The 144,179-nt window shown below is 36.1% G+C and overlaps 4 protein-coding genes and 2 long non-coding RNA genes across 25 annotated transcripts; 4 read left to right on the forward strand and 2 right to left on the reverse strand.

Moving 5' to 3' along the window:
• The first annotated feature begins 75,378 nt into the window (after nucleotides 1–75,378).
• Nucleotides 75,379–80,868, forward strand: LOC112732370 (uncharacterized). 14 transcript variants are annotated; one of them, XR_011869812.1, is made up of 9 exons: nucleotides 75,379–75,722; nucleotides 75,833–75,909; nucleotides 76,163–76,204; nucleotides 76,361–76,480; nucleotides 76,913–77,068; nucleotides 77,217–77,279; nucleotides 77,759–77,934; nucleotides 80,096–80,358; nucleotides 80,523–80,868. It is a non-coding gene; the product is annotated as an uncharacterized lncRNA (long non-coding RNA). The 14 variants fall into 14 exon arrangements; XR_011869815.1 differs by having other exon boundaries at nucleotides 76,364–76,480; XR_011869805.1 differs by having other exon boundaries at nucleotides 75,381–75,722; nucleotides 76,143–76,204; nucleotides 76,364–76,480.
• A 7,238-nt stretch (nucleotides 80,869–88,106) lies between these two features.
• Nucleotides 88,107–89,508, forward strand: LOC112732373 (uncharacterized). The gene is made up of 3 exons (XM_025781076.3): nucleotides 88,107–88,453; nucleotides 88,555–88,747; nucleotides 88,846–89,508. Exons 1-3 carry the CDS (start codon nucleotides 88,352–88,354, stop codon nucleotides 89,268–89,270), a joined length of 720 nt encoding a protein of 239 aa, XP_025636861.1. The 5' UTR covers nucleotides 88,107–88,351; the 3' UTR covers nucleotides 89,271–89,508.
• Nucleotides 89,509–89,675: 167 nt separating this feature from the next.
• On the reverse strand, nucleotides 89,676–93,300 carry LOC112732372 (ethanolamine-phosphate cytidylyltransferase). 3 transcript variants are annotated; one of them, XM_025781073.3, is made up of 10 exons: nucleotides 93,121–93,300; nucleotides 92,116–92,543; nucleotides 91,700–91,935; nucleotides 91,399–91,550; nucleotides 91,194–91,265; nucleotides 91,039–91,106; nucleotides 90,840–90,960; nucleotides 90,463–90,522; nucleotides 90,244–90,366; nucleotides 89,676–90,137 (listed from the first exon to the last, which is right to left on the reverse strand). In XM_025781073.3, exons 2-10 carry the CDS (start codon nucleotides 92,451–92,453, stop codon nucleotides 90,066–90,068), a joined length of 1,242 nt encoding a protein of 413 aa, XP_025636858.1. In that variant the 5' UTR covers nucleotides 92,454–92,543; nucleotides 93,121–93,300; the 3' UTR covers nucleotides 89,676–90,065. The 3 variants fall into 3 exon arrangements, with proteins under 3 accessions (XP_025636858.1, XP_025636860.1, XP_025636859.1); XM_025781075.3 differs by having other exon boundaries at nucleotides 93,153–93,289; XM_025781074.3 differs by having other exon boundaries at nucleotides 92,959–93,289.
• Nucleotides 93,301–101,967: 8,667 nt separating this feature from the next.
• On the forward strand, nucleotides 101,968–102,414 carry LOC140178171 (uncharacterized). Its single transcript, XR_011870420.1, has 3 exons — nucleotides 101,968–102,039; nucleotides 102,128–102,223; nucleotides 102,352–102,414. It is a non-coding gene; the product is annotated as an uncharacterized lncRNA (long non-coding RNA).
• Nucleotides 102,415–116,998: 14,584 nt separating this feature from the next.
• Nucleotides 116,999–120,147, forward strand: LOC112732375 (ABC transporter I family member 6, chloroplastic). Of its 4 annotated transcripts, none has more exons than XR_003168010.3 (8): nucleotides 116,999–117,197; nucleotides 117,295–117,582; nucleotides 117,805–118,026; nucleotides 118,117–118,239; nucleotides 118,340–118,516; nucleotides 118,719–118,816; nucleotides 119,396–119,541; nucleotides 119,797–120,147. XR_003168010.3 is itself a non-coding variant. In XM_025781078.3 (8 exons), the coding sequence occupies exons 2-6, from the start codon at nucleotides 117,307–117,309 to the stop codon at nucleotides 118,806–118,808; spliced, it is 888 nt and encodes a 295-aa protein (XP_025636863.1). In that variant the 5' UTR covers nucleotides 116,999–117,197; nucleotides 117,295–117,306; the 3' UTR covers nucleotides 118,809–118,816; nucleotides 119,501–119,541; nucleotides 119,797–120,147. The 4 variants fall into 4 exon arrangements, 1 of the variants encoding a protein (XP_025636863.1); XR_003168009.3 differs by having other exon boundaries at nucleotides 119,406–119,541; XM_025781078.3 differs by having other exon boundaries at nucleotides 119,501–119,541.
• A 929-nt stretch (nucleotides 120,148–121,076) lies between these two features.
• Nucleotides 121,077–128,392, reverse strand: LOC112732374 (homeobox-DDT domain protein RLT3). 2 transcript variants are annotated; one of them, XM_029291655.2, is made up of 16 exons: nucleotides 128,140–128,392; nucleotides 127,602–127,925; nucleotides 127,232–127,290; nucleotides 126,881–127,159; nucleotides 126,583–126,799; nucleotides 126,369–126,469; nucleotides 125,568–125,654; nucleotides 125,327–125,458; nucleotides 125,052–125,192; nucleotides 124,708–124,830; nucleotides 123,855–124,313; nucleotides 123,362–123,745; nucleotides 122,578–123,195; nucleotides 122,050–122,154; nucleotides 121,745–121,946; nucleotides 121,077–121,577 (listed from the first exon to the last, which is right to left on the reverse strand). In XM_029291655.2, the coding sequence occupies exons 2-16, from the start codon at nucleotides 127,891–127,893 to the stop codon at nucleotides 121,558–121,560; spliced, it is 3,219 nt and encodes a 1,072-aa protein (XP_029147488.1). In that variant the 5' UTR covers nucleotides 127,894–127,925; nucleotides 128,140–128,392; the 3' UTR covers nucleotides 121,077–121,557. The 2 variants fall into 2 exon arrangements, with proteins under 2 accessions (XP_029147488.1, XP_029147489.1); XM_029291656.2 differs by having other exon boundaries at nucleotides 128,037–128,345.
• Nucleotides 128,393–144,179: the final 15,787 nt, after the last annotated feature.

Genomic DNA, 144,179 nt, shown 5'->3' on the forward strand with positions numbered 1-144,179 from the left:
AAACAAGAGAGCCCACTCATGGACCTCAACAAGAGCATGAGGAAATTCCTCATCATGAAATCCCTGAGATGCCTCAAGGGATGCACTTTCCTCCACAAAACTATTGGGAGCAAATTAACACCTCCCTAGGAGAATTAAGTTCCAACATGGGACAACAAAGGGTGGAGCACCAAGAGTACTCCATCATTCTCCATGAGATTAGAGAAGATCAAAGAGCTATGAGGGAGGAGCAACAAAGGCAAGGAACAGACATAGAGGAGCTCAAGAGCACCATTGGTTCTTCAAGAGGAGGAAGACGCCACCCTCATTAAGGTGGACCCGTTCCTTAATCTCCTTGTCTATTTATTTTTTCTATTTTCATTCTCTATGCTTTATGTTTATTTATCTTTGTGTCTTTATTACATGATCAATAATGTTTAAGTGTCTATGCCTTAAAGCTATGAATGTCCTATGAATCCATCACCTTTCTTAAATGAAAAATATTTTAACCACAAAAGAACAAGAAGTACATGATTTCAAATTAATCCTTGAAATTAGTTTAATTATTTTGATGTGGTGACAATACTTTTTATTTTCTGAATGAATGCTTGAACAGTGCATATGTCTTTTGAATTTGTTAATTATGAATGTTAAAACTGTTGGCTCTTGAAAGAATAATGAAAAAGGAGAAATGTTATTGATAATCTGAAAAATCATAAAATTGATTTTTGAAGCAAGAAAAAGCAGTGAAAAAGCAAGGCTTGCGAAAAAAATTATATGAAAAAAAAAAGAGAAAAAAAGAAAGAAAAAGAAAAAGCAAGCAGAAAAAGCCAAGAGCTCTTTAAACCAAAAGGCAAGAGCAAAAAGCCAGTAACCCTTTAAACTAAAAGGCAAGGGTAAAAAGATCCAAGGCTTTGAGCATTAATGGATAGGAGGGCCTACAGGAATAAAATCTTGGCCTAAGTGGCTAAACCAAGCTGTCCCTAACCATGTGCTTGTGGCGTGAAGTTGTCAAGTGAAAAGCTTGAGACTGAGCAGTTAAAGTCATGATCCAAAGCAAAAAGAGTGTGCTTAAGAACCCTGGACACCTTTAATTAGGGACTCTAGCAAAGCTGAGTCATAATCTGAAAAGGTTCACCTAGTTATGTGTCTGTGGCATTTATGTATCTGGTGGTAATATTGGAAAACAAAGTGCTTAGGGCCACGGCCAAGACTCATAAAGTAGCTGTGTTCAAGAATCAACATACTAAACTAGGAGAATCAATAACACTATCTAAATTCTGAGTTCCTATAGATGCCAATCATTCTGAACTTCAAAGGATTAAGTGAGATGCCAAAACTGTTCAGAGGCAAAAAGCTACTAGTCCCGCTCATCTAATTAGAGCTAAGTTTCATTGATATTTTGGAATTTATAGTATATTCTCTTCCTTTATCCTATTTGATTTTCAGTTGCTTGAGGACAAGCAACAATTTAAGTTTGGTGTTGTGATGAGCGGATAATTTATACGCTTTTTAGCATTGTTTTTATTTAGTTTTTAGTATAATTTAGTTAGTTTTTACTATGTTTTTATTAGTTTTTATGCAAAATTTACATTTCTGGACTTTACTATGAGTTTGTGTATTTTTCTGTGATTTCAGATATTTTCTGGCTGAAATTGAGGGACTTGAGCAAAAATCTGATTCAGAGGTTGAAAAAGGACTGCAGATGTTGTTGGATTCTGACCTCCCTGCACTCGAAATGGATTTTCTGGAGCTACAGAAGCCCAATTGGCACGCTCTCAATTGCGATGGAAAGTAGCAATTCAGGGCTTTCCAGAAATATATAATAGTCCATACTTTGCCCGAGTTTTGACGATGCAAACTGGCGTTCAAACACCAACTTTCTGCCCTATTCTGAAGTTAAACGCCAGAAACAAATTACAAACCAGAGTTAAACGCCAGAAACAGGCTACAACCTAGTGTTTAACTCCAAGAAGAGTCTCTACATGTGAAGGCTTCAATGCTCAGCCTAAGCACACATCAAGTGGGCTCCGGAAGTGGATTTCTGCATCATTTACTTATTTCTGTAAACCCTAGTTACTAATTTAGTATAAAAACTACTTTTAGTGAATTATTTCACATCTTTTGATCTTTTTTGAGACTATCTTTGTATCACTTTTGATCTCTTGATCACGTTTAGGGGGCTATCCATTTGGCCATGCCAAGACCTTTCACTTATGTATTTTCAACGGTGGAGTTTCTACACCCCATAGATTAAGGTGTGGAGCTCTGCTGTTCCTCATGAATTAATGCAAAGTACTATTATTTTTCTATTCAATTCAAGCTTATTCTTATTCCAAGATATTCACTCGCACTTCAACCTGATGAATGTGATGATCCGTGACACTCATCATCATTCTCACCTATGAACGCGTGCTTGACAACCACTTCCGTTCTATCTGCAATAGCTTGAGTGTGTATCTCTTAGCCTCCTGGTTCACGATCAGAGTCTTCGTGGTATAGGCTAGAATTATTGGTGGCCATTCCTGAGATCTGGAAAGTCTAACCTTGTCCGTGGTATTCTGAGTAGGATCTGGGAAGGGATGACTGTGACGAGCTTCAAACTCGCGAGTGTTGGGCGAAGTGACAGACGCAAAAGGATCAATGGATCCTATTCCAACATGATCGAGAACCGACAGATGATTAGCCGTGCGGTGACAGCGCATTTGGACCATTTTCACTGAGAGGACGGACGGTAGCCATTGACAACGGTGATCCCCCAACATAAAGCTTGCCATGGAAAGGAGTATGAATGATTGAATGAAGGCAGTAGGAAAGCAGAGATTTTGAAGGAACAAAGCATCTTCATACGCTTATCTGAAATTCCATCAATGAATTACATAAGTATTTCTATCTTATTTTCTATTTTAATTATATTTTAATTATCAAAATCCCATAACCATTTGAATCTGCCTGACTGAGATTTACAAGGCGACCATAGCTTGCTTCAAGCCGATAATTTCCGTGGGATTGACCCTTACTCACGTAAGGTTTATTACTTGGAAGACCCAGTACACTTGCTGGTTAGTTGTGCGGAATTGTGACAAAGAGTTGAGATTACAATTGAGCGTACCAAGTTGTTGGCGCCATTGAGATCACAATTTCGTGCACCAAGTTTTTGGCGCCGTTGCCGGGGATTGTTCGAGTTTGGACAACTGACGGTTCATCTTGTTGCTCAGATTAGGTTATTTTATTTTATTTTTAAGCTTTTTATTTTCGAAAAATTTTCGAAAAAATCCAAATTTTTTATTTTAAAATCATAAAACCAAAAATAATTTGATGTTTCTTATTTGTTTCTAGTGTCAATTTTTAAGTTTGGTGTCAATTGCATCTTTTTAATTTCCTAAAAAAATTTTCTAAAATTCATGCATGTGTCCTTCATAATCTTCAAGTTGTTCTTGATGATTTTCTTTGTTTGATCTTTGCTTTTTCATGTTTTGTGTCTTTTCTTGTTTTTCATATGCATTTTCAATTTGTTAGTGTCTAAACATTGAAAATCTCTAAGTTTGGTGTCTTGCATGTGTTTCTTTTCTTAAAAATTTTCAAAACCATGTTCTTGATGTTCATCTTGACATTCAAAGTGTTCTCTTTCCTCATTAAAAATCCAAAGATCAAAAAAATATCTTTCCCTTATTCTTCTCATAAATTTCGAATATTTGAGTTGACAATTTTCAAAAATTTTTCAAAATTTAGTTGTTTCTTATGAGTCAAGTCAAATTTTCAATTTAAAAATCCTATCTTTTCAAAACTTTTTCAAAAATCAATTCTTTTTCATTCACCTTTCAAATTTTCGAAAATTTTTAAAAGTGATTTTCAAAATCTTTTTCTTAATTTTATTCCATATTTTCAAAACCTTTACTAACATTTAATATTTTGATTCAAAATTTTTTTTTCAAGTTGTTACTTGCCTATTAAGAAAGGATCAATCTTTAAATTCTAGAATCATATCTTTTAGTTTCTTGTTAGTCAAGTAATCAACTTTAATTTTCAAAATCAAATGTTTTTAATTTCCAATTCAAATTTTTTTCAAAATGATTTTCAATCATATCTTTTTCTATTTTAATCATATCTTTTTCAAAATCAATTTCAAAATCTTTTCTAACTTCTTATATTTTCAAAATTGATTTTCAAATCTGTTTCAATTAACTACTTGACTTTTTGTTTATTTTACTATTTCTTATCTTTTTCAAAATCACCTAACTACTTTTCTTTCTCTTATTTTCAAAAATTACTAAACCTCTTTTTCAAAAATTTCTTTTCATTAACTAATTGTCTTAAATTTCAATTTAATTTTATTTTCCATCTTAATTTTCGAATTCTAATTAATATTTAAAATAAAAACAAAAAATATTTTTTTTAATTATTTTCGAATTTCTTCTCTCCCTCCCTCTCTGTGTTTGAATTTTTCTCTTCTCCTTCTTCTATTCTTCTCTTCTTCTACTCACATAAAGGAATCTCTATACTGTGACATCGAGAATTCCTCTTCTTTTCTGTTCTCTTCTTTTTCATATGAGCAGGAACAGGGATAAAGACATTCTTATTGAAGCTGATCCTGAACCTGAAAGGACTCGTAAGAGGAAACTAAGAGAAGCTAAAGCACAACCCTCTGGAGAGGACCTGACAGAAATTTTCAAAAAAAGAAGGAGACATGGCCGAACCCAATAACAATGGTGGAGATGCAAGGAAGATGCTTGGTGACTTTATTGCACCCTCTTCCAACTTCTATGGAAGAAGCATCTCAATTCCTGTAATTGGAGCAAACAACTTTGAGCTTAAGCCTCAATTAGTTTCTCTAATGCAGTAGAATTGAAAGTTTCATGGACTTCCAATGGAAGATTCTCATCAGTTTTTAGCTGAATTCTTGCAAATCTGTGACACTGTCAAGACCAATGGAGTTGATCCCGAGGTCTACAGGCTTATGCTTTTCCCTTTTGTTGTAAGAGACAGAGCTAGAACATGGTTGGATTCACAACTTAAAGAAAGCCTGAACTCTTGGGAAATGCTGGTCAGTGCTTTCCTGGCCAAATTCTTTCCACCTCAAAAGATGAGCAAGCTTAGAGTGGAAATCCAAACCTTCAGACAGAAGGAAGGAGAGTCCCTCTATGAAGCTTGGGAAAGATATAAGCAACTGATCAAAAGGTGTTCTTCTAACATGCTTCCAGAATGGAGCATCATATGTATATTCTATGATGGTCTGTCTGAGTTGTCAAAAATGTCATTGGACCATTCTACAGGAGGATCTCTTCATCTGAAAACCCCTGCAGAAGCTCAGGAACTCATTGAAATGGTTGCAAATAACCAGTTCATGTACAACTCTGAGAGGAGTCCTGTGAAAAATGGGACGCCTAAAAAAAGGGAGTTCTTGAAATTGATACTCTGAATGCCATATTGGCTCAGAACAAAATATTGACTTAGCAAGTCAATATAATTTCTCAGAGTCTGAATGGATTGCAAGCTGCATCCAACAGTACTAAAGAAGCATCTTCTGAAGAAGAAGCTTATGATCTTGAAAACCCTGCAATGGCAGAGGTGAATTACATGGGAGAACCCTATGGAAATACCTATAATCCTTCATGGAGGAATCATCCTAATCTCTCGTGGAAGGATCAACAGAAGCCTAATCAAGGCTTCAATAATAACAATGGTGGAAGAAACAGGTTTTGCAATAGCAAACCTTTTCCATCATCTTCTCAGCAACAGACAGAGAATTCTGTACAGAGCCATTCTGGCCTGGCAACCATAGTCTCTGATCTATCCAAGACCACACTAAGTTTCATGAATGAAACAAGGTCCTCCATTAGAAATTTGGAGATAAAGGTGGGTCAGCTGAGTAAGAAGATTATTGAAACTCCTCCCAGTACCATCCCAAGCAATACAGAAGAAAAACCCAAGAGAGAGTGCAAGGCCATAACCATGACCAACATGGCCGAACCTGAAGAGAGTGAGGAGGACATGAGTGCCAGCAAGAAAAGCCTCATGGGACGTCCTCTGGACAGAAATGAGTTTCCCTTTGAGGAACCAAAGGAATCTGAGGCTCATACAGAGACCATAGAGATTCCATTGAACTTCCTTCTGCCATTCATGAGCTCTAATGAATTGTCTTCCTCTGAAGAGGATGAAGACATCACTGAAGAATAAGTTGCTAAATATTTAAGAGCAATCATGAAGCTGAATGCCAAGTTATTTGGTACTAAGACTTGGGAGGATGAACCTCCCTTATTCACCAATGAACTGAATGCATTAATGAGGCAGACATTACCTCGGAAGAAACCAGATCCCGAAAAATTCTTCATACCTTGTACCATAGGAACCATGACCTTTGAGAAGGCTCTGTGTGACCTGGGGTCAGGGATAAACCTCATGCCACTCTCTGTGATGGAGAAACTGGAAAACTTTGAGGTACAAGCTGCAAAAATCTCACTAGAGATGGCAGACAAATCAATGAAACAGGCTTATGGACTAGTAGAGGATGTGCTAGTAAACGTTGAAGGCCTTTACATCCCTGCTGATTTCATAATCCTAGACACTGGGAAGGATGAGGATGAATCCATCATCCTTGGCAGACCCTTCCTAGCCACAGCAAAAGCTATGATTGATGTTGACAGAGGAGAGTTGGTTCTTCAGTTAAATGAGGACTACCTTGTATATAAGACTCAAGGTTCTCCTTCTGTAACCATGGAGAGGAAGCATGAAAAGCTTCTCTCAATACAGAGTCAAACAAAACCCCCACATTCAAACTCTAAGTTTGGTGTTGGGAGGCCACAACCAAACTCTAAGTTTGGTGTTGGGAAGCCACAATCAAATTCTAAGTTTGGTGTTGAGAGGCCCCAACCCTGCTCTGATTATCTGTGAGGCTCCATAAGAGCTCACTGTCAAGCTATTGACATTAAAGAAGCGCTTATTAGGAGGCAACCCAATGTTATTTAATTATATCTATTTATTTTCCATTGTTATTTTATGTTTTCTGTAGGTTGATGATCATGTGAAGCCATAAAAACAACTGAAAAAATCAAAAATAAAATGAAAAACAGCATTAAAAACAGCACACCTTGGAGGATAAGCTTACTGGCGTTTAAACGCCAGTAAGAAGTATCAGACTGGCGTTTAACGCCAGAAAGAAGCGTCAAGCTGGCGTTAAACACCAGAAACAGGCTACAGTCTCGCATTTAACGCCAGAAACAGGCACCAGACTGGCGTCAAACACCAGAAACAAGCAGCAGTCTGGCGTTAAACGTCAGGATTGCACTCTAAGGGTGTTTACACGCCTAAATGGAGTAGGGATGCTAAGTCCTTGACCCCTCAGGATCTGTGGACCCCAAAGGATCCCCACCTACCTCTTCTTATCTCCACTTCACACCTTTCCATAACTCTCTTCCCCAAATACCCCTCTCCAATCACCTCCATTTCCCTTCCACAATTCTTCCCCATAACTCCCACCTCACAATTCAAATTCAAGTCCTTTCCCTCCCCCACCCAACCCCCTGGTCGAACCACTTCCCTCACTCCATCTCCTCTATTCTCTTCTTCTTCTACTTCCCTCTTTCTTCTTTTGCTCGAGGATGAGTAAACCTTCTAAGTTTGGTATGGTAAAAGCGTTGCTTTTTGTTTTTCCATAACCATTTATGGCACCTAAGGCCAGAGAAACCTCTAGAAAGAGGAAAAGGAAGGCAAAAGATTCCACCTCTGAGTCATGGGAGATGGAGAGATTCATCTCAAAGGTCCATCAAGACCACTTCTATGAAGTTGTGGCCAAGTTGACTGTACCCTATGCAATTCATCTGGGATTGTCATAAAGGGAGACATCATCATTGAAGAGAACAAGCCATCACTAAAAAGAGGATGGAGCAAACAAGCCCACTCATGGACCTCAACAAGAGTATGAGAAAATTCCTCATCATGAAATCCCTGAGATGCCTCAAGGGATGCACTTTCCTCCACAAAACTATTGGGAGCAAATTAACACCTCCCTAGGAGAATTAAGTTCCAACATGGGACAACTAAGGGTAGAGCACAAAGAGACAAAGAGGAGCTCAAGAGCACCATTGGTTCTTCAAGAGGAGGAAGACGCCACCCTCATTAAGGTGGACCTGTTTCTTAATATCATTGTCTATTTATTTTTTCTGTTTTCATTCTCTACGCTTTATGCTTATTTATGTTTGTGTCTTTATTACATGATCATTAGTGTTTAAGTGTCTATGCCTTAAAGCTATGAATGTCCTATGAATCCATCACCTTTCTTAAATGAAAAATGTTTTAACCACAAAAGAATAAGAAGTACATGATTTCGAATTAATCCTTGAAATTAATTTAATTATTTTGATGTGGTGATAATACTTTTTGTTTTCTGAATGAATGCTTGAATAGTGCATATGACTTTTGAATTTGTTGATTATGAATGTTAAAACTGTTGGCTCTTGAAAGAATAATAAAAAAGGAGAAATGTTATTGATAATCTGAAAAATCTTAAAATTGATTCTTGAAGCAAGAAAAAGCAGTGAAAAAGCAAGGCTTGCGAAAAAAAATTATATGAAAAAAAAAGAGAAAAAAAGAAAGAAAAAGAAAAAGCAAGCAGAAAAAGCCAAGAGCTCTTTAAACCAAAAGGCAAGAGCAAAAAGCCAGTAACTCTTTAAACTAAAATGCAAGGGTAAAAAAGATCCAAGGCTTTGAGCATTAATGCATAGGAGGGCCCACAGGAATAAAATCATGGCCTAAGTGGCTAAACCAAGCTGTCCCTAACCATGTGCTTGTGGCGTGAAGGTGTCAAGTGAAAAGCTTGAGACTGATCGGTTAAAGTCGTGATCCAAAGCAAAAAGAGTGTGCTTAAGAACCCTGGACACCTCTAATTAGGGACTCTAGCAAAGCTGAGTCACAATCTGAAAAGGTTCACCTAGTTATGTGTCTGTGGCATTTATGTATCCGGTGGTAACACTGGAAAACAAAGTGCTTAGGGCCACGGCCAAGACTCATAAAGTAGCTGTGTTCAAGAATCAACATACTAAACTAGGAGAATCAATAACACTATCTAAATTCTGAGTTCCTATAGATGCCAATCATTCTGAACTTCAAAGGATAAAGTGAGATGCCAAAACTGTTCAGAGGCAAAAAGCTACTAGTCCCGCTCATCTAATTGAAGCTAAGTTTCATTGATATTTTGGAATTTATAGTATATTCTCTTCTTTTATCCTATTTGATTTTCATTTCCTTGGGGACAAGCAACAATTTAAGTTTGGTGTTGTGATGAGCGGATAATTTATACACTTTTTGGCATTGTTTTTATTTAGTTTTTAGTATAATTTAGTTAGTTTTTACTATGTTTTTATTAGTTTTTATGCAAAATTCACATTTCTGGACTTTACTATGAGTTTGTGTATTTTTCTATGACTTCAGGTATTTTCTGGCTGAAATTGAGGGACTTGAGCAAAAATCTGATTCAGAGGCTGAAAAAGGACTGTAGATGTTGTTAGATTCTGATCTCCCTACACTCGAAATGGATTTTCTGGAGCTACAGAAGCCCAATTGATGCACTCTCAATTGCGTTGGAAAGTAGACATCCAGGGCTTTCCAGAAATATATAATAGTCCATACTTTACCGGAGTTTTGATGATGTAAACTGGCGTTCAAACACCAACTTTCTGCCCTATTCTAAAGTTAAACGCCAGAAACAAGTTACAAACCAGAGTTAAACGCCAGAAACAGGCTGCAACCTGGTGTTTAACTCCAAAAAGAGTCTCTACACGTGAAGGCTTCAATGCTTAGCCCAAGCACACACCAAGTGGGCCCCAGAAGTGGATTTCTGTATCATTTACTTATTTCTGTAAACCCTAGTTACTAGTTTAGCATAAAAACTACTTTTAGTGAATTCTTTCACATCTTTTGATCTTTTTTGAGACTATCTTTGTATCACTTTTGATCTCTTGATCACGTTTAGGGGGCTGGCCATTCGGCCATGCCTAGACCTTTCACTTATGTATTTTCAACGGTGGAGTTTCTACACCCCATAGATTAAGGTGTGGAGCTCTGCTGTTTCTCATGAATTAATGCAAAGTACTATTGTTTTTCTATTCAATTCAAGCTTATTCTTATTCCAAGATATTCACTTGCACTTTAACCTGATGAATGTGATGATCCGTGACACTCATCATCATTCTCACCTATGAACGCGTGCCTGACAGCCACTTCCGTTCTATCTGCAATAGCTTGAGTGTCTATCTCTTAGCCTCCTTGTTCACGATCAGAGTCTTCGTAGTATCGGCTAGAATTATTGGCAGCCATTCCTGAGATCCGGAAAGTCTAAACCTTGTCTATGGTATTCCGGGTAGGATCTGGGAAGGGATGACTGTGACGAGCTTCAAACTCGCGAGTAGCGTAGTGACAGACGCAAAAGGATCAATGGATCCTATTCCAACATGATCGAGAACCGACAGATGATTAGCCGTACGGTGACAGCGCATTTGGACCATTTTCACTGAGAGGACAGACAGTAGCCATTGACAACGGTGATCCCCCAACATAAAGCTTGCTATGCAAAGGAGTATGAATGATTGAATGAAGGCAGTAGGAAAGCAGAGATTTAGAAGGAACAAAGCATCTTCATACACTTATCTGAAATACCACCAATGGATTACATAAGTATTTCTATCTTATTTTTTTTAATTATATTTTAATTATCAAAATCCCATAACCATTTGAATCTGCCTGACTGAGATCTACAAGACGACCATAGCTTGCTTCAAGCTGACAATCTCCGTGGGATCGACCCTTACTCACGTAAGGTTTATTACTTGGACGACCCAGTGCACTTGCTGGTTAGTTGTGCGGAGTTGTGACAAAGAGTTGAGATTACAATTGAGCGTACCAAGTTGTTGGCGCCATTGAGATCACAATTTTGTGCACCAAGTTTTTGGCGCCCTTGCCGGGGATTGTTCGAGTTTGGACAACTGACGGTTCTTCTTGTTGCTCAGATTAGGTAATTTTATTTTATTTTTAAGCTTTTTATTTTCGAAAAATTCCAAAAAAAAAAATTTATAAAATCATAAAACCAAAAATAAATTGATGTTTCTTATTTGAGTTTAGTGTCAATTTTTAAGTTTAGTGTCAATTGTATCTTTTTAATTTCCTAAAAAAAATTTCGAAAATTCATGCATGTGTCCTTCATAATCTTCAAGTTGTTCTTGATGATTTTCTTTGTTTGATCTTTGCTTTTTCATGTTTTGTGTCTTTTCTTGTTTTTCATATGCATTTTCAATTTGTTAGTGTCTAAACATTGAAAATCTCTAAGTTTGGTGTCTTGCATGTGTTTCTTTTCTTAAAAATTTTCAAAAACATGTTCTTAATGTTCATCTTGACATTCAAAGTGTTCTTGCATGCATCATGTATTTTGATCTTGAATTTTTATGTTTTGACTCATTTTGATGTTTTTGTCTTTCCTCATTAAAAATCCAAAGATCAAAAAATTATATTTCCCTTATTCTTCTCATAAATTTCGAATATTTGAGTTGACAATTTTCAAATTTTTTTCAAAATTTAGTTGTTTCTTATGAGTCAAGTCAAATTTTCAATTTAAAAATCCTATCTTTTCAAAACTTTTTCAAAAATCAATTCTTTTTCATTCTCCTTTCATATTTTCGAAAATTTTTAAAAGTGATTTTCAAAATCTTTTCTTAATTTTATTCCATATTTTCAAAACCTTTACTAACATTTAATATTTTGATTCAAAAAATTTTTTTTCAAGTTGTTACTTGCCTATTAAGAAAGGATCAATCTTTAAATTCTAGAATCATATCTTTTAGTTTCTTGTTAGTCAAGTAATCAACTTTAATTTTCAAAATCAAATCTTTTTAATTTCCAATTCAAATTTTTTTAAAATGATTTTCAATCACATCCTTTTCTATTTTAATCATATCTTTTTTCAAAATCAATTTCAAAATCTTTTCTAACTTCTTATATTTTCAAAATTGATTTTCAAATCTGTTTCAATTAACTACTTGACTTTTTGTTTGTTTTACTATTTCTTATCTTTTTCAAAACCACCTAACTACTTTTCTCTCTCTTATTTTCGAAAATCACTAAACCTCTTTTTCAAAAATTTCTTTTCATTAACTAATTCTCTTAAATTTCAATTTAATTTTATTTTCCTTCTTAATTTTTGAATTCTAATTAATATTTAAAATAAAAATAAAAAAAATTTTTTTAATTATTTTCGAATTTCTTCTCCCCCTCCCTCTCTGTGTTCGAATTTTTCTCTTCTTCTTTTTCTATTCTTCTCTTCTTCTACTCACATAAAGAAATCTCTGTACTGTGACATCGAGAATTTCTCTTATTTTCTGTTCTCTTCTTTTTCATATGAGCAGGAACAGGGATAAAGACATTCTTATTGAAGCTGATCCTGAACCTGAAAGGACTCGTAAGAGGAAACTAAGAGAAGCTAAAGCACAACCCTCTGGAGAAGACCTGACAGAAATTTTTGAAAAAAGAAGGAGACATGGCCGAACCCAATAACAATGGTGGAGATGCAAGGAAGATGCTTGGTGACTTTATTGCACCCTCTTCCAACTTCTATGGAAGAAGCATCTCAATTCCTGCAATTGGAGCAAACAACTTTGAGCTTAAGCCTCAATTAGTTTCTCTAATGCAGCAGAATTAAAAGTTTCATCGACTTCCAATGGAAGATCGTCATCAGTTTTTAGCTGAATTTGTGCAAATCTGTGACACTGTTAAGACCAATAAAGTTAGTCCTGAGGTCTACAGGCTTATGCTTTTCCCTTTTGCTGTAAGAGACAGAGCTAGAACATGGTTGGATTCACAACCTAAAGAAAGTCTGAACTCTTGGGAAAAGCTGGTCAGTGCTTTCCTGGCTAAATTCTTTCCACCTCAAAAGATGAGCAAGCTTAGAGTGAAAATCTAAACCTTCAGACAGAAGGAAGGAGAGTCCCTCTATGAAGCTTGGGAAAGTAGACATCCAAGACTTTCCAGAAATATATAATAGTCCATACTTTGCCCGAGTTTTGACGATGCAAATTGGCATTCAAACACCAACTTTCTGCCCTATTCTGAAGTTAAATGCCAGAAAGAAGTTACAAACCAGAGTTAAACGCCAGAAACAGGCTGCAACCTGGCGTTTAACTCCAAGAAGAGTCTCTACACGTGAAGGCTTCAATGCTCAGCCCAAGCACACACCAAGTGGGCCCCAGAAGTGGATTTCTGTATCATTTACTTATTTCTGTAAATCCTAGTTACTAGTTTAGTATAAAAACTACTTTTAGTGAATTATTTCACATCTTTTGATCATTTTTTAGACTATCTTTGTATCACTTTTGATCTATTGATCACGTTTAGGGGGCTGGCCATTCGGCCATGCCTAGACCTTTCACTTATGTATTTTCAATGGTGGAGTTTCTACACCCCATAGATTAAGGTGTGGAGCTCTGCTGTTCCTCATGAATTAATGCAAAATACTATTGTTTTTCTATTCAATTCAAGCTTATTCGTATTCCAAGATATTCACTCACACTTCAACCTGATGAATGTGATGATCCGTGACACTCATCATTATTCTCACCTATGAACGCGTGCCTGACAAGCACTTCTGTTCTATCTGCAATAGCTTGAGTGTCTATCTCTTAGCCTCCTTGTTCATGATCAGAGTCTTCGTAGTATAGGCTAGATTTATTGGCGGCCATTCCTGAGATCCGGAAAGTCTAAACCTTGTCTGTGGTATTCCGAGTAGGATCTGGGAAGGGATGACTGTGACGAGCTTCAAACTCGCGAGTGTTGGGCGTAGTGACAGACGCAAAAGGATCAATGGATCCTATTCCAACATAATCGACAACCGACAGATGATTAGCCGTGCGGTGACAACGCATTTAGACCATTTTCACTGAGAGAACAGATGGTAACCGTTGACAATGGTGATCCCCCAACATAAATCTTGCCATGGAAAGGAGTATGAATGATTGAATGAAGGCCGTAGGAAAGCAGAGATTCATAAGGAACAAAGCATCTTCATACGCTTATCTGAAATGCCCCCAATGAATTACATAAGTATTTCTATCTTATTTTCTGTTTTAATTATATTTTAATTATCAAAATCCCATAACCATTTGAATCTGCCTGACTGAGATTTACAGGACAACCATAGCTTGCTTCAAGCCGGCAATCTCCGTGGGATCGACCCTTACTCACGTAAGGTTTATTACTTGGATGACCCAGTGCACTTGCTGGTTAGTTGTGCGGAGTTGTGACAAAGAGTTGAGATTACAATTGAGCGTACCAAGTTGTTGGCACCATTGAGATCACAATTTCGTGCACCATCTGTCCTTATGCAATTTTACTTTTCCGTTCAAATTGAGCTTGATTTACTTTCCTGCAATTTATATTTTTTGCAAATGTTCTTAGAGCTATGATCCACTGAACCCCAATCATTAGGGGGAGGAGCTCTGTTATGATTCACATGATTTAGTGAATTTCTTTTTCTTCTCAATTCAATTGAGTAGCTATAGAATATCCTCTGTTTTAATTGAGATTCATCCACTCCGGAAAGGGGTTTGAATATGATGAATGCTTGTGTGAGCCTCAGAAGAGGAATCATGAGCATTAGAATTGAGGCTCTATCCTTCACGACTCTCTTGATCAACACCATTCGGGAGAAATTGAGATCTTGAGAGTTAGTGTGGCTTATGGATGAGAGACATGCACTTAACCTCTTCTCATGACAATTAGATCAAGGAATTGGCAAGATTGATTGTGATTAGAGAGATTGGATAGCCAAGGAATTGGGATCTAATCAATTTCAATCCACCATAAATCTACTCATATGATTGAGAAAGGAGTTGAGACCCATTTGATTCATTATGGATTATAGTATCTCCAATCCCTAGTGAATTTCTCTTTCTGTTAACTGTCTTTAATTTCACATTGAGTACTTTTATTTGCTGCTTCTTTAATTTCCCTGCACCCAAAGCCCCATTTACATTTCCAGCAATTTATTTTTCATGAAATTTATGTTTCTTACCATCTAAGTTTCTGTCAATTTACTTTCAATACTTTAAATTTCCTACAATTTATATTCTGTTGATTCAATTTCACTCAATTCACCACTGTTAGCTTGACTAGACTAATCACCTCACTAAAGTTGCTTGATCCATCAATCCTCGTGGGATTGACCTCACTTTCGTGAGTTTTACTACCTGATGCGACCCGGTATACTTGCCGGTTAGTTTGTGCGGAATCGATTTTCTCTCATCAGTAACCGAAAGGCAAGTCCCTCTAGAGAAGCAAATGCAAGAGCTCACCCAATGCCAGATTGACAACATGAGAGCATTCAATGAATTTACTACTCCTTATGAAGGAAGACACATAAATAGGCATGATTATGACATGAATGCCCAAGCTAAGCTCAACTACATAGTTAGATATATGCCCAATTTACAGCCAGTAATTCAAAAATATGATGCAGTGTATGAACAGCTAAAGGAAATGGAGGAAGGAAGAACGTTACGCCATGAAGAGACAGTGGAGAAGAAGATGAAAAAAGCTGGATTTTGGAAGAAACAAAAGGGGAAACAAAAAGAGAAAGGAGATACAAGCAATCCATAGGAGGGAGAACAAAGGGAAGAGAAAAAGAAGAAGAAAAAGAAAGTAAAGCAACCCACAGAATAAAAGGTGGTAGAGGTCCTTTTTCATTTTAGCATTAAATAAGGAGTGCATATATGAAATAGAACATGTCTCCAAATTTAGTTCATGAGTTATTTTTAGTTGAAGTCACTTGCATTCTGTTTGCTTTCTTTATTGTCATTTTAGCTTGCTAGTCTATATGCTTATGTCATTTCATCTTACTTAAGTTGTATGCTTTGTTCCCCATAATTGAATAAAAGAAAATGTTATGAAACAGAGAAAGAGTAAAAGTCCATTTTGATAGAAGATAGAATAAGAATCCTAAAGTTATGTGGTGGTGCATGCTTGAATACTTAGCAAGTTCACAAATAAGGTGGATGGGTGGAATGTTCCCTTATGAATAAGCTTAGTTTGCTTTACATGATACCTTTGTGAATAAAGATCCTTGTAAGAAAAAAAGAAAAGAGAAAGAATAAAAGGGAAGCCAACTTTAGTGGTCAAGTTAGGCCACTAACGGCAGCACTAACGTTGGCAATAGAAAGAAAGAAACAAGGAATAAGCTAGGCACCAATAGCTTGAACCTTAAGATATATGCTTGTGGTGCTTTTGTATTAGGATATGCTTGGATGATTAGGTTTTAAGGAGTGCTTTAGCACTTGATAACTTGGGTTAACTAACCCAGAATTATCAGCCGAATGTCCATTGTCAAGAGCAACCTAACTATAAAGCATTTAGTAACCCAAAGAGGTGCTGGACATCAATGTCTTAAGGATTAAATTGCAAGCCAAATGCCTGTGGTGTGTATGTGTTGAGGAGAGGCTTGAGTTAGTAAGTATGAGGGGTGCTTCATCACCCAACACCTTGAGTCAATTGGGTCGGGAGTGTTGACTGAAAACTTACCATAAAGAGCTGCCTCAACACAGAACACTAAGCTTCAATAAAAAGAATAAGCCTCTAGCAAGAAAAAGAGAAAAGCAAAAAAAAAGTATAAACCAAGGATCAAAGAATAAAAAGGTTTCATAAAAGCAACAGAGTTAGTGCTTAAGGGGATGTTTTAACCTGGAAACTAATAAGTTCATGAGCTTCAAAGATATCATGCATGAAACCCCATGAACCATGATTAAATGTCTTCCAATAAGGGCTTACATATATCTCTGTTTTCATTCATTCTTCTTAGGTTTTACTGCTTGCTTGGGGACAACCAAGATTTAAGTTTGGTGTTGTGATGCCTAGGAATCTTAGGCTATTTTCACAAGCCATTTTCATTAGTTTTTACTTGGTTTCATGCACTTTCTTAGGCAATAAGCAAGCATTTGGATGAGTAATGTATGCATGTCTTGATTCAATCAAACATTGTTATTTACAAATATTTTCATGAGATTGAGCAAGAATTACTTGTTTTAATGAATGATGCATTAACTTGTGATTATGGCAAGGCTTTGATGTATTTGCTTGGTTAATGATAGGTAAGGAGAAGCAAAGCAAAGGCAAAGAAGAAGAAGAAGCTATAGCGCTAGTGGCCAAAGTTAGCCCACTAATGCTATGGTTAACGTTGCCATTAACATTGGCTCAAGGAGAAGGAAGCAATGTTAGTAACCAGAGTTGGCTCACTAACGTTGCTAATAACATTGCCAAGGAAGAGAAAAGCAACGTTAGTGGCCTAAGTTGGCTCACTAACGTTGCCCACTAACGTTACCAAGGATGAGAAGCAACGTTGGTGACCCAAAGTTAGCCTACCAACCTTGTTACACAAAGAATGGTGCCAACGTTAGTGAGCTAACGTTACTTCATGTTAGCACACTAACGTCTTCGACAAATTTTCAACTTGGAGCTGGAAAAATTGCTAGTGTGCATACGCATGGGGCATTGTGCGTACGCACAAAGGAAAATTTTGCCAGTGTGTGCACGCATGAGGCATCGTGCGTACACACAACAAGCAGAATATTAGTGGCACTGTTGGTGCACTAACGCCAGTGGCAAAGCCCTGGTAGCTTTCAAAGGCAACGTTAGTGCCACCGTTAGTGCACTAACGGTGGTGACTAACGCCAGTACCAACTTTCATTTCAATGGAACCCATGCAAGTTTGTGAACGTTAGTGAGCTAACGCCTGGGCTAACTTCAGAGAGAGCCACCCCTAATTGCTTCAACTAAGGCCAAAGCCCATATCCAAGTACTTGAAGATTGCTTCGAGGAATGTATATATAGGATAGCTTTTGAACTTAAAAAAGAAGGCTGCAAAGTAGGGACCCTAATTGGGAAACCCTGAATCATTTTTTTTGTACTTAGTTGCTTTCATGTACTTTTCCTTTCTTTTTTGAGATTTTTTGAGCAATGATGAACTAAAACCCACATCATTAGGGGGAGGAGCTCTATTGTAATTCCAATGAATGAATGAAATTCTTCTTCTTCTCAATCTGCTTGTTGTAGCTAAGAGATAACTTCTGTGTTTATTTGATCAACTCACTCCGGACGGGGGTTTAGATCCATTGAATTTCTATGTGAGGCTCAGAAGGGGAACCATATAAATTAGTTTGGTGTTCTATCTCTCACAACTCTCTTGATCAACACATTCGGGATGAATTGAGATCTTGAGAACTTGTGTGGCTCATGGATAAGAGAGATGCACTTAACCTCTTCTCATGACAATTAGATCAAGGAATTGGCAAATTGATTGTGTTAAGAGAAATTGGGTTGCCAAGGAATTGGGACTCAATTAATTACAATCCACTATAGATCTACTTCATATGATTGAGAATAAAGTTGAAAACCATTGATTCATGATGGATTATGATATCTCCAATCCCTAATGAATCTTTCTCTTTGATATTCTTCACTTTAATTACCTTGAGTTTCCTTTAATTGTCTTGAATTTACTGCTTTCTTTAATTCCCAACACCCAAAGCCCATTTAGATTTCATGCAATTTATATTTTATTTCCATTTACATTCTTGCCTTTACTTTCTTGCTATTTAAGCTTCTGCTCATTTAAGTTTCTTGCCATTTAAGTTTCTGTTATTTAGTTTCTTGTCATTTAAGTTTCTGCCAATTACATTTTGCAATTTACTCTCAGCACTTTACTTTCCAGCAATTTACTTTATGTTGATTCAATTTCACTAAAACCATCAACTATTCGCTTGACTAGACAAATAACCTAACTAAAATTGCTTAATCTATCAATCCCTGTGGGATCGACCTCACTCTTGTGAGTTATTACTTGACGATTCGATATACTTGTCGAAGGGGATTCGTGCTGTGCAAATTCCCGGTCATCAGTGCCAGCAGCTCCTTCTAAAATGTAAGTTGTACACAATATAACTCTCTTTTGATATCATTTATAATTCTTATTCTTATACTATTTTATATCTCACTGTGCAGTCAATCACCCCCTCAAGCTACTACTGGATTAATGATGATCGCTAAGACAGCATCCTATGTACTGAAAGAACTTCCGGCGCCATCATTCAACCTTGACTTCACTGATTCGAGTCAGGAAGAAACTCTGACTCAGGAGGGACGGGCGGGATCTAAAAAGGGAAAGAGTCAAGAGATCTTGGTTCAGGTTGAAGATTTAGAGAAACTGGCGGAGCAAGTTGCTAACACAGGGGTTGCGGCAGCCTTAAAATTTGCAGAGGATAAAACTCCCCCGTTCCAAAAGGTGCAGCCTAACGACCACTTTTTTGAAAAGTTTGAAACTCCCGCGAGAAGGAGGGAATTGTCGGGACCTAAAAGAAAAGTGCTACCTCTAGGCAACACATGTAGAGTGGTGCACAAATTGTGAATCACACTTTTCACAACTCGTACCACTAACCAGCAAGTGCACTGGGTCGTCCAAGTAATACCTTACGTGAGAAAGGGTAGAATCCCACAAAGATTGTTGGCTTGAAGCAATCTATGGTTATCTTGTAACTCTTAGTCAGGATATCAATTATAATTATCAAGTTGAATTACGAAGAATAAAAGAGCAAGAAATAAATACTTGTTATGCAGTAATGGAGAATATGTTGGAGTTTTGGAGATGCTTTGTCTTCTGAATCTCTGCTTTCCTACTGTCATCTTCTTCACGCACACAAGTTTCCTCCTATGGCAAGCTGTATGTTGGTGGATCACCATTGTCAATGGCTACTGATGAGCGGATATTTTATACGCTTTTGGGGGTTAATTTCATATAGTTTTTAGTATGTTTTAGTTAGTTTTTAGTTTATTTTCATTAGTTTCTAAGCAAAATTCATATTTCTGGACTTTACTATGAGTTTGTGTGTTTTTCTATAATTTCAGGTATTTTCTGGCTGAAATTGAGGGAGCTGAGCAAAAATCTGATTCAGACTGAAAAAGGACTGCTGATGTTGTTGGATCCTGACCTCTCTGCAAGTAGATATGTTTTCCAGACCATACAATTTTTTTTTATCAAAATGTACATTAATATCTAATTATGATTAGGGTTTCACTTTAAATAGGAGAACAGAGGTAGCAACACGCTGGAGATGTCCGGACATGTTAATCTTAAGAGTGATAATGATCTTCAACTTACTGTGGTCAGTACATGCAAGTGTTTTTAATATATAAAAAAATATGTGGTTTGGGTTCAGGAAATATTCTAAGTGAACTGTCATGGATATCTTTGTGTAAGATTCTGTAGAAGACTGTGTTGAAAGCCTCAAATACAAAACACCAACTAAAAGATTGCCGGCAGTTTAAAGTCTGGTTCGGTTGTTGCTAATCAAATTGATGAAGAATGCCAGCTTTCAACCAATAGGTTCACTCGAAAGGGAGGGAAAAAACAAAAGTCTTAGACATCTGATGCTGATAATTAAGTATTAACTAAAGTTTACAAAGTTATTTAATATTCGTAGTATATGTTTAACCATGGACTATATGTTTTGGAAGATGTTCTATATTTGGGGATCACAAGACTTACATATGTGCAATGATATTCAAAAAGCGATGTATCATCGTGAATATATTTTGAATGAGACTTATATTATATGAGTATGATTTATATAATGTTAAGTGTATGAGAATATATGCCTTAAACATAATCCATAATGAGTAATACCTTAAAAATTTGAACACATAGAAATTGATTGTACAACTATTTTTCACGTGATGGATACAAATTTGACATTATATGAAATACAACTGACAACCTAAATGGGAGTTTCTGATTGATAAGTACTATTTACATATTGATAACGACTATTGATATAGCCAAATTATCCAAAATATAATTTTAATTTAGAGTTGATTTCTCATTTGTGTGATACTTGGGAATACTACTCAAAATACTTAACGCAGGTTATAGAATGGTCTACAAAGGATAAAAACTATTAATTAAACTTCATTCTTTAACCATATATAATTATGGTACAAATTGAAATTTAACCTTAGAGAAGCCATATCTAAAAATGTGTTTCTCAAAATGCAAGGTAAAGAAATAGAAAAGCAGATTGGTTTTGAGTGGGGATGCAATTTATGAAAAAAATAGAAACTATTAATTAAATTTCATTCTTTATCCATGTTTAATTATTGTGCCGAAAGAAATTTTAATAATAAAAAATGATAGGTAAATAAAATAGAAGTTTATATTGGTTTTAAAAAAAGAAAGTGAATTCGAGATTAAAAAAAAAACCATGTAGTGATGATATTTCTAAATTGGCATAGATTTCTGATGCACGGAAAACTTGTCTCTCAACAAATTCCCCTTCGGCAAGTATACCGAATTGTCGTCAAGTAAAACTCCCAATAGAGTGAGGTCGAATCCCACAGAGATTAACGAATTAAGCAATCAATGGTTAATTGATTATCCTAGTTAGACGAATCATAATGGAGTGATAAGTAACAAGGAAATGTAAATGGCAGAAAAGTAAAGAAAGCAATAGAGTGCAGAGAAGTAAAATGACAAGAAAAGTAAATGTAAGAACTAAAAATAAAATGAACATTGGGATCAAGAGATATTGCAATTCTCCGGATCAAGTTCATTATCATCTCTTCCGCAATCAATGCACTTATTGATCTCCTTGGCAATCTTAATTGATTGAATTACAATTTCTTGCAATTCAATCTCTCAAATCTTGATCAATAGCCAATTCCTTGGTCAATTGCTCATGAGAAGAGATGAAGTGTGGTCACTGATTATACCACATGCATTTCCCAAACCAGGTATTGAGAGGATTATAGTCACATATCCATCCAAACCCAATTTGGTCCAGCATGAGAAAGCATTTCTAGCTTGATCTCTTCATTCCTCTTTCAAGGTTCAAAAGAGATCAAAGTCTGAATAGCTCCTTTTCCAAGATAACTATCCAATTGGATGAAGATCGAAAGCTTTCAAGTAAAATCAAGAGAAAAGAAAGAAGAAGAAGAATAAGAACTACACTTAATCCATTGAATCACAATAGAGCTCTCTAACCCAATGTAAAGAGTTAGTTGATCATTGCTCTACAAAAATAGAAAAGAAAGAAAGTGCAGAAGAGTAAAGATGAAGATAAAAACTGAAAATAAAACTTCAAATTCATAAATGAAAAGTACAAAGAAAGAAAAGGAAAAGTGTGTGAGGGGAGGGAGTCCGAAGACCCCTCTTCAATCCCCCATTCCAGGATTCCCCCTCGTCTAGCCTAAGATGATTTCAATGTAAAAACTAAGGCCTTTATATAGGCTCTCCTAAATTACAAAATGAAAGCAAATTACAATTAAATGAAAATTCCTATTCTAGATGCTTCTTATGGCCTTGATTGGTTGACAATTGTGGGCTTGCTTGCTTGATCTTTGAAGTGGGCTTGAGAGAGAAGTGAGTCAAGTTGAGGTCTAGGTGCTAAAGTTAGTGCCAAAGTTAGCCAAACTAACGCTACAAGTGTGGCGTTAGTGCTAAAGTTATTGTGGCTAACGTTGCACTTGCTACCCAGTTGGTGTTTTTGGGGCTTAAAAGATGCCTCTTGTTTGTACTCCAATTTCATGCCCACTATAAAGTATTATATATCGTTGGAAAGCTCCAAATGTCAGCTTTCTAACGCAACTAGAATCACCTCAATTGGACCTCTGTAACTCAAGTTATGCTCCTTTGAAGTGCACATGGTCGCTGGCATATATGCCAACGTTACTGGAAATGTTGATTGCCAATAACGCCAGCGATTTTCATGTTTCTGAAGCTCAAACTTAGTGTCCACCCCATACTATTATATATTGTTGGAAATCCCTGGATGTCTACTTTCCAATGCCTTTGGAAGCGCATCATTTGGAGCTCTACAACTCGAGTTATACTTCTTGGAAGGTAAAGAGGTCAGTTGGCCAAAATACAGGCTGATACCATGTTCATCATTACACTTTCAGGGCAGGTTTTCTCCCTCAAATTTAGTGTCAACCATGTAGTGCCATATATTCTTGGAAAGCTCTGGAATTCTACTTTCCAATGCCACTGGAATCACCTCATTTGGAGTTTTGTGGCTCAAGTTATTCTTGTTTGAAGAAGGCATGGTCAAGCTGCCAGGTGGAACTTTTGCCCACATTAACTACCACGTTAACTAAGTTAACGTGGGAGTTAACGTGGCTCTTTGTGGCTTGTGTTGGCAACGTTAGTGACAATGTTTGGTGTCACTAACGTTGTCGACAACTTCTTCTTCTTCACGTTAACTTCCACGTTAACTAGGTTAACGTGGGAGTTAACGTGGCTTCTTGGGGATATGTGGTTGCTTCCAACGTTAGTGACAATGTTGGGTGTCACTAACGTTGTCGACCACTCTTGCCTCTTCACGTTAGCTTCCACGTTAACCAAGTTAACGTGGGAGTTAACGTGGCATTGTGCACTTAGGCCAACGTTAGTGACAATATTGAATGTCATTAACGTTTGCTTCCTTTCCCCCTTTTAACGTTAGAGGCCACGTTAACTAAGTTAACGTGGACTCTAACGTGGCCACTTGTGAGCATTGGCCAACGTTAGTGATAATGTTAAGTGTCACTAACGTTGGCTCAAATTCCCTTTCTTCAAAGTTAATGCCACTAACTTTTCTCACTAACGTTGGGGCTTTCCTTCCTTCCACGTTAGTGCCCACATTAGTGTAACTAACGTAGCCACTAACGTGGCTTCTTCTCTTCTTCTTTTGGCCTGAAATCAATCAAACAAAGTACATCAAAGTCTTGCTCTTAATCATGGGATCATGCATCATCCAATTTATTATATAATTCATGCAAAATTCTTATGAAATCATGTAAAGTGCACAATGTTTGCTTGAATCAAGATGTAAGTGAAGATCTACCCAAAACTAGCTTATTTCCTAAGAAAATGCATGAAACTACCTTAAAAACAGTAAAGAAAAGGTCAGTAAAACTGGGCAAAATGCCCTGGCATCAATTTCTTATGAATAAAAAGAAATTTGTTGGTGACTTAACATTTCTCTGCACGCACGTAATGGGCAAATGTATCATTATAAAGAAATCTAAACAAGGTTCAAGAGTATAAGCTATTATATTGCTGACTAATTATGGTAACAGTCCTAATAAAAATTTTCAACATATTACTATGACAAGGTTAAAATAATTATATATGTATTGAAATAGATATACATCGTTGAGATGAAAGAAAAGTTTGAATGGCATAAGTGAAAAAGATGGTCACATCGAAAAAGTCGTTGATTTCACAAAAGTTGATTAAAAAAGTTAACATAAATATGGTTAGTAGTATAGGGAGATCTAAAGTTGTATTTTTTATCATGAGAAAGATTTAGTATCTTTTCAAGAATATATTATTGAAAGCGTAAAATTTGTCTAAATTTTTTGATTTCAGACAATTGCATTATCGAGGTAGAAAGCAAAATCTTTTAGGATTGATATGGTTTATTACTATGGATAAATAAGAATGGAAAAAGTATACATTAACATCTACTCCAAATTGGAAAGAGAAGTTAAATGAAAATAGCTTTGATAATGTATCATCTATTTCCAGTGATCCAAGCACGAATCCACGTAAATATTATTAAGAAATATATATTCAAACTCATTTACTTTTACCAAGAGTTTGTAGTCCATTCTCATCAAATTTTATTTTTTTTTGAAGAGGATTTACAGAGATAAGAGTAAAAACATTATGACATATACATATTAAGTAATCATATATATATATATATATATATATAGATTAGCCAAAATTTTCTTTTTACTTTTCTAAGCATTCAAATATAAGAAAATAAAAGCTGATTTTGCTGGTTTTGTTTTACATATTAGTAGTATTTTGTCTTTAGTCAACTCAAAGCACATTGCACAACATATACATATTAAGTAATTATAGACAATGCTACCAAAGGTCCATAAAAAGATGTCTTTCTAACAAAATATAATCCTCATTAAGTAAGATAAAGTTGATGGATCCTTATACGGATTAAGTAAAAAACTTCTCCTCCACAATTACAATGTTGAAAGAGCCCATATATGCTTTAAAGAAATGGTTCAATAGGTTTCACGAATAATAGAAACGAAAAAGCAAGTGATATAAAAGCATAAAGAAATTGGATAAGTTGAATACAATAATATATCTACTAATTGCTCGACTAAGTGACAAAAAATATAAAGGAATTTTTTTAGGTAGATTATGGCTACAGTTTTTGTAGGTTATACGCATAAACCCTAAAAGCTTTGTAATGAAAGTAGAAATGTTTCAGAAGGAGAGTAAAAACAGGGATAAAGTACTTGCAACAAGGATAGTCATTTTAATGGCTTAATCTTTGAAAGTTTCAAACAGCAATCGATCATAACCGATCAAGTTGAGTTAATAAAAAGGGTTAGCTGATAAAGACGAATCATTATGTTGCATAGCCAAAGATGTTGCAGTATTGGCTTTTACATACACTACCACCCATAAATCCAATTTTATGTTAATGGTGTTCACATGCATTTGGAATTGCATTCATCGAGTTTCTAACTATTTATGGCAATTATCAATAAAGAGATGATTCATTAAAATATTTCTCCACTCTGATACGATATGTCTTTTTAATGCAAGTAAGTATCGTTAATGCTAAAGTGAAACTGTAGTCAAAGTGGACAGTTTATTGGACAAGACACCGTAAAGTGCTTAATATAAAATTAGGGTGGTTTCAACAGTCAACACAGCTACACTTAGAACGCCTGGAAAGATAGGGTTATTTTTCAAGGAATATCAAATTGGATTTTAGTTATATCTTTTTTAATGGCTACATTCCAGAACACTAAAGGAAGATATCATGATGTGGACAACAAGCAAATTGAATTTTCAGGCGAGTTTATAGTAAGAAATAAGTAAAAATAATGGTCTATAACGAAAAAAGTCCGTTCTTAATTGATAAACCACTATTTTATGGTTTATCTTGTGCTCAATCAAGTGGATTTTATCAATCTTTCATACACTTATTTATATGATTTGCATGAGTTTACGTTTTCCTTCCTGATTTTGTGCTATGATTGAAAACATGCTTCTTTGGTCTTAATTTTGATATGTTTAATCTTCTCTTATTACAATTTGATGCCTTGATATGTGTGTTAAGTGTTTTCAGAGATTACAGGGCATGAATGGCTTAGACGATAGAAAGGAAGCATGCAAAAGTGGAAGGAATACAAGAAGTTGAAGGAACTGCAAAGCTATCAGCCTGACCCTCTCGCACTAAAATGACCATAACTTGAGCTACAGAGGTCTAAATGATGCGGTTCCAGTTGCATTGGAAAGCAAACGTCCAGGACTTCGATTTGATATATAATTTGCCATAGTGGCCGTACCGATAGGCGACGCGAATGCGTGCTCCACGCAGACGCGTCGCAGTGACGAAAATCAGCGTGGCAGATTTCGTAATCAGCGATTTCTGCGCTATTTCCAGCTCAGTTTCAAGCCCAGAAAACACAAATTAAAGGCTACAAAGTGGAGGAATGAAGGGAGATCTTCCATTATTCACTTTTCATAATTTAGATGTAGTTTTTAGAGAGAGAGGTTCTCTCCTCTCTCTTAGGATTTAGGATTAGGAGCCCTCTTAAAGGATTTAGGACTATTCCTTCTCAATTTCCAGGTTTAATGTTCTTTTTATTTATTTTCTCAAATTGGTTTATGAACTCTTATTGTTTAGATTGGTTTTATATTTAATATATTTTGAGGTATTTCAGATTTGACTTTGTTTTGCTTTATTTATATGGATACTTTTAATTTAATTTAGATATTTTCTTCCTTTTGACTTTGGTTAAGTAATTGGTAAAACTTGAGTTGTCAAACTCAGCAGTGATTGAAATTGGCAGATTACTAATTGATCTAGATCGCTCTAAAGCTAGTCTTCCCACAGGGATTGACTAAGACTTGAGGATCAAGCAAATTAGTCCACTTGACTTAACTAAGAGGGAGCAGAATCCAATTCTCATCACAATTGATAAGGATAACTAGGATAGGACGTCTAGTTCTTATACCTTGCCAAGAGATTTTATAATTATTAATTTATTTTTCTTGTCATTTAAATTAATTGTTTCTTATTTTCAAAAACCCAAAAACATATCTTTTTACATAACCAATAATAAATCATACCTCCCTGCAATTCCTTGAGAAGACGACCCGAGGTTTAAATACTTCGGTTATAAATTTTATTGAATTTTGTTACTTGTGACAACCAAACTTTTGTAAGAAAGGAATTCTTGTCGGTCTAGAAGCTATGCTTACAACGCGAATTTATTTGTAAAAATTCTAGATCGCGCGAGAGTTTCGCTCTTTTCAAAATGGCGCCGTTGCCGGAGAATTGCAAACGTGTGCCTTATTATTGGTTATTGTAAATATTTTTCTTTTACTTGTTTATTTGTTTTTGTTTTCCCTTTTTACTTCTATTAGCTACTATGAGTTCTCACCCCCTCTTACTTTGAGTTTGGTTCTAAATTTGTTTAAAGGAGTGGAAGCTATAACAGGACTATGCATCACGGTCAAAGCAATCAAAAATAGATGGAGCCAAGAGGATCTGATCAACCCTTTAGGCAACAACACCTTCCAAGATATCATGGACAAGGACCATTCTACAATGCATACCAAGATGATAGATATGATGGACCCCTTGGTAGTTACCAATAAGTCCCACCCTGTGCTCATAGACCACCCTCTCAACATAGCTTTGAACCACCACACTCACAAGCTCCTTTTCACTATTCACCACTGTATGATCCTTATTCACCCCAATTCCAATCCAATTACTCCCAAGAACCACCACTTTCTTATGTACAATGTCCATATCCATCACCTCAAGAATCATAGGCTCGCCGCAAGGAAACAGTAGATCAATTTCACGCAACCCTTCATCAACTGGAGCAAGCAATAAATCAATTATCTTCCAGATGTTCGGGCACTCAAGGAATCCTCCTGACTTTATGTGGAGAATCTAATGAAGAACGTAGCATGAAGGAGACACTGGAAACTCCAGTGGACAGTAAGGAGCATGAATTTGTTCTGGAACAATTGGAGGAAGCCCAAATTATCCAAGAAGAAGAAGAGTTGATTGAAGACTTAGGAGACGCTAAACCTCCATGGGAATCCAGAATTGTGGAAAATTCCATCAAGGACGTTACAATTGATGCCAAGGAGGATAATGCACGACCCGCAAAGCGGGTATTTTATGAAGAACTAGACGGAATAACCCAAAACGCAAGTTTCCTTGATAATGATAATCACAAGTCAAATTCTCTTAGTAATGAACTTGCATCCGCAAGTGAATTCTTTGAGATAGAAGAATCTTCCCCAAGTGAATATGAAAATGATGCTAAGGTAGATTTTTCTCAACCTCCAACTTATGACTTGAGTGATGTTGAGGAAGAAACCGAGGACTTCGATCATCACATGGTTGAAATTGAAAAAGTTTGCAAGGAAATGGAAGAATTTACAGAAGACCACAAGGGAGTAGAGCTTGCAAAACCATTGGAAACACCTACCCCAAAGCCATTACCACCCAATACAAACTTCAAGAGGGTAAGATCCTTAGCTTTTATCTTTACTTTTCCACTTGAATATGGTTTACTTGATACAGATGGCCAGCTTAGAGCTCTTTGCAGCTTTAAGAGCAAAAGGGAAATGACTCGCACTCAGAGTTGTTATGCAAGATTCAATGAGGTTTCACACTTTAATTTGAGGCGCAAGGATTGGTGCCAAGCACAATTGTATGGATCTCGGAAGCTGTTTGGTCACTACAGTGAAAATCCCAATTACTTATCACCCGGCTAGAAAAATGCAGATCAAGACACAAACGGGTGTAAAAGTAATGTTTGGGATCCTGGAATCTGTTCTGACATTCAACACCCCGGAAGCCTGAGAACCTGTTTAAAACTGCTCAAGGGCTTTACGTGCCTTGTTTGGGACCCCGGAGGCTATTGGCATTCTAAACATTGGTGGAGATTTCTGGATGAATTCAAGCACAAGCTACCATAACAGGAAGCTCATCAAATGTCCAACTTAAGGACTTTAACTAAAAGTGCTACGTAGGAGACAACCCACCATGGTATGATCGTTTCTTTTCCATTTTAGTTTGTTTTTGAATTTTGATTGAACCTGGAATTGTGCATAACATTCATTGCATTTTGCATACTACATAAAAAAAAGATCACCCCACGCGAGCGCGCATGCCGCGCGTGGGCGTGAACTGGAAATCGGCGTCAAGATCCAACGCCTAGAAAGTTGGGCTGGAATCGTGCGGCTGGTGTGCGTTTACCACAAAACGGCCCACGCGTTCACGTCCCTGACGCGAACGCGTCACTTGCACAACACTCATCCCACGCGAAAGCGTGAGCGATGCGTGCGCGTCGCGTGGATATTATGGCCCCCTAAATGGAAACAGAAAGTTGTGCCAAACGACGCTGGAACTGTGCGTCTAGCACAATTCACAGCGACGCGTTCGCGTGCCTCACGCGTCCGCGTCACTCATCTCTTACCCAACTTACGCGATCGCGTTCGTCACGCGACCGCGTCATACCTCTTTTTGCCCTAATCACGCAATTGCGTGCCCCACGCGTTCGCGTGGATTTGAATCCACTAAACTCACCCACGCGTCCGCGTCGCCCGCGTCGCACAACTTATCCTGATCAGCGTCAATTATCTTATCTTTTCTTTTCTAATCCTAATTTTTTTCTATCTTTTCTTCTTTCTTCTTTCTTTCTTACTTCATCTTTTTAACTTCTCATCCCTCTTCACTTCCATTCTATTTTATTTAATTTATTTGCATACTTTCATCCATTTCATTTTAATTTTGGGTATATATTTATTTTCTTTTCTAAAATTATTATTTTTTCATTGGTGTTAAAATTTTCTCATTCAACTGTTACATCTTTTTGAATTATTCTGGTGCTTCATGACTTATTTTATTTTAATTGGGTATTATTATTCATAAGTCAATGCTAATTTTTATAATACTAATATTCCTTTTGCATTGATATGCACTTACACTATTTTGCATTACCCACACCCTCTTCCCCATTGTTGAAATTCTTGCACTATTGATATGCCGTATGCTTCTACTGTTTTCTCACTGCATGTTGTAGCTACCATGTAATTGAGAACTTTACTATTTGGCATTACCAACCCATATTTTATTTATTCTTATCTTTATTTCTTGGTTACTTTTCTCCCTTCTCCTCTTCTTTCAGGATGGCCACCGAGGAAGGGAAAAGAAAAAACTTCTATATAGGGAGACATGCAAGTCAATCTGCACAATCTATAGAAAAAGGCATCAGTTGGAGCAGCCCGTCCACTTGTACATCTTAGCATGCACCGAGGACGGTGCAACCTTTAAGTGTGGGGAGGTCGATACCAATCTCCATGGGTTAGTTATTCTCTTTTTAACACCAATGTCTTATTTTCTTCATTAGTTCATTGTTGCATTGCATAATAGATTGCATGTGTAGTTGATTGTTTTCATTTAAATACTACTTGGTTGAAAAATAATAAGTTTCTTTCTAGGAGCATATTTTTGAAAAAAAAAATTTACTAATTTAAATAAAAAAATTAAAATTTTCTATGTGTTAAATTTGTTTGAAGTTGTATTTGGAACATGGTTTTTGAGCCAAAGAACACACAACCTGTGAGATTTTGAGATTAATTACATGGTTACAATAGTTAACCATGAAACAATTGGAGGAAGCCCAAATTATCCAAGAAGAAGAAGAGTTGATTGAAGACTTAGAAGACACTGAACCTCCATGGAAATCCAGAATTGTGGAAAATTCTGTCAAGGACGTTACAATTGATGCCAAGGAGGATAGTGCACGACCCCCAAAGCTGATATTTTATGAAGAACTAGACGGAATAACCCAAGACGCAAGTTTCCTTGATGATGATAATCACAACTCAAATTCTCTTAGTAATGAACTTGCATCCGCAAGTGAATTCTTTGAGATAGAAGAATCTTCCCCAAGTGAATATGAAGATGATGCTGAGGTAGATTTTTCTCAACCTCCAACTTATGACTTGAGTGATGTTGAGGAAGAAATCGAGGACTTCGATCGTCACATGGTTGAAATTGAAAAAGTTTGCAAGGAAGTGGAAGAATTTACAGAAGACCACAAGGGAGTAGAGCTTGCAAAACCACTGGAAACACCTACCCTAAAGCCATTACCACCCAATACAAAATTCAAGAGGATAAGATCCTTAGCTTTTATCTTTACTTTTCCACTTGAATATGGTTTATTTGAAACAGATGGCCAGCTTAGAGCTCTTTGCGGCTTTAAGAGCAAAAGGGAAATGACTCGCACTCAGAGTTGTTATGCAAGATTCAATGAGGTTTCACACTTTAATTTGAGGCGCAAGGATTGGTGCCAAGCGCAATTGTATGGATCTAGGAAGCTGTTTGGTCACTACAGTGAAAATCCCGATTACTTATCACCCGGCTAGAAAAATGCAGATCAAAACACAAACGGGTGTAAAAGTAATGTTTGGGATCCTGGAATCTGTTCTGACATTCAACACCCTGAAAGCCTGAGAACCTGTTTAAAACTGCTCAAGGGCATTACGTGCCTTGTTTGGGACCCCGGAGGCTGTTGGCATTCTAAACATTGGTGGAGATTTCTGGATGAATTCAAGCACAAGCCACCATAACAAAAAGCTCATCAAATGTCCAACTTAAGGACTTTAACTAAAAGTGCTAGGTGGGAGACAACCCACCATGGTATGATCGTTCCTTTTCCATTTTAGTCTGTTTTTGAATTTTGATTGAACCTGGAATTGTGCATAACATTCATTGCATTCTGCATACTGCATAAAAAAAAAGATCACCCCACGCGAGCGCGCAGGCCACGCGTGGGCGTGAACTGGAAATCAGCGTCAAGATCCAACGCCCAGAAAGTTGGTCTGGAATAATACGGCTGGTGTGCGTTTAGCACAAAACGGCCCACGCGTTCGCGCCCCTAACGCGAACGCGTCACTTGCACAACACTCATCCCACGCGAAAGCGTGAACGACGCGTCTGCGTCGCGTGGATATTATGGCCCCCTAAATGGTAACAGAGAGTTGCGCCAAAACGACGCTGGAACTGTGCGTCTAGCACAATTCACAGCGACGCGTTTGCGTGCCTCACGCGTCTGCCTCACTCATCTCTTACCCAACTTACGCGATCGCGTCTGTCACACGACCGCGTCATACCTCTTTTTGCCCTAATCACGCAATCGCGTTCCCCACGCGTTTGCGTGGATTTGAATCCACTAAACTCACCCACGCGTCCGCGTCGCCCGCGTCGCACAACTTATCCTGATCAGCGCCAATTATCTTTTCTTTTCTTTTCTAATCCTAATTTTTTTCTATCTTTTCTTCTTTCTTCTTTCTTTCTTACTTCATCTTTTTAACTTCTCATCCCTCTTCACTTCCATTCTATTTTATTTAATTTATTTCCATACTTTCATCCATTGCATTTTAATTTTGGGTATATTTTTATTTTCTTTTCTAAAATTATTATTTTTCATTGGTGTTAAAATTTTCTCATTCAACTGTTACATCTTTTTGAATTATTCTGGTGCTTCATGACTTGTTTTATTCTAATTAGGTATTATTATTCATAAGTCAATGCTAATTTTTATAATACTGATATTCTTTTTGCATTGATATGCACTTACACTATTTTGCATTACTCACACCCTCTTCCCTATTGTTGCAATTCTTGCACTATTGATATGTCGTATGCTTCTACTATTTTCTCATTGCATGTTGTAGCTACCATGTGATTGAGAACTTTACTATTTGGCATTACCAACCCATATTTTATTTATTCTTATCTTTATTTCTGGGTTACTTTTCTCCCTTTTTCTCTTCTTTCAGGATGGCCACCGAGGAAGGGAAAAGAAAGAACTTCTATATGGGGAGACAGGCAAGTCAATCTGCACAATCTATAGAGAAAGGCATCAGTTGGAGTAGCCAGTCCACTTGTACATCTTAGCATGCACCGAGGACGGTGCAACCTTTAAGTGTGGGGAGGGCGATACCGATCTCCATGGGTTAGTTATTCTCTTTTCAACACCAATGTCTTATTTTCTTCATTAGTTCATTGTTGCATTGCATAATAGATTGCATGTGTAGTTGATTGTTTGCATTTAAATACTACTTGGTTGAAAAATAATAAGTTTCTTTCTAGGACCCTATTTTTGAAAAAAAAAATTTCACTAATTTAAATAAAAAAATTAAAATTTTCTATGTGTTAAATTTGTTTGAAGTTGTATTTGGAACATGGTTTTTGAGCCAAAGAACACACAACCTGTGAGATTTTGAGATTAATTACATGGTTACATTAGTTAACCATAAATATTTTATTCTTGTGTGTTTTCTTCTCTATAATTGCAATCTTTACTTTGTTCCACTCTATATGTCCTTTATTTAGTGTATTTACATGCTTGCATATGATTGAGGCCATTACTTGTTTTCACTCACTTATCCCAAATAAGCATACCCTTTTACGTCACCCTTGTTAGCCACTTTGAGCTTTTTAACTCCCCTCTATTCCATAACCACATTACTAGCCTTAAGCAGAAAAATAAAATAAAAATCCCAAGTTGAATCCTTGGTTAGCTTAAGATAGATATTGTGTATAATTTAAGTGTGGGGAATTTTACGGAAACATGGGATGATAGAAAAAAGCAGGGAATTAAATTGAATAAGTTATTTGAGAATTTGGAAAGCATGCTCATGTGAAATCAAAATAATTAAATTACCATGTGCATTGATAAAAAAAATTATTAAGTAATTAAATAAGGGGATACAAAAAAATATTACCCCAAATGCAAAATAAAAAGAATCAATGCAAATGGGACAAAATTCAAAAATAAGTTTGAAGCCTGAGCATGTAATACAAAAGTGAAAAAAATTTGGGTAGCTAGGTAAAGCATTTTAAATTATATAAAGTATGTATATGTTAGGTGAAATCTTAGACTAATCAATAATTCACTTTGTTAGCTCACTTAGCCTTATATATATATATATATCTTACCTTTACTTCAGCCCCATTATAACCCTAAAAAGACCTCATGATGTTTGTATTGGTACATTAAATATTTGTTGATTGGTTAGATGAAGAACAAAGTTTAGAAAGCATGACTAGAGAAGTGTAGAGTGAATTACCCTATACACTTGAGAGATTAGAGTGCATATACACTACCAGTAAGTGTTCAATGCTTGATTCTATGTTCCCTGCTTTCATGAGCTATCTTCTTACAAGTTTACTTGCCTTTCATTGTATAATTTGAATTAGTGGAATTTGATTCATATTTGTCTTGGAGAACTTATTTACTTTTAACCAAGTAGGTAGAAACATTTTGCATGTAGTTGCATTCACATAGATAGGCTGCATTGTATACTCTCTATCATTCCTCTTCACCCCTTTATAGCTTCTCTTGAGCTTAGCATGAGGACATGCTAATGTTTAAGTGTGGGGAGGTTGATAAACTACTATTTTATGGTTTATCTTGTGCTCAATTGAGTGGATTTTATCAATCTTTCATACACTTATTCATATGATTTGTATGAGTTTATGTTTTCCTTCCTGATTTTGTGCTATGATTGAAAACATGCTTCTTTGGTCTTAATTTTGATATGTTTAATCTTCTCTTATTACCATTCGATGCCTTGATATGTGTGTTAAGTGTTTTCAGAAATTACAAAGTAGGAATGGCTTAGAGGATGGAAAGGAAGCATGCAAAAGTGGAAGGAATACAAGAAGTTGAAGGAACTGCAAAGCTGTCAGCCTGACCCTCTCGCACTAAAACGACTATAACTTGAGCTACAGAGGTCCAAATGATGCGGTTCTAGTTGCGTTGGAAATCTAACGTCCGGGGCTTCAATTTGATATATAATTTGTCATAGTAGCCATACAGATAGCCGACGCGAATGTGTGCTCCACACGGATGCGTCGCAGTGACGAAAATCAGCGTGGCAGATTTCGCAATCAGCGATTTCTGGGCTATTTCTGGCCCGGTTTCAAGCCCAGAAAACACAGATTAAAGGCTGCAAAGTGGAGGAATGAAGGGAGATCTTCCATTATTCACTTTTCATAATTTAGATGTAGTTTTTAGAGAGAGAGGTTCTCTCCTCTCTCTTAGGATTTAGGATTAGGATTCCTCTTAAAGGATTTAGGACTATTCCTTCTCAATTTCCAGGTTTAATGTTCTTTTTATTTATTTTCTCAAATTGGTTTATGAACTCTTATTGTTTAGATTGGTTTTATATTTAATATATTTTGAGGTATTTCAGATTTGACTTTGTTTTGCTTTATTTATATGGATACTTTTAATTTAATTTAGATATTTTCTTCCTTTTGACTTTGGTTAAGTAATTGGTAACACTTGAGTTGTCAAACTCAGCAGTGGTTGAAATTGGCAGATTACTAATTGATCTAGATCGCTCTAAAGCTAGTCTTCCCACAGGGATTGACTAGGACTTGAGGATCAAGCTAATTAGTCCACTTGACTTAACTAAGTAGGAGCAGAATCCAATTCTCATCACAATTGATAAGGATAACTAGGATAGGACGTCCAGTTCTTATACCTTGCCAAGAGATTTTATAATTATTAATTTATTTTTCTTGCCATTTAAATTACTTGCTTCTTATTTTCAAAAACCCAAAAACATATCTTTTTACATAACCAATAATAAATCATACCTCCCTGCAATTTCTTGAGAAGACGGCCCGAGGTTTAAATACTTCGGTTATAAATTTTCTTGGGTTTTGTTACTTGTGACAACCAAACTTTTGTAAGAAAGGAATTCTTGTCGGTCTAGAAGCTATACTTACAACGCAAATTTATTTGTGAAAATTCTAGATCGCGCGAGAGTTTCGCTCTTTTCATTAATTCTTAATTTTGATAAGTCAAACGACACTCCATAATATGATGTAATAGGAATTTCTCCACCTATACAAAACAACATAAATATTACTAAGGAATATATATATATATATTGAAACTCATTTACTTTTACGGTGAGTTTGTAGTCCATTCTCATCAAATTTTGTTTTTTTTTTTCAATGAGGATATACAGAGATAGGAGTAAAATCATTATGACATATACATATTAAGTAATCATATATATATATAAGTATGTATACATTAGCCAAAAAGCTTTTTTTACTTTTCTAAGCATTCAAATATAAGAAAATCAAAGCTGATTTTGCTGGTTTTGTTTATACATATAATTAATCTTTTATGTCTTTAGTCAACTCAAAGCACATTTCACAACATATACATATTAAGGAATCATATATATAAAAGTATGTATACATTAGTGATGAGCGAATAATTTATACACTTTTTGGCATTGTTTTTAGTATGTTTTTAGTATATTTTAGTAAGTTTCTATTATGTTTTTATTAGTTTTTATTCAAAAATCATATTTCTGGACTTTACTATGAGTTTGTGTGTTTTTCTGTGATTTCAGATATTTTCTGGCTGAAATTGAGGGACCTGAGCAAAAATCTGATTCAGAGGCTGAAAAAGGGCTGCAGATGCTGTTGGATTCTGACCTCCCTACATTCGAAGTAGATTTTCTGGAGCTACAGAGGCCTAATTGGCGCGCTCTCAAATGATTTGGAAAGTAGACATCCTGGACTTTCCATCAATATATAATAGTTTACACTTTGCCCGCGATTTGATGGCCCAAACCGGCGTTCCAAGTCAGCATAGAAATTCTGGCGTCAAAACGCCAGAACTGGCATAAAAGCTGGAGTTAAACGCTCAAACTGGCATAAAAGCTGGCGTTTAACTCCAAGAAAAGTCTCTACACATGAAAGCTTCAATGCTCAGCCCAAGCACACACCAAGTGGGCTCCGAAAGTGGATTTTTACACTAAACACCCCAGCTTACTCATTTTCTGTAACCCTAGGTCACTAGTTGATTATAAAAACCACTTTTAGTGATTCATTTTGTACTTCATGACATTCTACACGTTTTATAATGTATTTTCTACGGCATGAGTCTCTAAACCCCATTGTTGGGGGTGAGGAGCTCTGCTATTCTTCATGAATTAATGTAATTACTACTGTTTTCCATTCTATCACGCTTGCTTCTATTCTAAGATATTCATTCGCACTTCAACCTGATGAATGTGATGATCCGTGACAATCATCATCATTCTCACCTATGAACGCGTGCCTGACAACCACCTCCATTCTACATGCAATCAAGCTTGAATGTGTATCTCCTGGGTTTCTAATCTAAGATTGGAACCTTCGTGGTATAGGCTAGAATTACTGGCGGCCATTCCTAAGATCCGGAAAGTCTAAACCTTGTCTGTGGCATTCTGAGTAGGATCTGGGAAGGGATGACCGTGACGAGCTTCAAACTCGCGAGTGTTGGGCGTGTGATAGACGCAAAAGGATCAATGGATCCTATTCCAACATGATTGAGAACCAACAGCTGATTAGTCATGCGGTGACAGCGCATTTGGAACATTTTCACTGAGAGGACAGAAGTAGCCATTGACAACGGTGATGCCCAACATAAAGCTTGTCATGGAAGGAGCCATGCGTGCATGAAGAAGAAGACAGTAGGAAAGCAGAGATTCAGAAGACAAAGCATCTCCAAAACCTCAACAAATTCTAATTACTGCATAACAAGTATTTATTTCATGTTCCTTTACTTTTTACCATTAAAACTAAGAATCATTACTGATATCCTGACTAAGAATTACAAGATAACCATAGCTTGCTTCAAGCCGACAATCTCCGTGGGATCGACCCTTACTCACGTAAGGTATTACTTGGACGACCCAGTGCACTTGCTGGTTAGTTGTGCGGAGTTGCAAAAGTGTGATTGTAATTTCGTGCACCAAGTTTTTGGTGCCATTGCCAGGGATTGTTCGAGTTTGGACAACTGACGGTTTATCTTGTTGCTTAGATTAGGAATAATTTATTTTTGTTGGTTTAGAGTCACTAAATTTGAGTCTTTTATTTGAGTTAGTTTCATATTTTAAGTTTGGTTTCAATTGCATGCTTTTATTTTCTTTTAATTTTTCGAATACATGTTCTTAGTTTTTTCTTGATCTTTAAAAATTCTAAGTTTGGTGTCTTCTTTGTGTTTTGCCTTTAAATTTTCGAAAATTTGTGTTTGATTTTCTAAAAATTTTAAGTTTGGTGTTTTTGTGCTTTTATTTACTTAAAAATTTTTCAAAATTTGTTCTTGGTGTTCATCTTGATCTTCAAAGTGTTCTTAGTGTTCATCTTGACATTCAAAGTTTTCTTGTTTGTTCTCTTTGTTTTGATCTAAAATTTCTAAGTTTGGTGTCATTTTGTTGTTTTTCTCTTTCCTCATTAAAATTCAAAAATAAAAAAAAATATATCTTTTCCTTATTTTACTCATAAATTTCAAAATTTTGCATTAAATTAGTCAAAGATTTTCAAAATCATATCTTTTTTTTAGTCAAGTCAAAATTCTAATTTCAAAAATTGATCTTTTCAAATCTTTTTCAAAAATCAAATCTTTTTAATTTCTTCATTCATATCTTCTCAATCATATCTTTTTCAAAATAATTTTCAATCATATCTTTTTTTTAATAAATTGCAATCATATCTTCTAAATCATATCTTTTTCAAAATAATTTTCAATCATATCTTTCTGATTGCTAATTCCAAAATCTTTTTAATTAATTAATTAATTTAGTTTTCAATTTGCTTTTATTTCATTTTCTTCTAATTTTCGAAAGTTTTATTTTATCTCCCATTTATTTTGTTTTATTTTTGGTTACTTTTAATTAAATAGAATAAAAAAATATTTAAAAATATAATTTATTTGCAATTCATATCAATTCCCTTTTCTCCATCATGGACATAAGCGGAAATGAACAGTCCAGAAGGACTCTGGGGTCATATGCTAACCCCATTACAGTTGCATATGGGAGTAGCATCTGTATACCTCCCATTAAAGCAAGCAGTTTTGAGCTAAACCCTTAGCTCATTATCATGGTGCAGCAAAATTGTCAGTATTCTGGTCTTCCACAAGAAGAACCTACTGAGTTTCTAGCACAGTTCTTACAAAATACTGACACAGTACGTGATAAAGAAGTGGATCAGGATGCCTACAGATTATTACTATTTCCATTTGCTGTAAAAGATCAAGCTAAGAGGTGGTTAAATAACCAACCCACAGCAAGCATAAAAACATGGAGACAGTTATCAGACAAATTCCTGAATCAATTTTACCCTCCAAAAAGGATGACACAGCTAAGGCTGGACATCCAAGGCTTTAGACAAGAGGATAATGAATCCCTTTATAATGCCTGGGAGAGGTACAGAGGGATGCTGAGAAAATGCCCCTCTGAAATGTTTTCAGAGTGGGTACAGTTAGACATCTTCTACTATGGGCTTACAGAAAAAGCTCAGATGTCTCAGACCACTCAGCTGGTGGATCTATACACCTGAGAAAGACGATTGAAGAGGCTCAAGAACTTATAGATACGGTTGCTAGAAATCAACACTTGTACTCTAGCAGTGAGTCCTCCATAAAGGAAGAAGCTAGGGCAGTAACAACTGACCCTAATCCTCAATTGAAGTAACACTTGTACTCTAGCAGTGAGCTTAATCAACAATTGCTCCTTATGACAAACTAATTAGCAGAATTTAAAGAGATGCTCCAAGATACTAAAAATGCTAACAAGAATATGGAAGCACAATTGAAGACAAGACAGCAGCTATCTAAACAGATAACAGAAGAATGCCAAGCTATCCAATTAAGGAGCGGGAAGACATTGAATAAATTAGCTCAAAGTAACAGAAAGCCAAGAAAGGAACAACTGACAGAGGATGACCAAACCACTGCCCAAAATCCCTCTGAGGACAGCAAGAGCCCAGAGAGGAATAATTCTGGCATTCAAATGCCAGAAAAGGGTGAAAGATTGGCGTTAAACGCCCAGTGGATGCCCACTTCTGGCGTTCAAATGCCAGAAAAGGGTGGGAAGCTGGCGTTAAACGCCCATCCAGCATCCTATCCTGGCGTTCAAACGCCAATGAGGGATCAGACACCTGCAAGTGCTGATCATAACCCCTCTAAGAAGGCTTCTCCAACCACCTCTGTAGGGAATAAACCTGCAGCAACTAAGGTTGAAGAATATAAAACCAAGATGCCTGATCCTCAGAAACTCCGCCAAGTGGAGCAGGATAAACAATTTGCCCACTTTGCAGACTATCTCAGGACTCGTGAGATAAAGATCCCGTTTGCAGAGGCACTTGAGCAAATACCCTCTTATGCTAAGTTCATGAAAGAGATCTTAAGTCATAAGAAGGATTGGAGAGAAACTGAAAAAGTGTTTCTCACTGAAGAATGCAGTGCAGTCATTCTGAAAAGCTTACCAGAGAAGCTTCAAGATCCAAGAAGCTTTATAATACCATGCGCATTAGAGGGTGCTTGTACCAAGACAGCTCTATGTGACCTTGGAGCAAGTATCAACCTAATACCTGCATCCACTATTAGAAAGCTTGGCTTGATTGAAGAAGTCAAACTAACCCAGATATGTCTTCAACTTGCTGATGGCTCCATTAAATATCCATCAGGTATAATTGAGGACATGATTGTCAAGGTTGGGCCATTTGCCTTTCCCACTGACTTTGTAGTGCTGGAAATGGAGGAGAACAAGAGTGCAACTCTCATTCTAGGAGACCTTTCCTAGTAACTGGACGAACTCTTATTGATGTACAAAAAGGGGAAGTGACCCTGAGAGTCAATGAGGATGAGTTCAAGTTAAATGCTGTCAAAGCTATTGGTGCACGAAAATTACTTCACACTATGTAATTCCGCACAACTAACCAGCAAGTGCACTGGGTCGTCCAAGTAATACCTTACGTGAGTAAGGGTCGATCCCACGGAGATTGTTGGCTTGAAGCAGCTCTGGTTATCTTGCAACTCTTAGTCAGGATATTAATTAGTGGTTATCAATTGACTTGCAAATGAACAAGAGAGCATGAATTAAGGGTTACTTGTTATGCAGTAAATGAGAATATGTTGGAGTTTTGGAGATGCTTTGCCTTTTGAATATCTGCTTTCTCTCTATCTTCTTCTTCACGCACGCACGTCCCTCCTATGGCAAGCTGTGTGTTGGAGGATCACCGTTGTCAATGGCTACCATCCTTCCTTTCAGTGAAAATGGTCCAGGTGCGCTGTCACCGCACGGCTAATCATCTATAGGTTCTCGATCATACTGAAATAGAATTCGCTATCCTTTTGCATCTGTCACTACGCCCAGCACTCGCGAGTTTGAAGCTCGTCGCAGTCATCCAATCCCAGAATCCTACTAGGAATACCACAGACAAGGATTAGACTTTCCGGATTCTCAAGGATGCTGCCAATGGATTCTAGCTTATACCACGGAGATTCCGATTAAGGAATCTAAGAGATACTCATTCAATCTAATGTAGAACGGAGGTGGTTGTCAGGCACACGTTCATAGGTTGAGAATGGTGATGAGTGTCACGGATCATCACATTCATCATAATTAGGCGCAAATGAATATCTTAGATAGGAACAAACATGATTGAATAGAAAACAGAAATACTGGCATTAACTCATCGAGGCACAGCAGAGCTCCTCACCCCCAACAATGGAGTTTAGAGACTCATGCCGTCAAAAAGGTACAAAGTTTTGATCTGAAATGTCATGAGATACAAAAAAGTCTCTAAAAGTTGTTTAAATACTAAACTAGTAACCTAGGTTTACAGAAAATGAGTAAACTATGATAGATAGTGCAGAAATCTACTTCTGGGGCCCACTTGGTGTGTGCTGGGGCTGAGACTAAAGCTTCTCACATGCTTGGGCTGTTCTGGGCGTTCAACGCTAGGTTGTAACCTGTTTCTGGCGTTGAACTCCACTTTGTAACTTGTTTCTGGCGCTGGACGCTAGACAGCAGCATGGAATTGGCGTTGAACACCATTTTACGTCGTCTATCCTTGAGCAAAGTATGAACTATTATATATTTCTGGAAAGCCCTGGATGTCTACTTTCCAACGCAATTGGAAGCGCGCCATTTGGAGTTCTGTAGCTCCAGAAAATCCATTTTGAGTGCAGGGAGATCAGAATCCAACAGCATCAGCAGTCCTTTTTCAGCCTAAATCAGATTTTTGCTCAGCTCCCTCAATTTCAGCCAGAAAATACCTGAAATCATAGAAAAACACACAAACTCATAGTAAAGTCTAGAAATATGAATTTTTCCTAGAAACTACTAAAAATAAACTAAAAACTAACTAAAACACACTAAAAACTATATGAAATTAACCCCAAAAAGCGTATAAAATATCCGCTCATCACAACACCAAACTTAAACTGTTGCTTGTCCTCAAGCAACTAGATGAATAAAATAGAATACAAATAATTTAAGAAGCAATAATATCTCAGAGTTTTTGAGTGAAGCTCAGATTCTAATTAGATGAGCGGGGCTAGTAGCTTTTTGCTTCTGAACAATTTTGGCATCTCACTTTATCCATTGAAGCTCAGAGTGATTGGCATCTATAGGAACTTAGAATTCAGATAGTGATATTGATTCTCCTAGTTTAGTATGTTGATTCTTGAACACAGCTACTTTATGAGTCTTGGCCGTGGCCCTAAGCACTTTGTTTTCCAGTATTACCACCGGATACATAAATGCCACAGACACATAATTGGGTGAACCTTTTCAGATTATGACTCAGCTTTGCTAAAGTCCCCAATTAGAGGTGTCCAGGGTTCTTAAGCACACTCTTCTTTTTGCTTTGGACCTTGACTTTAACCGCTCAGTCTCAAGTTTTCACTTGACACCTTCACGCCACAAGCACATGGTTAGGGACAGCTTAGTTTAGCCGCTTAGGCCGGGATTTTATTCCTTTAGGCCCTCCTATCCACTGATGCTCAAAGCCTTGGGATCCTTTTTATTTACCCTTGCCTTTTGGTTTTAAGGGTTATTGGCTTTTTCTGCTTGCTTTTTCTTTTTCTTTCTATATATATTTTTTTTTTCTTCAAGCTTTGTTCTTTGCTGCTTTTTCTTGCTTTAAGAATCATTCTTATGATTTTTCAGATTATCAATAACATGTCTCATGTTCATCATTCTTTCAAGAGCCAACATATTTAACAGTCTTAAACATCAAATTCAAAAGACATATGCACTGTTCAAGCATTCATTCAGAAGACAGAAGGCATTGCCACCACATGTAAATAATTAGAATGTTCTTATTAAAAACTCGAAAATTATTGCCTCTTATTCTAAAGAAATTCTTCTATTTTATTCATGTTTGATGATGATGAGAAAATTAAATTATAGCTTAGTTAGAGATAAAATAAAAAATATAGATACTAATTACTACTATATGACTCCTAAGGTAAAACTAGAATAAGAACAGTTATCACAGAGTTAGGGCTAAGATTGGAATTTAACAACCTTTGTTCTGGGGAGTGGATGTTCCTCTAATCTGCGGGGTGCTTGGTCCTTCAAGAGATAATTTCTGGCGCTTCAATTCCCTTAAGTCGCGCCCTTGCTCCTCCTATTCTTTAATCATATAGCAGAGAATGCTACTTTGTTCCTTCTATTCTTTCATTATTTGTTTCATAGCTTCTTGCATCTTGGTAACTGATGTTTCAAGGTACTCCCAGTATTCAGATTGAGGGATTTCTGGGAGAAATTTCTGTGTTTTCTTCTTGATGGGGTCATCCTGTGCTTGTTGTTTTTCTATTGATGCTTTGGTGATTGGTCGCTCAATTGAGATATACTCAGTTATTCCCATCCTTACTCCAGCGTCCTTGCAGAGCATAGAAATCAAGCTTGGATAAGCCAACCTAGCATCTTTGGAATTTTTGTTTGCTATTTTTTAAAATTCAGTTGAAATCAGTTGATGAACTTCCACTTCTTTTCCAATCATGATGCAATGGATCATCACTGCTCTTCTACTAGTGACTTCAGAACGGTTGCTAGTGGGCAGCAGAGAATGCCTAATGAAATCCAGCCATCCTCTGGCAACTGGTTTGAGATCTTCTCTTTTGAGTTGATTTGGAACACCCTTCGTGCTGGTGGTCCACCTGGCTCCAGGGATACATATATCCTCTAGAATCTTATCCAGGCCCTTGTCTGTTCTCATCATTCTCCTATTGAAGGAGTCTAGATCATCTTTCAGCTGAGGTAGCTTTAAGATCTCTCTGATCTTGTCAGGGTGGGTATGAACAACCTTTCCTCTGACCACGGTCCGATAATCATAGATATCAGATCCAGATAGTCTTTGCCTGTCTGTATGCCACATATTAGCATAGAACTCCTGGACCATATTCCTTCCCACTTTCGTTTCAGGATTGGCTAGGATCTCCCAGTTCCTTATTCGAATTTGCTCCTGGATCTCCGGATATTCGTTTTCTTTCAGATCAAATCTAACTTCCGGGATCACTGATCTTAGACCCATTATTTTGTAATAATGGTCTGAATGTTCTTTAGTTAAGAACTTCCCTTGATTCCAAAGTGGTTTTGGAACACTCTCTTTCTTGCCTCTTGGAGTGGGTTGTTTTCCTTTAGGAGCCATGATCTTAGTGATCACAGATAAGCACACCAAACTTAGAGGTTTGCTTGTCCTCAAGCAAAATAAAAGAAAGGAGAGGGAGAGAAGGAGAGCTAGGTGCAATGGTGGATGGGAGGGGAGGGAGGCCGAACCCATATTTAAAGGGAGAGGGGGGTGGGTTTTCGAAAAATAGGGAGAAAGATAAGATAGAAGATATGATTTTTAGAAAAAATATGATAAGAAAAGATATGATTTAAAATTGGAAAGATATGAAAGATATTTGAAAAAGATAGATTTGAAATTTTGAAAAAGATAGTGTGGAGATTTGAAAAAGATATTGCTTAGTTGAAAAGATTTTTGAATGAAAAGAGAGAGATTTGTTTTGAACATTTTGAGAAAGAGTTGAGTTGGATTGAAAAAAAGGATTTGTGCTTATGGATTAAGATACATTTAATATTTTTAAAGAAGAGTTTTTGGAAATTAGGGATTTTAGAAATCAGGGTTCTTAACATGTTTATGCAAGAAATCATGAATTGGAACATGAAAATTATGATTAAAATGAAAAATATGAAGAAAAAACGAATTTACCTCCTCCCCACCATCCTGGCGATTGAACGCCCAAACGCTGCATGTTTTGGGCGTTCAACGCCCAAATGCTGCTTTTCCTGGGCGTTCAATGCCCAGCTGCTGCTTATTTCTGGTGTTGAAAGCCAGGAAGTCCTTTGTTACTGGGCGTTTTTCTGAACGCCCAGAACGCTGTAAATCTGGCGTTCAACACCCAGATGGCTATCCTTACTGGCGTTCAACGCCCAGTGGATGCTTCTGTTGGGCGTTGAACGCCCAAAACAGACTTTTATTGGCGTTTTCTTGCCAGTGAGCTCTTTTTCTCTGTTTTGCGTGCAGAATCCTTCTGTAACCCTGTGAACTTATACAATTGACTCTTTACCTTAGGATCAATGAACTTTATATAAACAAATAAAATCAAGAATAGGGCAAAATGCTTAGAGGAAGTGATGCCCCATGGCTGGGTTGCCTCCCAGCAAGCGCTTCTTTATTGTCTTTAGCTGGACCTTGCTGAGCTTCTAATCTAGCTTCAGCCTTGAGTACTCTTGCTCAACATTGCCTTCAAGATAGTGCTTGATTCTCTGTCCATTAACAATGAACTTCTTATCAGAATCAATATCTTGAAGCTCCACATAACCATATGGTGATACACTTGTAATCACATATGGTCCCCTCCACCGGGACTTCAGTTTCCCGGAGAATAGCCTAAGCCTAGAGTTAAACAACAGAACTTTTTGTCCTGGTTCAAAGATTCTAGATGACAGCTTCCTGTCATGCCATTTTTTTTATTTTTCTTTATAAAGCTTGGCATTTTCGAAAGCAGTGCATCTGAATTCTTCTAGTTCATTTAGCTGGAGCAATCTTTTTTCTCCAGCTAATTTGGCATCAAAGTTTAGGAATCTGGTTGCCCAGTAGGCTTTATGTTCCAGTTCCACGGGCAGGTGACATGCCTTACCATACACAAGTTGGTATGGAGAGGTCCCTATAGGAGTCTTGAATGCTGTTCTGTATGCCCACAGAGCATCATCCAAGCTCCTTGCCCAATCCTTTCTATGGGTATTTACAGTCCGTTCTAGGATTCTTTTTAGCTCTCTGTTGGAGACTTCAGCTTGGCCATTAGTTTGTGGATGATATGGAGTTGCCACCTTGTGGCGAATCCCATATCGAACCATGGCAGAGTAAAGTTGTTTGTTGCAGAAGTGAGTGCCCCCATCACTGATTAGTACTCTAGGGACCCCAAACCTGCTGAAGATATATTTCTGGAGGAACTTCAGCACTGTTTTAGTATCATTGGTGGGTGTGGCAACGGCCTCTACCCATTTTGATACGTAGTCAACTGCCACCAGAATATAAGTGTTTGAGTATGATGGTGGGAAAGGTCCCATGAAGTCAATTCCCCATACGTCAAACAACTCAATCTCCAAGATTCCTTGCTGAGGCATGGCGTAACCATGAGGCAGATTACCAGCTCTTTGGCAACTGTCACAGTTACGTACAAACTCTCGGGAATCTTTATAGAGTGTGGGCCAATAGAAGCCACATTGGAGGACCTTGGTGGCTGTTCGCTCACCTCCGAAATGGCCTCCATATTGTGATCCATGGCAATGCCATAGGATCCTCTGTGCTTCTTCTCTAGGCACACATCTCCAGATTATTCCGTCTGCACATCTCTTAAAGAGATAGGGTTCATCCCACAAGTAGTACTTTGCATCAGTAATTAATTTTTTCTTTTGTTGCCTGTTGTACTCTTTGGGTATGAACCTTGCAGCTTTGTAGTTCGCAATGTCTGCAAACCATGGTGCTTCCTGAATGGCAAATAAATACTCATACGGAAAAGTCTCAGAGATCTCAAGAGAGGGGAGGGACGTCCCTTCTACTAGCTCTATCCGGGACAGATGATCAGCCAATTGGTTCTCTGTTCCTTTTCTGTCTCTTATTTCTATATCAAACTCTTGCAGAAGCAACACCCATCTTATGAGCCTGGGTTTTGAATCCTGCTTTGTGAGTAGATATTTGAGAGCAGCATGGTCAGTATACACAATCACCTTTGATCCTACCAAATATGATCTAAACTTGTCAATGGCATAAACCACTGCAAGCAATTCTTTTTCTGTGGTTGTGTAATTTTTCTGGGCATCATTTAAAATGCAGCTAGCATAATAAATGACGTGCAAAAGCTTGTCATGCCTCTGCCCCAGCACTGCACCAATGGCGTGATCACTGGCATCACACATTAGCTCAAATGGTAATGTCCAGTCTGGTGCAGAAATAACTGGTGCTGTGACCAGCTTAGCTTTCAGCGTTTCAAATGCCTGCAGACACTCTGTGTCAAACACAAATGGCGTGTCAACAGCTAGCAGATTTCTCAGAGGTTTTGCAATTTTTGAAAAATCTTTTATAAACCTCCTATAGAATCCTGCATGCCCCAGAAAGCTTCTGATTGCCTTAACATTGGCAGGTGGTGGTAATTTTTCAATTACCTCTATTTTTGCTTGATCCACCTCTATTCCCTTGTTTGAAATTTTATGCCCAAGGACAATCCCTTCAGTCACCAGAAAGTGACATTTTTCCTAGTTTAAAACCAGGTTGGTCTCTTGGCATCTTTTCAGAACTAGTTTCAGGTGATCAAGGCAGGAGCTGAATGAGTCTCCATATACTGAGAAGTCATCCATGAAGACTTCCAGAAATTTTTCCACCATATCAGAGAAAATAGAGAGCATGCATCTCTGGAAGGTTTCAGGCGCATTACACAGCCCAAATGGCATCCTTTTATAAGCAAACACTCCAGATGGACATGTGAATGCTTTTTTCTCTTGATCTTGGGGATCTACTGCAATCTGGTTATAGCCTGAGTAGCCATTCAAAAAGCAGTAATAATCATGACCTGCCAATCTTTCTAGCATCTGGTCTATGAATGGTAAAGGAAAATGATCCTTTCTGGTGGCTGTGTTGAGCCTTCTGTAGTCAATACACATGCGCTACCCTGTAACTGTTCTTGTGGGAACCAGTTCATTCTTTTCATTATGAACCACTGTCATGCCTCCCTTTTTGGGGACAACTTGGACAGGGCTCACCCAGGGGCTGTCAGAAATAGGATAAATAATCCCAGCCTCCAGTAATTTGGTGACCTCTTTCTGCACCACTTTCTTCATGGCTGGATTTAGCCGCCTCTGTGGTTGAACCACTGGTTTAGCATTATCCTCCAATAAGATTTTGTGCATGCATCTGGCTGGGCTTATGCCCTTAAGGTCACCTATGGACCACCCAAGAGCTGTCTTGTGTGTCCTTAGCACTTGAATAAGTGCTTCCTCTTCCTTGGGATTTAAAGCAGAGCTTATGATCACTGGAAAAGTGTCACCTTCTCCCAGAAATGCATATTTCAGGGATGGTGGTAATGGTTTGAGCTCGGGTTTAGGAGGTTTTTCCTCTTCCAGAGGAAATTTCAGAGGCTCTTTCATTTCCTCTGAATCCTCCAAATCAGGCTGAGCATCTTTAAAGATGTCTTCCAACTCTGATTCAAGACTCACAGCCATGTTGATTTCTTCTACCAAAGAGTCAATAAGATCAACTTTCATGCAGTCTTTTGATGTGTCTGGATGCTGCATGGCTTTGACAGCATTCAACTTAAACTCATCCTCATTGACTCTCAGGGTTATTTCCCCCTGTTGGACATCAATGAGAGTTCGTCCAGTTGCTAGGAAGGGTCTTCCTAGAATGAGAGTAGCACTCTTGTGCTCCTCCATTTCCAGCACTACAAAGTCAGTGGGAAAGGCGAATGGCCCAACTCTGACAATCATGTCTTCAATCACGCCTGATGGGTATTTAATGGAGCCATCAGCAAGTTGGAGACATATCCGGGTTGGTTTAACTTCTTCAGTTAAACCAAGCTTTCTGATAGTGGATGCAGGCATTAGGTTGATGCTTGCCCCAAGATCACATAAAGCTGTCTTGGTGCAATTACCTTCTAATGTGCATGGTATCAGAAAACTCCCAGGGTCTTTAAGCTTTTCAGGAAAGCTTTTCAGAATGACTGCACTGCATTCTTCAGTGAGGAGAACTCTTTCAGTTTCTCTCCAATCCTTCTTATGACTCAAGATCTCTTTCATGAACTTGGCATAAGAAGGTATTTGCCCTAGTGCCTCTGCAAATGGAATCTTTATTTCAAGAGTCCTGAGATAATCTGCAAAGCGAGCAAATTGCTTATCCTGCTCCTCTTGGCAGAGTTTTTGAGGATAAGGTATCTTGGCTTTATATTCCTCAACCTTAGTTGTTGTAAGTTTATTTCCTACAGAAGTGGTTGAGGAAGCCTTTTTAGATGGGTTGTCATCAGCACTTGTGTGTGTCTGATCCCTCACTGGCAATTGAATACCAGAGTTAGGAGCTGGAGTGGCGTTAAATGCCAGCTTCCTAGTTCTTCCTGGCGTCTGAACACCAGAACTGTGCTCCTTTTGGGCGTTCAACGCCAGATCCTTGCTTGTTTCTGGTGTTGAACGCCAGTCCTGAGCATGGTCTGGGCGTTCAGCGCCAGCCTTCCACCAAATTTTTGGCGTTTTAGCGCCAGGATTATTTTTCCTTGGGCTCTTACTGTCCTCTGGTGGATTTTGGATGGTTTGCTCATTTCTTGGCTTCTTGCTGCCTTGAGGTAGGGTATTTAATGTTTTCCCACTTCTTAATTGGACTGCTTGGCATTCTTCTGTTATTTGTCTTGATAGCTGCTGCTTTGTTTACTTCAATTGTTCTTCCATGTTTATATTAGCCATCCTTGTCTCTTGTAGTTTATCCTTAAATTCAACTAACTGCTTTGTTAGAAAATCCAATTGTTGATTGAATTCAGCAGCTTACTCTGCAGGATTGAGTTTAGCAGTTACTGTTTTAGCCTCTTCTTTCATGGCAGAGTCACTGCTTAGGTACAGATGCTGATTTCTGGCAACTGTATCAATGAGCTCTTGAGCTTCTTCAATTGTCTTTCTCATGTGGATGGATCCACCAGCTGAGCAATCTAAAGAGATCTAAGCTCTTTCTGTAAGCCCATAATAGAAGATGTCTAACTGAACCCACTCTGAAAATATTTCAGAGGGGCATTTTTGTAGCATCTCTCTGTATCTCTCCCAGACATCATAAAGAGATTCATTATCTCCTTGTTTAAAGCCTTGGATGTCCAGCCTTAGCTGTGCCATCCGTTTTGGAGGAAAGTATTGATTCAGGAATTTTTCTGTCAGCTGTTTCCATGTCCTTATGCTAGCCTTAGGTTGGTTATTTAACCACCTCTTGGCTTGGTCTTTTACAGCAAATGGAAACAGTAATAATCTGTAGACATCCTGATCTACTTCCTTATCATGTACTGTGTCAGCAATTTGTAAAAATTGTGCCAGAAACTCTGTAGGTTCTTCCTGTGGAAGACCGGAATACTGGCAACTTTGCTGCACCATGATAATGAGCTGAGGATTCAACTCAAAGCTACTGACTCCAATGGAAGGTATGCAGATGCTACTCCCGTATGAAGCAGTAGAGGGGTTAGCATATGACCCCAGAGTCCTCTTGGACTGTTCATTTCCACTTAGATCCATGATGGAGAAAGGGAGATGATGTAAAAAAATATTTATTTTTATTTATTTATTTATTTATTTAATTATTTAGAAAATAAAATAAATTAAAATAAAATAAATAAAAATAGGTGAAGATTTTCGAAAAAAATGAGGAGAGAGGAAGTGGTTAGGAAGTTTTGAAAAAGATATGATTTGGAAAAGATTTTAAATTTTGAAAAAAATTCTGAATTTTTTAAAAATAATTTTCGAAATTTTGTTTTAAAAATAGAGAGAAAAGATATTTTTGAATTTAGTGAGGAAAGAGAAAAACAATAAAACAGCACAAGATTTAAAATTTTTAGATCTAATGCTCCTTGTTTTCGAAAATTTTGGAGGGAAAACACCAAGGAACACCAAACTTAAAAATTTTAAGATCAACACACAAGGAAAACTCAAGAACACTTTGAAGACTCACAAGAACACAAGAACATGAAGAAAGAACACCAAACTTAAAATTTTTAGAAAACCAAACAAAAATTTTCGAAAAACAAAGAAAAATCAACAAGAAAACACCAAACTTAGAGTTTGGCACAAGATTTATTCAAAGAAAAATTATTTTTGAAAAAGATTTTAAAAATAGGATAGCCAATTACCAAGAACATAAGCACCACACTCTAACTAATTGAGCTATAAATTTAAAGTGTTTTAACAATGTATAAATAATAAGAGACTCTAAACCAAAAAGAAAAATTTTTCCTAATCTAAGCAACAAAATAAACCGTTAGTTGTCCAAACTCAAACAATCCCCGGCAACGGTGCCAAAAACTTGGTGCACGAAAATTACTTCACACTATGTAATTCTGCACAACTAACCAGCAAGTGCACTGGGTCGTCCAAGTAATACCTTACGTGAGTAAGGGTCGATCCCACGGAGATTGTTGGCTTGAAGCAGCTATGGTTATCTTGCAACTCTTAGTCAGGATATTAATTAGTGGTTATCAATTGACTTGCAAATGAACAAGAGAGCATGAATTAAGGGTTACTTGTTATGCAGTAAATGAGAATATGTTGGAGTTTTGGAGATGCTTTGCCTTTTGAATATCTGCTTTCTCTCTATCTTCTTCTTCACGCACGCACGTCCCTCCTATGGCAAGCTATGTGTTGGAGGATCACCGTTGTCAATGGCTACAATCCTTCCTTTCAGTGAAAATGGTCCAGGTGCACTATCACCGCACGGCTAATCATCTGTAGGTTCTCGATCATACTGGAATAGGATTCGCTATCCTTTTGCGTCTGTCACTACGCCCAGCACTCGCGAGTTTGAAGCTCGTCGCAGTCATCCAATCCCAGAATCCTACTAGGAATACCACAGACAAGGTTTAGACTTTCCGGATTCTCAAGGATGCTGCCAATGGATTCTAGCTTATACCACGGAGATTCTGATTAAGGAATCTAAGAGATACTCACTCAATCTAATGTAGAACGGAGGTGGTTGTCAGGCACACGTTCATAGGTTGAGAATGGTGATGAGTGTCACAGATCATCACATTCATCATAATAAGGCGCAAATGAATATCTTAGATAGGAACAAACATGATTGAATAGAAAACAGAAATACTGGCATTAACTCATCAAGGCACAGCAGAGCTCCTCACCCCCAACAATGGAGTTTAGAGACTCATGCCGTCAAAAAGGTATAAAGTTTTGATCTGAAATGTCATGAGATACAAAAAAGTCTCTAAAAGTTGTTTAAATACTAAACTAGTAACCTAGGTTTACAGAAAATGAGTAAACTATGATAGATAGTGCAGAAATCCACTTCTGGGGCCCACTTGGTGTGTGCTGGGGCTGAGACTAAAGCTTCTCACATGCCTGGGCTGTTCTGGGTGTTCAACGCCAAGTTGTAACCTGTTTCTGGCGTTCAACTCCACTTTGTAACTTGTTTCTGGCGCTGGACGCCAGACAGCAGCATGGAACTGGCGTTGAACGCCAGTTTACATCATCTATCCTTGAGAAAAGTATGAACTATTATATATTGCTGAAAAGCACTGGATGTCTACTTTCCAACGCAATTAGAAGTGCGCCATTTGGAGTTCTGTAGCTCCAGAAAATCCATTTTGAGTGCAGGGAGGTCAGAATCCAACAGCATCAGCAGTCCTTTTTCAGCCTAAATCAGATTTTTGCTCAGCTCCCTCAATTTCAGCCAGAAAAAACCTGAAATCACAGAAAAACACACAAACTCATAGTAAAGTCCAAAAATATGAATTTTGCCTAGAAACTACTAAAAATAAACTAAAAACTAACTAAAACACACTAAAAACTATATGAAATTAACCCCAAAAAGCGTATAAAATATCCGCTCATCAGCTATGTAGCATCCAGACACATCAAATGACTGCATGAGCGCTGATATCATTGACTCTTTGGTGGAAGAGATCAATATGACTGAAAGTCTCGAATCAGAGCTAGAGGACATCTTTAAAGATGTTCAGCCTGATCTGGAAGAATCAGAGGAAATAAAAGAACCTCTGAAAATCCCTCAGGAAGAGGAGAAACCTCCTAAACCCGAGCTCAAACCACTACCACCATCCCTGAAATATGCATTTCTGGGAGAAGGTGACACTTTTCCAGTGATCATAAGCTCTGCTTTAAATCCACAGGAAGAGAAAGTACTAATTCAAGTGCTAAGGACACACAAGACAGCTCTTGGGTGGTCCATAAGTGATCTTAAGGGCATTAGCCCAGTAAGATGCATGCACAAGAGCCTATTGGAGGATGATGCTAAGCCAGTGGTTCAACCACAAAGGCGGCTAAATCTAGCCATGAAGGAGGTGGTGCAGAAAGAGGTCACTAAGTTACTAGAGGCTGGGATTATTTATCCTATTTCTGATAGCCCCTGGGTGAGTCCTTTCCACGTTGTCCCCAAGAAGGGAGGCATGACAGTGGTTCATAATGAAAAGAATGAACTGGTTCCTACAAGAACAGTTACAGGGTGGCGTATGTATATTGACTACAGAAGGCTCAATACAGCCACCAGAAATGATCATTTTCCTTTACCATTCATAGACTAGATGCTAGAGAGACTAGCAGGCCATAAATACTACTACTTTTTGGATGGCTATTCAGGCTACAACCAAATTGCAGTGGATCCTCAAGACCAAGAGAAAACAGCATTCACATGTCCATCTGGAGTATTTGCTTACAGAAGAATGCCTTTTGGTCTGTGCAATGCACCTGCAACCTTTCAGAGGTGCATGCTCTCTATCTTCTCTGATATGGTAGAGAAGTTCCTGGAAGTCTTCATGGATGACTTCTCAGTATTTGGAGACTCATTCAGCTCCTGTCTTGATCATCTAGCACTTGTCCTAAAAAGGTGCCAAGAGACTAACCTGGTCTTAAACTAGGAAAAATGTCACTTTATGGTGACTGAAGGAATTGTCCTTGGGCACAAAATTTCAAGCAAGGGAATAGAGATGGATCAAGCCAAGGTAGAGGTGATTGAAAAATTACCACCACCTGCCAATGTTAAGGCAATCAGAAGCTTTTTGGGGCATGTAGGATTCTATAGGAGGTTCATAAAGGATTTTTCAAAAATTGCAAAACCTCTAAGCAACCTGCTAGCTGCTGACACAGCATTTGTGTTTGACACAGAGTGTCTGCAAGCGTTTGAAACCCTGAAAGCTAAGCTGGTCACAATACCAGTCATCTCTACACCAGACTGGACATTACCATTCGAACTAATGTGTGATGCCAGTGACCATGCCATTGGTGCAGTGTTGGGACAAAGGCATAACAAGCTTCTGCACGTCATTTACTATGCCATTCATGTTCTAAATGACACACGGAAGAATTACACAACCACAGAAAAAGAGCTACTAGCAGTGGTTTATGCCATTGACAAGTTTAGATCCTATTTAGTAGGATCAAAAGTAATTGTGTACACTGACCATGCTGCTCTTAAATATTTACTCACAAAGCAGGATTCAAAACCCAGGCTCATAAGATGGGTGTTGCTTCTGCAAGAATTTGATATAGAAATAAGAGACAGAAAAGAGACAGAGAACCAGGTAGCTGATCACCTGTCCCGGATAGAACCAGTAGTTGGGGCGTCCCTCCCTTCTACTGAGATCTCTGAGACCTTTCCAGATGAGCAACTCTTTGCCATTCATGAAGCACCATAGTTTGCAGATATTGCAAATTATAAAGTTGTGAGGTTCATACCCCAGGAGTACAGCAGGGTGCAAAAGAAAAAACTAATTTCTGATGCAAAGTACTACTTGTGGGATGAACCATATCTCTTTAAGAGATGTGCAGACGGAATGATCCGCAGATGCATCCCTAGAGAGGAGGCACTGAAGATCCTATGGCATTGCCATGGATCACAGTATGGAGGACATTTCGGAAGTGAGCGCACAGCCACTAAAGTCCTCCAATGTGGCTTCTACTAGCCTACTCTCTATAGAGATGTCCGAGAGTTTGTGCGTAACTGTGACAGTTGCCAAAGAGCTGGCAACTTACCTCATGGTTACGCCATGCCTCAACAAGGGCTCTTAGAGATTGAGTTGTTTGATGTATGGGGTATTGACTTCATGGGTCCTTTCCCACCATCATACTCAAACACTTACATTCTAGTGGCAGTAGACTACATATCTAAATGGGTAGAGGCAATTGCCACACCCACTAATGATACCAAGACTGTGATGAAGTTCCTTCAGAAACATATTTTCAGCAGATTTGGTGTTCCCAGAGTACTAATTAGTGATGGGTGCACCCATTTCTGCAATAAACAGCTTTACTCTGCTATGGTCCGATATAGAATTAGCCACAAAGTAGCAACTCCGTATCATCCACGGACAAATGGGCAGGCTGAAGTCTCTAATAGAGAGCAATAAAGAATCCTGGAACGGACTATAATTATCCGTAGAAAGGATTGGGCAAAGAGCTTGGATGATGCTCTGTGAGCATAGAGAACAGCATTCAAGACTCCTATAGGAACCTCTCCATACCAGCTTGTGTATGGCAAGGCCTGTCATCTGCCCGTGGAACTGGAACATAAAGCCTACTGGGCAACTAGATTCCTAAACCTGGATGCTAAGTTAGCTGGTGAGAAAAGATTGCTCCAGCTAAATGAGCTAGAGGAGTTCAGACTCAATGCTTTTGAAAATGCAAAAATTTATAAGGAAAAAGAAAAAAAGTGGCATGACAAGAAACTGTCATCTAGAGTCTTTGAACCAAGACAGAAGGCTCTGCTATTTAACTCTAGGCTCAGACTATTCCCTGGGAATTTGAAATCCCGGTGGAGGGGACCATATGTGATTACAAGTGTATCACCATATGGATATGTTGAGCTTCAGGATATTGACTCTGACAAAAAGTTCATTGTTAATGGACAGAGAATCAAACATTATCTTGAAAGCAATTTTGAGCAAGAATGCTCAAAACTGAGACTAGAATAAAGCTCAGTCAAGGTCCAGCTAAAGACAATAAAGAAGCGGTTATTATGAGGCAACCCAATGTTCTTTAATCATATATATTTATTTTCCATTGTTATTTTATATTTTTCTTTAGCTTGATGATCATGTGGAGTCACAAAAATAACTGAAAAAGCAAAAACAGAATGAAAAACAGCATTAAAAATAGCACACCCTGGAGGAGGAGCTTACTGGCGTTCAAACGCCAGTAAGGGCAGCAGAATGGGCGTTAAACGCCCAGTCTGGCACCATTCTGGGCATTTAACGCCAGAAATGGGCACCAGACTGGCGTTTAACACCAGAAAAGGGCAAGAAGCTGGCGTTAAACGCCAGAAATGGGCAGCAACCTGGCGTTAAACGCCAGGATTGGCAGCAAAGGGCGTTTTGCAAGCCTAATTGGTGCAGGGATGAGAAATCCTTGACACCTCAGGATCTGTGGACCCCACAGGATCCCCACCAACCTCAACTCACTCTCTTTCTTCTTCACACCATTTCATAATACTCTTCCCCAAATACCCTTCACCAATCCATATCCATCCATCATAAACCCCACCTACCTCACCATTCAAATTCAAACCACTTTCCCTCCCAAACTTCTCCCCCTTGGCTGAAACACTAACCCCCCCCCTCCATCTCCTCTATTTCTTCTTCCTCTACCCTCTTCCTTCTTCTTTTGCTTGAGGACGAGCAAACCTTCTAAGTTTGGTGTGGTAAAAGTGTTGCTTTTTGTTTTTCTATAACCATTTATGGCACCTAAGGCCGGAGAAACCTCTAGAAAGAGGAAAGGAAAGGCAAAAGATTCCACCTCCGAGTCATGGGAGATGGAGAGATTCATCTCACGGGATGCATTTTCCTCCACAAAGTTATTGGGAGCAAATTAACACCTCCCTAGGAGAATTAAGTTCCAATATGGGATAACTAAGGGTGAAACACCAAGAGCATTCTATCCTCCTCCATGAAATTAGAGAAGATCAAAGAATCATGAGAGAGGAGAAACAAAGGCAAGGAAGAGACATTGAGGAGCTCAAGCACTCCATAAGATCTTCAAGAGGAAGAACTAGCCGCCATCACTAAGGTGGACCCGTTCTTTAATTTCCTTGTTCTTTATTTTCTGTTTTCAAATTTTTATGCTTTATGTTTATCTATATTTGTGTCTTTATTACATGATCATTAGTGTCTTAGTGTCTATGCCTTAAAGCTATAAATGTCCTATGAATTCATCATCTTTCTTAAATAAAAAGTGTTTTAATTGCAAAAAGAAAAAGAAGTACATGAATTTCGAATTTTAAAACAGATTAATTATTTTGATGTGGTGGCAATATTATTTGTTTTCTGAATGAATGCTTGAACAGTGCATATTTTTTGAATTTGCTGTTCATGAATGTTAAAATTGTTGGCTCTTGAAAGAATAATGGAAAAGGAGAAATGTTGTTGATAATCTAAAAAATCATAAAAATGATTCTTGAAGCAAGAAAAAGAAGTGAATAGCTTGCAGAAAAAAAAATGGCAAAAAAAAAGAAGAAAAAAAAAAGAAAAAGCAAGCAGAAAAAGCCAATAGCCCTTTAAACCAAAAGGCAAGGGTAAAATAAAAAAGGATCCAAGGCTTTGAACATCAGTGGATAGGAGGGCCCACAGGAATAAAATCCTAGCCTAAGCGGCTAAACCAAGCTGTCCCTAACCATGTGCTTGTGGCGTGAAGGTGTCAAGTGAAAACTTGAGACTGAGCGGTTAAAGTCGTGGTCCAAAAGCAAAAAGAGTGTGCTTAAGAGCTCTGGACACCTCTAATTGGGGACTCTAGCAAAGCTGAGTCACAATCTGAAAAGGTTCACCCAGTTTTGTGTCTGTGGCATTTATGTATCCGGTGGTAATACTGGAAAACAAAATGCTTAGGGTCACGGCCAAGACTCATAAAGTAGCTGTGTTCAAGATTCAACATACTGAACTAGGAGAATCAATAACACTATCTGAATTCTGAGTTCCTATAGATGCCAATCATTCTGAACTTCAAAGGATAAAGTGAGATGCCAAACCTGTTCAGAAGCAAAAAGCTAAAAGCCCAGCTCATCTAATTAATACTGATCTTCATATATGTTTTTGGAATTTATTGTATATTCTCTTCTTTTTATCCTATTTGACTTTTAGTTGCTTGGGGACAAGCAACAATTTAATTTTGGTGTTGTGATGAGCGGATAATTTATACGCTTTTTAGCATTGTTTTTAGTATGTTTTTAGTATATTTTAGTTAGTTTTTATTATGTTTTTATTAGTTTTTATTCAAAAATCATATTTCTGGACTTTCCTATGAGTTTGTGTATTTTTCTATGATTTCAGGTATTTTCTGGATGAAATTGAGGGACCTGAGCAAAAATTTGATTCAGAGGCTGAAAAAGGGTTGCAGATGCTGTTGGATTCTGACCTCCCTGCATTCGAAGTAGATTTTCCGGAGCTACAGATACCCAATTGGTGCGCTCTCAATTGCTTTGGAAAGTAGACATCCTGAGCTTTCCAGCAATATATAATAGTCTATACTTTTCCCGAGATTTGATGGCCCAAACTGGCGTTCCAAGTCAGCATAGAAATTCTGGCTTCAAAACGCCAGAACTGGCATAAAAACTGGCGTTTAACTCCAAGAAAAGTCTCTACACATGAAAACTTCAATGCTCATCCCAAGCACACACCAAGTGGGCCCCGAAAGTGGATTTTTACACTAAACACCCCAGCTTACTCATTTTCTGTAACCCTAGGTCACTAGTTGATTATAAAAAACCACTTTTAGTGATTCATTTTGTACTTCATGACATTCTACACGTTTCATATTGTATTTTCTATGGCATGAGTCTCTAAACCCCATTGTTGGGGGTGAGCAGCTCTGTTGTTCTTCATGAATTAATGCAATTACTACTATTTTCCATTCTATCACGCTTGCTTCTATTCTAAGATATTCATTCGCACTTCAACCTGATGAATGTGATGATCCGTGACAATCATCATCATTCTCACCTATGAACGCGTGCCTGACAACCACCTCCGTTCTACATGCAATCAAGCTTGAATGTGTATCTCCTGGGTTTCTAATCTAAGATTGGAACCTTCGTGGTATAGGCTAGAATTACTGGTGGCCATTCCTAAGATCCGAAAAGTCTAAACCTTGTCTGTGGCATTCTGAGTAGGATCTGGGAAGGGATGACCGTGACGAGCTTCAAACTCGCGAGTGTTGGGCGTGTGATAGACGCAAAAGGATCAATGGATCCTATTCCAACATGATCGAGAACCAACAGCTAATTAGCCGTGCGGTGACAGCGCATTTGGAACATTTTCACTGAGAGGACGGGAAGTAGCCATTGACAACGGTGATGCCCAACATAAAGCTTGCCATGGAAGGAGACTTGCGTGCATGAAGAAGAAGACAGTAGGAAAGCAGAGATTCAGAAGACAAAGCATCTCCAAAACCTCAACATATTCTAATTACTGCATAACAAGTATTTATTTCATGTTCTTTTACTTTTTACCATTAAAACTAAGAATCATTACTGATATCCTGACTAAGAATTACAAGATAACCATAGCTTGCTTCAAGCCGACAATCTCCGTAGGATCGACCCTTACTCACGTAAGGTATTACTTGGACGACCCAGTGCACTTGCTGGTTAGTTGTGCGGAGTTGCAAAAGTGTGATTGTAATTTCGTGCACCAAGTTTTTGGCGCCATTGCTGGGGATTGTTCGAGTTTGGACAACTGACGGTTTATTTTGTTGCTTAGATTAGGAATAATTTATTTTTATTGGTTTAGAGTCACTAAATTTGAGTCTTTTATTTGAGTTAGTTTCATATTTTAAGTTTGGTTTCAATTGCATGCTTTTATTTTCTTTTAATTTTTCGAATTTGCATGTTCTTAGTTTTTTCTTGATCTTTAAAAATTCTAAGTTTGGTGTCTTCTTTGTGTTTTCCCTTTAAATTTTTGAAAATTTGTGTTTGATTTTTTAAAAATTTTAAGTTTGGTGTTTTTGTGCTTTTATTTACTTAAAAATTTTTCAAAAATTTGTTCTTGGTGTTCATCTTGATCTTCAAAGTGTTCTTGGTGTTCATCTTGACATTCAAAGTTTTCTTGTTTGTTCTCTTTGTTTTGATCTAAAATTTCTAAGTTTGGTGTCATTTTGTTGTTTTTCTCTTTCCTCATTAAAATTCAAAAATCAAAAAAAAATATCTTTTCCTTATTTTACTCATAAATTTCAAAATTTTGCATTAAATTAGTCAAAGATTTTCAAAATCATATCTTTTTTTTAGTCAAGTCAAAATTCTAATTTCAAAAATTGATCTTTTCAAATCTTTTTCAAAAATCAAATCTTTTTAATTTCTTCAATCATATCTTCTCAATCATATCTTTTTCAAAATAATTTTCAATCATATCTTTTTTTTAATAAATTACAATCATATCTTCTAAATCATATCTTTTTCAAAATAATTTTCAATCATATCTTTCTGATTGCTAATTCCAAAATCTTTTTAATTAATTAATTAATTTAGTTTTCAATTTGCTTTTATTTTATTTTCTTCTAATTTTCGAAAGTTTTATTTTATCTCCCATTTATTTTGTTTTATTTTCGGTTACTTTTAATTAAATAGAATAAAAAAATATTTAAAAATATAATTTATTTGCAATTCATATCAATTCCCTTTTCTCCATCATGGACATAAGCGGAAATGAACAGTCTAGAAGGACTCTGGGGTCATATGCTAACCCCATTACAGCTGCATATGGGAGTAGCATCTATATACCTCCCATTAAAGCAAGCAGTTTTGAGCTAAACCCTCAGCTCATTATCATGGTGCAGCAAAATTGTCAGAATTCCGGTCTTCCACAAGAAGAACCTACTAAGTTTCTAGCACAGTTCTTACAAATTGCTGACACAGTACGTGATAAAGAAGTGGATCAGGATGTCTACAGATTATTACTATTTCCATTTGCTGTAAAAGATCAAGCTAAGAGGTGGTTAAATAACCAACCCGCAGCAAGCATAAAAACATGGAGACAGTTATCAGACAAATTCCTGAATCAATTTTACCCTCCAAAAAGGATGACACAGCTAAGGCTGGACATCCATGGCTTTAGACAAGAGGATAATGAATCCCTTTATAATGCCTGGGAGAGGTACAGAGGGATGCTGAGAAAATGCCCCTCTGAAATGTTTTCAGAGTGGGTACAGTTAGACATCTTCTACTATGGGCTTACAGAAAAAGCTCAGATGTCTCTAGACCACTCAGCTGGTGGATCTATACACCTGAGAAAGACGATTGAAGAAGCTCAAGAACTTATAGATACGGTTGCTAGAAATCAACACTTGTACTCTAGCAGTGAGTCCTCCATAAAGGAAGAAGCTAGGGCAGTAACAACTGACCCTAATCCTCAAGAACAGATTATTGAGCTTAATCAACAATTGCTCTTTATGACAAACTAATTAGCAGAATTTAAAGAGATGCTCCAAGACACTAAAAATGCTAACAAGAATATGGAAGCACAATTGAATCAGACAAGACAGCAGCTATCTAAACAGATAACAGAAGAATGCCAAGCTATCCAATTAAGGAGCGGGAAGACATTGAATAAATTAGCTCAAAGTAACAGAAAGCCAAGAAAGGAATAACTGACAGAGGATGACCAAACCACTGCCCAAAATCCCTCTGAGGACAGCAAGAGCCCAGAGAGGAATAATTCTGGCATTCAAATGCCAGAAAAAGGTGAAAGATTGGCGTTAAACGCCCAGTGGATGCCCACTTCTGGCGTTCAAACGCCAGAAAAGGGTGGGAAGCTAGCGTTAAACGCCCATCCAGCATCCTATCCTAGCGTTCAAACGCCAATGAGGGATCAGACACCTGCAAGTGCTGATCATAACCCCTCTAAAAAGGCTTCTCCAACCACCTCTGTAGGGAATAAACCTACAGCAACTAAGGTTGAAGAATATAAAACCAAGATGCCTGATCCTCAGAAACTCCGCCAAGCGAAGCAGGATAAACAATTTTCCCGCTTTGCAGACTATCTCAGGACTCGTGAGATAAAGATCCCATTTGCAGAGGCACTTGAGCAAATACCCTCTTATGCTAAGTTCATGAAAGAGATCTTAAGGCATAAGAAGGATTGGAGAGAAACTGAAAAAGTGTTTCTCACTGAAGAATGCAGTGCAGTCAATCTGAAAAGCTTACCAGAGAAGCTTCAAGATCCAAGAAGCTTTATAATACCATGCGCATTAGAGGGTGCTTGTACCAAGACAGCTCTATGTGACCTTGGAGCAAGTATCAACCTAATACCTGCATCCACTATTAGAAAGCTTGGCTTGACTGAAGAAGTCAAACTAACCCAGATATGTCTTCAACTTGCTGATGGCTCCATTAAATATCCATCAGGTATAATTGAGGACATGATTGTCAAGGTTGGGCCATTTGCCTTTCCCACTGACTTTGTAGTGCTGGAAATAGAGGAGCACAAGAGTGCAACTCTCATTCTAGGAGACCTTTTCTAGCAACTGGACGAACTCTTATTGATGTACAAAAAGGGGAAGTGACCCTGAGAGTCAATGAGGATGAGTTCAAGTTAAATGCTGTCAAAGCTATGCAGCATCCAGACACATCAAATGACTGCATGAGCGCTGATATCATTGACTCTTTGGTGGAAGAGATCAATATGACTGAAAGTCTCGAATCAGAGCTAGAGGACATCTTTAAAGATGTTCAGCCTGATCTGGAGGAATCAGAGGAAATAAAAGAACCTCTGAAAATCCCTCAGGAAGAGAAGAAACCTCCTAAACCCGAGCTCAAACCACTACCACCATCCCTGAAATATGCATTTCTGGGAGAAGGTGACACTTTTCCAGTGATCATAAGCTCTGCTTTAAATCCACAAGAAGAGAAAGCACTAATTCAAGTGCTAAGGACACACAAGACAGCTCTTGGGTGGTCCATAAGTGATCTTAAGGGCATTAGCCCAGTAAGATGCATGCACAAGATCCTATTGGAGGATGATGCTAAGCCAGTGGTTCAACCACAAAGGCGGCTAAATCCAGCCATGAAGGAGGTGGTGCAAAAAGAGGTCACTAAGTTACTAGAGGCTGGGATTATTTATCCTATTTCTTATAGCCCCTGGGTGAGTCATGTCCACGTTGTCCCCAATAAGGGAGGCATGACAGTGGTTCATAATGAAAAGAATGAACTGGTTCCTACAAGAACAGTTACAGGGTGGCGTATGTGTATTGACTACAGAAGGCTCAATACAGCCACCAGAAATGATCATTTTCCTTTACCATTCATAGACCAGATGCTAGAGAGACTAGCAGGCCATGAATACTACTGCTTTTTGGATGGCTATTCACGCTACAACCAAATTACAGTGGATCCTCAAGACCAAGAGAAAACAGCATTCACATGTCCATCTAGAGTATTTGCTTACAGAAGAATGCCTTTTGGTCTGTGCAATGCACCTGCAACCTTTCAGAGGTGCATGCTCTCTATCTTCTCTGATATGGTAGAGAAGTTCCTGGAAGTCTTCATGGATGACTTCTCAGTATTTGGAGACTCATTCAGCTCCTGTCTTGATCATCTATCACTTGTCCTGAAAAGGTGCTAAGAGACTAACCTGGTCTTAAACTAGGAAAAATGTCACTTTATGGTGACTGAAGGAATTGTCCTTGGGCACAAAATTTCAAGCAAGGGAATAGAGATGGATCAAGCCAAGGTAGAGGTGATTGAAAAATTACCACCACCTGCCAATGTTAAGGCAATCAGAAGCTTTTTGGGGCATGCAGGATTCTATAGGAGGTTCATAAAGGATTTTTCAAAAATTGCAAAACCTCTAAGCAACCTGCTAGCTGCTGACACAATATTTGTGTTTGACACAGAGTGTTTGCAAGCGTTTGAAACCCTGAAAGCTAAGCTGGTCACAATACCAGTCATCTCTGCTCCAGACTGGACATTACCATTCGAACTAATGTGTGATGCCAGTGACCATGCCATTGGTGCAGTGTTGGGACAGAGGCATAACAAGCTTCTGCACGTCATTTACTATGCCATTCATGTTCTAAATGACACACGGAAGAATTACACAACCACAGAAAAAGAGCTGCTAGCAGTGGTTTATGCCATTGACAAGTTTAGATCCTATTTAGTAGGATCAAAAGTAATTGTGTACACTGACCATGCTGCTCTTAAATATTTACTCATAAAGTAGGATTCAAAACCCAGGCTCATAAGATGGGTGTTGCTTCTGCAAGAGTTTGATATAGAAATAAGAGACAGAAAAGGGACAAAGAACCAGGTAGCTGATCACCTGTCCCGGATAGAACCAGTAGTTGGGGCGTCCCTCCCTTCTACTGAGATCTCTGAGACCTTTCCAGATGAGCAACTCTTTGCCATTCAGGAAGCACCATAGTTTGCAGATATTGCAAATTATAAAGTTGTGAGGTTCATACCCCAGGAGTACAGCAGGGTGCAAAAGAAAAAACTAATTTCTGATGCAAAGTACTACTTGTGGGATGAACCATATCTCTTTAAGAGATGTGCAGACGGAATGATCCGTAGATGCATCCCTAGAGAAGAGGCACAGAAGATCCTGTGGCATTGCCATGGATCACAGTATGGAGGACATTTCGGAAGTGAGCGCACAGCCACTAAAGTTCTCCAATGTGGCTTCTACTGGCCTACTCTCTATAGAGATGTCCGAGAGTTTGTGCGTAACTGTGACAGTTGCCAAAGAGCTGGCAACTTACCTCATGGTTACGCCATGCCTCAACAAGGGCTCTTAGAGATTGAGTTGTTTGATGTATGGGGTATTGACTTCATGGGTCCTTTCCCACCATCATACTCAAACACTTACATTCTAGTGGCAGTAGACTACGTATCTAAATGGGTGGAGTTAATTGCCACACCCACTAATAATACCAAGACTGTGATGAAGTTCCTTCAAAAACATATTTTCAGCAGATTTGGTGTTCCCAGAGTACTAATTAGTGATGGGGGCACCCATTTCTGCAATAAACAGCTTTACTCTGCTATGGTCCGATATGGAATTAGTCACAAAGTAGCAACTCCGTAGCATCCACGGACAAATGGGCAGGCTGAAGTCTCTAATAGAGAGCAATAAAGAATCCTGGAACGGACTATAATTATCCGTAGAAAGGATTGGGCAAAGAGCTTGGATGATGCTCTGTGAGCATACAGAACAGCATTCAAGACTCCTATAGGAACCTCTCCATACCAGCTTGTGTATGGCAAGGCCTGTCATCTGCCCGTGGAACTGGAACATAAAGCCTACTGGGCAACTAGATTCCTAAACCTGGATGCTAAGTTAGCTGGTGAGAAAAGATTGCTCCAGCTAAATGAGCTAGAGGAGTTCAGACTCAATGCTTTTGAAAATGCAAAAATTTATAAGGAAAAAGAAAAAAAGTGGCATGACAAGAAACTGTCATCTAGAGTCTTTGAACCAAGACAGAAGGTTCTGCTATTTAACTCTAGGCTCAGACTATTTTCCGGGAAATTGAAATCCCGGTGGAGGGGACCATATGTGATTACAAGTGTATCACCATATGGATATGTTGAGCTTCAGGATATTGACTCTGACAAAAAGTTCATTGTTAATGGACAGAGAATCAAACATTATCTTGAAAGCAATTTTGAGCAAGAATGCTCAAAACTGAGACTAGAATAAAGCTCAGTCAAGGTCCAGCTAAAGACAATAAAGAAGCGGTTATTGGGAGGCAACCCAATGTTCTTTAATCATATATATTTATTTTCCATTGTTATTTTATATTTTTCTTTAGCTTGGTGATCATGTGGAGTCACAAAAATAAATGAAAAAGCAAAAACAGAATGAAAAACAGCATTAAAAATAACACACCCTGGAGGAGGAGCTTACTGGCGTTCAAACGCCAGTAAGGGCAGCAGAATGGGCGTTAAACGCCCAGTCTGGCACCATTTTGGGCGTTTAACGCCAGAAATGGGCACCAGACTGGCGTTAAACGCCAGGATTGGCAGCAAAGGGCGTTTTGCAAGCCTAATTGGTGCAGGGATGAGAAATCCTTGACACCTCAGGATCTGTTGACCCCACAGGATCCCCACCAATCTCAACTCACTCTCTCTCTTCTTCACACCTTTTCATAATACTCTTCCCCAAATACCCTTCACCAATCCATATCCATCCATCATAAACCCCACCTACCTCACCATTCAAATTTAAACCAATTTCCCTCCCAAACTTCTCCCCCTTGGCCGAAACACTAACCCCCCTCCATCTCCTCTATTTTTTCTTCCTCTATCCTCTTCCTTCTTCTTTTGCTCGAGGACGAGCAAACCTTCTAAGTTTGGTGTGGTAAAAGTGTTGCTTTTTATTTTTCTATAACCATTTATGGCACCTAAGGCCGGAGAAACCTCTAGAAAGAGGAAAGGGAAGGCAAAAGCTTCCACCTCCGAGTCATGGGAGATGGAGAGATTCATCTCAAGGGATGCATTTTCCTCCACAAAATTATTGGGAGCAAATTAACACCTCTCTAGGAGAATTAAGTTCCAATATGGGATAACTAAGGGTGAAACACCAAGAGCATTTTATCCTCCTCCATGAAATTAGAGAAGATCAAAGAATCATGAGAGAGGAGCAACAAAGGCAAGGAAGAGACATTGAGGAGCTCAAGCACTCCATAAGATCTTCAAGAGGAAGAACTAGCCGCCATCACTAAGGTGGACCCGTTCTTTAATTTCCTTGTTCTTTATTTTCTGTTTTCAAATTTTTATGCTTTATGTTTATCTATGTTTGTGTCTTTATTACATGATCATTAGTGTCTTAGTGTCTATGCCTTAAAGCTATGAATGTCCTATGAATCCATCATCTTTCTTAAATAAAAAGTGTTTTAATTGCAGAAAGAAAAAGAAGTACATGAATTTCGAATTTTAAAACAGATTAATTATTTTGATGTGGTGGCAGTATTATTTGTTTTCTGAATGAATGCTTGAACAGTGCATATTTTTTGAATTTGTTGTTCATGAATGTTAAAATTGTTGGCTCTTGAAAGAATAATGGAAAAGGAGAAATGTTTTTGATAATCTAAAAAATCATAAAAATGATTCTTGAAGCAAGAAAAAGCAGTGAATAGCTTGCAGAAAAAAAATGGCAAAAAAAAAAGAAGAAAAAAAAAAGAAAAAGAAAAAAAAAGAAAAAGCAACCAGAAAAAGCCAATAGCCCTTTAAACCAAAAGGCAAGGGTAAAATAAAAAAGGATCCAAGGCTTTGAGCATCAGTGGATAGGAGGGCCCACAGGAATAAAATCCTAGCCTAAGCGGCTAAACCAAGCTGTCCCTAACCATGTGCTTGTGGCGTGAAGGTGTCAAGTGAAAACTTGAGACTGAGCGGTTAAAGTCGTGGTCCAAAAGTAAAAAGAGTGTGCTTAAGAGCTCTGGACACCTCTAATTGGGGACTCTAACAAAGCTGAGTCACAATCTGAAAAGGTTCACCCAGTTATGTGTCTGTGGCATTTATGTATCCGGTGGTAATACCGGAAAACAAAATGCTTAGGGTCACGGCCAAGACTCAAAAAGCAGCTGTGTTCAAGAATCAACATACTGAACTAGGAGAATCAATAACACTATCTGAATTCTGAGTTCCTATAGATGCCAATCATTCTGAACTTCAAAGGATAAAGTGAGATGCCAAAACTGTTCAGAAGCAAAAAGCTAAAAGCCCCGCTCATCTAATTAATACTGATCTTCATAGATGTTTTTGGAATTCATTGTATATTCTCTTCTTTTTATCCTATTTGACTTTTAGTTGCTTGGGGACAAGCAACAATTTAAGTTTGGTGTTGTGATGAGCGGATAATTTATACGCTTTTTGGCATTGTTTTTAGTATGTTTTTAGTATATTTTAGTTAGTTTTTATTATGTTTTTATTAGTTTTTATTCAAAAATCATATTTCTAGACTTTACTATGAGTTTGTGTATTTTTCTGTGATTTCAGGTATTTTCTGGCTGAAATTGAGGGACCTGAGCAAAAATTTGATTCAGAGGCTGAAAAAGGGCTGCAGATGTTGTTGGATTCTGACCTCCCTGCATTCGAAGTAGATTTTCTGGAGCTACAGATACTCAATTTGCGCGCTCTCAATTGCGTTGGAAAGTAGACATCCTGGGCTTTCCAGCAATATATAATAGTCTATACTTTTTCTGAGATTTGATGGCCCAAACTGGCGTTCCAAGTCAGCATAGAAATTCTGGCTTCAAAACGCCAGAACTGGCATAAAAGCTGGCGTTTAACTCCAAGAAAAGTCTCTACACATGAAAGCTTCAATGCTCATCCCAAGCACACACCAAGTGGGCCCCGAGAGTGGATTTTTACACTAAACACCCGAGCTTACTCATTTTCTATAACCCTAGGTCACTAGTTGATTATAAAAACCACTTTTAGTGATTCATTTTGTACTTCATGACATTCTACACGTTTCATATTGTATTTTCTACGGCATGAGTATCTAAACCCCATTGTTGGGGGTGAGGAGCTCTGCTGTTCTTCATGAATTAATGCAATTACTACTGTTTTCCATTCTATCATGCTTGCTTCTATTCTAAGATATTCATTCGCACTTCAACCTGATGAATGTGATGATCCATGACAATCATCATCATTCTCACCTATGAACGCGTGCCTGACAACCACCTCTGTTCTACATGCAATCAAGCTTGAATGTGTATCTCTTGGGTTTCTAATCTAAGATTGGAACCTTCGTGGTATAGGCTAGAATTACTGGTGGCCATTCCTAAGATCCAGAAAGTCTAAACCTTGTCTGTGGCATTCTGAGTAGGATCTGGGAAGGGATGACCATGACGAGCTTCAAACTCGCGAGTGTTGGGCGTGTGACAGACGCAAAAGGATCAATGGATCCTATTCCAACATGATCAAGAACCAACAGCTGATTAGCCGTGCGGTGACAGCGCATTTGGAACATTTTCACTAAGAGGACGGGAAGTAGCCATTGACAACGGTGATGCCCAACATAAAGCTTGCCATGGAAGGAGCCTTATGTGCATGAAGAAGAAGACAGTAGGAAAGCAGAGATTCAGAAGATAAAGCATCTCCAAAACCACAACATGTTCTTCATTACTGCATAACAAGTATTTATTTCATGTTCTTTTACTTTTTACCATTAAAACTAAGAATCATTACTGATATCCTGACTAAGAATTACAATATAACCATAGCTTGCTTCAAGCCGACAATCTCCGTGGGATCGACCCTTACTCACGTAAGGTATTACTTGGACGACCCAGTGCACTTGCTAGTTAGTTGTGCGGAGTTGCAAAAGTGTGATTGTAATTTCATGCACCAATTAGCCAAAAAGTTTTTTTACTTTTCTAAGCATTCAAATATGTATATATTGAAAGCTGATTTTGCAGGTTTTGTTTATACATATAATCAGTCTTTCGTGTCTTTAGTCAACTCAAAGCACATTGCACAAAAGTGTGCAAGGAGGAGCATAGTTACTAACCACTATATGTAGTTTTTTGGAGACTACTGATAAACCTCAATTTTATGGTTTATCTTATGCTTAATTTAGGGGATTTTATCAACTTTTCTCACATTTATTTAATGAAATAGCATGGTTTTGTAATTCTCCCTAAATTTGTGCTTGAGTGTGAAAACATGCTTTTTAGGCCTTAAAATCACTAAATTTAATTCACTTTAATTCCATTTGATGCATTGATATATTTTTTAAGTGATTTCAGGTTTAGAAGGCAAAGATTGGAAGTGAGGAGAAAAGCATGCAAAGTGGGAGAACTCATGAAGAAATGAAGGAACCGCAAAGCTGTCAAGCATGACCTCTTCGCACTCAATTGACCATAACTTGAGCTACAGAGATCCAAATGAGGCGGTTCTAGTTGTGTTGGAAAGCTAACATTCAGGGCTTCAAAATGATATAAAATTTGTTATAGTTGCCTGACGTATAGGGATGCATACATGCACTGTACCCGTACACGCTGATGGATCAGCATGATTCACTAAAGTGAAATTGTGGCCAGCGATTTGTAGCTCATTTTGGGCCCAATCCAACTCATTTCTGATGCTATTGAACCCAAGGACTATGGGGGAATAAACCAAGTAGTCATAGTAGAGTTTTCATCATGTTTTAAGTTAGAATTCTAGAGAGAGAAGCTCTTCCTTCTCTCTAGAATTTAGGGTAGTTTAGGTTTAATTTTCTCAAATCTAATTTTCAATTCTTGTCTTGATTTAGTTTTCCTTCTTAATTTCTTGTATTACATCTTTGCTCTTCTAGTTTTACTTGTTCATTTCCCTTATTTGTTACTTTTATGTTGATGAACCATTGTTGGATCTAATTTCCTTTTAATGTAATTTCATGTTTCTATGTTTCTTTTATGTTGATCTTGATTGTTATTGTTAAATTCTTGCTTATATTAGTCATGGATTTCTTTAATTCTTGCATTTTGTGATGTTTACTTTTCTTGCACACTAGGTGTTTGATAAAATGCTTTCATTAGTTTTTGAGTAGTTTTCTTTACTCTTGGCTTAGGCTAAGGGAATTGAGTGACCTTGAGTCATTGGGTCTCATTGAATTGGTGATTTGAGAACCCTTGGTGATCAATTTAATACCCATTGTCACTAACCCACTACTAATCTAATTAGTAGATAGGTTGGGACTTATGGGTTGATGTGATCAAAGCCATTTGACGTACTTCAAGTCTAGGAGTAGATATTACGTACTTAAGGCTTTTGGAAGTAGACTTAATGAGCTTGGTTCCTCATAATTATCAATATTTGGTTTGTAGACAAGGATGGTGATCTCAATTACCTATGTCTAGCCAAGAGTTCTTTTCCCTTATTTTATTAGTTCTTGTTATTTTACTTTCTTATCATTTAATTTTTTTTCAAAAATATAAAAATCAAACCCCTTTGTTCCTTCATAGCCAATAATCATTCATTTCATTGCAATTCCTTGTGAGACGACCTGGAGTTTAAATACTTCGGTTAATTCTTATTTGGGGTTTGTTATTTGTGACAATCAAATTTTTTATTGGGAGGATTGTTTGTTGGTGTAAAACTATACTTACAATGAAGTTCTTATTTCTATAAGAGAAATTCTATACCATCAAAGAATTCGCTCATCAACTACACATATGGTCTATTAAACAATTATTTTTATAGCTTTATAGGTTAAAAGTGACAATTAATAATTAAGAAAAAAAGTCACAGCTATATAGGGAGAATTAGCAAATGGCAATGTGTATATGGTCTTGGTTAAATGTGCAAACCAGGTGTTATATCACATCACTTAACCTATTTCATGTTTTAGGTTAACAAACATATAAACAAAGCTGCGAAAGATTATAACAAAAGCAAAGCCATGGGTATTTGAAAATCACCGTATAGATGTGATGCAAGTATCGATGCATGTAAATGCTCATTGTTATTATAGACCAATCAACTACAATGTAAATAAAAAAAGGAATATATGTATTATGAAGTAGTATAAACCCTTCAAATTAGATCTAGGATTGCATGAAATACACCTCCTATCATTCTATATATAAACGGCATTCAATCTAATGGACACAAGCACAAAACATAAACACTCCTCTCTACTTAGAAACTTCACTAAGAAATTTACAAGCTGCATTTCACAAATGAGTGACATTTCTCCAAAAAAAATCGTTATCATATCTTGGTGATGACTTAGTGTGGAAGATCTTAACTAAGGCTGATCTTAAAACGGTTGGCAGATGCAGGACACTCAACAAGTCTTGAAATTTCAGGCTTAACACACCATACTTTGTGAAGTAGAACTAGACTGAACAAAGGGGCCAAAATATCAATGTCATTGTTGGTGTTGGGAACCCTCCAGTAGACGAAAATTCTCAATGGTTCATTCGTGCTGATGTAAATGATGGAGTGCACTTGCAGCTCAACCTCCCAATTGTGATCAACCAACTTGGTTTTTACTCACTTATTGGCTCAGACCATGGAGTTTTTTGTATAAAATTATCTCAAGGAGGACTTAAGGCTTCTCATATGGAATTCACTCACTGGAAAGATGAAATATGTATTTGATGAGTCCAAAAAACACTACCGTCATGCTGTTTCAATTTATGCATTTGGGTATTTGTATAATTCCATGGAGTATCGAATTGTGCATGTCTTTAAGCGCCATTACATACATAGGACCTTGGATTACAAAATATGTGTTTTTAAGCGCCATTACATACTTTAAATGGTCCCATTACAAAATATATTTTTTAAGTTTTTTAATAACTGCTAAATAGTCCATATGTAATTTTAATTACAAATTAATCTTTTATATATTATTTAATTATAAAATCTATTTTTTATTTCATAAATTATTATTTTATCATTTATCTATCATGTTCATTAATAATCAAAAACAAAAACAATAATAAATTAGATCTTTCATTAATCGTAATAATCTTTTTGGCGATCCTAATTGATTAAAATTTTATCTTTGATTTGTTACATCCGTATACGGTTGTGAAATCGTGTTTCTTAGAAAATCAATCGATTGGATTCACAAAATAATCGATTGAATTTCAGGTTTCCCATAATTCAATCGATTGGAATTGATACACAATCGATTGATTTTTGCAAGACATGTGTGCTTTTTCTTATTCAATCAATTGAAGTCTTCAAAGCAACGTGAGGTCTCACAATTCAATCGATTGGTTGTGTTACCCAATCGATTGACTTACGCTATTAGAATGATATATCAAAATTTAATTGATTGGTATGATAATATAATCGACCGAAGTTTTTACGTGATTAATGGTGTTTTCAAATTCAATCGATTGGTCTGATAATACAATCGATTAAAATGTGTCGGTTTTCTTCTGCATTCAATCGATTGGTATCCCTCCTTTTTTAAATATAACTCCATTTCTGCATAACCTCTCTTCTCTCTCTAAATTTAGAAAATTTCTCTCTTTATCTTCTCCAATCTCATCAACACCCACTCCAAACTACATATATATTAATCCTTATCCAAATCTCTACAAAACCCACCAAACTAATATCCCAAAATAGCCAGAACTAAAAACGCAAAGAGAGCTAGAGTTGAAGGTGAAAGTTCTGCATCCACCAGACTAGTTTCTTCATCCCATTACATGGCAAGGTGGATGTTGTCTCCAAAGGCATTGAACAACCATGTGGAGAAGTTCAAGTCAAGGGCGATTGTTCTTCCCAGGTATATAACAGCCAATTTCATTCATGGTAGACATTATAATTTGTTCTGGAATGCTTTGTAAACACAACACTTGACTTATTTTGTACAAACTAAGGATGAATATTATCCTCACTTGGTTAGGGCTGTTTATAGTACTTTAAATTATGTTGTTCCTGAAAGTGATGAAGAGAATGAGGAAGTAATAATGTCGCTGATTGAGTTTGATTTAGGGTCACGACATTATAGAGTTACTTTGGAACAATTAGCTGAACAATGGAATTTAGTTTATCACAGGGAAAATTTTACTGGAGGTATTCCGACAGATGAGGAATGGGGTGAATATGAAAGATTGATTAGTTTGCAGAGTCCGCAGTATGAGGATCCACACATGGATGCTAGAGGTAATATAAGTTGTAGTGGTTTGGGTAATAAGCATCGTATATTGATGTATTTGTTTTTATACGTGTTGATTCCAAGAAAACATAATCATGGAATCTTGTTTAACGAAGATATTCTAGTGCTTTGGGCTATGATGACCGGAAAGGAGATAAAATGGCCTTATTTTATGGTTCATCATATGTTTGAAATAAAGAGAGAAAAATCAAGTGTTGGTTTATATGCTTGCCAATGGACCAAGATTTTCAAATGGCTTGGAATTGACTTGAGTGAAGAGAAAAGTATCGTCTTGAGTAATGTAGCCAAGATTGATGACAGCACTCTAAGACAGATGGGAAGAGATCCGACTGCCCAAGAACCTTAGGTACAAGGACAAGCACAAGACCCTGAGGTGCAAGCACAATCCCAAGAATCCCCACCACCACCGCCTCCTTTGCCAACAATGCGAGATTTGATGGATGAATTGCGAAGCATAAAATTATACATTGAGGGATAATTTGCTGAGATAAGACAGCGTCAAGACAGACAAATTTTGGTAATGAAATAGATAGATATGACTTTTAAGTTTAAACCAAAGGGTAATAATAAGGTGAGCAGCTAAAATAAATCTCTAATATTTATACTCCATTTTGTGGTACTAATTTGTAATAATTAAATTGCAGCTTGAGGATCATGATATTCGCATGATAACCGCTGTGCATTTATTCAAGAGTTAGATCAACTAGAAGAAGTCACAAATTATAGCGGCAGCCAATGAATTTTAGAATATGTACACAAATCATGAGATGTAAAGATAATATTAGTAATATAGATATATTATAATACTTTAGTTATTGAGTATTTATTTGTTAGGTTTGATGGATGTACTTCTTTAGTTATTTTTCAATGACTTCTTAAATAGATATTTTCTACTTTGTGGCTTTACAATTTTTCTCTAATTCTATGCACTATATAAATATCTTAGTTTAAAAGAACTCATATTTTTATGATAAAGTAATGTCATTTTCATTTATTATTTCAACAACAATGTCATACAAATATTATGTCTTATAAATTATATTTTATTTTATACAATTAATGTTTTAGAAAAAAGATTTTTTTTTATTTTTTTATTTGTTTGCATTCTATTTATATATTTCCATGTATTTAAAATTTAAACTAGTTTGATAAAGGATCTTTCAGAGAAATAATTTTTTTTTCTTAAATCCTCTTATTTATATTTGTAAGACGTATTTTAAACTTATTAAGGTCCAAAATCAGAAGAGATTTCAACTAATAGTGATTAAACGAAATCTATTTGCCGTAGCTATAATATTCTTGCTGTAAATATGACTGAAATTGTCAAATGCAAACTAACACTACTAGAAAACTAGTTATTACAGACGGATATTTCCGATGGATTTTATCCCACGGAAATACAGACGGAATTTCAGAGAGATTTTTTGTCGGAAAATAAAAAAAATGAATTAGCATAAATTACAGACGGAAAACAGAATCTGTCGATAATTTTGTCGGTAAAATTAATTTTTTTTTTGTAGAAAATGATTACAGACGGAAAATCTGTCTGTAATTAAATAGACAAAACACTACATTTTATTAAATTATTACAGACAAAAAATCCGTCTGTAATTTAAAATATTCCGTCAGAAATATCAAAATAAAGATTTGATCAAATGAGCTCTTCCTCATTTCCCGTGTCTCTTCCCCGTAGCACCTCCACGCCCATCCCCTCCAAATGCTCTATCGTTAGTGCGTCTCAGCCTTGCACCGCCGTCTTACCTTGTGCCGCCATCGCACCGAACCTCCATTGCACTGAACTTCCATCGCCGCGAAACTCTGTCACACCCCTTCCCGGCTCTTCTCTGTGTGTTGCTGATTCCCCTTCGAACCCTAATATGCATTTCTCCGCCACCGTCTTTGTCGCCTCCGTCCTCGTCCTCTTCACCTTCTCCTGCGTTCACTCTTTCTACCTTCCCGGTGTCGCCCCTTGAGATTTTCAAACCGTACGTCTTCCATTTTTCTATCTCTTTCTGAGATTCGCATTCTCCTTTCTCTTATTCGAATTTATGCGCTACTTGTTTCATTAATTTCTTGATCAAAGCTATTCTCACAGAAATCACAAGTGCATTTCTCGCTCGTGTGTTGCTCAGTTGATGTGTTTTTCTCTTCGATCTCGCCTCAGCCGTGCAGGTAACCCTAATCAGAAGGAGGTGCTGTGAGGTTTTTGTTGTATTTTGTTGATGTATTTTGTTGTTGTTATGAGGTTTTTTCTAATTTTCATACAATATGGATAACATTGTAGTAAAGAGTACTACTACTTTGGGTTTTATATATAATAATGCTTTTCCTGTCATTGAAACATGAAATAGTAGCAGCAGGAGATAACAATTACAATTATCCATACTTTTGTTTGAATTTTGAAGAAATTTGATGGTGCATGCAGTAGCTGGGATTGATAAACCCTAGGATTGTGATTTAATTGGAGGTCAGTTTTTTCTTCTTCAAGCTCTTAATGATTTACAATCATAGTTATTATTTGTTTATTTATTTATTGTTTGATTATTTCTGGATTTTTTTTTTAGAATTTTAAGATTTAGTAATTAATTCTTTTACTTCTTGTTCATTGTGGGTATGGGTGCAGTAGAGATGAGATGTTGCTTTCGCGGGCTATGAGGTCGCAATATAAAAGGATGTTTCTGCTGAAAAGATGATATTTGGTGTGGCTGGGATTGATCCTGAAAGAAGAGCAGAGCTAATCAAGGTTGGATGAATATTTTTTATGTCACTTAAGCCTAACCTAACACTTTCACATGCTCTTAATTTATGTCTGAACATGCTTTTCATGAATATTTTTGTTGATGGTAGATGAGTTCATTGATAATAAGGTACTTATGTCTTTAACATACAGAATGAGTTATTTTCCTATGAAGACTTTGAAAATATAGATCAATTTGATACATTGAGTTAAGATTTTTTATGTCAACCTTGGGGTTAAGGACATTTTCTTTTCTGGCATGCTAGTTATAAACTTATAATTAATAATAAATAAAATATTCTTTGAATGCTTTTCTGTTTTATATAGCTTTTTTCTTGCAGATGTTGTAAGGGACTAAATTAGATGGTAAATACTCAATGTTGCTAATTAATAATGCAAGTTGAATGTTTACATTTATTTCCCATTTATTATCTGCAGCTTGCATCATCTCTTGGTCCGCGCTTCTATTCTAACATTTTCAAATGCAAGCAAATATCAGAAACGGGCGCTCAACAAGCACTGGCCGCTTTTTTTAATTGGTTTTTATTTCCTTTTGGTTACATCAAGAGTAAAGTTAAAGCATATTTTTGATAGGTTTGTAAATGTAAGATGGCTTTTATTCTCAACAATTTTGAACATTTTTATCTAGAGTACAGGATACATAAAGGAGTTTGAAACTTTTTTTTTCTGTGGAACACTTGAAACCTTATAAAAACGAGCTAACAAAGTGATACTTTTGCAGATGCTACTGGATACACAAGTTGTTAAGACAATCCTTCTTGAAATTCCTTCCCTTGGTAGACAGGTGATCTAACTTCTGCAAATACTTTTTAGTCATCTTTCCTTCCCTTGGAGCTTAAATCTAGGGAATCTGACCTCCACATTTCAAGAGTTGGTGAATTTACTACGCTGCTGTTCCTTTTACCAATAGCATTTAATTTTCTTTTCAGCTATAGTTTTATATAGAAGATATTGATAATGAAATTTTCAAGTGAAAATTTTCACCATTTTTCATCCTTAAACATAATTAGAATGTTGCATCAATATTGATCTTCAGCCAGTCGTTTGGTGGCACTCTCCATCTCACTGATAAGCTATTTTTCCTTTTAGGTTCTATTAACTGGTGGTTCTTTTTCTCATATATGTTGTTATAGTCAGATTCTAATTGTCAGTTAGTGGAGTTAGTAAGTCAGTAAGTATAGAAACTTCAGTTATAGTATGGGTGCTTCCAATCTCCAGCTCAAGCTTATCAGTTATTACTTCACTTGAGTTCTTACTTCTCAGATTGGGAGATAAAAGGAGAAAAATTGAAGAAGATGGGGTTGGGAGTTCCTGCTCTTCCATTTACCTTTGTGGCTCACCTTCTAGCGGTGGCTGCTATTGTCATGGTCTTGCTTTGGAACATACACTTCAGAGGTGGCTTAGCTTGGGAAGCTACCAACAAAAATCTCATATTCAATGTATGTTTCTTGTTTCATCTTGCTCTTTACTCTCTATTTGCTATTATTTTTGGGACTATGATGCATTGATATATGGCTCTTCTTGATTCTTACTCTATTTCATTTGGTCCTCTGTTGAATGAACCTTAACCATGGAACTGATATATCTTGGTTGATAAACATAGTTGTGTTGTTGCTGCTTTATTTTATTTTCTTTTTTTATTAAAAATGCGTTAAAGTAAGTTGTTATTTGTTAGTTCCAAGGGTGCATTCTAAGCACTACGGAAATGTAGATATTGTTTTAGAGTGAAAATAAGTAATTTGGGTATGTACATGCCTAGAATACTTATTAATATGTAATTTGGCCATATATACATATGCAAGTGCGATATATATATAAAAAAAAAAGTGTATATAAGAAGTGATATAAATAAAACAAGAGGCTCTTATAGGAAGGACAATAATTCTAAATTTGGAAATGAAGAAATGATCAAAAGCAGAGGAGATATAAGATAGCGTTGCCATTTGGAAGGAGGCAAGCTCAAATTGATATGTGTATGCTATGTTATTTTTTTAGCATGTTTATGTTGTTTATAATTTTTTTTCATATAGCAATGTTTGCAAATTCCTATTTTTTATATGAAAACTTGTCAATATCAGCCTCATGGCATTCAAGTTGAACGAAATAAATTAAATAAGTATGATCATTCTCTATTGGGATGTATTATATATTAAACCAAAATTAAGTTATCCACAAAAAATTACGGTAGAGCATAGCAGTTTAAAAATATCTTTGAGGTGGACTTAATTTTACTGAAAATGAGGTGTACATCATATATATATCAGTTCCATGGTTAAGGTTCATATATCTTGCCTTTAGTTTGAGTTCCATGGTTTCAGTGATTGATTGATTACCTTAAAGTTATTAGAGACTAATATTGTATATTTTGTGGACAGTTTACAATTTACACTTTACATATCTACCACCATATTGGTTTCTCAGTTTCTTGCTTAGTATTTCATACTAGTATTTACTTCAATCTTGTAAAGTTTCACATATTTTTTTTGTTTACTTTAACTATTTTAAAAAAGCTCTTTAAGTTTTATTTTTTTCTTTCTATATTTTCTATTTATTATCGGGCCCCAACCCTCATAAACAAGGGGTCCCAACAATTCATTGCTTGCAGGCTCCACATGCTTATCCTTCGATTCTTCGGTGTGAATTTCATATACTAATACATTCATGTGGTTTCAAATCAAATAATAAATGAGGCAAAGGGTACTCCTTAGTCCTTAAAGGCTTAAACTACTTTATTTAGATGCTTTTGTTATTTTTTTCTCCTACCATTACGTTGATGAATTAGTAACTAAACTGATTTGGGACTGGGTTTAGTTTTTAATACGATATATAATATTACAGAAGTTGAAGTTACTAATCTATATTAAGCCCTTATATATTGACTATTATTATATATAAATGTCAATATATAACTGAATTTTCTATACTTACTGATAAGTTTCTATACTTGCGGTTTTTCTCTTTTAGTTAGTGGAGTTCCACCCAATGCATTCTGTGAAACTGGTCAGCTGTGAAGCAGATTTGATCTTAATCCCAGGATAAATATTTTGCCATAAATTTACTAGTTGAACTTTTTGTTGTTGTTGAAGTTATGTGGCAATTTTAACAACCATTCCCCATGACTATGTTATTTTTGTTCCTCTTCTCTTTCCATAACTCTTTAACCACCTATGACAATATCCTGATTGATTCTTTTTATAAACCTTTTTAAGAAAATTTCCCCATCTTCTCCATCGTAATATTGTAATAATTGCTAACATGTCATAGTACATTGTAAGGCCTCCTTTCTCATTTGGGTCTCTGATTTCTTATTTTTTAAAATTTTCATATTTTAATGAGAAGTCCTTTGTATGATTGGAATGCCATGGAAAAAGAAGGATACTCGTGGTGGATACGCCGCATACGCCATGCACAGAATTTATATGATGAATTTAGAATCGATCACTTATAAACCTTGTTCGCCTAGATTTTCACATTTTAAACTTTGGAGCTATTGAAATAAACTGGGAATTTCAACCAGTAACTCTGAAGTTGGAAATCAGGGACAAGAATGGCCATCCTGTGTTATTGATCTAATCTGATTTCGTTTGGTTATATTTGCAGCTCTGATTCCTTTGACGGAGTTTAGAGAGCAAGTGATTATGAAAAGGTTAATATAATGGAAGAGTGTAAAAACAATTATTTGTTCTTATTGAAGATTTTTTTGAGTCTACCAAAAAAAATTTTCCTTCTTTAACGGCACCATTGAAGTTGCCGAGGCCGGTGGCTTTCTTAGCATGGAATCTGTCTTCCTTGTTACTCTTGGAATTGCCCTCTTCGTCCTCCTGGGGCTATGGATCCATGGTCAAATACAACACCTATCTAAGGTATTAACAATCTCTCTATTTTTTCAAAAGTAATCCAATATTAAATGGATTGGTAACTTTAAGTTGATGATATGATAATAAGTTATCCTCCTTCACTTTTTCTTAATCCTATAAAACATTGCTAGGCTTCTAAAATCTGTCCATGTCCTGTTTTTTGACACCAGGAACTGCACATGCTCAGTCCAATGCAAACAAATCAAAGAAGAAGAAGTAGATGAACAAATACTCTCAAGTTTCAGCCACACAAGAGTCTACCATGGAGTGAAGAATCATGTAACTCAGATTAGATTGGAGAGTTTAAACTTTAAAGAGAGCATGAGGAAATAGTTTTAAAATTTAGGCTGAAAGTCCTGCTCTTCTCTGTTGTAGTTTAAAAGAAATTTTGGGGTATCTTTTTATTGAGAAAGTGAGATATTGGATAATGGTGTTGAAAAATAACATCCAATTTTATAGGTATCATGTAATGAATATTATGTTTATCTATGTGATTTTTGGCTTTCTTTTTTTCAATTTTCAGTGTGTTTTATGGAGTAAATTTAGAAAACAAATCTAAAATATTTATTTTGTAATTAGAAAAATAAAAAAAATCTATTTTACTTTACTGACTACAGATGGATTTTCTGTCTGTAATTAGAGTGTGAGATGATTTTCCAAAGTTTAAATTACAGACAGAAAATCCGTCGAAAAATCCGTCTATAATTACAGACGGAAAATCCATCTGAAAATCCGTCTGTAATTACAGACGGAAAATCCGTCTAAAAATCTGTTTGTAATTACAGACGGAAAATCTGTCGGAAAGTTCGTCACTTTCGGGATATGGATGGAGAATTTACAGAGGGAAAATCCATCGGTAACTAGTAAAAATCCGTCGGTAATTTTCCGACGGAAAAAAATCCGTCGGTAAATAATTTCCGACGAGGCTTTTATAGAGGGACAAAATCCGTCGGTAATTTCGTCGGTAACCAAAAATCCGTCTGTAATAAAGACTAAATATGTCTGTACTAATCCATTTTCTAGTTGTGTAGCAAATTAAAATCTAGAATTTATTACAATGGTTTATGTTAAATGTTCAAACATCAAAAATAGTTGCAGATTTTAAGTTTATTAAGACAAATAAATTTAATCATCACATTCAAACAATTTTTCTCCTCAAATCCTAACATTATTAGTACGTATTCCTTGATATTTTAATTATCCGTTATAATAAAAATCAGAAGTGAAAATAGGAGAACAATCAGAAAATTGAATGAGAGAAAAATGAGAAATATTTTATTTAACATAACAAACTTTGTATTTCTTTCATTTCCATCTATGAACTCCATCGATCTCCTCTTTTGTATTTTTGTAGCTTCATCATCAGCTTCTTCAAGTTGAGCAGTCCTCTTCATTAATAAATAATAAAAAAAATTAAAATAAATATTATAAATTAAATGGCTAGACATACAAAATTATTATTTTTAATGAACTCGTAAAATCACTTTCAAATACTAAATAAAACTTCGTATAATTAGTGTTTTTCCTTTGTTCTCATCATTGACACTAATCTACACTACATAACCATCTTGCTGCATTTGGTGACACTAATTAAGATTTAACCATTAAGTTCCACAAAATTCAAAAGTTGAGAGAAAGCCCAAAACAGTCATTTAATAACAATATACATACTAGTACATTTTTTTATTCTAAAAGAAAATTAAAAAAATAAAAAATGTTGAAAATTTGCTGCTATTTTTTATTTTTTATTTTTAAGAAGCACAAATAAACGTATCTAATGAAAGTTTTTGAATTGCTAGAGTTGATAGTTAAATATTTAATATTTAAAATATTATTATTTTGAGTAATATTTAATAATTTTTTTCTCAAAGGTGAGTACCCGTTATATAATTCGTATCTAGTTGCTTCGATTTAGATATTTAATAAAATGCTAATTGATTCGATTTGCTATGACGCTCAACCTATTCCATAAATTGAATTCATCTAATTCAATTTACCATGGAATATAAATTTCATTATAGTGGGACTCAATGAAAAAACAAAAATATAAGTTATATAAACTCTTTTAGTATAATTATCTAATAATACATTTTAAGTCCATACTTTTAAATATTGCAAGCTAATTAATAATAAAAAAATAAAATTTATTTACTTTTTAGTATTTCTCAAAGTCCGTGAATTACTAAAAGATAAAAAAATATTTTTTCATTACACAATCAATTTTACGAATAAAGAATCGAAACAAAAAATTGCAAAATTAGAGATTCTATTCACTGACCTCGATTTTGTAATCAAAACAGTGGATTATTTTCTAAACACTACAATGAAAAAATGGGTTGGATCTTTGCTGATTGCTGCAACTGTGATTATCAATTAATGATGAATAAATATTGGATATTAAAGAGATGGATGAAAAATGAAGAAAAATTGGATATTAAGTAGATAGATAACTGGAACAAAAACAATGAAAATTTTGATAATCAAGGAGATTGATAAACGATTCTAATTATAGGATTGAGTAATTGATAATAGATTATTCACAAATTTATAATCTTAATATTAAAGAAAAGATAAGATTAGAGTATCTAAATCAAAATAAAAACTTAAAAATTGAAGATAGAATTTTAAAGATAAGATAAATGAATAATAAAATAATAATTTATAAACACGAGTAAAAAAATTGAGAACGGCGTAACATATAACGTAGATTGGATAACAAAACTAATCGATTGAATTGTGAAAATCCATATTGCTTTGAAGACTTAAATCGATTAGTTAACACAGCCAATCAATTAAATTGTGGGATCTCATATTACTTTGAAGCCTTCAATCAATTGGGTAACATGAACAATCGATTGAAATAGAAAAAACCCACATTCTAAGCATCGTTCAATGGATTGTGTAAAAGTTACAATCGATTGATATTTAGAAAAACCACACTATCGTCCAACATTCAATCGATTGTTTTATGGAAACCTGAATTCCAATCGATTGAATTATGGAAAACCTAAAATTTAATCGATTGTTTTGTGAATCCAATCGATTCTAATTTGTTATTATTTATCCAAATCTCTACAACACCCACCGAACCAATATTCCAAAATGGCCAGAACTAAAAACGCAAAGAGAGCTAGAGTTGAAGGTCAAAGTTCTTCATCCGCCAGACTAGTTGCTTCATCCCATTACATGGCAAGGTGGATGTTGTCTCCAAAGGCATTGAACAACCATGTGGAGAAGTTCAAGTCAAGGGCGATTGTTCTTCCCATGTATATAACAGCCAATTTCATTCATGGTAGACATTATAATTTGTTCTGGAATACTTTGCAAACATAACACTTGACTGATTTTGTACAAACTAAGGATGAATATTATCCTCACTTGGTTAGGGCTGTTTATAGTACTTTAAATTATGTTATTCCTGAAAGTGATGAAGAGAATGAGGAAGTAATAATGTCGCTGATTGAGTTTGATTTAGGGTCATGGCATTATAAAGTTACTTTAGAACAATTAGCTGAACAATGGAATTTAGTTTATCACGGGGGGAAATTTACTGGAGGTATTCCAACAGATGAAGAATGGGGTGAATATGAAAGATTGATTAGTTTGCAAAGTCTGCAGTATGAGGATCCACACATGGATGCTAGAGGTAATATAAGTTGTAGTGGTTTGGGTAATAAGCAGCGTATATTGATGTATTTGCTTTCATACGTATTGATTCCAAGAAAACATAATCATGGAATCTTGTTTAACGAATATTCTAGTGCTTTTGGCTATGGTGACTGGAAAGGAGATAAACTGGCCTTATTTTATGGTTCATCATATGTTTGAAATAAAGAGAGAAAAAACAAGTGTTGGTTTAGGATATGCTTGCTAATGGACCAAGATTTTCAAATGGCTTGGAATTGACTTGAGTGAAGAGAAAAGTATCGTCTTGAGTAATGTAGCCAAGATTGATGACAGTACTCTAAGACAGATAGAAAAAGATCTGAATGCCCAAGAACCTCAGGTACAAGGACAAGCACAAGACCCTGAGGTGCAAGCACAATCCCAGGAATCCCCACCACCACCGCCTCCTTCGCCAACAATGCGAGATTTGATGGATGAATTGCGAAACATAAGATTATACATTGAGGGACAATTTGCTGAGATAAGACAGCATCAAGACAGACAAATTTTGGTTATGAAGTAGTTAGATATGACTTTTAATTTTAAACCAAAGGGTAATAATAAGGTGAGCAGCTAAAATAAATCTCTAATATTTATACTCCATTTTGTGGTACTAATTTGTAATAATTAAATTGCAGCTTGAGGATCATGATATTCGCATGATAACCGCTGTGCATTTATTCAAGAGTTAGATCAACTAGAAGAAGTCACAAATTATAGCGTCAGCCAATGAATTTTGGAATATGCATACAAATCATAAGATGCAAAGATAATATTAGTAATCTAGATAAATATAATACTTTAGTTATTGAGTATTTATTTGTTAGGTTTGACGGATGTACTTCTTTAATTATTTTTGAATGACTTCTTAAATAGATATTTTCTACTTTGTGGCTTTACAATTTTTCTCTAATTCTATGCACTATATAAATATCTTAGTTTAAAAGAACTCATATTTTTATGATAAAGTAATGTCATTTTCATTTATTATTTCAACAATAATGTCATACAAATATTATGTCTTGTAAATTATATTTTATTTTATACAATTAATGTTTTAGAAAAAAGATTTTTTTCATTTTTTTTATTTGTTTGCATTCTATTTATATGTTTCCATGTATTTAAGATTTGAACTAGTTTGATAAAGGATCTTTCGAGCAATAAATTTTTTTCTTAAATCCTCTTATTTATATTTGTAAGGCGTATTTTAAACTTATTAAGGTCCAAAATCAGAAGAGATTTCAATTAATAGAGATTAAACGAAATCTTTTTACCGTAACTATAATATTCTTGCTGCAAATATGACTGAAATTGTCAAATGCAAACTAGCAAATTAAAATATAGTATTTATTACAGTGGTTTATGTTAAATGTTCAAACATAAAAAATAGTTGCAGATTTCAAGTTTACTAAGACAAATGAATTTAATCATCACATTCAAACAATTTTTCTCCTCAAATCCTAACATTATTAGTATGTATTCCTTGATTTTTTTATTATCTGTTATAATAAAAATCAGAAGTGAAAATAGGAGAAGAATAAGAAAATTGAATGAGAGAAAAATGAGAAATATTTTATTTAACATAACAAACTTTGTATTTCTTTCATTTCCATCTAAGAACTCCACCGATCTCCTCTTTTGCATTTTTGTAGCTTCATCCTCAACTTCTTCAAGTTGAGCAGTCCTCTTCATTAATAAATAATAAAAAATTAAACTAAATATTATAAATTAAATGGCTAGACATACAAAATTATTATTTTTAATGAACTCGCAAAATCACTTTCAAATACTAAATAAAACTTTGTATAATTAGTGTTTTTTCCTTTGTTCTCATCATTGACACTAATCTACACTACATAATCATCTTGCTGCATTTGGTGACACTAATTAAGATTTAAACATTAAGTTCTACAATCTTCAAAAATTGAGAAAAAGTACAAAACAGTCATTTAATAACAATCTACATACTAGTATATTTTTTTATTCTAAAAGAAAATTAAAAATATAAAAAAACGTTAAAAAATTGCTGCTATTTTTTTTTTCTAAAAAGCACAAAAAAACGTATCCAACGAAAGTGTTTGAATTGCTAGACTTGGTAGTTAAATATTTAATGTTTAAAATATTATTATTTTGAGTAATATTTAATATTTTTTTTCTCAAAGCTGAGTACCTGTTATATAATTCGTAGCTAGTTGCTTCGATTTAGATATTTAATAAAGTGCTAATTGAGTCGATTTGTTATGACGCTCAACCTATTCCATAAATTAAATTCATCTAATTCGATTTACCATGGAATATAAGTTTTATTATAGTGGGACTCACAATGAAAAAACAAAAATATAAGTTATATAAATTCTTTTAGTATAATTATCCAATAATACATTTTAAGTTCATGCTTTTAAATATTGCTAGCTAATTAATAATAAAAAAATAAAATTTAATTACTTTTTAGTATTCCTCAATATCCGTGAATTACTAAAAGATAAAAAAAATTATTTTTTCATTACACAATCAATTTTACGAATAAAGAATCGAAATGGAAAATTGCAAAATTAGAGATTCTGACCTCGATTTTGTAATCAAAACAGTGGATTGTTTTTCTGAACACTATAATGAAAAAATTGGTTGGATCTTTGTTGATTGCTGCAACTGTGATTATCAATTAATGATGAACAAATATTGGATATACAGATGGATAAAAAATAAAGAAAAATTGGATATTAAGTAGATGGATAACTGGAACAAAAACAATGAAAATTTTGATAATTAAGAAGATTGATAAGCGATTCCAATTATAGGATTGAGTAATTGATGATAGATTATTCACCAATTTATAATCTTAATATTAAAGAAAAGATAAGATTAGAGTATCTAAATCAAAATAAAAACTTAAAAATTGAAGATAGAATTTTAAAGATAAGATAAATGAATAATAAAATAATAATTTATAAATACCAGTAAAAAATTGAGAACGGCGTAACATATAACGTAGTGCACAATATAATCGATTGGATAACAAAACTAATCGATTGAATTGTGAAAATCCATATTGTTTTGAAGACTTAAATCGATTGGTTAACACAACCAATCAATTAAATTGTGGGGTCTCATATTACTTTGAAGCATTCAATCAATTGGGTAACATGAACAATCGATTGAAATAGAAAAAACCCACATTCTAAGCATTGTTCAATGGATTGTGTAAAAGTTACAATCGATTGATATTTGGAAAAACCATACTATCGTCCAACATTCAATCGATTGTTTTGTGGAAACATGAATTCCAATAGATTGAATTATGGAAAACCTAAAATTTAATCGATTGTTTTGTGAATCCAATCGATTCTAATTTGTTATTGTTTTTGTTTTTATTTTTTATTATTAATAAACATGATAGATGAATAATAAAATAATAATTTATAAAATAAAAAATAAATTTTATAATTAAATAATATATAAAGGATTAATTTGTAATTAAAATTAGATAAAGACTATTTAACAATTATTAAAAAACTTAAAAAACATGTTTTGTAATAGAACCATTTAGTGGTCCAAACTTTACGGGACCATCAAATCCGGTACCAATAAAAAGCATAAGCTTTTAAAAAATACAAACACCTCTTTCAAAAACTTTACCAAACAAAATCTATATTAAATATTAATATATTATCTCATCATTTCACATTCATGTAAATCGGCTCCTTTTGAGCCATTTTTAATATTCTCTAAAGCTATTTTTTTATGTTAAACTTAAACCAACCATTCCTTGCTATATTTGAAGACAAGTGTCACTATATATATGGTTAAAATGATAGATGTGTACATTTATCTTTGTGTTTAACTGCCTTAACATTTATCTTATTTAAAACATTTTTTGAAAAGTAATATTTCTAGTAATTATATTTCAATATAATAGTATAAAAAATTTATTTATTTATTATGTTAAAATATATTTTGTAAAATTTTTTGCAAAAAAGATAAATATAATTCTTTTAAAAAATTAACAATATTAAAGAATTAAAAAATATTTTTTCGTAGTATTTCATAGAATCCAAATATATACTTAACTAAAATGATTTTACTAAAATACCCTAAACAGTAAATAGTTGAAGATTATTGGTGGGGAAGCAAAATGACCCGTGTGAGAAATAGGAGGGGAGGGAATTGGAGAACGGAAAGGGGGAAGAAATTCCAGAGAAGTCTAGACCTCACTCGCTCTCCCTTTCTTCACTCTTCTATTCTTTCTGTATATTAAACTCTGCAAACGCATTCCCCTATCTGCGCATCATCGTAATCGTAATCCTAATCCGAAACCTAATCATCTTCTTCATCCATGGCGGGATACAAACTGTTGAAGCGGAAAGGCATCGATCATGTTCCCGACGATTTCTACGATTTCCCTCTTTCTTCTCCCGCCACCAAGATTCGCCGTCTGGTTCGTCTTCTCTCTTTCTTTCGTTCTCATTGTTCATTCCAAGTTCCTCATCGGTTTATTAATGAATTAAATCGTGTTTTGTTAATTATGGTTGTGATCAGGATGGTGAGTTGCCGCCAATTGCAGAGGTGGAACTCGAACATGAACAACCCTTACCCATTCCAGCGGAAGCAGAAGCAGATGCTTCTCCACCTCCCAACGCAGAGAGAGCTCTCGTTCTCTTCAAGCCGCTAATGCATTCGTCATCTCCTTTCTCTCTCACCCTCGACTCTGATCTCCTCTCTCGATTCAAGAGTACGTCTCTCTCTTTCGCAAATTAATTAGTAGGCGACTTCATCCAATTCAATTCGAGATTCAAAATTCAGTTGACTTTACTCTTTAATTTGCTGCAGGGGAAGCGCATTGGTCAAAAGGTGATTCTGATTGCGAGCGCCTCATAAAATCAGCGGTGGAGAAGGAAGAACAAGACAAGAGGAACCGTGGAATGGCTATTGTGCCTTGGGCACCCTCATCCAATTTCGCGCAAGGTTCCAACATTGCAAATACAGAGATGATGGAAGCTGATCACATGGGTCCAGAACCAGAAGAAGAACCATCCGTGATGATGGATGTAGAAAACCAACAAGAAGAAAATAATAGTTATTTTAAGTCTTCAAGTTCAACGCTAAATCTAAGTAATGGTGGTGGTGTTCTTGTTGGTGGAGTGGCAGCAACACCAGAAGGGTTCAACCAGTGGCAGCAACAGCAACAGCAGCATCATTGCTTGTGGCCACATCTTCCTCAAAACATGTCAACTCCAATCACATGGACACGTTGAGACGCAAATCACCTATTAGTTTCTACACGCCCTTCCTTTCATTGTAGTGCTACTAGATTGGAATAGAATGGGATTGCAATTTTTTTTTAGTTTTGCAGAGAATTGCACCTTTTTCAATATCAAGGAATGGAATGTGGATAGGATTAGGCATGCCATGGGACTTGAGAGGATAGGACGGTAATCCTTTGTACTTATGTGGAAGGACCATCCACTTTTAACCAAGAATTTCATGTTCTTATGTCGTCTTTGCCCCTCATGCTTCATCATTTAAACTTGTCATTGGCTAATGCTTAGCAGTACTAGATATGAATTTTGCATTGGTATTTGTATTCGTGCCAACTCGATAAGGCTTTTCATAGATATGAATTACAGATTATTATTAAAAAAAAAAAAAGATTGCGTACATGTGCAAAGAAGGAGGAGGTCCTTTCAATTTTTATTACAAAAAGAAAATCCTTCTAAGAATGAATTAAATGGTTTTCCACAAATCCAAATCAAACAATCCAAAGGGCTTGGTTGGAGTTTTTTCTTTTAGGTTTGGAGCTTATAATTCAATTTTACAGGTACATCTCTGGTAAAACCAGAATCACAGCAAAATTAAATGCCAAAAAACTGGCAGGTCAATCATAAGGGAGCCTTTCAGACGACAATATAAATGGAAAGGTCATGATGTAATTCCTAAGTTACGGCCGAAAATATTGTTCTTCTATGTCATACTCTGTACTCTTCTTCCTTAAGAAAGTATATGTAGATATTCTTCTCTATCCAGCATCTCTATGATTCTATATATATATGCTAATCTCCAGTCACATAAGTCTTTTCTTCATAGTATCTCTTTTCGCTCTGAGCCTTTTTAGCATTGCGTTTCTGCATCAGATAAAACAAATGGAAGCAGAGAACTTTCTATCAGAAATTTGTACAGGAAAAGCAAATAGGATAGGAGTAAAGCGTTCTATCAGAATTCAGCCGTTACCACATAGGCTTCATGGTTAGCCAAAATACGCTGGGCTACTGAGGTAGTAGTGATATCTTTAGGGCTTTCAAGCAAGTGGAATATTCCCATGCTCTTTGGGACCTCATATGGATCTCTTTCACTCTGTACAATGACAACTTGCTCACTCGTATGGAAGAAAAATAATAAAATAAGGAAATGACATTGTATATCATGTGAAATTGCAAAAGGCCAACTTACATATAATGATTTCTCAGCAACAGTCCCGTGCACAACCGCCGAGATATTGAAAGTTGTTATCTGTTTGATTCCAAATAAATAAATAGAACTCATCATCATGAAATATTGGAAATGCATATGAACACTTAGCTCAAACTATGCTCAATAAGGGTGAGACAAATGGAGAGGATAAGCATGTTCAGATGATTCTTAAGTATGCAATTTATGTGTAAAAGCAGTTAAATCCTTAATCACTTAAAAAAGAACGCAAGGGAAAAGGCAGATATCATGAAACTAGCATGCCCTATTAAAAGACAGTAATTCGAATCAATACAACAAGAACAACTTCATATAAATGGTGGCAGCTACTTAAACGATGTTCAGACTTGAGCATATACCATGTCCTTTGTAATTTCCCATGGTGCGCCAATAATGACTTCATCAACATAACCGCAAGCCAGCACACTAAGGCTACGCTCGTGTAGGTGCATAATTGGATAGTGATTCCCTCGTTGTGAGCTGCAAGGAAGTTGCTAGTCACATGAATACTTGGATCATAGCTGTAACTTCAATTTTACATGATAAAAAACTGCATACCTCACAGTCTCGTCTGAGTGGATACCAACAAGAAGAAAATCTCCGAGCTGCCTAGCCTTCTTAAGTATCTGAGAGAACAGGAAATACTGAATTAAGACAGCCATATCAAATAGTGCTATTTGACTGTTGCACACCTATAGAAAACTCATGTATACCTCAACGTGCCCAGCATGGAAGAGATCAAATGCCCCATCAATGTATACAATACGAGCATCAGGTCCAGGCCCCTAAAAGAGGATGAAGCCACAATGAATTATCATGCAAAATATTTTCATCTTGAAACCAATGATTGTGGCATAAATTTCAAATCAGTGTCTGTTGCAGCAAGTCAAGATATACAAGCATTGATCATCAAAATACCTTGCCATTTGAAAACTGTACAATACGTCGGGAAGTTGGTAGGAATTGGGACAAGTGGGAAACCTTTGGCTTGCTTTCTTCTTGAGGTTTTGCATCAGTACCATTAAGATCTTCGCGAGCTTTTTGATCTTTTAACGAAGACATAATTCTTCCTGTATAGAAACAGAGATCATACACATAATTAGCTTTTACCTACCACCCAATTTTTATCAATATAACACTTGGAACAAGAAAATTAACTTTATCCATCAACAACACAAGATTTCTGCTATCTTCGAACATAAGAAGAGACAAATCTTACCAACAATATCTGTACTGGAAACTCCTTCAGTACGTTTAATTTGCTTGTATCGGCCAGCTTTCTTTGCTGCAGCATAAGTATCTGTTCCATCTGGAAGCAGGCAAGGGTCATCGCCATGTATGACATAGTCAATGTTGTATTCATAGAAAAGACGATTCAAGAATTCCTCAGTAATTGCATAAGGAGCATCGGTTATGACTTCGTCCACCCATTTCAATCCACTAACAAGGGTCAGCCTGGAAGACAAAATACATTCTCAACATTAATTCTTTTACAATGTCGGCAAACTTGAGTTATTCAAACAAACAAGTTTATTCCCTTGCTGCAAAGTCTCTAGTCTTATGTTTAAGCTGAATTAGATTTTGTCTAAGAGAAAATCAATAGGAGCAAAACAGAAAAGGACCAAATATTTGTACCTCTCCTCCATAGACAAAACAGGCGGGCCTTTATTGGCGAGGATCTCCTCATCACTCACCAGACCCACAACCAATTCATCTCCTAGAGCTTTTGCCTGTCTGAGTGCATTGGCATGGCCATAGTGCATCAGATCAAAACAACCATCCATGTAAACCCGAACACGCCTCTTACCGGATCTCTTCTTAGGGAAAATCCCCAAATTAGACCAGGAGTGGGTCATCCCCCCAAAGTAGCTCGTCGACAGTCCCAGCAAGGCTGCTGTAACCATTAGACCACCCAACACATGTGGGTGGTTGTATACCCCCTCCCAAATCCAACTATTACTGTCATAATCCATATGGTCTTCTTTCTTTCTTTTTTGGTTTTGTTTTGTTTTGTTTTCTTATCAGAAACAAGATGTTTCTGTGATGTAAGAGGAGGCACAGACCTGCAACAAAGCAACCATCACGGCAAAATGTGAATCACATGAATGGTATGCCATCGAAAATCCTAAATTTCACACACAAAAACCTTTTTTATAGCTCAAATGCAAACAAGTGAAACTAGGAAGGAATTATTGCTTCACATAATCACATATCCTGATTCATCCCAAAAAAATAAAAGAAGAATTAAAAATGCTTCATATATTTAAGCAAAAAGTTGGCAAGCCACCACAACGAAATCAAATAACCGTTACACGTAAAATCCACAACAACAAAAATTGGAGGCGTTCTCATCTTCCTGATCTAGTCAAACCAACAAATAAAAAATGCAGCTATATTGTGAAATTCTTAGAACAAGTATCTTCCATTGTATGAATGAATATGTAAAAAGATTTAAAAAATTCCAACGAGAAAACCGACCTGAGATCCCGAAGTAAAAAACGAGAATTTTCACGGAAGGATGTGCAGCAATAAATGAAGATGGCAGAATGAGAAAATTGAACGCGTTTGATGGCATGCAAATTGCAAAAAGGAACTAGAAAAGAAGAAAAAAAAGGAAGAAGGAAGAGATCGAATCTTAACCTGTTGTGTTTGTTTGTTCCTTTTTGCGTTACCTTTGTGTCTGTGTCTCCTCTTTCCTTGTTTTTTCTCTTTTCCTTTTTTCTTTTTTTTTTTCTTCTCTCTGTTCTCTCCCTTTGGATTCGTATGGAAGAAACCTCCTCTAAGTTTTGGCAACAACGAAGCTTTGTCTGAGCTTAATATTATTAATATTAATATATATATACGTCACTTTTGAAAAGGGAAAATTTTTAAAGTAACCAAAAATAAACAAAGGCAGAAGTTATCACTTATTAGTTATGGACAATGTAAATATTAAATAATGTAAATAATAGATATATCGGAAATTATTAGGTGTGTAGATAATTATTTTAATATTAAGATTTAGGTAAATAATTTAAAAATATTGAAATATTTTTATTTTATTAGATTAATTTTAAAATTTATTGTTCACATTGTTCACAAAAATTATTCTCTACCTAATAAAATCCATTAGTTATTACTAGTCCAAAATATCTCTCCTTTTTAACTGTTAACGATTTATATTATTTTATTAATTTTTTTATTGAATTTCATTTTCTACCGTTGTTCTTATAAGGTATCTGTAAATTTTATCTTATTTTAATATTAAAAATTATTATTATTTTAAAATTCGATTCTGTTGTCCACCATATGGCTACTGGTAGTTTTTCTATGTTTATATATAACTTTGACTAAATAGTTAAAATCGTTCCTAAAAGATACTTCGATCTTCATTTTGGTTTTCGAAAGATAAAGTTAATCGAAATTATCCCAAGAGATACACATTGGTCATGTTAGTCTTTCCATCAGTTGGATAATGACGTGTCACATTAAGTACCACGTGGCATATGATGACGTGGGAGGCTAATACCACGTGTCATAAGATGATTGGTTGACGTGTCAGCTTAATGACAGTTAACATACATAAATTTTGATTTTGAGCATATAACTTTGTTTAGGTTAACAAATACATACATTTCAATTTTGAGTATATATATATATATATATATATATATATATATATATATATATATATATATATATATAGCAAAATGTAATAATGTAAGAAAAATATTTTAGAATAGAAAAAAATAAGAGAGATTTTGACAAGATTTAAAAGAGAGAGATAATTTTATTGAAAAATTTTTTAGGAAGAAAAGATATAATTACTAATTTTTTTATTGTCAATTACATTTCTATTAAAATTAGTAGTATCAAAAAATATTTTAAATTTAATATTATCAAAAAAAAATAAAAAAAATTATATAAGGACTAATTTGATTAATTTTTAAAATTTCAGGGATGAAAATGACTTACGTCTGAACTTTTAAGGACTATTTTGATTATAAATAACTTTTTTACATGTCAAGTGCCACGTGGCATACCACGTGTCACTGAGCTGACACGTCAACCAATCATCTTGTGACATGTGGCATTAGCCCCCACGTTATCATATGCCATGTGGCACTTAACGTGACACGTCATCATCCAACTGACGAAAGGACTAACATGACCAATCGTATATCTTTCGAGGACGATTTCGATTAACTTTATCTTTCGAGAACCAAAATGAAGATTGGGGTTTGGCTATTTACTCATATAACTTTTTAGGATTCTATATATATAAATATACACCCCCTTTTGTATTCAAGTTTTGATATATTTCTCCTATAATATTTGTGATCAAATTATAAAGTTTAAATATAATTAAAAATCTAGATAATAAAATATGTAATTAACTTTAGTCACAATTAGTTAATAGGTACCGTCTTATTGACCTCAGTTAATTTTGTTAAAAAATTACAAAAATTCCCATATTTTTCATAGTAATAGTACTCCTATTCAATAATTGTAACTTGGAAGGAACTCTCATAAAAAAATAAAATAAAAAACATTGTCCTAGACAAAGAATAGACTTATTAGTTGTCAGTAGGGTGTTCATGTCCCAAATTGAAACCAGTTGATTTGATATAGACTCAAAAGTCAGTTGGATCTTTTATAAAATTTGAAGTTGATGCAATAACAATTTGAAATACGGAATATTATTATTAAGGTTGTGTTTTTAATACTAATAAAAAGATCCAGGACCTACTAACATTCTAGAACACAATATTATCTCTGGAGACGTGACTAGAACGTTACTTCCTATGAACAGATTCTATTCCATGACTGCTTGTTTGAAAAAAAAAATATGGTAGAAATGGTAAATGGTCAAGGGAAACCACCGAATCGGGGAAAATAAGAAAGCAACTAAATAAGGAGGATGTTTTTTTTTTTTAATTACAAGCGAGTTTAAAGTCTAAAAAAAAAGAGAAAAAAACTACGAATCACAAGCTAACGAGTTAAAGAAATCGTTTTGCCATCAATAAAATGTATTAGAGGCTCTTTGAGAATCAGAAAATAGAGTAGAAATCAAAGAATGAGAAAGAGAGAGTGAGAGAGAAAGTGTGGGAGAGATTAATGATTTCATTATGAAGATCAGTAAAAATAATCACATCTGACATTTATTACACTGCAGCTTAGTATTTACACTAGCTTAACGTTTTGGAAACATTTCAAGTGTACTGGAAGTATCAGTGCTCCAATTATTTTAACCGTTGATCTAAATTATAAAAAATATATATAATATATATTAATTAAAATCAACGGTTAAAACAACTGGTGCATCAGTACTCTTCGGTGTACTTAAAATGTTTCCTAAGGTTTTAGTCATAACAATCACATGCTCTACTCTTGTAACTATTTCTCAATAGAATTACCCGCTCAATTAAATCATTAGCTGTTATTAACTGTCATGAACTAACACCTCTTTTAGCTTTTACTTTTTTTCTTTACTGTTATGCCTAACATCTCCCCTCCTCCCTCAAACTGAGGGATGGTTGCTCAACCAACCTTAAATTGGGCTGAAAATGAAGGAAGGCATTTTGGGACACCGACTTTGTAAGTAAATCGACAATCTGATCATATGATGGTATATAAATTACATGTGCTTGCTGCTGGACTACTCGGTTGTGTACAAAGTGCAGGTCAATCTCAAAATATTTCGATTGGTTATGCAGAATTGGATTTCTACTCATGAAGACAGTGCTTTGATTATCACAATTAAAATGTAGGAGAAGGGCCTAGAGGTAGATGCATCTCATACAAGAGCTTTTGTATCCAAATAATATCAGTCATGACATCAACTAAGGCATGGAACTCTGCCTCTATGCTAGACTTGGACACTGAGACTTGTTTGCGGCTGGACTAGCAAATGAGATTGGAACCCAGAAAGACACAGAACTCAATGGTGGACTTCCTAACAACTGGATCAGCTACCCAGTCGGAGTAACAAAACCATCAGGCTTTCGTTTCACCCGAAACACCCACCTACAACCAATGGGTTCAATGCCTGAGGATGCATCCATCAATTTTCACGTTTTACATTTCAATAGGGTCGCATACTCTTCGTCCATCGCTGCCTTTCAATGGGAAGAGTGTAGAGCTTGAGCTACTAATGTTGGTTCAGTTTGTGTAAGATCTAGGTTCAAGTGAGGAAGCTGCAAGTTGTACATCTTTGGTTTGAAAATACCAACTCTTCCTTTTGTGATCATAAGGTGTACTTTGCCTACATTGGGGACTAATGCAACAGCAATTTCCTCAGGCAGTTCTTCAGTTAACCCTGCACTTCTCAAGAGAAACACAGAAGTAGAAGTAAAGTCACAAGAATTAACAACTAAATTGACATGTATCAATACAAATAGCATTAGTAACAAAGTCGGGCTGAGGTGTGAGAGGTGGTTGTGGAGGAAAAGGTTGGGAGGGTGAGGCTGGTGTAGGTTGAATGACTTGGTGTAAGGGTGTTGTGACTGAAGGGTCTGTACCAGACACTTGGTTAACTGCATTGTTAGACTGTTGTGGTGAGTGAGGAGTAAGATTTGCTAGTTATGTTGATGTGGTATGGGTAATTTCTATAAGAATTGAGGTTGGTTTTGATAGATGTAGAACTGAATCTTTGAGGGTTGGTTGTTTGTTAAAGAAGATGCTTTGATAAGGGAATTCTTCTTCATTAAACAAAACATGCCTGGAGATGTAAAGCTTCTTAAATGGTGAGAGACTTTGTAGCCCTTGTGTTATGAGGAGTACCCAAGAAATAGACACTTGTGAGTGTTATAATGTCTAAGTTGCGGGTAATAGGAGCAGCAAAAAATTCTTAGAAATTTATAATCTGGTGCTTTGTTGTGTAACAATTCAAAAGGAGACTTCTGGTTAGTGATAGGCGAGGGAAGCATATTGATGAGGTGTGTAGTAGTGAGGCATGCCTCATCCCAAAACTTTAGAGGCATGGATGCTTGAGATAGATGTGTAAGGGCAGTCTCTATTATGTGTCTATGTTTTCTTTTGGCACGTCTATTCTGTTGATGTGTGTAGGGGCAACTAAGTCAGTAAGCAATACCATTCTCTATGAAGAACTGTGTCAAGGTGCAAAGTGTATTCTTTTCCATTATTAGTTTGAATAGTCTTTATTTTGTGGCCAATTTTATTTTCCATGAGAAGCTTAAACTGTTTGAAAGCTTGAAGTGATTGTGCTTTGTTGTGCAGAAGGTATATGCACATGTACCTAGTCTTAGCATCTATGAAAATAATGTAAAATCTGGATCCAGAAATGCTGGTAATAGGGGCTGGACCCCAGAGATCGGAATAAACCAGTTCCAATGGAGTATTATAAGCTGTTGTGGAGTCAAAAAAAGGAAAATTGTGATGTTTACACTCACAACATGCATTACACAAAGTATCATTTGAGCTTTTATTCAATTCATTAGTGTCAACATTACATTGTTTTAACACTCTTTCAATCACAGCAACAGCTGGATGACCTAATCTTTGGTGCCATACATTTAATTGAAAGACTGACTTATTGGAGCTAGCACCATTGGCTGCTGCCCCTGAACCTTCTAAATTTAAGGGAATACAATCAGAGATAGTGACATTACAGACTCTATCTAAGGTTGTGGTTTGGTTTGATGGACAATGAGGTGTATGTGTGTTACTTAATAGTTTATTTTGGTTGTGCCTTACCATTCTGCCAGGTTGTGCTGCCCTTGCAAGCACTCCAATATTATCAAACTTGTAGAGACCACCTCTAAGGGATTTTCTTAGCAACACTTTCCTGGTCTCCTGAGATTTCACAAAGCAGTCAAATCGGTAAAATTTAAAGAACACTTGGTTATCCAATGCAAACTGGCCACACTTATAAGGTTCTTGGTGATGGTTGGGACATGTAAGAGGTTAAGCAGTTTAAATTACTGAGGGCTTGATTCATGGAATAGGACAATTTTGCTAATGCTATTTATATTCATACCTTGGCCATTAGCTGTAAAGACTTGCTCCATTCCTTCATACTCTGAGCTTGCAACCAAGTTATTCTCCTCAAAGGTCAAGTGATGGAAAGTGCTAGTATCCAAATACCATGCTTTGTCTGTGAGTGAGGTTGGAGGTGGTGCTGCTGCCAGTAATGCTTAAGCTTGTGAAGTTGGTTGTGGCCTATGAAATAAAGAGGAAGGAGGAGGTGGCATGGTAATGGTATTTTCATGAGGTTTTTGAAAATCTTGATTAAACTTGTGGTAGCACTCACACACATGGTGTGCAAATTAGGATTTCGCACAGCTTAACCGGCAAGTACACCAGGTCATCCAAGTAATACCTTAGGTGAGTGAGGGTCGATCCCAAGATGATTGTCGGACTGAGCAAACAATGGTCGTTAGGTTGGACTTAGTCAAGTGAATTAGAAAAAGGGTTGGTGAGTCAATTCGCATAAAAACAGTAAATAAGCAAGTAAAGAGAATAATAAAGGGTTTGGTGTGAAAACAGAATGAGAAAACAGTTAAGCCTTTGAAGATGTTTATCTTTCCGAATTAAAAGTTCTTACCAACTATTTTAACAATGCATGATTTATTTCATGGTAAATTGTAAGTGTCTAAACCCTAATCTCTTAGTGATTTAGCCTCCTCTAACCTTCATTAACCGCCACTCTCGTGGTCACTTAATTCTGATTAGAGGGTTAAGTTCAAAAACTAGTTTATGGCCACAAAAATCCTAATTACCCAAAGCTAACAGGATTATATGTCACATATCCCAATTAGTTCATGTAATTAGCAATTTAGGAGAAATTTGTTTTCAAGCTGTAGTTCAAGTGAGATAACTCTCTCGAGAATCACAAGAACTCATGTAGAATAAGGGTCATACCTTCGTTCCACCCAAATTCATAAGATTAAGAACGAAAACAATCATTAGAATTGAATCAAAACATTAATTAAAATAGAAGAATAATAGTTTTAATCTATAGAAATAAACAGAGCTCCTAACCTTGTCCAAGAGGTTTAGTTGCTCATACTTACAGAGAAAACAGGGTTCTGAAAAGTGCGAAAGGAAGAAGATCCGAATCACAAGTGATCTTTTCCCTAATATACTAACCTAATTTGATACGGAAATAAAATAGAATAATAAATCCTAAGACTAAAAGATATTGCTTGTAAATAAAAATTACAAAAGAAAAATAAAATAAAACTAATAAATGTTAAATCCACTTGGAAGCCCAAAGAGGGGATGAATCCAGCCTGCTGCTGGCGTTAAATGCCAAGTTGGGCGTTTAACGCCCCAACGGGAGCATACGCTTCTGGTTCTAGGTCCCCTGCTGGCGCTAAATGCCAGGTGGCCGTTTAGCGCCCAAGGAGGGTGCTGCCAACATTTTTCTTTTTAGCTCCAAACTCTGCCAATTGCTCCAAATTTCACCTAAAATCATAAAAAATACCAAAACAACTCAAAGTAGCATCTAAAAGGGATTTTTTGCACTAAAATCAAGTAAAACTAAATAAAATCTAACTAAAAACAATTGGAAAATGCTAAGAAAAAAGGGTATAAGATGCCACGCATTACAATACCAAACTTAAACTGTTACTTGTCCTCAAGCAACCAAAATAATATAGGACCAAGAAGAGAAAATGTCTGCGACTTGAGTTGTCATTTAAGCTTAGGTCTAGTTATTGAATAGGGCTTATGACACTCTAATTCTAAATAGTTTCAGCATCTCACTTCACTATCCTTTGAAGCTTAGAAATATCAATATCTTTTGGAGCTAGACTTCGGTTAGGAATTTTCTCCTTAATAAGAGAATCACTTCGTTGCAAGTATAGTTCCAAACTAACAATCGACCAGCATAAGAGTTTAATTTTGGTTATCACAAGTTCAACCTAATAAAAATTAACCGAGAGTATTGCTCCCGGGTTATTCTCCCTAGGAATTGCAATCGAATACTTAATTATTAGTTATGAGATTCACGAGGGTGGGTTGATAAAAAGGCAAGAATTTAAATGACAATAAAATAAAGAAAACAACTAAAAATGACAAATGCTAAAGAGGCATTCATGGCAGGACTTGAGAATCAAAGTCTTCTATCTTAGCCATTAGTTATAATGCAATAATTACCAAGAGCTAAGCCTATTACGTTATCTTCACATCGGAAGAAGATCAATTAGGTCTAGTTAACCCCAATCCAGAAGTAGTGTCAATAGAAACAATATTAACTAACAACTCTAGATCACTAATCCAAGTTGGGTATTAATGACTCACACTACAAGAAAAAAGGCCTGTCGGCATCCTTTTTTTTTGCCACGCTTTTAAAGCGTGCCCAAAAGTGGTCTATGGAACGCTTTTGCGAGGGTGGCCACTGATTTGTGATTTGGCCACGCTTTCTTTTGTCACGTTTAAAAAGCGTGGCCATAGAAGGAAATCGGCACCCTTTTATTGGGTGGCCACTTATTTGAAATTTGGCCATGCTTTCTTATTGCCACGCTTGAAAAGCGTACCCATAGAGAGAAATCGGCATGCTTTTACAAGAGTGGCAACTGATTTGATATTTGGCCACGTTTTTTTTTGCCACACTTAAAAAGCGTGGCTACAAAAAAAAACCGGCACGCTTAAAAAAACCGACACACTTAAAAAACGTGGCTATCCTAGGTATAATCTGGCACCATACAAAAACGTGCCAATAGAGTCCCTTCCCTAAAATTTAGTTCCCACTTAATTTTTTCCACACTTAACTTTTCTTTTTCCAAGTTTTCAAATTTTAACCCTAAAATTAATAGTAACAATACACTAGTTTCCGAAATCCCTTTAGCCCTAAAATTACTTTCAAACCCTAAGCATACTGCAGCACCGTCACTTCATCTTCACTCTCGAACCCAGCAGCTTCTTTCGTCGTTCATCGTTCAGCTTCATCGCACCCAGCAGCCTTCATCACTACCCTTCATCTCACCCAGCCTTCATCGCCTTCGTTGCACCAGTCATCTTCGTCGAGCAGTCGTTGTCTTGAGCTTGCCGTCGCCACCACCGTGGTCTTCCTCGAGCTTGCCGTCGCCATCATCTTCGTCGAGCAGTGGTTGTCTTCCTCGACGCTGCTTTGAATGGCTTTTCCTTGAAAATTTCAGAAAACCCTAACCTCCATCACGCCGCCATCTATCTCACCGTCGCCTCCCTTAGCGCTGAAGATCGCAACCAGGTTCGTCCTTGAATGCCATTCCTCTTGCTGTTTTGCTTGTCGTCCCTCTCGCCGTTCTGCTCGGAAAGCTGCTCGCCTCTGTCTCGTGGTTCTGCTCGCCGCTGTCTCGCGGTTCTGCTCGGCAGGTCTCGCGGTTCTGCTCGGCAGGTCTCGCGGTTCTGCTCGCTGTGCTGCTCGAAGGTTAGTGCTCAGTTGTGCTCCATCTTCATTTTTTTAAAATGCTCCATTTAGAATCAATCAAGAAAATAGCTCTTGCTGTGCTGCTGTTTTAATTTGTAATCAAGAAAATAGCTCTTTGACCCATGAATTTGTACCTTTTGCAGATTATACTTTGCTCATCCATGAAACATTTCCGTGGATCTAAGAAAGATACAATCCTTGGAGAGGTGCTCTTTACAGCTTTTGAATTTGCAAAAATGATTCCTCTTTTTTTAAAAATATATATTGATTCTTATGGTTCTAATAATCTTGCAGCTATATAAATCTTACTCTGAGTTATGCAAATCATCACTGATTCCCCCAGCAGGAATCTTGGAATTCTCAAACATGTGCAGAGTGCTTAATGACCAGGTATCTGAAACAAAGCAGTACAGAAGTTGATTATGGATTTCTAGATGTAGCTTTCTGCCATTGATTATGAATATTCCGATGAAGCAAAGTGGCAATAAGTAAAATGATGAAACATATTATTACTGCAGGGCCTCATTAAACTAGTTGATTATGGATTTCTAGATGTAGCTTTCTGCCGTTGAGTATGAATAGAAGAAGCAAAGTGGCAATAAGTAATATAGGACAGCTTTATAATTAAACAAGTTAGCAGTTTCCTCCATTTTTTTTCTTTCTTTCTTTCTTGATAATAATATAATTATCACTCACTTTATCTTATCTTTTCAGGCATTTATCTGTGGAGAGGAACAGAGTTTCTTGTGTTAAGTTGTTTCCAGAAGCAAGAAACAATCTTCTTCCAGTTTCATCTTTCGTCATTCGCCTGCTTAGCTCTGCCAAAGATCGCAAGGCCTTGGCTCAATCAGGTTTTCTTAATTCTATTTTGAAATACAACAAGATATAGCTTAGCCTTTGTTCTTGCTTTAACATTTCAATGGTTTCTTATTTTGATGCAGAGGTAAGAGACAAATTGCTGAGCAGTAGAGAAGGATTTGTGTGGGGAATTGAGGTTCCACTTCCAGGGAGATTCATTTTTCATGTTGAGTTCCTCAATTTGAAAACTTCATCTTCAAATGTATGTTACTCTTAGAATCCCTTCTACTATTATACTGTTCCTCCTTATTGTTTTATCAAATTTGTAATTAAATTCCAATAATTTAGGGTGGTAATTCAATTTGAAGATAAATGTTCTGTTCAAAACAGTAGGGACCAGATTAAAAGCTTTTAAATTATAAGCATTTAATTATAAATTTAAATTGATTGATAAGGGATTAACTAGAATTGAACTTGAGAGTTGTTGAGGGATTAAAATTTAAATGCCAAATCCTTTTCTTGAAAATCTGATTTTCTAAAATGATGCAGTAATTTTATAACTGAATAAATAATTCTACAGTCAACGAAATTGTAATGAGTTAAATGCTGGGTAAACTAGAGTAAGTCTAGTTGCTAGAATTTAATTTTAAAAGGATTCTATAATTTGTGAAATTAGTTGTAAATTTTTTAAGTTGGACTACTAAATCTGTTTTTCTGCATCACTTTAAAAGAGGGCAGAAACTTTGAAGGGTTATAACAAATTTCACACTGATCGGAATCGCATGGGATAAAGTTTGGGGTGAACATAGAAATGTTTAGACTAGGCTGGAAAGTTGGAAGGCGATTCGTTAAGTATATGATTTATGGTGGATTTTTGAAATTTGGTGGTCGAAAATCTGTTTGCTGCAGAAAAATCCAAGTGAGGCAACAACTCAAATTTATCATCAAAGAATTTCTTTCTGTAAGAATCACTCATATTTGTTATGGGAATAGGTAGTGGAGGCACTGTCTCTGGTGTTGGACAATATCTCAAATAAAAAAATCCTAATGTTAAGCTGATGTTCTCTGTTCACAGTTCTCACTACAAACTGAACATTGTTCTGTTTGTTAGATAAGCTCATTAAATTCTGGAAATGTTTTCCGCTGCATAGATATATGGAGTGGAGCCAGCTGAAAGCAATATCCTAAATGGTGGTAAACCTGGTAAAGATCATGCTCTTTTTTCATTAATATTCTTTTTCTTAGTGACGATTTCCTACCTATTTTTTTCGTGGTGATTGCTTACATGAAGATGTTTTCATGTGACGATGATAGCTAAGATTTTCACAGATACTATATTAAGCAGTTTAGGCAAACATATCAAACCATTTGTGTGAGTAGTCATCTTTCCTCATAAGGACTTGAGTTCAATGTCAATACTCAATACTTAATTGTGATTTCTAGCATTGTTGTAGTGATGAACTAATGTAAATGTAAAAAGTAATCAAAATTAGGATCTAAAAAGATTATGATATTTACTGAATTAGGTTGGGAAATCTTTATCTATTGTTTCTTTTTTCAAATATATGGAATTACAAACTTTGATATTGTTCTTCTATATAGATCCACATCATATTACCGGCAATGGGGTTGGATTCAAACCAGACATATTGGACATGGATGTAATGGAGAAAGTTCTTGAGGTAAATGGAAAACACTACTTTAATTTGCTCACCTAACTTGAAAATATTATGCTTCTCCTAACTGTCATTTCAAACATGTGTGGTAGGTTAGCAGTGAAGATGCAGTCAACATGGCCAGGGTGCTGGCCTTGAAGGAAGGACTCATGGTAACTTTTTCAAATGATCATTGTTGCATACATCATGTTTAGAATCAATGACAAGTTTCAAACTTTATTCATTCAACCATTTTGTTCAGTCTAAGACATGCATCTTTTCTTTAAATAACTGTAACTGATTTTCCAACTTTTTTTTATTGTTCCTAATTATTATTTGTAGGTTGGTATTTCATCCGGAGCTAATACAGTTGCAGCTCTAAGATTGGCTAGTATTCCTGAGAACAAAGGCAAACTTATTGTGGTAATGAAATTTTCCTTTAAAACTATAGTAACATTAAGAGAGTTTGATTAATGTGCCATCACAAGAGACATTAATATAGTGGTTAAAAATGCTTAGCACCACGATTTTAGGTAGCGAACTTGTATGTATTGGTTGCTGACTATGAAGCGAGAGTTGCTCATGGGAATATATGAGAAGGATTTTACTATGTTTGGTTTTGAAAAAATCCCAAAAAAAGAGTTATAAAATTTCCTAGTGGATCTTGAGCTCAGATATTTGGTCAAAATTTGCAACTGCTTCACTTAAGTTTTTTTTTTTTCCAATTTGAGCTAGATAGTTTGATTTTCTTTTGTTGCCCTTCTTTGTTTTTTGTTATTTTATTGTGCAATTTCTGATTTATAACTTGGTTATTATATTTTATTTGCTCTTTCTACAGTCGTTTGAGAAAAATTAAAAGTGAGTTTTGTTTGTAGTGAAAGAATTTTTTTTCTTTTATCAAAGTGTTTGGAAAATATAAGGAATTATCATTAACTTTATCATCCTCACTTGATAAGAATCCACTTGTTTTCTTGTATGTTAATTAAGTATGAATTTGGTGACTATTTGATTAAGGAATACGCATGTTTGCCAGTATTTGGAGGTAACAAACTTTTTCTTACTAATTAATAACAGAGTAACGCTAAGAAACCAATTTTTTTCGGCTAATATTAAATAATTTTTTTAATTATTTTATTTATCTTAAATTTTAGATTATAAATCCTAAATTTTAAATTATACACAAATTCTATAATTAACTAATATTTACTAATTAAAAGTTTATTCTCTATACTTTCTCATTTCTATTTTAAAAACAATAATCAAATTTTAAATTATACACAAATTCTATACTTTCTCAAATTTTGCTTTAAAGATTTTATGATTCCATGTTCCAAATTTTGTTTACCAATTATGTCAAATGCCTTATATGCAGGATGGGAACCGGAACAGGACCTTGGCGTTTTCTGAGAGGCAATTACTAATAACTTGTCTAGGTAACATAGGAAATAAATTCCAAGCTGTGTTATTCAGCTCAGGTTTTGTATCATCGTATGTTCATCCTTTAGGATTGAGTGTCTCCTTTTTTTTCTATTTTTAGAACATGAATCCTTCTCATTTTTCAATTCTCTTAAGATGATAATCTTATCTTGTAGTGCCCTGTTTACATATTTTTGTTAATGTTTTTTTTTTTGGAGTGTATTAGAGTGCATGTAAAAAAGCATATGCTAATTTTTTTAATTTTTTTAAAACGTGGCAATAGTTTTTCTTTTAAATTGATAATGATACAACCACGCGTTTAAAACGTGGCAATAGTTTTTCTTTTAAAATGATAATGTTACAGCCACGCTTTTAAAGTGTGGCAATAGGTTCATTTCTAGGTACGTTTAAAAAAGCCTAGCCTTATTGTTCCTTATTGGCACGCTTTTGAAATGTACCAAAACCAACCTGCTGGGCATGCTTTAAAAGCGTGGCGATATGTACACTTTTTGGTACGCTTTTTAAGCGTATCCATAGGTTAAAAAGCGTGGCAAGAAATGAAAGCGTGCCAACAAGAAAAGCGTGCTGATAGATCTACAAAAGCATGGCGATAGAGAAACGGGCACGCTGGCAGATGTGACCCTTTCAAAAGTGTGTCAATAGCTCAAAAAGCGTGGCGAAAAACTATCGGTACTTTTTTTGCACTTTTCGGCACGCTTTTAAAGTGTGGCAGAAGGCTTATTTTCTTGTAGTGTCAAGAGTACCTAATTTCTCTTTCCAAGCCAAGAATGCTAAAAAATCTACTCTAAAACTAAGCCAAGCATTTTATCAAACACTTGGTGTGCATGAAAAGAAAAGCATATTGAATTGCAATAATAATAAAATCTACTACTACCAAATGTAAGAAAGTAACAATAATTCAGTTAAACAATAAGAAACATAAAAAGACATCAATTGTATTAAAGAAAATGAAAATCAGTGAGAGTTCAATAAAAGCTGTTAGAAAAAAACATGAAAGGTGATTTGATTAATTCATTGATTCAAGAAGCCGTTAGAAAAGGGGGCCCTAAAGAATGTTCCATAACACTCTAATGGTGAAAAGGAAGAGAAGCTAGCAGATGCTTGTTCAAAGGAGAGGACACTCTCAAATGACACCAAGGAGAAAGAGAAACCGCAAGGCTAGAATTAAAATCTCTACCAACCACCATCAAATATGCATTCCTTGATGATAAGGAGACCTACCCAATGATTATAAATGCTTAATAAAGAAGAAGAAAAAGAAGAAGGACTGTTACAAGTATTAAGAGAACATAAGACTGCTATTGGATGGACAATTAGCTATCTGAAGGGAATAAATTCCACCATGTGCATGCACAAGATTTTACTTGAAGAGGACTCAAAACCTGTGGTGCAAGCGCAAAGAAAGCTTAATCCAACAATGAAAGAGGTTGTTCACAAAAAGGTAATGAAGTTGTGGGATGCGGGAATCATATACTCCATCTCTGACAGCCTATGGGTAAGTCCGGTACAAGTGGTGCCAAAAAGGGAAGGATCACAATAATCTTTAATAAAAAAATGAATTGATCACTACAAGAACGGTCACCAGCTGGAGAATGTACATTGACTACCGAATTCCCTCTCCCATTCATTAATCAAATATTGGAGAGGTTTGCTGGCCATGCATTCTATTATTTTCTTGATAGGTACTCGGGGTACAACCAAATTGCGGTTGATCCCTTGATCAAGGAAAGACCGCATTCATATGTCCTTATGGAGTTTTTGCCTATCGAAGAATGCCCTTTGTGTTATGCAAGCACCCGCCACTTTTCAAAAGTGCATGCTTTCTATTTTTTCTAATATAGTAGAAAAATTTATAGAAGTGTTTATGGATGATTTTTCTGTATTTGGTGACATATTTAACGCTTGCTTGCACCACTTGTCATTAGTTTTATAAAGGTGCCAAGAAACAAACCTAGTTTTAAACTAGGAAAAGTGCCATTTATGGTCATGAAAGGAATTATTCTTGGGAACCGAATCTCAATTAAGGGCATAGAGATTGATAAAGTTAAGGTAGAAGTGATTGAAAAATTACTACCACAAGTGAGTGTAAAGGCGGTCTAAAGTTTCTTGGGACATACAGGCTTTTATAGAAGATTTATAAAATATTTTTCAAAAATTGAAAAACCATTGAGTAGTTTATTAATTAAAGGAGTTCTATTTGTTTTCAATGGAGAATGCCTACATGCCTTTGAAACTTTGAAAGCTAAGCTTGTGTGTGCACCAATAATTGCCCCACCTAATTGGTCTTTACCATTTGAGTTAATGTGTGATGCTAGTGATTATGTTGTAGGCGCAGTCCTGGGGCAAAAAAAAAAGACAAGTTGTTACATGTAATTTATTATGCAAGTCATGTCTTGAACGATGCGCAAAAAAATTACACAACATCTGAAAAAGAGTTATTAGCCATAGTATTTACTATTGATAAATTTAGATCTTATTTATTTGGTTTAAAAGTAATCATCTACACTGATCAAGCTGCTCCTAAGTATCTTTTGTCTAAACAGAATGCCAAACAAAGATTGATAAGATGAGTATTGTTGCTTCAAGAGTTTGATGTTAACATCCGGGATAGGAAGGGCACAGAGAATCTTGTGGCGGATCACCTATCTGGGATTTATTTTGAAGAAACTCAAGCACCACAAATACCCCTCAAAGAAGAATTCCCAAATGAACAACTCTTAGCCATTAGAGTTATGCCATGGTTTGCTGACATGGCTAACTACAAAGCTGGGAGAATCATTCCTAAGGAATTTAATTGGAATCAAAGAAAAAAAGTAAATTCATGACTCCCACTACTTTATATGGGATGACCTATATCTCTTCAAAAAATATTCTAACAACATCATACGAAGGTGCATTCTCGAAGAAGAGATTCAAGGTGTATTATGGCACTGCCACGGTTTAGACTATGGCGGCCACTTTAGTGGAGAGAGGACAGAGGCTAAAGTGCTTCAAAGTGGCCTCTATTGACCGACTCTTTTTAAGGACACCTAATGCTTTATTGAAAATGTGATAGATGCCAGAGATCTGAACTTTATCCCGGAGACATGAGATGCTACAAAATTACATATTTGAAGTATAATTGTTTGATGTATGGAGAGTTGATTTTATGGGGCCTTTTCCCTCCTCACACTCAAACCTCTATATACTAGTGGCCATTGATTATGTATTTAAGTGGGTGGAAGCCATGCTATCACCCACTAATGATGCGAAGGTTGTGATTGGCTTTTTGAAGAAGACAATCTTCAACAGATTTGGAATTCCAAAAACACCAATTAGTGATGGAGAAATTCATTTCTATAATAAATAACTCAAAGCTCTTCTTTAGAAATATGGGGTGAGACACAAAGTGGCAACTCTATATCATCTGCAAACCAGAGGACAAGTGGAGGTATCCAACAGAGAGATGAAAAAATTATGGAAAAGACGGTCAATGTAACACCTAACTTTCAGCACATCATATATCAAAGATCTACAAGCAATACTAGTCACATAGTTAGTAAGAATAATAAATATCTTACAAAAGAATTCAAATGAAACTCAGATATAACTCCTATCCCTCTGTATAAAATAAAATCTTAACTAACAAAGGCGAGGAAATTTTAGGAAAGTGACTCAACACATAAACTTAACTCAAATAAGACTAATAATTGCCCACAGCTTCAAACTGAGTCTTCGAACATGTGTCACTGAAAGGGTGGAAGATTTTGGGGTGAGAACAAACCACGCGTTCTCAGTAGGGAAAGGAAATGCCGTAAGAGTAATGAAATAAATTTCAAATAATTAACTTTACTCAATAAAACTATATTTTTATTAAACCTTTTGAAAATACTTTTTACTATTACTTTATATAATTAATTACCTTCTTTAAATTCCGAACTTAAGACAAATCTCAATCACAACCTTAGTTCTCAGTCACCTCAACACACAAACTAATAGCACAGGAAACAGATCAACACACAAACAAATAGCAATAAGACAAACAACACAATCACAGAGAGACAAGATAAGCAAACACAATCAAATGCAAATGTGCAAACAATGATGATGTATATCTAGTCCTATCGCGGGTAATGAGCTCATTTGTCGGTTTCGACCCACACCCGACGCAATCCGATTTGCAAGTCAGATAAGGCATTCCAGCGGCATAACCTCTGCAAGTTTCTACTTCTTGCAGGCGCTGATTCTCCAGCTGAAGTATGCTGAACATGACCTCTACAAGTACTTGCAGGCACTGATTCTTCATCTGAAGCATGTGCCACTTTCTCCTGGAAGCCATTCCATACACACGGGCATCCCCACACAATCATTCACACATAAAGTCCACGGCTTAACATTCTCACGTCGGCACCCTAACTAGTTACTTTCCGTCACCCTCTCGTGACCTTTTATTCATTTCATCATCACACATGCCGTGTTCTCTTTCCTCTTTCCTTCTTTCTCTTAACAAACCGAACTCAAATAATAACTTGAAACAAAATCTATTCTAAAAAAACTGAATGTAAAACCTTATACTTTCTTAATAAATCAAGCTAAAAATAAGACTTTCTGTAATAAATCGAAATCAAATAGTTTTCAGTATTAGAACGTTTTCTTTGAAGGTAAGCCACTTTCTATTTTAATAAAATTCAGACCTTTCAAAATCTTATGTTATTGAGTCAAACCAATAATTATTAATAAATCAAATAAATAATTTCTCAAAATAAGTTTATAAATCATATTTTAAAAATGAAATCACTTTTCCTATATTTTTACAAAAATTGGACAACATCTCCCTTTTAAAATTGGACTTCACCACCCTTTACGGGTCCCAACCGAACCATTCTCAACTTTTTTTTCAATCGTTTCCAATAACTCAAACTAATTCCAATATCATAAATCATTTTCAAATCTCAATTCAATACTAACAAATCAAACCAAGATCAATCTCACTAGTTAATCATTCACAACAATGAAACCAGTCATAATCACAGCTATAACCCAAACTCAATTCATCAATTACTCATACAACAGGTTTTCAATAATCAACTCAGCATATTCAAATTAATAAATAACCCCAGATTAATCACCATTCACAGCCACAATTTAACCAATTTCATCACATTCAATTATATTCAAAATCACTAACAATCTCAATTTCATCAATTTTCATCAGTTAATCAAACGAGACATTTATGAATTATTCATTCGTAAATTAAAACAGTTAATTTTAAAATAAATCCCCTACCTCCGTACGAAATCAAAGTCAATGAAATTTCTGGAGAAGCTTTTTGACCGAGCTGCTGAAAAAGAAAACGTCAGAAATCGTCTGTGCCTCCTAAAACTCCAATTGATCAAACTCAAGGGGTAGAAAAACTACGTCACCGTCAATTTCCACCGATCAAAAATAGCGTCACACGGCCTTCTCTCTTTTTCCTTTCTTTTGGTTCTGTTGAGAATAAGAGATGATGATGGTGTTTAAGAAATAAGGGATATGTGTCATTAGTGCTTTGTATATATAAAGGAAACTTGGCATTGGTTTATATATATATATATATATATATATATATATATATATAAAAGTTTCATTTTCTTTTCTTTTGTTCCTTCAGAAGGCTTATAATAATAATAATAATAATAATCAATTTAATTTTTATTTTATTAAATTATTTTTTGATAAATAATTTTAAATTTAATAGAATAAATAATAATTAAATTAAACTTCAATAATTATAAAATTTTATGTAATTATTTTTATTAAAAATAATTTTCTTAAAAACTACATCTTAATATAATATATTAGTTCACAAATAGTTAATTATTTAATTTTTAAAAATCTAGGTGTTACAGTCAACGCTTCTAAAAAGGACTGGTCTAAAAAAATGGAATGTCAAAACTCCAATTGGAATGTCACCTTACCAAATAGTTTACAGCAAGGCATGACATTTACCAGTTGAATTAGAGCATAGAGAGTTTTAGGTAATTAAGTTCTTGAACTTTGATGCCAAGATAATGGGTGAGAAGAGACTTCTTCAACTCAACAAGCTTGATGAATTTGTAAATCAAGCTTATGACAATACTTAGCTATACAAACAAAGAATAAAAATATGGCATGACAAGAAATCATTCTCAAAAGACTTCGAACTGGGGCAGAAGGTCTTGTTATTTAACTCACGGTTGAAGTTATTTTCCGAAAAATTAGAAATAAGGTGGTCTGGACCATTTACAGTATACAAAATGTCTCCTATGGACATATTGAAGTAATAGAGAAAAATATTGGAAAAAAGTTCGTAATGGACAAAGTTTAAAGCCTTATCTTGGAGAAAAAGTGGATCGACGAAAATTAACCCAACTCCTATCTTAGAAAGCACTAATCATCAAGGTAGTGATGTTAAAAGAGCGCTTGTTGGTAGACAACCCAATCCATTAGTATCCTTTATCTATTTCTTAATTTTTGTTTTTCTTTAGTTAATCATAAAATCTATGAAGAAAACAAAGAGAATCAGCTCCCCAGGAGAATTGGCACCGAGCGCCATGCTTTGGCGCCCAACGTCAGCAAGCAAATTTACTCCCAGGGGAGCTGGGAATCTAGCACCCAGGCAAGGGGAACTCCCAGGAAGAGCAGGTGCCCAACACCATCTTATGAAGCCTAGCGCCTTCGTGGCACAAAAGGTTGGCGCCAAGCTCCCAGTGCCCATATGGTGCAAGCCAGCGCCTTCGTGGCATTCTTCCTCACTTACAATCTCCAAGTATCTCCATTCATAGTTTTAGATTCAAAAATTGGTTTTCAAAATTTTGCATGCGTGACTTTCTATGTTTTAACCACCATGCTTAAATTGCCCTTTTTTTTCAATGTTCTGCTCATCATAACCCCTCTACATATACACATACCTTCTCATTTAAACTTAAAGTTTTGACGAATCTCTAAGTTTGGTGTTATTAGAAAAACAAAGGAGCTCCCAGAGGAAGATGAAAAGGAAGGTGACAATAATGATTAATAAACTTAGTAACTTTATTTTGTTTCTGGTGGTTAGTTTTTTTTTTTTCCTTTTTCTTTGTTTTGTTTTTATTTTCTTTGTCGTTATTTTTTTTCTTTTAGTGTTTACAACTTGTACTTGTTCTCTACCTCTCTATTAATGTAGAGAGAGTAGTTTTTAATAGAAAGAGTTTGCATAATAACAAGGGAGTTCAATTAAAATGTGGTGGTCATTAGAAGTATTGTTATATTTTATGGACCCAAAGTATTTGAATGGATCTCGAGGAAAGGGAGATAGAATCTCCATAAACAAAGTTTTAGAGACATATTATAAGAATCCGACGTCCAAAGCAGTTCCAAAAAAAAGTATGGAAAGATAAAAAAATCCAAAGCAATAAGGTTCTGAGCACCAATGACTATAGCCCAGTTATGTGCCTATGATGCTTGTGTTTCAAGGAGAGACTTGGAAAAGTAAATCCGAGGGGTATCTCATTACTCGATAACTTGGGCTAACTGGCTCGAGATTGTCGATTAAAAGCCCACATTAAAGAGTTTTCTTGAAACAAAGCATTTAGAGTCCAAAGAGGCTCTGGGCATTTATGTCTCGATAAAAAAAAATTCCTAGTTATGTGCTTATGGTGTGATTGTATCAAGGAGATGTTTGAGTAATTAGATTTGAGGGATGCTTTATCACCCAATAACTTGGGCCAACTGGCCCGAGATTATTAATTGAAAACTCATTAAGAGTTGCCTTGAGACAAAACACTTAGAGTCAAGGACTTCAAACATCTTTTTCCTATTAAATTTACTAAGTAAACTGCTTCAAGGATCATACAATTCGAAAAGGATTCTCATAATACAATCCGAAATTAAGTTTTTGAAAGATTCTTGATTCCTAAGTATGCAAGATTCAGCAAAATCTGAGAAGTCCATATATAATCATAGAGATTATTGTAAACTCCACTTTTACTTGGACTTTGAATTTATAAACTCTTTAATTCTTTTCATTAAGATAAACTCTATTTACTTTTCTTTTTGCTTAAGGATAAGTAAAGTTTTAAATTTGATATTGTGATAAATGACCCCCTAACCCTCTCTAGCAAAGTTTTGTAATTTTCTTTTACCTTCCTTTTGTTTGAAACGCTGGACTCCAAATATCTACCAAGATTTTGTACTTCTTGAAAATTGTAGACATCTTTGATCTGGTATCTGCTATCTTGATCTAGATTCTTTGAGAAAAGGATGGATGTTTTTGAAACATTGATTTTTATACTTAAAAGCCATAGAAAAATCATTAAGAGTCTTAGTTATTATCTCAATTTGTGCTCTAGAGATCTCAGCGAACAACAACAGATCATCTGTGAAAAGAAGGTGGGATATTGGGGGACTATCACGCTTAGCTCTAATCGGTTTCCACTCTCCTTCTTGTATACGATCCTCGATGACATAAGTAAGTCTTTCCATGGCAATAACGAACAGACATGGGGATATTGGGTCCCCCTGTCTTACCCCTCGAATTGGAATAAACGTGCTAGATTTGCACCTTTCCAAAGTAGCTTGAAAGTGGAAGATGAAATGCATGAAATGATAATTCTGTTTACTTTCTCTGGGATGCCGTACTCCTCCAATGTGTGATGCATGAATCCTCTATTTAGATGATCATACGCTTTCTCAAAATCTATTTTTATCGCCATAAATCTCTGTGTTTCCTTCATGCGCCACATGTCCCTTGTAACTTCTTTAGCGATAATGATGTTATCATGTATGATTCTACCTAGTACAAAGCTGGACTGGCAAGGAGAAATCCTTGTGGAAAGAGTGGGTTTGATCTTTTCAACTAAGATTTTTGTAGAAACTTTGTATGTTACATTACATAAAGCAATTGGCCTAAATTGAGACATGTACTCTGGTTGTTGTATCTTTGGAATGATGGCAAGTAAGGTTAGATTGACTTCAGCAATGCCATCAGAATTATTCCACAGATAGGTGATAAAAGCAACAAGAGAATCACCTATAATGTTCCAATTATTTTGGAATAAGAACGTTGGATATTCATCCTCACCTGGCGCTTTAAGAGCTCCAATCTTGAAGGTAGTTGTTTGCACTTTAGTTCTAGTTGGGATTCTCTGTATTGAGGCTTTGCTGCCATTATCCAATCTAGAAAGGTGTTTCTGGTATGCCAAATGAGTCTGTCTAAAACTTTTTTAGTGTACAAGTTTTTGTAGAAGTTCATGGCTATATCTTTCAACTCATCCACTTCTTCGCACCAGCTTTCATATTCTTTTCTTAGTTTTATAATTTGATTCTTCCTCCTTTTGATAATTATTTTGGTGTGACAGAATTTGGTGTTTTTATCACCCTCTACGATCCGTTGTTGTGGAAATTTTTGGAGCCAGAGAATTTTCTCCTGTTCCAAAATTTTCTCCAATTCTTGTTGCAGCTCCTTCTCTAACCTAGCAAGAAAGGAATTGTGTCTAATCTGTTTAGCAATCTCCTATTTTTTCTAAAAATATGCTCAAACACCTCAATATTTCATTTGTTCAAGCAATCGGTCAGTCTAACAAGGGCATAAGAAAGTACAGTTTCTTTTATCTAATTATCCTCAATAAGCTTGTCAAAATCAGGATGAGTCTTCCAGATTTCTTGAAAGCGAAAAAGCTTCTTCCTCCTATCAAGACGGTTAGGCTCCAAAGAGGTGAGAAGAGGGTGATAATCAGAGTTCACCCTGGGAAGGACCCTAACAACAGCATCCGGGAAGGTGATTCTCCAATCCAAATTGAAAAGTGCCGTGTCCAAGCGCTTGATTACTCTATCTATTTTGTCTCTCACCCCTCCTATCTACGTAAATTTAGATCCCGCATATCCAAAATTAATAAGAGCATTCTCATCAATCTATCTTTGGAAACTGCGGCAAGCCTGATTGTCAATAAAAGCACCCCCTTTCTTGTCACTTTCATTTGCAATGTCATTAAAGTCATCCACAAGGAGCCACGTATCTCCCATATCTCTAGCAGTATCTTTGATATTCTCCCACAACTCCCTCCTTAGAGGTGCTTGAGGACTAGCTTAAATCGCTGTGAGGCACCATCTTCTCTTCTCCAGATCAACAACTTCTATATGAATGAATTGCTTGTGAGAGCTAATTGGCATGATAATCAGATTTGGATTATTCCACAATACTCAAATTCCTTACATTCTTCAATGAGGGAATAGCGAAATCCCATCTCCTTAATAATATTCCTTGCTCTTTCTCTACTAACTTTAGTTTCAAAAGAGTAAAGTGATGTCAGTATAATACTATTTATTTATTTCTCTAAGAGTGTGCATGGAAGACTTATTTGCACACCCCCTTATATTCCAAGCAAGCATATTCATGAAAACGAGAAACCAACATTTGTTTTTGGACGAGATATCAAACCAACATTGAATGAATAACGACGACTAAAGTACAAACTACAAAGTAAAAGACGTGTCGTAATAGACTTTTTCTTTTTTTTGGTCGGAGTTAGGGGTGTGCATGGCCCGGCCCGGCCCGAAAACTCGGCCTGGTCCCGAACACTTTAGGGGCTAATTTGATGATTTCATCGGGTCTAGGGCCGGGTATGGGTCTCAAAAGTAGACCCGGTCATTATTCCGGGTCGGGTCTGGGCCATAGCTCGGGTCACCCGAAATCGGCCCAGTGGCCTGATCATCATACATAATTAATATTTTGTGTTATTAGTGATGGATGATGGCTATTATTATGTGAAATTTAAGTATTGTAAATCTTAATATTTTGTGTTATTAGTCATTATATATAAGACTATAAGTTAATATTTTATGTTTAAAATGCATAAGACTTTAGACTAATGCATAATCTTGTGTTATTTGTATTGATTTAAATATTTGGTGTTATTAGGCAATATTAGTATTGATTATGGTTATACTTTAATTTTAGAGAAGAGTTAGTTCTTATTATATTTTTCTAAGTGAATTTTACCATGTCAAATAATGGTTGGAGTCTTGGAAATTTGGATATTTTTACATGCTAACTTACAAGAATGTATCAAGGTAATATAATGTTAACGGCCCGGTTTTCACCCGGTTTTTACCCGGTATAATCGTGGCCCGAAAGTGTATAGGTTTCATCGGGTCTAGGGTCGGATTCGAGTCTAACAAATAGACCCGGTATATATTTCGGGTCGGATCTGGGTCACATCAAATCCGGTTTCACCCGACCCATGCACACCCCTAGTCGGAGTAATAGATCTCAAAAGAACCGGCACGACGAATGAATTGTTTGGGCTTAGGCTTGGCCCTTGTGTCCTTTCTGGGCTTCGGACGCTCATATCCTCGTGTCCACAAAAAAGAAAATGATGATGAAGGAAAGAGTCTACCAAAAAAAAAGGAAGAAGGAAAGAAAACGGAAGGAGAGAGATTGGATTAGTAGGGGGAAATAATAACAAAGTAAACGGCCTCGATCATCATCTTAATCTTTATCGTAAGTTCTAAGAAGAGGATTAAGGATTCTCATCTTCCGAATAAGTCAACAAAAAACAAGAGATTTTTTGTTTCAGTATTTGCTTTTGGTTTTGCAGACTGAGAGTGAGATGGGACTCTTATCACTTACATTCCATCCTTCTCCCGCTTTCAATCCCTCGATTTTTACGCTTCCTCCCCACCGCTACCACCGCCCTTCTTCACTCGCCGTCAGAGCCACTTCCGCCGCCGGCACCCCGCAGCCTCTTCTCCAAGTCAATGACCTGAGGGCGAAGATCCTGGAATCCGGCGTCGAGATTCTCCACGGCGTCAACCTCACGGTCAACGAGGGAGAGGTTCACGCCATCATGGGAAAGAACGGTTCCGGGAAAAGCACTTTTGCTAAGGTACCTTCATTTCCTAAATTCTTTCATTTTTAGCTGAATTTTTAGTCTTCTGCTCAAGATGGTTGATCAATTGAAGTCTACGCTATTCTGTGTATCGATGAAGAATTTTGATTACTGTAAAGCTAAGGAATTTATGATGCTATGATATGCCATACATGGAATGAAAGTGAATAGGGGAAAAAAAAAGAGTTGATTCGATTATTATGGATTTTCCTTTCGCAGGTTCTTGTGGGTCACCCTGATTATGAGGTTACTGGAGGCAGTGTTGTGTTCAAAGGGGAGAATTTGCTTGAAATGGAACCCGAGGAGCGGTCACTAGCTGGTCTTTTTATGAGTTTCCAGTCCCCTGTTGAGATTCCTGGTGTTTCTAATGATGAGTTTTTGGTCATGGCATATAATGCACGGAGGAGAAAGCTTGGCCTCCCTGAGCTTGGACCACTCGAGGTGGGTCGTCTTTTGTCTTATCGGGCTGTGCATGGTTCCAGTTGTTTCTGATATTGTTTGTTGAGCTGAATATGTGGTTCTGTCTTGCAGTGCTTCTCTTACCTGATGGAGAAACTCCAGCTTGTTAACATGAAGCCGGACTTCCTCAATAGGAATGTCAATGAAGGATTCAGTGGTGGAGAACGCAAACGCAATGAAATTTTGCAGCTTGCGGTACTGTTTAAGTCCTAGTTTCTTTATTGTAAGTTGTGATTGAATCATTAGTGTTTGTTCTGTCCTAACTTCTTTACTTTTACCTCCATCCATGGTGCAGGTTTTGGGGGCAGACTTGGCTATTCTGGACGAAATTGATTCTGGATTGGATGTTGATGCACTCAGAGATGTTGCAAGTGCGGTCAATCGTATACGTGCCCCAAAGAATTCTTTGATGATGATAACACACTATCGAAGAATACTGGATCTTTTAAATCCCACACATGTCCATGTTATGGTAAGTTGCAACTGATCTTCCACTATATAAGTTTTGAACTTAAAGAGAATGGATAAGATTCAGAGTGAAGTTAGACAAGATTCCTTCTCCCTATTTTCTCATGAAGTTTAGAGAAAAATGTATCTTAGGTGTTGACACTTAGTATGAATGCACTCGTGCTGCAAAATAACACGAATGAACCTTTCCTATTATGAAATTTCAGGACAAAGGGAAAATTGCGAGGACAGGCGACATATCCATTGTAGAAACTATTGAGACTGAGGGATATGAAACAGTTGCAGCTTTGACCTAATAAATCTTGTAAGGGTATTATCTGGGTGTAAATTTGTTGTGCTTGTTCAATTTAAATTCACTTCTTATTCACCTTGTATTATAGATGTTCGCCTTTCTCTTTTAGGAGCATTCTTGGAAATAGACAATATATAATTAGGAGCAACAATTAACCATAATATATTAAGAGTAAAATATATAGGCCTCACAAAAAGTAGTCATCTAGAGCTTTCATTTCAATCTGATATCTATATTCATTCTGACATGATATTGGTATATGACTGTATGTTAAGTACCTGAGGAAAGTGTGAAACCACACATTATTTAATGTTCGTAAGTCATGCTTGATGCCCAACTAATATATTGGCATAAAGATTGCAATGTTAAAGAATTAGTATGTGTGTGTGTGTATATATATATATAGGGATTGGGCTATATTTTATACATTGAAATGAGTTTCTTAGTGTTGCTTTTCTCTGTTCCTATATGCTCTAAGATAAGAAAACTTAAACCTTGAAGGTTGAATAACATTCCATCAGACATTAGTCTCTATTAGGACCCTTTTCTAGTTTTCTTTATTTGTTAATATTTTATATATTGAAAAATCAGTTGCTTTCAGAATCCTTTCTCTGCTCCAGTTTGCTAGAAGATGAGCAAACCTTTTGAAGGTTGAATCTCATTGCATCGACATTAATCTCAATACCATCATCGCAGATTATGAGCAGAATAATATTTTCTTTCAGGCACACTACTGGGTAAGTTCATCCATGTTGTCTTGAAAGATGTTCTTTTCCAGGTTCAGCCTTTCTTGGCATTGCATTCTTAGCCATCTAAGTTTTTAAGCTGTTCTCAAACATATTTGACCGAGTTACCTGATGTTGCCTGTTATATCTTGATTTTTCGTATACATTTATTGATTATTATTTCTTAAGTAAGGATGGTGAGAGGAAGTAGTTATATTTATTGTAGTTTCCCCAGTTCTGTTCTTAAGTTGCCAATCTTTGTTGTAGGTATGTAAGCAATGTTAACTGAAGCGATTGCACTTATACTCTGCTTTCTCCTTTGATTCTGTGTAAAGCTCGTGTTGGCTGATGTGATGTGTTCACCACTTAGGATATTAATCTTCTGGGCATTACCATAGGCATTGATACAGAAATACAATAATACTGTTAAACTATGATATGAATCTACTTAATTCTCAACAGAGCTATTAGCGTGGATATTTTGAAGTTTTGTTTGCCTCTACTTTATAGTTAGACAGGCTTTTATTTATTCATTTCATGTTATTAATTGCAAATTTGGCTCTGTCATGCTACGTTTGCTGCGAGTGCAGTTTAAATTTATATTTTGTAATATCTCAATCTCTTGTTAGTGTTCGCATTAGCCACATACTATTTTGATCCAGAAATGTTAAGAGACTATCAGAATTTATTGATTCTGGCCATCACTTAGCAATCAATTCAATTACTTTAGTCTAATTCCTTTAACTTAGTAATCCAACAACATACTTTATTCCATACTTTTAAACATTAATGACTAACCGATGGTTAAAAGCAATAAATTCTGATAGCACTCTAGCCTTCTTCATTTTGATTAACCTCGTATGTTTAATGTCATTCAATCTCTTTTTTTTTTTTTTTTTTTTTTTTACCCTTTTTGATGAGAATTTAAATAGGAATTATATTTGCCAAGGAAAGTTAGCACATGCAAACCAATTTGGATTGATCTAGTAATTAGTTTACTAGTCCGCTTAAATAAGTATAAGTGTCTGAATCTTATTTTGTGCAAGTAGTAATTCATTGGTCAATATTAAACTCTTAAGTGAGGTTTAAATAAGCATAAGGTTAGTCCTTAACATGTTAAACTAAAAAATACTATGAAAATCCGAAAAAAAAAAAAAAAGAAAAAGAAAGTTAGCACAAGCAGCAATGGCTCAACATTTACAAATTATTCTTTGATACTTGATCAAGAAATGCGTGTTGAAATAACTTTAAAATTTTAATTTTAATTAATTTCTAATTATTTAACAAAAATAAACATAAAATTCTGAATTCTATACTTTTCAAATAAGGCTCTAAACAAAATTGGAATTTTTTTTCTTTTTAATCAGTTTGTCGATTCCATTATCATCAATATTGGAAATTTTCGATAGAATTAGAGTTAGCTTAATGCAACTGACAGAAAAAATAAACGAAATATGTCAACACTCCATGAATAGTAGGTTGATCCCCAATCCGGTTTTTGGGTCAATTTAAACAAGTCTAATTGCAAATTATACACGCTACTTTAATTTTCTTGTATAAATGGGCTCAAACCTCAACCTTATAATTCTCGTCATACAAATTATTTTCGTTCAGTACCAACATTATTGAGGAAGTTGACAAAATTGATTTCTCAAATGAGAAGACTACAAACATCGTAAAGCAAGGAGAGAAGTGAGATTGGAGTAACAAAATGAGTGGGAGTTAACCAAAAATCCTCTAGGTACCCATAATTGATCTAAACTAAAGCTGTACATCTGATCAATAGGATTGCCTGTAATATATATCAACGAGAAAATAGATGCAAAAAGAAAAGGATTTCGACATACACAGTACTGTCTTTGCCATATTGCTGTCGGATTGAAATTTAGGAACCAAGTTGAGCCAGCAATGTATCTCTGATCAAATAAAAGAACACCACTGGCGCATCCGGGTGCAGAACAAGGAGTTCCAGTATTTCATTTCAATTGCAATAATATAAATGCCTTTATCTCAATATATGGAAGCACGTCAGCAATGACCATGATTGCCTGAAAGAGAAAAACCACATATGGCTATCAAACACCGAAAATCTCAGCAACAATCAATCGCATATGGTTCCCCTATTTAAGCTACAAACGAAACCTATAACAATTTAGCAACTCAGGATGTCACGTGGTGTATTATGTGACAATGTTGAAAGTATCTAAACACTTACCGATTCCCTGCTTCTTCTGAGGACGACCTCTGTCAAGGTAGGGAGCAATTATGGCATCTAACTTCACCAACCAGAGAGCAAGGGCTGATGATGTATGGGGCATTAATGCAAAATATGCAATGATTTCTTGAACAACTTTATCTGGTAAGTTGCACTCAAACAGCCAGTGCTTGTTTATTGCACCAACGAAATCAGAGAGAACCTATAAGATTAGGAAATTGAAAAGGAAATAATAGGTCAGTTGTGAGAAATATAATTTCAGGCACATAGCGAAATTCCTTAAAGCAGAAGGCTAAAAACAAAACCTGCAAAAGCTCAACTAAAGATGAAGTGCGCCTGAGTCGTTTAACCCATAGCTTATGAGCAGATTTCCTCCAAGCACCTACCAAGGCATCTTCAGGCATAACAGACTGCACAAAGGGCAACAGAGCAATGGGAAACAGAAAAATCAAACTTCAAAATATCAATATGCATAACATATATGCAAATCACTGCAAGTAATTAATATTAAAAATATCAGGAAGCTGGAGAAGCAGTGAAAGGGAGAGGATGACAAGCATTCACAAAGCATTGGTGTGCACACTTTGGATCAGAAGTAACAAGCTATCCCATATACTTCCCTCAAACAGAGATACCATCGAAAGCATATCAGGTGGCACAAAGTAAATATATCCACACAAAAGCACAACACCACTTTCTAATTTTCAAAAATTTTGGTATATTTTCCCTTGTTTTTGCATGAAAACCTTTCATTTGTGCCCATAATCTACTACAACATTATACAATATATCCAATTCCAAGGCAGCATGTAAAACAGATGAATGACAATTTACCTCAATAGCATAAATTGCAGCTTTCAGTGATTGAATCTGTGATGATAGAACTTTATGATTTGGAAATGTATTAACATCCTCTTTCTGACAGCATGTAGCTCTGTGAATGGCGTATCTCTCTTCTAGATCAAAATCAAGCTCAAATGTGGTATGGCAAATCCTGCAGTGTCTCTCGTCTCTCCAATAAAGATCATGACAAGTCAGACATTTCGCTAGAGAATCAAGATAAGACCTTCTACCATATTTTACAACGTTAAGATCTAAATAAAAGGATCCCCAAATCCAAGAATCATATCCTTGAGCACGGAGCCACTTTTGCACTTGTTCCTCACCCTTCTTTCCAGCTTCAATAATCACAGCCCCTGCTGAAGGTAGTGTGTCTTTTGCAGTCTCAATCAGATTCAGATTGTCTACATCAGATACCGGGGAATAACTGTCTTCTGAAACCATATCCAGCTCAGATTGATCAGAATGCAACATAGAACCCATTCCAGTACTGTTAACCTTAATCCTAGACATAAATCTGCATAGAGATGCTTGCCGCTTTTCCAGAGATTCAATGAGATGAGCCTCCCGTTTCCCTCTATCATCTAACACTGATAGCAAGGCACATAAGGCCTGCACACAGGATAACCAATACAAACAATTATCATCACCTGAATAGTAATGCATATAATAGACACACTAGGCTAATAGAATGTTTTAGCTAAAATTCCTAATTGACTAGAAAAAAAAATTCAGTAATCAAGAAGAGCTATGTACAATAATAATCTTATAAGTTCACCTCTTCAGTATCAATCACTTCCCAGTGACCATCTTCAGAAGATTCAAAGTAAACCCTCCTGTGGCCAGGATCATCAGCATTACAAGGGCCGAGGAAAAGCCAGTATCTATTGTAGCGACGATCAGATCCCAAAAATACTGATTGAATGGGATGTGAATCAATGGACCCTTTTTCCTTCTCCCCCTGGTTACTGGAATTTGAGATTAAGGATGTGGAATCTACTGGACATGGTAGAAAAGATGAGTTCAATTCTTTTGCATGTTGCATTTGTCCAATCTGGTACCAAAATGGTCCCGGCTTCTTTATTGACGATGCTCTTTTTATTTTTGCTCCAGAACCATGTTGGATGCTCGAATGGCAGTCAGCTGTGATTTTTGTTGGGTCCTGTAAGAAAGATCATTTAGTATCAGAACTTTATGGGATAAGATGAATACTTCAATTTGAGACTGAGAGCAGGATTACAATCCAAGGCCAAAAAAGTTCAGTAGTTTACCTTCATCCTGATGCTGGAACCAGAGGAAAGAAGATCAGTTAGAGCAGCCAAAGCATTCAATTTTTCTTCAATTTTCAAATCTGAATATTCACTCTCCATCAGTCCTAACAACCATATTTCTCCTGGATGGCTCTCATCAATTTCAGTATATACTTTCAGCATATTATTCTTGGTTTTATGACCGTTAGCACACTTCAGTTTTCTCATGTTGCCGCCTCTTGAATCATTTTCAAAATCATCATCACTGCTAAACGTATCATTGTAATTGATTTCATCATCAACACTCCCAGCATCCTCCATATCTGATTGAGAATCATCTATGTCCTTCGTAACAGTGCTCATACGCACACGATATGCAGATGGTGAAATCTTTTCAAATAAAGTAATATCACTTGAAAGTGTGGAACATATTAAAGATTCCAGGTCCCCAGTTGTGCCATCAAGGTATAATTCTACAATCTGCAAAACATCAAAATACAGTTGAAATTAAACAATAGCATCTTAATATTTCAAAAAATCTAATAACAACAATCATGAAGATATTTTAAGGATTTGGATCCTCTAAAGTTTGAATTTCACTTTAGAGAGTAAAGTGTGATCTTCTACCCTTGAATAGTTTCTCTTTCATATTTATTATTGGTCCCACCTATGAAATCAATGGTGAGGGATCACACTTTACTCTCTAAAGTGAAATTCAAACTTTAGAGAATCCAAATCCATATTTTAAAATAGGCAGTAGTATCTCCCATCAAACTTGTACTTTCCTCTTTCTAAATCACTTTCTTGAAACTGGTTAATTTCTTAATTTCCAAATTAAAATAGGACAAACATCATACAGCACACGCTTGGTTACCTGTTTTAAGTTTGCTAGCTCAGATACCTTGCATCCATTGTTTCCTCGCTCTGACAAGATTTTAAACAACTCTCCCTTCAAGGTGCCAGGGTGTAGGCCATAGTTTACAAAAAGATTCAACTCCTATAGAACATAGCATATGTATGTTGTAGCATTAGCTATGAATAGTAGTAAATATATGTATGGAATATAATATTTGAATATTATTTTATTTCATCTTAGTATATAGTAAAGTAGACAAAGGATAAGTAAACCTGTGTTTTCCAATAATAAGTTAATAACAAAAGTATTTGTAATATAATGGTTCGTTTACATCTAAATTAAACTGATCTTGTCTGAAATACCTTGCTAAGTGCCTCTCTTCGTAAGGCCCCTTGCTTTGAACCAAATCCAGAAGCAACAAGCACTTGACGAAGTATTTCAACCCAAGTAAGAGCATTCAGAGAACTTCTCCAGCAGTCTACAGAATATTCTTGACTTTCAACCTGTCAAATCATTATTAAAACCATGTAAAGGATTCTTATCTTGAGCGATAATTGACTACTGTGAGCTATTCTGCATAATAGACAACAAGGCGTAAGATATCACGACCACACAAATATGAGGTAAAGGTACTCACTGAATGAAGCAATGCAAGAAAATTGCAGGACTTATTTAAATGAGGTGAAAAACCATTGGTAAGCTCCACTTCAATGTCAGATAGAAGAAGTGAGAGAAGGGCTATGTGAGTCTTTCCAATTAAAACTGAGTCCTGGTAGACATATCCACCAATGTAAGCCATTTTTCATAAACTGGAAAATTAAACAAAGAAACTGGAAATGCTTCTGAAATATAATCCTGGGTCAAGAATGACAAATTACCTTATCATGAAATGCTTGAACAAACTCATCCAGAGTGAATGGGCATATATTGACTACTGTAGCATATGTATAAAGGAAATGAAAAACCTGCCAAACAGAAAGTTAGTTCTACAACAGTTTGAGTCAATTGTAATTAAAATAAGTTTCAAAACAATAAGAAATGAAGCAAGATCATATTCTCAATAAAGTAAGCTTAACAGTCTTAAATAATCAAAGAGGGAACGTATTCCAATTCATAGCAAACAGATATTGTAGGGTAACAAATAAGATCCCAATTACTCAAACATTCAAAAGGGGCAAAGAATGAGATAGTAATAGGATAGAAAGTGACAATAGAAACCTTCGCTCAAAATTATTTTAACATCTTTCTGGAATATGAGACAATTGCCAGAGCAGAACAACAATGACATCAGATCTCACCCAGATAAATGACCCCACTAAGTATAAGAACAAAACATATACTAATATGAAGATCTAATATGAGAAACTAGGAAATAAAGGGGCCTACCCACCTATGATTGGTGAATCTTCTAGAGAAAAGAAAAAACGCTCACGATATATAGTTCTTAATATAAACAATTAAATCTTTCATTTACGTCTGTAAATATGTCAATTAGATTTTACACTTTTATCTAACATGGCAGCCTTTATTCAGCACCAACGTAAAAATGTATACTATACAAGGGTAACTCAAAGAAATGTATAGAGAAGTGCATCTGCACATAGGTACAAATATAGCAGAAGAACATATGCATTCACAAAAAAAGGATCTCTCAAGTCAAAAAAGTTGATCATATGCACCTTAAATAATTTCTTCACAATTTCTGGAGAGGAATCCCAAGGTTGCAAACAGATAGGTTTCTTCATTTTGACAGTATCTGGGGGGAACTTAACTAGCACATCTGTAAAGGACCCAGGCAATCAGTGACTGCTAATAATCAGAACATTTCAGATTCATGCAGTCACTAGAACAAAACACATACGTTTGGGGGAAAGTTATTCCTGCAAAAGTTACCTTTGCAGAGTGCGCAACCAAACATTCCACTTGCAGCAAGATGATCAGAACACAACAGCATATTGGTTCCTGCTCGGAACTCTCTCATCTCAAGCTCCTCATCATCGACTAACATTGAAATTTGATCAAATCCCTCCTCAAATATTGCGCTATCCACCTCAAGTTCACATTTTTCCTTCAATGACTGGTTCTGAGTTACATATAGATTAGATTTCCCCTGCCAGATAAAAGCAAGCTGTAATCTTGCGAAGTCCAGCAAAATCAACCAGAATACTGAAAAACTCAACATTTTATTTACCATTTGTCTTTGTATGGAAAGTTTCCTCTTGTCCTGAGACTTATTTATCCTGTGCTGTGTTTTATTTCTTCTGTTCTCACGAACTGGTTTCTGTACCATAGACTTTGAGACTAGATGAGTGCCTTGCTCTCGGCTATCAAAATCAAAGTCATTTGGAAGGTCTTCAGCATAAGGATTGGTTGCCCTCCAGACTGTCATCAAACCTTTGCCCATACCATGTTTCTTCACTGATGTTTTCTTATTAAAGCTTGGGTGACTTCCACATGCACTCTTGGAAACCTGAGGAAAAAGGAACTGAGATAGGGTGTCACAAGAAACTTAAAAATTCATCCTCACGATAATAAAAGTTACCTTTCTCATTTTGGCGGGCCCGTAGTCCTCTACATATGAAGGAGTGTAACTCTCTGACCCTAAGCAATCAATGACAAAGTTATTCAACACAACACAACTTCACTCCCTCAATCTCCACTCTCAAATAAAGAATAACAAATTAATTAATTAGCTATTAATCCGTTGCTGTTCAAACTACTGCAATTAAGTCATTGTTTAAAACAACCCAATATTGCAGTTTTGGCAGTCTCTGCAGCTGAATAGCAACTACTACCATGGCTCTACTTGTACAAATCACAATTTAAAATAATGGCTTATAAAAGAAGAACGAACAAATTAATTAACAAATCAGTAGCATAAACCAGAGAGAGGAAGGGAGAGAGAGACGCACGAGAAGGAAGATAATCAAATTCGAGACCAATAGGAGGACCATCGCTCCTCAAATTATCATAGTCCGTTGTAAAAAATTCCTGAAGACGCTTATGCTTCTTCTTTCTACTAACTCTCCCTGTTACAGCCATATCGTAAGTTGAAGGCGAAGGAGCGTTAGAGTTCTCCTTCTCTCTATGCCGTTGCTGTTGTTGCATCCTTCTAGAAGCTGCGGCGGCGATTCCGAACAGGCTTTTACCAGCACCGGAACGAGGTGGCACGATCACTCCATTTTCTCCCTCCTCCGTCTCCATTCCCGTCCGTGCTGTTAGGTGCTTCTTCTCATCTGCACCGCCACAAACAAGAAATGGAAGGTGTTAATGGAAACTAAAAAATTAGATGAAAATTATCAGCGGGAAATGCGTTTATGCAGTGCTACGAAGATCAATGACTGAACTGAGCTGAAATTAAGTGATTCCGCGAAATTTGGATTAGTGGAGTGAGTGTGAGCTAAGAAGATATAAGGAGAATGAACTTGTGCAAATGTGAGAGCAATTGACCTGAATTGCAGCTTCGACAGTGTGTTTGGGAAATGAAATGAGAGAGGAAAATGAAATGGTGTGTTTATTATAAAAAGTCGAAGAGAAGAGAAGGAATGGAAAGGGGATAATGAAGAAAGTAGTCTCAGATGAAGTAGGGAAGTAGGGTTTTGGGTTTTACGAAACAGAAATGAAATATCTACGTTTATTTTTCCTTTTTACCAATTAGTATCTGTAATCACTAATCGCGCTAATATCTGACCACAATATCAGTACTCAGCAGCACTAGCACCCATTGTCTTTTGTTCTTTATTTTCAGAATCGGGCTTTCTTTTTCCCTCCTTTGTTTGGGCTTTTTTTGGGTTATATATAATCGCATAGCCAATAGGCGATAGCCCTTCTCTTAACATGCTCCTCCAATTTGTTGGGCTCAATTTAAGCCCGTGTACGGTTTGGGAGTTTGTCCTCAACTCAGAACCGGTTTTAATTCACGTCCAACAAAAAAAAAAAAAAAGAACTAGTTCTAAACTTTTAATTGAATGACAAAATATATAGTATTGAGGCAGGGTGTGTGGGAAATCAGTTTGCCACTTTGCCTCATATTAAGCCACAGTTAGAATCGATTCTCACTTCGAGTATCAGTTGGATTTAGTGTGTATGAGCTGGTATGTACAAACAAAAAAAGATAAAATATAGTGTTTTTTATATATTGCTAATGACAGGTCATCTTAAGTAATTTTTAAAATTTTTTTATTTATTTTTTTAGATTTTAATCAAATATTCGAAATTAGAATAGTATTTATGTGTTTTCACGAGTTTTTAGGCTCAAAATCAGCAAAAATCGAAGTTTTTTTACAAAGAAATCACAAGTACAGATAAATCGTGACTTAAGAAACAAAACCATGCCATAAAAGGCTAACTTGGACACCCAAAGGCACCCAAGCAAGCACGCCGAGCAGACAAGGGCCCACGCCTGGCGGCCAAGGGCATACGCCATGCGGCTAGCTCTCCATGCTCAGCGGACAGCACCTATACCCAGTGGACAACACCTACGCCCAGTGCACCCACCTTTCTCCCTTCATCCACCGAGCGTCCTCCAAGCACTCCATACACACGTCCGGCGCGTGTCCTCCCTAGAAGGTGGAATTTTGGGCTTTTGCCCAATTTTCTCTAATGCAAATCCAAATTAAAGACAATTTCAACTTTCAAGAAGTAACAATTAAGACTCAAGCTTAATTATCTACATTATTAGAAGTCTTAATCACATCTAAAATATTGAAGACTCTAGAAGATTACTTATTAATTCTTTCTAGAAACATAAAGGATTTCGTCGTTATAATTTGATTTGAATTATTATTATTTTGATTTTGAAATTGAAGTCAATAATTAGTTATCTTATCTTTTTCTCTAACAGATGAGATTAGGATAGTTTGAATTTGAATCCTAGAATTAGGATATAAATAAGTGAACCTTGTTTAATGAGGGGAATATTCCGCTCCTCAACACAATTTTCTTCTTGTTTTTCTTTCATTCCATGGGTAACTAATTCTTTGTCAAAGGGTTAGAAGCTCTGTTTATATTTTCTATGGATTATGAATCTACGTTTATTTTATTTTGAAGTCTTACATTGATTTCATGATTGAGTTATTCGTTCTTCATTCGGATTAACATCATCGAAAGGTATACAAGTCCCTTTTGAATTCTTTTAATTTAATTACAAAATTTGATAATTGAATTAAAGGTTGAAAACTCTTTCACATGACTCTTTGAATTCAGTTAGGAATAGTGGTTCAATTAGTGTGCGACATATGCATGATTTTCAATCACTCTAATTTTGAATAAGTGACATATAATTTGGATTAGAACAATTTTTGAAAATTGTGTTTTCTTCTAAGGTTACTGAACAGGACTAGCTTGAATACGTGACATATAATTCGATCTAAGGACTACTTTTAAATCCTATTAGAAATTGAATTAGTTTTTGTGCTTAAACTCTTTAATTAATTAACTGACAACTATTTGATTGAAGAGAATCTGAGACACCATGGAATTGGAAATTAGTTACTAAAGATTTGTCATGAAAGATATTTGCATACTTCAAAATAAGCAAACAAGGTTTAGTTTTCCTAAAAGCAAATACATCTCCGAAGCCCTTGACTCTCACCATTATTGTCTTCTCTCGATCAACATCCAAGTTCACTGTCTCTCAAGCACTCAAGATTCCAAGCAAGATACAAGTTTTGCCCTCATCAATCCAGGTTATTTTAATCTAATTAGATATTTAATCTGATATTTACTTGCTCAGTCCTTTAATTCTTGTGGGAATGATATCCACTCACCGAGGTATTATTTGTACGATCCAGTGCACTTGCCGGTATCCGTGAACTTTACTTTTCGCTCATCAAGTCTTTGGCACCGTTGTCAGAGATTAATTGAGATTGACAACATAACGTCTGGTTAAATCCTAACTTAGATCTTGTTTACTTTCTTTTATTTTATTTCACTCTTTGTTTCTTTATTTTCTTTTCTTTTCTTCTATGTTTTTTGTCTTTCCTTTTCTTTTCTTTAGTCTTATTTCTTTAATTCTTGTATACTGTAAGGTACGTTTGATCTTGTTTTTATTGCTCATGCAAGGGAAAGAGGAAAAAAGAATGACGACTGATAATAAAAGTGTAATTCGATTAGGAATGATCTCACTTCTTTTTCTCAAAAGGAGAGCGAATCATTCTATGAAGAATGAAAAAGGTATAAAAAACTGTTCGAAGGATAAATAAAGGAATCAACCTTAAAGTCAAGTTTGATCTGAAACTCAGAGACTATCCAGAAATTTCAAGCGAGATAGTAAGAAGAAAGTGGAAAATCTTGGCTAATCCTCTCGAGTAATTGGGAGCCACTTTAGTCCGAAAGTTCTATGCCAATGCATGGAAAATAACCAAGGATGCAGTTGAAGAATTCAAGAGCTATGTACGGGGAATGAATATTGATTTTGGTTCCAAGAGTGTTAGAAGAGTTCTCCGCATCCCTCCTTAACCTCATAACTTGGGGGATGATTACTATGATTATGGAATAAGGCTGAACGGAGATAAACGGTTGGAAAAAGTCCTCCAAGATATTTGTCTTCCGAACACGCGGTGGACGATGAGTACAAGTGGAGAGCCACTCACACTTAGAAGGACCCAACAGATCCATGTTGTTAAAGGATGGTTGGACTTTTTTCAGCATAACATAATTCCAACATCCAACCATTCTGAAGTAACAATAGAAAGAGCAGTCCTTATCCATTCCATCATGAGGGGAGAAGAGGTAAGAGTAGAGGAACTCATCCCCTACTATATAAGCTTCTTTGCGGAGAATGGGGAAACATGAATGATAAACCATAATTTTATGGTAAATTTTAGGTTGAATTGAGTGGATTTTATCAACTTATCTTGTATGTATTTATTCATTGAAATAGCACGATTTTGTAATTTCTTCCTAAATTGTGCTTAAGAGTAAAACATGCTTTTTAGGCCTTTAAATTATTAATTTTAATTCACTTTAATTCTATTCGATGCCTTGGTTTGTTTATTAATTTATTTAGGTTTAGAAGGCAAAGATTGGATTGAAGAAGTGAAGAAAAAGAATGTAAAGTGAAGAATTCATGAAGAAATGAAGTTTGGAGCATTTTATGGCCATGCGTATGCATGATTGATGGCACAAAATTCACTTACGAAAACACGTGGCTGGCAATTTCAGGGCCTTTTCAAGCCTAATTCTAGCTCAGTTCTGAAGTATTTCAAGCCAAACTCAAGAAGGATCAAGGGAGGAGAAATTAGAATAGTTTTAGGCCATGTTTTAAGTTAGAATTCTATCTCTCTCTTCTCTCTAGAATTTAGGGTTTTAGGTTTAGTTTTCTCCCCATATTTAGGTTTTGATCTTGTTTTAATTTAGTTTTCCTCACTTTTTATTATTCTAGCATCTTAATTCTCTTAGTTTTACTTGTTAATTTCTCTATTTTGTTGCTTTTAGTTTCATGAACTCTTGTTAATTTTGGTTTTTTTTAATGCAATTTGATATCTTATGTTTTCTTGATGCTTGTTTGAGTTATTGTTATTGTTTTCTTGTATTTGGTCTTTTTAGATTTTATTATTATTACAAATTTACCATGTTTTATTTTTATGCCTTCCAAGTGTTTGTGAAAATGCTTCTCTTAGTTTTAGGGTAGATTTTTACACTCTTGGCTTGGAATTGAGTAATTGAGGTGACCTTGAGTCACTAATGTCCAAATTGATTGATAATTTAGATATTTTAATTAAGGGTTAAGTACTGTTTTTGTCCCTAAGGTCTGGGGTGAAAATCAAATTCGTCCCCCGACCTTTTTTTGTTATTAAAATCATCCTCAACGTTACAAAACGTTATAAAATCATCCTTTTGTCCATAAATAACATTTTTTGGACAATTTTGCCCTTCAAAAAAAATTCTCCCCATCCTCACCACTAATCCCCTGCATCATTAGTCATCACCACTACCACACCACTCTTTAATCTGAACCCATTACAACACCACCCCTTCATCCAAACAACACCAACAATGGCAACAACAACTCAAATACCCTTCATCATCATCTTCCTCCCTTAACCTCCTCACTCTACTGTTTAACATTCTTTTGTCACATGGAATTAGACCATCAATAGCAGCACCAGCAGCCGGCAGCGCCCACGGGTGTGGAGAATATTCCGGCAACGTTGAGCCACAGCGGTAGGTTCATCCAATACAGCATATTTGGAAACATATTCGAAGTCACCGCCAAATACATACCCATTGAGCATTGAGTTCCAAAGTACCAAATCTCTAAGAGGCAATTCCTCAAACATCTCATGTGCATCCATCACCAACCCAAATTTCATATAAGTATTAATCAGAGCACTCCCCACAAGCACATCCAACTCGAATCCAAACTTAAACAAAAATCCATGAATCTTCTTAACCTCCAAATCCTCCACACAGGCTCTTATCACACACGAGAATGTGTACTTATCCGGAGTGACACCCAGATGGCGCATTCGCTTGTAAACCAAGAAGCCATCCAAGGAAAGCCCATTCCCAACAAATCCAACAATGACAGCATTGTAGGCGAAGACATTCTTATCAAGATCGGTGGAGTAGTTGAAGACCTTGAAGGCATTGCTCATAAGGGTGCCTTCGAGTACTTTTTTTGTTGTTTTTCTGTTCGTTTTAGGTGGGATAGGTGGGGGGTAAGGGAAGGGGTGGGGGGTGGGGCGGTTTATTTTATTTTTAATATTTTTTATTTTTGTTTAAGGGTAAAATTGTCCAAAAAATATTATTTCTGAACAAAAGGATGATTTTTTAACGTTTTGTAACGTTGAGGATGATTTTAATAACAAAAAAAGGTTGGGGACGAATTTGATTTTCACCCTAGACCTTAGGGACGAAAATAGTACTTAACCCTTTAATTAATCTTATTTTCATTAACGAGTAAGACCTATGGATTGAGAATGATTAAGCTCGGTTGACTTATCTCATCATTAGAGGTTGACTAATTGGGTTCACTCTTGTAATTATCATGTCGTGGTTAGTGACACGAGAGTCGTTGATGTCCAATATTGATTGATGATTTAGGGTTGTTATTTGTTCTTGTTTCTATTGACGAGTAAGACCTATGGATTAAGATTGACTATGCCTATTTGACTTTCTCCCAATGTTAGGGATGACTAAACGGGATTAACTCTAGGTAATCGCCATGATTGTGGTTAATGACTTAGTTAGGAAGCTTTGATTCTCAATCCTTGCCAGGAGTGTCTTTTAGCATTTATATTCCCTTTAGTTATTAGCTTTACTTTCGTGCAATTTATTTTCTTGTCTGTTTATTTGCAAGCCCCTATTATCATAACCGATAATATGCATACCTCACTGCAATTTTTTTGAGAGACGACCCGAGATCTAATACTCTCAGTTTTTATTGGTTTGCATTTGTGACAAATAAATTAAACTTTGATACGGGTCAATTATTGGTTCGAAACTATACTACTGACGAAGCAATTCTTTTATTGAGAAAATTCTAAACCAATGTTTGGCCCACGTCAAGTTTTTGATGCCGTTGCCGGAAAATTGCAATGTGTGCTAGTTATTAGTTATTGTTCGTATGTTAATATTGTAAATAATTTGCTTTTTATTTGTCTGCTTGTTTGTGTTAGTAGCTAGGATTTTGTTCTCTTTGTTTCTTAATAGTTTTTGTTTTTGTTTTCTCTTGTTACTATGAATTCTCATCTGTTTAGCTAAATCTGGTTACAACTATGTTGTAGGAATTTGATGGATTGCATTATCTCTACAAAAAAAAGGCCTGTTGGCACACTTTTTCCTTGCCACGCTTTTAAAGCGTGGCCAAAAGTAGTCAATGGCTACTGATTTGTGATTTGGCCACGCTTTTTTTTGCCACGCTTTTAGAGGGAAACCGGCACACTTTATGAGGGTGACCACTTATTTGTGATTTGGCCACGCTTTTTTGCCACGCTTTTATAGGAAAATAACTATGTTTTAAAAGCGTGGCTAGTTTGTCTTCCAATGGTCACGCTTCAAAAGCGTGCCCATATCATGTATTTATTTAAGCACCTTACAAAAGCGTACTGATAGAGTCTCTCATCCCCCAAAAAATTTAATTTCCCACCCATTTTTTCCACACATTACTTTTTTCTAAGTTTTAATTTTTAATCCTAGAAGTGACAACATACACTTCACTTTATTTCCAAATTCACTTTAATCCCAAAGAAGCCGTCGCACCCAGTGATGCGTGAGCATCATTCTTATCTTTTCCTAGTGAATTTGCATGTAATTTATTGAGTTTAATCAAGAATTAATTACCTTTTAGTCACTATGGATGTTACTTTGAGTCGTGTGCAATTCTGTTTATTTTAGGTAGCATTTGGCTGGATTTGATGGAGTTTTCGCAGAAAAAGAGAAGAAGGCGAATGATGCTATCAACCCTGACCTCTCAACACTCAAACTTGAATAACTCGAGCTACAGAGGTCCAATAGAAATGATTCCAATGGCGTTGGAAAGCTAACTTCCAGAGCTTTCCAATGATATATAATAGTCCACACTTCTCTCCCACCAATTCGGCCAAGGCTGCGCCTAACATGAGATTTCTCAAGTTAGGCGCAAGACAGCATAAACAACACGCATCAATTAGCGAGATTCCAAGTAAGGCGCATGAATCCTTAAGTTAGGCGCAGCATCCCTCACTTAGCTCTAATCCATGCTGCCATGATCAAGTAAGGCGCATGACTTTTCAAGTAAGGCGCCAATGTTAAGCCTTGCACGCCAATTCTCACCGGCCACTCCAAGTTAGGCGTGTCCCAATTCAAGTTAGGCGCAAGATCTATATGAACCAAGGTGGTCCCAGCGCTCAATCAAAAGAATGCTACGAAGATCTTTATTTAATTTTGATTTAATTTAATTTATTTTAAAAATAGAAAAATATATTATTTTAGTTTTAGAAAATAGATTTTAAATTAATTAGGATTAGATATAAAAGAGAAAAGAAACTTCTCTTCAGGAATTATTCTACCTAATTCCAATTTACAGTTTAAGAGAATCCTAGTTTCCACTCTGAACCATGAGCAACTAAATCTCCACTATTAAAGTTAGGAGCTCTGTCTATTGTATAGATTGATTCTATTGTTTTTCTATTTTAATTCATGTATTGATTCATATAATTCAAGAATTGTTTTCATTCTTTATTTTATGAAATTGGGTGGAACGGAAGTATGACCCTCTTTCTAATTGAGTTTTTGTATAACTTGGAAAAGCTCTTTACTTGAACAACAGCTTGAAAACATATTCTCCTAAATTTCAAATTATCTGCATTTAACGGATACGTGACATATAATCCTCTTATATTTGGGTAATTAGGATTTCTGTGGCATATAACTAGAATTGAACTTCACCCTCTAATTGGAATTAATTGACCAAGGAATTGGCAGTTTTTGAGAGTTAGAGGAGACTAAAAAGGTCTAAGGAATTAGGGTTTAGTCACATATGGTTTGCCATGAATTAAATCTTGCATGATTAAAATAGTTAGTAAGAAAAGTCAATTAGGAAAATAGATAACTCTGAAGCCTTAACTGTTTCTCCATATATTATTCTCAACTTATTTACTGCCTGCCTTCTGATATTCTGAATCTACTGTTTAATGCTTTTGAACTTCCAAACACCATTTTCTGTTTGTCTGACTAAGCCAATCACTCAATCATTGTTGCTTGATCCATCAATCCTCGTGGGATCGACTCTCACTCACCTGAGGTATTACTTGGTACGACTCGGTGCACTTGCCGGTTAGTTTGTGGACTCTAAATTCCGCACCACCCAACAGTAGGTCGCCTTCGTGTTCATCACTGCCGGTGATCGTCACACCCAGCTCGCCTTCATGTTCATCCTAGCCCTTCATCTAACCCTCGCACCTAGCCCTCTCTCTGTCGCACCCTTGTTGTTTCTCAACCATCTCTCACACCTAACCCTCGGCTCGCATTCTTGTTCATCACTGTTGATGACTGTCGCACCCAGCTCACTTTCATGTTCATCACAGCCCTCCATCTAACCCTTGCACTTAACCCTTTCTTTGTCGCACCTTCAACCATCTCTCGCACCCAACCCTCGCACCATCAACGCAAGTTATATAGTTGGATTCGGAACCCTCCATCGGCGCTGCTTCGTCCACGCACCCAGGCATCAGCATGCCCTCCTCCTCCCTCAGTGGTCTCTCTCTCGCAAACCCTAAAACGCTGCCTCAATCGTTGCTGCCTGTCCCTCAATTGGCACTCAACCCTTACCATAAACACTACAAGGTAAGTATATTTTATCTCTGGTTCTCTGTTCCTCTGTTTCTTCTCTATTTTGGAAATTTAGGTAAATTAATTTGTTTATTCAGGTGGTTATTTTGTTAGTGCATTCTCATATTTCTAACTATGATGAAATTATTTAGATCTATTTATATTGATTTTGCTGTGTTTTATAGTTTATTGCATAAAATTTCATTTCATATTTAAGGAAAAACAGTGAAATTCCAGTTCCAATTATATAAATTTTATGAATCTTTTTATGTAAACTGCCAAACATATGTATACCTAAGCTTAGAAGATTGCCATGCCTCCTATTTATATAATATATCTGGCATGGATATGGAACCATTCTTGTAAGCTATAACATTGCTTTATCATAAAAAAATTTGCTGATATTCTCTCATCTTTTTTCATCGGCCTCTTTCATGGTATAAAATCCAATTAAGAGTGGATATAAATGTTGTTGGTAATGATATTGTTGTATTCATTATACAGGATCAAGCTAGTTGGCTTCACTAAGAGTGCTATGACTACTTTTTAATAATTCTCTGCTGGTGATGGAGGAAAAATCATCGGTAAAGAATTTCACAAAAATAATCGCATTGCAAGTATAGATCTAAACCGACAATTAAACCTCAATTAAATTTAATTTGTTTGTCACTAAAGCAAACCCAATAAAAATAAACTGAAGTATTTAAACCTCGGGTCGTCTCTTAAGGAATTGCAGGGAAGTGTACTTATAATTGGTTATGAGATTGTATCTTTTTGGGTTTTTGAAATGTGGAACAAGGAATGTAAATAGCAAGGAATTAAAATAACAATTAAGAAAAGTCTTAACAAGGATTGATAATTGGAATTCCTCTCCCCATTATCATAGTCACTTGTGATGGTAATTGCCTTTTACTATCACTTAGTTAACCTCTAACAATTGAAGTTAAGTCAAGTGAGCAAATCAACTTGAGTTCACAAGTCCTAATCAAAGACTAGAGTAAGTGAAGCTCAAGCTAACTAGCAAGTTTCAATCACCAACCAACAAGAGACTTTGACAATTCAAGAGTCTCTAATTACTCAATCTAGGCTAAGAACATAAAAAGCTAATTTAAAATCCAACCAAGCATTTTATCAAACACTTGGAAGGCACAAAATAAAAGCATAGAAAAGCAACAAGAGAATGTAAATACTAAAACCAACAATTGCAAAATTAATGATAACAAATAATAGAAGAAGTAATAAATATAAAATACCTCAAATTGCATTAAAAGGAAAATCAAATCTAACATGAGAATTCATAAACTAAATTGATAACAATAAATAAACCAACAAGAGAAATAGATAAACTAAAGTGCTAGGACTAATAAGAGTATAAGAAAACTAAATTAACATTAAGTAGAAATCTGAATTGAAGAAGAACTAGAACTAAAAAACCTAAACCTAGAGAGAGGAGAGAGCCTCTCTCCCTAGAAACTACATCTAAAACCTAATATGTGAACAATGAGATGTGTGTCTATGATTTCCCCACTCTGCAGCCTCTAAGCAGTGTTTTCGGGCTTGGAACTGGGCCAAAAGGAGCCCAAAAATCGCCCCGGCACTTTCTGCAGATTGCAGCACGTGACGCTTTGTCACGCGTACGCGTCGTCCACGCGTACGCGTCGCTTGGTAAAAATCCTGGTCACGCGTACGCGTGGCTCAGGCATATGCGTCGCTTGTCTTCTGCGCCAGTCACGCGTATACGTCGCCCACGCGTACGCGTCGCTGCCAGCTTCTTAAAACAACACTTTCTTGCGTTCCTTCCCCTTTTGCATGCTTTCTTCCCATCCTCTAAGCCATTCTTGCCCTATAAACTCTGAAAATACTCAGCAAACATATCACGGCATCGAATGGTAATAAGAGGGGATTAAAAATTAGCAAATTTAAGGCCAAAGAAGCATGTTTTCAATCAAAGCATAAAATTAGAAAGTAAAATGTAAAACATGCGAATTATATGAATAAGTGTGAGAATAATTGATAAGATCCGCTCAATTCAATACTAAATAAACAGTAAAATAGCGATTTATCAATCTCCCCATACTTAAACATTAGCATGTCCTCATGCTAAGCTCAAGAGAGCCAAAAGAGTGAAGGCAAAATGGTAGAACTTATGCAATGCAACCTATCTAGATGCAAGCTACCTACATGCATCATGCTATTCTAATTACCATCTATTATATATATATATGGTCAAAATGAGTCAAGTTTCCAAGAAATCATATATACACAATCAAGGACTAAATCAATCATGTCAAAGTACATTCACAATTGAGTTGAGTTAATCAAAAGGGTTCACAAACTTGCAAGACAAGCAATGATCAAATATGGACATATGGAAATGAGCAATTGAACCCTCACTGAATTTGTATATGCACTCTAATCACTCAAGTGTTTGGGGTTTAAACCACTCAAATCTCCTCTAATCATGCTTTCTAAAACTTTATTCTTCATCTAACCAATCAACAAATATTTAGCGTACAAATACAAACATCATGAGGACTTTTCAAGGTTGTAATGGGTCTAAGGTAAAGGTGATGATATATGTATGGCCAAGTGAACTATCATTTGAATCTTTGACTAACCTAAGTTCTCACCTAACACACACACACACTCTATATAATTCTAAAGTTAAGCTTAGCTACCCAAAATCTCACTTTTACATATTTTCACACACTCATGTATCAATTCTAATTCCACCACATATGCATTGATCTTTTTATTGAACTTAACATTGGGGTAATTTTATCCCTACTTATTTATTTCTTCTCTTTTTTTCTCTTTTTTTTATATTTATTTATTTTTCATTTTATATAAATGAAAGCATAATATATCAATGCATATGGTTCCTATAGTTTCACATGAGCAAGCACCCAAATTATCAATATTTGTCAATAAAAACAAAACACATTCTCATCAATCCAAGTTCTCACATTTTCCCACACTTAGTTGACACACACTATTTTAAGCTAACCAAAGATTCAAATAGGGTAATTAATTATTTTTCTGCTTAAGGCTAGTGATGTGGTGATATAAAGAACAAATGTGGATTAAAAAGGCTCAAAGTGGCAAACAAAGATAAATGGAATGGTAGGCTATTTGGGATAAGTGAGCTAATATCAAATGATGGCCTCAATCACATATATGCATGAATATACACTAAATAATGGACATATAGAATGGAACAAACTAAAGATTGCAGTCATAAAGAGGAAAATACACAAGAATAAAAATCATGGTTAAATAATGTAACCATATAATTAAGCTAAAAAACTCACGGGTTGTGTGTTCTTAGCTCAAAATCATGCAAGTTTCAAAAACTTTTAACTCAAATCAATGTGAATCTTAAATGCCCTTTTTAAGAAAAATGTATTTCTTGAAATTTTCAACAAATTGACCAACATTTATTATTATTATATATATACTAAATGAAATGTTGTGATTATGAAAAGCTAAAACTTTTAGTTTACTCCCTATTTCCAATCAAACCAACTTCTCATATGCAAAAGGGTAAACTAAGCTCAATAATCCCCATTTTTTCAAATCACAACTAATAAACTAAAAGTGCAATTCAAGCTAAATACTAAGATATATACAAGCCCAAAGTGCAAAATGCAATAAAGTAAAAATAAACAAAAGTACAAAAAATAAAAAATGTGCAAGTACTAAAAGAAAAATAAAATAAAATAAAGCAAAATACAAAATAAAGCAAAATAGAATAAAAGTCTGAAATGGTTCACCAAAATATAGTCCGCCGGAGACGGCGACCTCCCCACACTTAAATCATAGCATCGTCCTCGATGCTCTCAGTTAAGCTGGGTGAGAAGGATCTTCGCCTGCATCTCTATCATCGCCTGTTGAAGGATGTGCCTCTGGCTCTGTCGGCTGTGGCTGTGCAGGTGCTTGTGGCTCTGTAGGATGCTCAGGCTAAGTCTCCTCCTACTGGGCCTCCTCCTGCTCATCTTCCTCCTCCTCAGAGTGCTCTGAGGGTGTGTCAGGCTCAGAGGGGATGTCAGTATGCCCCGAAGTCACAATCAGCTTCAGATGTGCATAGCATCGCTTGTTGCGACGCTCTAACTGCTCATAGCGTCGCTGATTGCGGCGCTCCATCTTATCAAGGCACTCAAAAAGGCGCTGCACAAGATGGTAAACTGGCTGAGAGGTGGATGATGGTGCTACTGAAGTAGGTGGTGCTGCAGGTGCCGAAGGTGCTGCTGAGGATGTGGCTGCCTCAGTGGGAGCAGTAGTAGGTGGTCTGTGGCCTAGAGGGCCAAACCGCTTGCCGTGCGGAATAACCTTCTTGTAGTCGACAATTGGTGGTCTCTCATCCTCTGGCTCCCAAGGCACCTCAGCTCGACGAGCCATCTGAGTGATCAAATAAGGAAAAGCCAAGGTGCCTCTAACATGAACTCTAGGCATATACTTTCTGATGAGTCCTGGAAGGTATAGGTCCTTCCCTTCCATGACACACCAAATAAAGAGGATCATGGCAGCTGGCACTTCTGACTCGTGAGTACTAAGCATGACATAATTGCTTAGTATCTGTTGCCACAGCCTAGCCTCATCATTGAGATAAACAACCTTTATACCTCATGGAGTTTCCTTTGACTTTTCCATTGCCCACAGAACATCAGGATCGATAGCTATAATACGCCGAACAGCATCCCAATCAAAACTCATGAATCTAATAGACTCCTTGGCCTTCTGAAAGCCATTTGTATCATCTGTTTTAGGCTGAAAGTGGAGGATATCTTGTATCGCCTCCTCTGTGACTAAGATCTGCTTTTCCCTAAGCTGCACTACATCAAGGGTTGTCCTATAATAGTTAGAATAGAACTTACAGACCCATGATGTGTTTACCTCTGCCAGATCTCTATCCAGAAATACCCAACCTCTCTATTCAATCTGATGTTCAGTGTACTTTCTCAAATCGGTTGGTATTCTAAGCTTCCTTTTCAAGTAGAGGTTCCGTTTTTCCACAAACACCGAAAACTTGAGTTCATAGTAAAGATTGGCAAATTTGACTGGGTCTTTAACAGGCACAAGTTGATCAGCCTTTTCTTGCTCAGAAAAGTTCTTTTCACACCAAAATTCATCTGATAGAACATCCGATAGAACAACAGATGATTGTCCTCTCTTCCTTTTACTGGAGCTGACCTTAGCCTTGCCTTTCACCCTGTCAGACATCCTGAAAAATAGAATTTTTAGGGTACAGAATATTAAATAAAGCAGAGGAAAGAAAAGTAGGTAAATAAGAAAGCAAACAGAAAGCCAAAAACAAAAGGGTATTGACCTAACCTGAAACAAAATTAAAACAGAAAAGAGGCTCAAAATCACTTGGTCAATCAAGGTTCTATATGACACAAAATTTTGTCAAATAGTTCCTTGTTTCCATCAAACAAGTGGTGCAGATAAAGGGAAGCAAAGAAGGGATGGAAATGCTAGCCGACCAATACATGAATCGAATTTGGCAGTAATCAAGTAGGAATAAATTCAAAATGTGCCAAATTTAGTTCACAATTGAAAATTAATAGCATAGACATTTTAGAAAAATTGGATAGCATTTCGGCATTAATTTGGACGTTCCCGGATAAACAAACAGCAACAAAACAACTCATATGAATTCCAACATATGTCAAGTATCATGAAGAACACGTAGATTCATATGAGTCATGCATCATTAAGCAAAATTAAACAGCCCAGATTAGCATACCAGCAAATTGGTTATTTCCCAAACTCAATCAATCAATTCAGATTTCCTATGAATTCATTGATAATTAAAAATACCAAAAACATATATAAATTCATAGGGAATAAGCAAATGAGCCAATAAGATAGCAATAAGCAATTATTCCATAACCAATTAAGCACATGTAGCATGCTTTCTTTGATCAGTGAACAAAACAATGGCTGAAATCATGGTACCAAATCAGCAAAAATTGCTCAAAAAGAATATATGCAGTCAGCATTCCTTCATTAAATTCAACAATCAATCATAAGTAAGGAATATGGATTCAAAGAATTAAGCTCCACTGAATCAACAATGAAGATCAAATCGCAACAAGAATTCAGCTGCAATAACAACTCAAATCAGAAATTCATCAATATCATCATCACTGCAACAGTCATAATCAATTTAACATGAATATCAACCACTCAAACAGCATGAACGGTAAATACAGAGCAGCAACAAGAATTTAGATGCATTCATTAAAGCAAGAGTAAAGCAACAACAAAATTGTCATCGCTGCAACATAGTGCAGAAATTGCTCAAAGCAAGTAACAAACTTCAGCAAGAACAAAGCAACAGAAAAACTATGCAGCATCAAGAATCCAATATTAAGGAACCAAATCAACTCAGATAAGAACCCAGCAATTTTAGATAAGACTTAGCAGCATCAATAAACCAAATCAGCATAGGGCAAGTCATTACCAGCAACCACAAACCACTTTTAAATAGAAAATTAACTAATACTAACATCAGCATGAACCAAAATAGCAAAATCTTCCAACAGCGGCATGAATAAAAATAAACCTAAATCCACTATTCACGCCAGATTCTCTAACAACCTAATCAACTAACATGCAGTTATAACTAGCTAATTCTAATAGAAATTAAACTAAGCTAATTAAATTACTTAAACATGATAGTAAAAATATAAGAAAAGAATTACAGAGAACGAGGGCAGGGGAACCTGGGAAGAAGCAGAACAGAAATGGGAACTATAAGGGAAATGGGGGGTGGGCGAGGTAATGTTGGCCCAGAGGTGGCGGCTGTAATAGCGGCGCAGTTTCTGGCCGCAGCGGTCTCTGGCGGTGGCAGTAAGGAAAACGGAGTGGGAGAGGGAAAGGGAAAAACTGAGAGAGAGAGAGAGAGAGAGAAAGAGAGAGAGAGAGAGAGAGAGAGAGAGAAGAACAAAGAAGAAAAGAGAAAAGAAGGGGTGGTTGGCGGCGGTCAGGACGTCGGCGATGATGGCCGGTGGTGATGAGAGGGTGATGGTGGTGAGTGCTTCAATGGAGGGAAGAGGGGAAGAAGAGAAAGAGACGTTGTGAACAACGCGAATGGGTAGGGTTCACGCATAGGGGATGTGAGTGAATTCAAACCCACGTGTACGCGTGGGTCATGCTTGAGCGTGGAGGAGAAAAAAATGCATCGACGCGTAAGCGTCATAGACACTAACGCGTGAAGGGAGAAAAATCAG

This window comes from Arachis hypogaea, chromosome 13 (assembly GCF_003086295.3).
Source record: "Arachis hypogaea cultivar Tifrunner chromosome 13, arahy.Tifrunner.gnm2.J5K5, whole genome shotgun sequence".
NCBI classification, from domain to species: domain Eukaryota; kingdom Viridiplantae; phylum Streptophyta; class Magnoliopsida; order Fabales; family Fabaceae; genus Arachis; species Arachis hypogaea.

Bases quoted from the DNA above. Each gene is read 5' to 3' on its own strand.
- LOC112732374 (XM_029291655.2), bottom strand. From the start codon at position 127,893: ATGGAGACGGAGGAGGGAGAAAATGGAGTGATCGTGCCACCTCGTTCC. The intron at 127,291-127,601 runs GTGCGTCTCTCT...TTGATTGCTTAG, and splicing joins ATTTGATTATCTTCCTTCTC to GGTCAGAGAGTTACACTCCT. The intron at 123,746-123,854 runs GTAAACTACTGA...TCTTTCTTACAG, and splicing joins GTTCCAGCATCAGGATGAAG to GACCCAACAAAAATCACAGC.
- LOC112732373 (XM_025781076.3), top strand. From the start codon at position 88,352: ATGGCGGGATACAAACTGTTGAAGCGGAAAGGCATCGATCATGTTCCC. The intron at 88,454-88,554 runs GTTCGTCTTCTC...GGTTGTGATCAG, and splicing joins CCACCAAGATTCGCCGTCTG to GATGGTGAGTTGCCGCCAAT. The intron at 88,748-88,845 runs GTACGTCTCTCT...AATTTGCTGCAG, and splicing joins TCTCCTCTCTCGATTCAAGA to GGGAAGCGCATTGGTCAAAA.
- LOC112732372 (XM_025781073.3), bottom strand. From the start codon at position 92,453: ATGGATTATGACAGTAATAGTTGGATTTGGGAGGGGGTATACAACCAC. The intron at 91,551-91,699 runs GTAAGATTTGTC...GTTTCTATACAG, and splicing joins TTCCAGTACAGATATTGTTG to GAAGAATTATGTCTTCGTTA. The intron at 90,138-90,243 runs GTAACGGCTGAA...TATCTGATGCAG, and splicing joins CTAACCATGAAGCCTATGTG to AAACGCAATGCTAAAAAGGC.
- LOC112732375 (XM_025781078.3), top strand. From the start codon at position 117,307: ATGGGACTCTTATCACTTACATTCCATCCTTCTCCCGCTTTCAATCCC. The intron at 118,027-118,116 runs GTGGGTCGTCTT...TCTGTCTTGCAG, and splicing joins CTGAGCTTGGACCACTCGAG to TGCTTCTCTTACCTGATGGA. The intron at 118,240-118,339 runs GTACTGTTTAAG...TCCATGGTGCAG, and splicing joins ATGAAATTTTGCAGCTTGCG to GTTTTGGGGGCAGACTTGGC.